A 105,575-nucleotide genomic window follows, 5' to 3' on the forward strand; every position below is an offset into this window, starting at 1 on the left:
GGTGATAACAGCCAGCTAAATAGTATTAATAAATGCATGACATTAACTGTTATCCTAGTAGAATAAAGTAATGGGTCACAGACAGCAAAATAGCGGTCAATGGCTATTAAAACCAGATTACTGAGAGAAACTGATACAATAAGAAGAGTCAAAAAACTTATAAACAGAACACAGCATATCTCCAAAGTACCAACAAGTTTCTATTAAAGCTGTCATACTTAAAGGCAATACAATCAGTCCTACTAGAAAGTCTGCCACAGCCAGAGAGAGCAGAATGAGGTTAGTTGGTGTGTGGAGCTGCTTGAAATGAGAGATGGAGATAATCACAACCAGGTTTCCACACACAGTTAGGGTAACCGTCATTACCAGCACCGTGTATAAAGCAGCATAAGCTGAAGGAAAACAATATTGCACAGCCTGAGGTTCTTCTGAATTAGCGATTTCCATTGGACTGGAAAAATCTGTTGAAAGTTAAATCCACACAACAAATTGTAGACAGAAAACGTTTTGCCTTTTTGTTAATTTTGTCCATAAATGTATTCAATACACAAAGCAAAAAGGCATAGGAAGGATTACAAAATAATCAAGGTAGTTAGGAATATCTTAAAGTGTTCAAGGAGTTTGATTTTTACTCCTAATCTTGTATACATTAATAGGTCTCTGCCCCCTCCTACTCCTGCTGTAAGGAGGAGATGATGACTCTTCATTGGTGAGAAATCTGTCTTAACGGAGCTTGGAGAACAGATATATCTTGTTTACTAAACTTTGAAAATGCTAATTAAGTATTTCTGAAGAAAAATAACATTTAGCATTTAATTAAATTTAAGTTTGAAAAACAGCCTCTTACAGAAAGTATTACATTTTTCTTTTTCAGATTGTATATCTAGATTCCTTTTCCTCCTGTGGAAAGAATAGAAGCACAGCAAATACAGTATATACTCCTAGTTGGCCCTTGTGACTGAAATTTCTCTAGTAAATGTATTTTGGTATGAATGTAATGTACTTCATTCTTGTGTAATTTTTAAATTACCTGACTTAATCTACATTTCACATAAATTTCTATTAAAAATCTCTACTCTCTACTATGGCTCTTAAAAATGCTTAAAAGGGAAATGATTTTTTCTATCCTTGATATTTTAGAACCTTTAAAACATTAACATGAAAGTTGTTTTTTGATTGCATCGAATTTAGAATGCTCAACTTATTTTATACTACAAGTCATTATGCACAGATGCAGCCACCCAGATTGTGCTACAAAACTCATTACGGCATCAAAATGACTTCACCACACTGCCTAAAGAGTCTTCACTGGCCAAAGAAGATCGATAGGTGGTACTTTAGGTGCATTAGATCTTATTGAAAACATCAGCATCATTGAATCTGTTGTAGTACTTCTTTAAATCAACTTAATATGGAATATTAATATAGAATCATAATCATGGAGCTGAAACTTTGTTTCTTTTCTTCTCTTTTCAGCATGGAATAAATCCTTTACTTGTTTCTTTGCAGCTTACGCATGCTGACACAGCTACCTACGTGAGCTATATTATTTTTGTATGACAATATGTTAAATCTCACTGTCTGCAGATGAGGTGAGGAGATCTCTGCTAAAAGTGAACACATGCAAGGCTGCAGGACCCGACAGCATACCCAGTCGCGTCCTCAGAGCCTGCGCCAATCAGCTGGCGGGTGTATTCACAGACATTTTCAACATGTCTCTGGCCCAAGCCGTAGTCCCCACCTGCTTCAAGACAGCCACCATCATCCCAATACCAAAGAAAACCACAGTGACATGTCTTAATGACTACCAACTGGTGGCACTAACACCTGTCATCGTGAAGTGCTTCAAGAGGCTGGTCATGAAGCACATTAAGGACACCATTCCAAACACACTGGACCCATACCAATTTGCCTGCCGGCACCACAGATCCACAGATGATGCATTCTCTTTTGCCATACACACTGCCCTATCCCATCTGGATAAAAAGAAAACATACGCAAGGCTACTATTCATCGACTTCAACTCAGCTTTTAACCCTATCATTCCAGTGAAACTAATCAAGAAACTCAGTACACTGGGTCTCAACACCACCCTCTGCAACTGGATTCGGGACTTTCTGACAGGTAGACCTCAGATTGTCAGGCTTGGAAACCACACCTCCGGCACACTAACACTGAACACTGGGGTCCCCCAGGGGTGCTTAGTCCATTACTCTACTCCCTCTACACCCACGACTGTAAGGCTCCCTTGAGCAGGCCTTGGCTCTCACCACACGGGCTGAGGTCACGTTTGGGGAGGCTGGCAGCTCCAGCAGGAGGAGTGCTCCGTGCCGGGTTGCCAAGACTGCGACGGATGAGTCGAGTGAGGAAGAGGAGATGGCTTGCGTCGTCGCAAGCGCATCTGCCGCTGCTGTGGGACGAGAGTGCACCGCACTTGGGACTGCCAGCCCCCGGAGCCCCACACACCAACGAGGGTGTCGGGAAGCACTGTAGAGATCTGTGCGGAGGATCGGCCATAGCCAGAGCCTGTACTCTCTGTGTCGGATTGAGGAACAACCTTGGCTGGCCTTGATCGACACTGGTTCATCTGGTGTCCTTCTGGGTGCTGAGGGAGCCAGCTCCCGAGGATGGGAGGCCACCGATCTGTGCTTACGGATGGTCACTAGGCAGCTCGCTACGTCCAGACAAAAGACACTTTCCATCCATCTGGGAACTGCAACAGTGCCCCACCCCTGTTTTTTACCTCGCCTCCAAAAAAGAGGACTGCATCCTGAGGGCTGGACTTGTTGCAACAGGGAGTGTTTGGGGGTCATTAGATATTAATTTGGGAATATAAATATATTATACAAACTGTATATGACTGGTTGTGGTAGTTTAAATAAAAAAATACACAACAGTATCCCACTTCATAAATATTTTATGCTTCAAAGTCTTTCACTCAGTTACGTACGGTACTGTGGTTATTTTGGGAAAGTTTTGAGGTGCTTGTTCTGACAATATTAAGTTTATATTGTCAAAAAGCTATACATTTTTACATTTTTAAAATTTTCTATGAATGCTTGTGCTTGTTATCGCAGTAAAACACTATGTACTTTTTAGAATCCGCTTAGTAGGGAATATAATATGGAATCGTGTATCTAAATAAATTAATAACGACATTAATTTACGGATCTAAATATAATATATTTATATAGCTCAAAATATTACCGTAGTCCACTTTCTTTGTAAACATCTGCATCAATTTGACTCATTCACTCTTGATTACTTTGGAAACATTTTACCTGCCCTTTTCAGCTGTAGCTAAGAATAACTCACATTCTGGAAGCTGGGGTTCCAATCCTGCTCATGACATGAGCTCTCCTTTAACAAATAAGCATTTCTTTTACAAATTACTAAAATAGTAAATATTATGGACAAAGTATTGAATTTTCTGGTATTTCTAAATATCACAACGTGTTTAAAGTTAAATTAGATCAACAACATAAATGGACAAATGTGTATACTGTCACCATTGGGAGAACAAAATAGATCAAACCGGTTTAATTCAAGTCAATTCAAAATACCTTATTCATTCAAGTGGGGCATTTAAAGACAAGCCTTTAAACAAAATCGTATATATTATAATTATAATCAAGAATAACAAAACGGTATTTAAAAGACTGTTGAAACTGAACTATAATAATATATCTGATAATTATTAACAATATGAATTTATTAATAACAACTAATAATTTCAAACGGCTTGCATTTTGAAATTGTATTTTGTTTGGGGTGATTTGCCACTGTTTTCACAGATGAAAATAAAGAAACAGAATGCAACATTATAATATAAAAAAATCAACAGACCAAGCACAATCTGAACAGGCACCTCTGCACTGATAAGACACACAGTTGTTTTACATTGTAGCTAGTCAACAAACTAAACAGAAAACTAAGTAAGAATAATCTGTATTTTACCATTTGTATATGAAAGTGCTAGTTTTATGTATAGGCTAGATATCTATGTGTAAAAACTAAGTTACTCTTAAAATGTAAAAATTGGATGTACTGTACACATCATGTGTGCTGCGCAACAGCTTCATACACTGACACAGAGAAGATAAAATTAGGTTTCTTTTGTTCATATTTTATTTTGAAAATATTAAAATGTGTGTGAAAAGTAGTTTTTTTATATAACATATATTTTAACATATATTAGACATCAGAAAAGAATGTTCTTAAAGTGCATTTAGCTTGAATTGTCGCTGGGTGTTTACCTTACCCAAAAAATATTATTGTGGCCCCAACATTCTGTAGCGCATGCAGGCATTCCTGTGTTTTTTTAGAAGAATGTGTCGAATTAAAGCACTATGACAGACTGGAAGCATAGCACACACATCACTTTGTTATCATGATGCTAGCATGACATCATTAGTATATCATATGCTGACCATGAGAGTGGGTGACATGAGGATAATTAAAATGCTTTTTAACTATGGTAGTTTTTCTACTCAAATAATATGCTGATGAAAAGGCTAGTTATCAATAATAATATTACATAATAATAATAATTGCTAACACTTAAATAGCACTTTTCATCCACGTGGATGATGTGACGGCAGCCATAGTGCGCCAGAATGCTCCCCACACACCAGCTATTAGTGGGGAGGAAAGCAGAGTAATGAAGCCAGTTCAGAGATGAGGATTATTAGGAGGCTATGATTGGTAAGGTCCAATGGGAAATTTGGCCAGGTTACACCCCTACTCTTTTTGAGAAATGCCCTGTGATTTTTAATGACCAATGAGAGTCAGGACCTCGGTTTTACGGCTCATCCGAAGGACAGCGTCTATTTACAGTATACTGTCCCCGTCACTATAGTTGGGCATTAGGACCCACATGGACCGCAGGGTGAGCACCCCCTGCTGGCCCCACTAACACCTCTTCCAGCAGTTTAAGTATTGATAGGGCCCTCTTCTGGATAAATGAATAATAATATTACTTTGAGTGCCAAAATATATGTTCTATACGCAAGGTGCATACAATGTGTATAAGATAATTTATTATTTATTATTTACCCTTATTGCATAATTATTTCTTGTAATTGATCTTTGATCTCTCTGAGAATCAATGTACTTCACATTGTGCAACATAGACTTATTTTTTTTATAGAATGTTATTGCATCTATGAAATCATATAATGACATGGTAAAGGGTTCAAATGAAAATATTAGAATAGAATAACTATTGTAGTCTCATAAATGTATTCCTCCATGCTCATTGTCAGTTTTGTAGAATAGTTTTCTCTGGTCTTTCATAGATCAGTGTGTTTCTCATGTACTTTGGAAGAACAAAAAAGCTGTCTACTCAGTAAAAACCATTGAAGAGTGAAATTAATCCTTTAATTTTAATTTTTTTTAATTGTGTGTCAGTGTCCAAAAGTAAATTACTTCATGTTTCTTATATTTTGTTAGAAAATGGCTAAGGTTACCTGTGCACTTGTTGCTTGCCTTATGTGATAAGTAAAAAGTTGTCACACAATTATAAGGCTGTCCATTTAGAACACTCTTTATTTTAAATTAAAAAGCACTAAACTTAAGTTCTTTAATATTAAAAAAAGTTTAGTTACAAGTTATTTTAGTTAAAAGTTATTTAGTTAAATTTTAACCAAATTAAACTGCATGACAAAAATATGAGAAAACTACTTCAGTTTTAGGAACAAGTAAAGGTTTATTCCATGCTTAGAAGACACAAAACGTTTCGGCTGTGGAGCCGGGTGTGAATTGAAAATGTACGACTAAAATGTGACTGTCTTATGGGCATTTTAGATAACAAAGACTTTGACTAAAACAAAAACTGATGAATAAATTAACACTGCATCTTTGGCAGCAATTAGAGCTGCAAGTATTTTTGGGTCAGTTTCTACCAACTTCGCTTACCAGTTTGGTACATTTTTGCCTATTGTTTTTGGAAGATTTCCTCATGTTTTCTCAAGTTGTTTGGGGGAATTTTTCCAAAGTTCTAGCTCTGAATTGGGTTTTCATCAAAGATTTTACCAGCACTTTTCTCAAACTATGTTCCCATCAGTTTATGTACATTTCCCAGTCCTTGCTGATAAGAAACAGAACTATAATATAATACAGGTGGATAATTTGTATCTGACTATCTCAGCAATTTTAAAAGGGATCATTCACCTCACCTCAGACAGGCTCCCAGGAGTTACCAGTTCACCAACAGATCAAAAACTGACAGGTAGATTGCAAAATTGAAGTTTTTATTCTATGGTACTTGGTACAACAAGGTATGACTCAAAAACAAACACATTCAAAACTTAGTCCCAAGTAATGAGAAGAAAAATCCATCCCGAGGAGCATTCCTTAATGACCGCACAGTTCCTTTTCTCTCTACCAGGTTGCTACAGACCACAAAAAAGATCTTCCACAACCCCACTTTCCTTAAACAGCTTAGTTCAGTATTCCAGGCAACACATACATTTGCTGTACCAAAGAAAGAAAAACACACTGTGTACAGTACGCTGGTACTTGTTGGTAATCCCTTCATTTCCAAACCAGACGTTCCATTAGACCTCCTTTACCCTGGCGGCTTCAACAACAAACAGGATAAGATCAAAAGTTGTAAGAAACCCTGTTCTACTGGGTAAAATCTCTTAATTTTGGGCAACTAGATGTATAACTGGAGTCAACCTTTAATTGTTCTTACTGTATAACCCAAACTCTACACTGGCATGAAGAAACCCACTCATTTCAGTACCAGTTTTACAGTGTTTTTCAGCTGATTGCAAATTTGCCCAGAGAAGACACATTATTTAACACCAGTAATTTTCAAGAGCTTTTTTCAATGGTCTTGATTGTTTTACACTCATACTTTTTGGTTTGAGGAGCATTTTCAAATCTGATGGCTGGGGGGCTTCAGGGACAGATTGCAGGATTGCTCTCTGGAAACCCCAGCTGGGTTAGGCTTAGCATTCCCACACTACTACAACATGAACTCTCTACCTCCGCTAGCTGGAACTGACCAAATCAAGATTTGAATGTGATGTGAGAGTGTCTGGATGTTCAGGGGGGAAAAGCTGACATAAATAACTCAGAAGCTTCTTGCAGGCCTTGTCAGTATGCAGACTGTCGATTGTCATGGTGTTACATTTTTCTTCATCTCTCATTTGATGCCTCTCTGTCCTTATGTTTTACGTCCTTACTGGCTAAGCACCTCCACACACCAAACTTATCACCTCTGACTGTGAAGTAATTGACAGTTAAACAGACAAACAGTGTGTCATTTAATTCAACTCAGTGAAGACTACTGTCTACTGTATTGTTAGTTGTCTGCTGTATTGGTCAGGAAGATGAAAAAGAAAAGGGGAGTGGACCATACAAAAACACTGGAAATTACATAAAGATCTCAAGTAAACACAGTTACAGCACTATCCAACATACAAGACATTTTCATGCTTGTCTTAAAAAAGATTTATAAACGAGGATGCTGTACAACATATTTTAAACGTGAATATGAGTTTCAATGACTTCTGAAACCAAGGATAAAGTAAGGCATACAGAATTGGATTGACACAGGAGTTAAGATAAACTATTACAGTAGGAGTGAAGAGAGCCGCTGTCGTAGATACATTAACATTTCCTTCAGTGAGTATCCAGATGTAACATGGAATCCAACAAAGAAGAAAGGCAAGCACTACAATTCCTAATTTTTTGGCAGCTTTTCTTTCCGATATTTTGGAAATTTTACCTGTGTTTTCTCGCACATGCTTTCTTTCTGCTGAAGAGCTGATTACTTTTGCATGTCTTTTGGCTACTAAAAAAATTTTCACATATAGAGCTATCATTATAAAACAAGGCAAAATGAAAGTAATTATCAGATTAATTATTCCCCATATTTCACTAACTACAAACAAACACTCTCCAAGACAGGAATTTAGCTTATCTGCACCATCAAAATTTCCATTTAGATAAAGAAAAGCCAACATGTAAGACGGTGATAACAGCCAGCTAAATAGTATTAATAAATGCATGACATTTACTGTTATCCTAGTAGAATAAAGTAATGGGTCACAAACAGCAAAATAGCGGTCAATGGCTATTAAAACCAGATTACTGAGAGAAACTGATATAAGAACAGAGTCAAAAAACTTATAAACAGAACACAGCATATCTCCAAAGTACCAACAAGTTTCTATTAAAGCTGTCATACTTAAAGGCAATACAATCAGTCCTACTAGAAAGTCTGCCACAGCCAGAGAGAGCAGAATGAGGTTAGTTGGTGTGTGGAGCTGCTTGAAATGAGAGACAGAGATAATCACAACAAGGTTTCCACACACAGTTAGGGTAACCATCATTACCAGCACCGTGTATAAAGCAGCATAAGCTGCTTTAGATCGCATTTCTTTTAGACAAGATGCATTGCTCGAAGGAAAACAATACTGCACAGCCTGAGGTTCTTCTGCATGAGCAATTTCCATTGGACTGGAAAAATCTGTTGAAAGTTAAATCCACAACAAATTGTAGAAAGAAAATGTTTTGCCTTTTTGTTAATTTTATCCATAAAAATATTCAATACACAGAGCAAAAAGGCATAGGAAGGAGTACAAAACAATCAAGGTATTTAGGAATATCTCAAAGTCTTCAAGGAGTTTGATTTTTACTCCTGATCGTGTGTACATTAATAGGTCTCTGCCCCCTCCTACTCCTGCTGTAAGGAGGAGCTGATGACTCTTTATTGGTGAAAAAATCTGTGAATGACACCCAATGTGCTACATGTCTGAACAGAGCCTAGAGAACAGATAAATCTGATTGAGTAAGCTTTGAAAATACTAATTAAATATTTTTGAAGGAAAAATAATGTTTAACATATCAAATCTTAATAGATTAAACAAAGGTCGCTAGATCTTCTTACACTAAAAATAGTCTTTAACAGAAAGTAAGATCAGAAATTAAAAAAAAATTAATAATTAAAAAAATTAAAAAGAACAGATAACAAATATTAATATCATAGGACAAACCCTTAAATGTATTACTACTTTTATCTCAAGTCCTTATAGTAACAACAAAAAGACAAATGGTAGGCCTGTGAATACTTTTAAAAAAATTGCATTGGAAGAAAACATTTAGATCTAGACTCTAATTCTTCCTGTATAAAGAACAGAAGCACAGTATATACAGTATAGTTGATAAAGTAATGTCTCATAGGTGACCCTTGTTACCAAAATTCCTCTCCTAAATTATATGTTATACAAACGTAATGCCCTTCTTTCTTGTGTAATTTTTGTACCAAGATTTTGTAACACAATCTGCATTTCACATACTTTTCTATTAAAACCAAACAAAAATGAATTGGAACCTCTCTGCTATAGTCCTTAAAATACCAAACACTACTAACAATGAACATCATTATGTTTTTTATTGTTTCCTTGATATTCTAGTTGTTTTGAAAAGTAAATCTGAAATTGCTTTTTGATCATATCAAATTTAGAAAACTCAAATGCGTTTATTTTAAAAGATTATTTCTTTATTCCTAGAGGAAATAAGACATTGTGTTCCATCTATCCATCTATCACTTTCAAACTGATTAATCTAATACAAGGTTGCAGGGGAGCCCTATCCTGTAGTCTACAGGACTCCAGTCCATAACAGGACACAGAGAGACACAAACAGACTCACACCAGGGTCAATTTCCGAGAAGCCAAAACCTACCAGTGTGTTTTTTGGACTGTGCACCTGGAGGAAACCCCCATGAACACAGGGAGACAAGCTCCACGCACATAGAACCCCAGGTGTTATTTTGATATTGTATCCTGTTAGGCATTTGATTGAAAACATTTTCAACGGAGCTTTTATTTATTACAAAAAGGGAGTAACTCATATTATTTTGACCGAAAAACACAGTCACAATATTATGGTACGACAGTAGATTGTGGTTTGGACATTTGCAGTGCTCCAATTACTGTCCTGATGAAAATATAGTACAGATACAGCCATTCAAAACAAGGTACAGGGTATGCTGTGGTACAACGCGGTGGGCGTGTCGCATCAAAATGCATCTTAACGAGTGATTTTGCGACATACTGCATGCAAATAAGATTATGTTAATAGTATCCGGAATCACCTTGTAAAACCGCCAGGAGGAACTAATAAAGCTTAACCTCTCATGTACAGCATTTGAGGTGTCACCAGAAAACATCCGGTTTCGAATCCCAATCACTGCTGAGTGACAATCTTTATTCAATTAAGAATTTAAGTTGTATACTCTTTAGACTTTTAAATTTAAACTGCGTATTACAGCATGTTAATCATTATACATTAAAAAGTTGGTATATTTTATGAAAGCAAGATTGCTCGGACAAATTTTATGCATCAAAGTCTTTACCGAAGATATTACTAATAGTATTAATAATGAATGACCTTGGACAAGCTGTAAACTCAAAGTATTACCCTGGTCCACATTCTTTGTAACTGTCTTTGTAAACAAAAATACTTTTTTTTTCATTGACAAAAAGTAACACCACAGCATTTCGTTGATCCGATCACGCATTCATTTCCAATCATACAAAGTATGCCGTTCACATGCTCATAAAAGATATTAATTTAGGAACATAAACATATTACTGTATGTAAACCGTACTGTATATGGCTGGTCTTGATAGTTTAAAGAAAAAATACACACCAGTATTCCATTTCTCCCTAAACATTTTAAGCATCAAAGTCTCACGTGGTTATTTCGGAAACATTTTTACGTGCTCCTTCTGACCATATTAGTGTACGTTTATATACTTTGTGAAAATTGATTGTTTTAGCCTTTTCTGCGAATACGCTCATTATCAGATTAAACAAAAGCATACTTTTAGAATTTGATTAATAGGGAATATAAAATGGATTCGCATATCTAAATAAACTAATAATGGTGTAACTACATTCATGTATTGTTGCACAAACAGTAGTATAAGACTTTCCATTGATATGTTTGTCACATGACTGCCTTGGTTAAACGACTACATTTGGTTAAATATACAGTTTACATAATATGTTTATGTTTCTAAATTATGTTTTATGCTCCTCTTCTTTTTATGCTCAGCTACTAAAATTTCCCTTTAGTTGTAAAATTCCATATAAATATTCAATACTAAGAGGATTAAAACGTGCACAATAAAGAGATTAAATGATTAAATCTTTCCACTACCAACCAATGAACCACGAGTGCCCCTGTCGGTCATTTTGGCCAGCCAATCACGTCCTGCGGTACAGTGCGATAGTGCACGCGTAGTTGCCCGCGGTACAGGTTTGTACCGTGAACTTTGAATGGCTGCATCTGTATATAAACGTAATATGGTCAGAAGGAGCACGTAAAAACGTTTCCGAAATAACCACATGTAAGACTTTGATGCTTAAAATGTTTAGGGAGAAAGTGGAATACCGGTGTGTATTTTTTCTTTAAACTACCAATACCAGCCATATATAGTTTACATAATATGTTTATGTTCCTAAATTAATATAGTTTATGACCCTCAGATGCATTATGCTCCTCTTCTTTTTATGCTCAGCTACTAAAATTTCCCTTTAGATGTAAAATTCCACATAAATATTCAATACTAAGTGGATTAAAATGTGCACAGTAAAAAGATTAAATGATTAAATCTATTCACTACCAACCAATGCTTCACGAGTGCCCCTGTCCGTCATTTTGGCCAGCCAATCACTTACTGCAGTATGCCGCGGTGGTTTGTGGGTAGTTGTGTGCGGTACGGGTTTGTACCGTGCATTTTGAATGGCTGCATCTGTACATCCAGAATACTACAAGCTCTAATCTGTGTACTGGAAAAATCTGTATACTGTATAAATATACTGCATATACGGTATGATACCATATGTTTTCAAAGCCACTACAGTACAGTATGTGTGAAATGTTTTTCTTAATCTAAATTTAAAGTTAAATTTCTCATTGCTGAAATTTGTATTGAGGCAAAATATAGATTTTCTTAATGCGGATGTAAACCTGAAAGAGGTACATCGCATTCATAACAAGCTATAATAATAAACTATTTTTATACATCCGGCTATGTAAAAAATATAGCCAAAAGGATCACTCTAAAGGTTAATTCCAAGCTGAAAAGACAAGCCTCAACATGTCTTCTCTATAACTCTTCAGTTTACAGCTCATCCATGGTCATTCATTATTAATACTAATAATAATACAGTATATTCCACATTGCATTTCAATTGGAACATTTTTACAAGTATGAAAAGAGGCAATACACAACGTGTCTTCTCTATAACTCTACAGTTAACAGAAAAATTCCCCCAGAGCCAAACAGCATTATTCATGCCCTTCTTGTGTCTAATTTCCAGGGAGTAACCCTATTAAAAAAGGGTACAGCGCATTGGTCCTTGATTATGGTTAAACAGTACATACAATGTCTGGTGGAGTTTCAGCATTCACTTTTCTGTGATCCGTACAGAACCATGACGTCCCATCAAGGTTTGGTACCAATAAACAAGGGGAACTCCACAGACTTGCTTGTTTGAACTAAACCACGATTCTGCAAATACTAATAATGTACAGTATATCACCTTCTGCAATGCTTCTAGTTTAGCAGGATTTACATGATAAGCACATTGTTTACTTGTGGTGGCATTACCCACGTCTATATTGCTGTACGACACAGGTTTGAGTCGGAGTGTCTGTTAATAAAACAAAGCGCTTTCCAATAAATTTAACTATGTCTTTTTTTTTGGCTTCAGGTAAAGGGGATGAATAGAAAGTCAAATCAGTCAGGATCTCTGAGTTTAGTAAGCGATCGCTTAGGTCTAAAATATTTCGCATAACAAGACTCTCCACATCTAGACAGTGTACATTAGTAAACAACTAATGAACAACTGGTGAATTATTTACTCCTTATTCCATGCACTCTTTTCCAAGAGTAGTGTTGACATTGGCCAACACATCGGGGCAACCAGGACAGGTGGACCCATAGTCTGAGAACTCTGGGCCCTCTGCTTGTGGACTCCAGGCCCAGAGTCTCCATCTCACTAGCGCCACTGACCTTTTCAACATCCTACAAGATTGTTCACTGAGATTGCTCTCTTTGCAGAGCCCTGGGTTCAGCTGTATTTACCTAGGTAACACGTCCCTTCTCATGAAAATATATCCCTTCTGCGATGATACCAACCTTGATAGAGCAGTCTGTATGACTAAATTTTGTTAAGGTGCATTCTGCTGTGGCATGTGGTTTTTCAGGAACACAACTCTCATATTAAAGGAGGAATGGTTATACTGCCATAGTTTTCTCATAAAAGATCAAAATGATACCAACCTTGATAGAACAGTCTGCATGACTAAATTTTGTTAAGGTGCATTCTGCATCCACCTCCTCCACATAAAAAGATGCACATTATATATCTGGAGAGGTGGTATCACCCTATACAATTATTCATTAGATGCATAGGCTTTTTGTCAGCATCAAAGGGAATATCTATGCTTGTTCTGGATTATGAATTGTGATCAGGTTTCATTAACATGGAAAAGATTTTATTAGCCAACCCTTCATCAATGATGTCAACTGGCAACAAACGTTATTCCCAAGGACATTTGTCAGGTATGAGGACTTTCACTTCTGATATTTGCTTTGAATATCCATTCCTGGATCCCAAGATGGATTGAGAAGATGTGTTGAAACTTAGAGTCGCTTAAAATAAATATTTTAATTTTTTACCATATTTTAAATTATATTTATAATTTTAAGAACGGAGAGATGATTAGCCGCTGGGGTCGATGGATCTCTCTTCCAAACCTCTTAAACTGCAACAAGTGAAGGAAGGTGGATAAAACTTTGAGATTTGGACTGAATTAATTTTTAGTGCTTTGATTTCAAAATATACCTTCATGGGCTCACATCCAATAGTTTACATACTGAAAAGGAAAACACAGTCAAATTCTGTCACATTACAGAAGCTGACTTCACCCCCTTGAAGCAGTGTTGAAATTTCCAGTGACAGTAGACCTGGAAGTTTGCAATAGCTGTGCTCACCTCTGTTCTAGGGACTGGTGTATGCTCTGAGCCCACGGACAACCACATCCTACCTGAGGTAATGCTGCCCTTGTCACGTTAGTGTTAACAGACAGATGTCCATCAGTCTCTGAATTTGATTTGAAAAATAAGTTTACAGGAGTAAAGTGTAACAAGGTTCAGCATGCAAGACTCAGCATGCAAGACTCAAGGTGATTTTACCCCCATGAACCCATATAGTAGAATTCTCCTGGGGCAAGAAACCTAGTACTTTGGCATAGTTTGCCTCTATCTAGGGAGTAGTGTTGTGCATACTTTTGGCTCATGAGTGACCATAATCATGGTAGGGGTACAGATGCATCACTTATACATAGGTTTTTATTGAAAAATAAAAAAAAAGATACCAGCATGGGTCATGTGTTCATTATTATGTTAACCTCATATATGAGAATGTTGCACTGTTGATTGATGAATAGAAGCAATTCTCACAAGTTTCAGCACTTAGCATTTATTAATTATATTATAATTATCCATATACAGTAACTAGGAAAAGTTGAAATCCTACTTTTAGTGTAATTGGTATTCATAAGGCCATTCTGGAGATTATACTGTACATTTTTTTTTCATTTGCTAGTACATTGGTACAGCCATCATGAACAATGCCTCTCATCCGCTTCATAGGACTGTTACTGGGCAGCGGAGCACTTTTAGCAACAGACTGCTCCAGCTATGGTGTTCAAGGGAACGTTTCCGCAGGTCTTTCCTCCCGGCGGCTGTCAGGGTGTATAACGCTGCCCAAGGCTAGGACTGTTAGCCCTTCATTTGCTCGTCTATGGACAGCATGTTGCTCCATTGTACTTTTTGGACAGTCAATCTGCATAAACCTATGCACATTATGCACATATTTTATTGTTTTTACAGTGACTATGATCATCATATTTTGCACACATCTATGTATTTATTTATTTTATATTTATTTTGTATAACTTTTCGTCTATTCTGATGTCTGTTTTTGCTTGTCTTGGGGTGGACCGCTGTAACACATACATTTTCTTACAAGATCAATAAAGTCTTAACTATCTATCTATTAAAGTATTTCATTAGATTAGTAACACAGACTTAAAAAAACAGTACACATATTTTTAAATTACTAATCCAAATTTCTTCTTTTCAATAAGCTCATAACGTGGTATAATAACATGGGTAAAATATACAAAACACAAATAAATAAAAAGCAAAGCAAATATTATATATTACATTTTAACTCACTCTATATAAAAGAAAATAACATTGACGTTTATACTTTTGGAAAAGCATAAGAAAATGTAAAAATGAGATAAGACCATTCAGGTCTTCTGCTGTGTGGTTGTTTCTTCTTGATCTGAAGATTTCATCCAGCTGCAACAAGTGAAGCAATGCTATCAACTTTGAATACATGGTTAGTTAGCTTGTTCTAGACACAACCCACAATTTTCAGCGAAAATCTGTGAAAAAGCTATTTCATACAGTTTGCATTTGCACATCCAGGTTTGTTTCATGTTTAAGACATGAATAAGAATTATTCAGAATAATAGCTATATAGTATATCCGGAATTAGATATGTTGGTCACATTTTTTAATGTCTTTCAGAATTTATGAATATGTAAATAATGTCCCCTCATAATTTATTCGTTCCTATGGGCCTGGAAATTAATCTCAGAGCAGTAATATTTTTCTTCTACCATGGTGAGTATCATCTAAATGTGATCTTACTAGCAAACTGTCAATACCATTTCTGTAGAAAGATGGTTTCTCTAAATAATACTCATCTTATATTTGAACCAGTGATTGAATTTACAGCAAAAAGTTAAATTATTAAAGCTTGCAGGTACTATTTGTAATATACACTGTACAGTACTGTATATAAGCTGTTTAATAGCAGGTGCAACAGACACTTCAGTGTAAGGTAATGATACAGTTAATAAAAATATGGTTTGACTTAATTTAGAAAAGGAAAATACTAACATACTGTAGAAGTAATCAACATATATATTTCACACAGATTATTTGTGGACTCTTTAAATTTCTCTTTCCTGTACTCTTTCTGAAACTGAAAGAAAACAATTCAGAGTTTCTCAGTGATCAGGCTATTCAAGGATGAACCTGAACTACATATTTGAAATGTTAAAATGAGTCTTGTGGACTTCTGAAACCAAGGATACAAAAAGGCATAGATTATGGGGTTTATGCAAGAGTTACAATAAACCAGCCAAGTCAGAGAATTAGAGACTATAAGAGGAACAGTAAAGGTTGCGAATCCATCAATGACAATGAAAACATAGTAAGGTATCCAACAAAACAGGAAGACAAATACTACAATTCCTAAAGTTTTTGCAGCTTTCCATTCAGATTTTTTGGAAATTCTGTTGATTCCATTTGTAAATGTTATTTGATTTGTTATAGAATTTATTGCTTGTGCTTGCTTTTTAGCAACCAAAAATATCCTTGCATACAATATTATCATAACATAACAAGGGAAAATAAATGTAACAAGCAGATCAATTATTCCCCAGGTTGCATTGATTAAAATGAAACAATCTCCAAAGCAGCCATTTAGTTTTTCACTATCATTATTGCCATTGAAGAAAAAGAGTGACAAATTATAACACAGTGATGAAAGCCAGCTAAGTACTATGCAGAACAATGATATATTAAGTGTAATTTTAGTGGAGTAAAGAAATGGGTTAAATACAGCAAAATAGCGATCAATGGCTATAAATATTAAGCTACTGATTGAAACTGATGTTAGGCAGAAACTGAATGCAGTACGAAAAGAGCAAATAAAACTTCCAAAATACCAACATGATTCTATTAATTTCACCATATCAAAAGGCATCACAAACACCCCTACTAGAAGATCAACCACAGCCAAGGACAATACCAGCAGGTTAGTCGGTGTGTGTAGTTGCTTGAAGTGAGTGATGGAAATGATCACAATCAGGTTTCCACACACTGTCAGAATTACCACAGCAAACATAGACACATAAAGAATGACAGAAACAGCTGTGGACCGAAGTTCTTTGGTGCAAGATCCATTTATAGTTGGAAAACAATATTGCACGGTTTGAGATTCAGTTAATTCCATCAAGTTGGATTCCATTCAAATAACTTGGTGACAGAAAAGTCTACAGATAGTTCAAAATTGAGATTCGAAGAATGCTCACATATGCAAATAAATCATTCATATACTTTTAGATAATCAAATCAGTCACTACAGAGTGCTTTATTTCTTAGTAAAAATGCTGAAGGTCTTCAATTTATATATGTTGTGCACCTACTGGGCTCTCCTGCTGGAAGCAGGTGTTGATTACACCTCATTGGGTCTATTGTGAGTCTATTGTACCGGGAGTTATTCACTATGTGTTGAGAACTCGACCCCCCCAACCACTGCCAGCACCAACAACAAGTACCTGACAATAACAGCAGGATGATTGCAGCTCCCTACTGGATTGTAAAAAAGACTAGGGAATGTAAAGAGGCATAAGAAACAAAGTTTTCTACGGGTGGCAAAGGGCCTTTTAACCTTTTTGCAAACCAAATTAAATTGAAATGAGTGTTGATTAAAAAAAAGATCTATTCAAACAGAATACAATAGAAACACAATACAATAAAAATGATAAAGACATCAAGCTAATTATTGATGAAAAATGTTAATGAATTAAAATTAGCTTGTAATTAACATATGATTGATAACATGGTTACATTATGAATTATTCTTTATGTTCTTTAAAATGTAAAGTACAAGGACTGGATGATGATTAAGTGTTTTTTAATGCAATGGACTGGTATCCTGTACTAGGTGTATCCTGTCTTCTGTCCATTTCTGAACAGGATAGGCTTCAGCTTCTCTGTGACCCTGCATTGGAAATAGTGGTTAAAAAGTGGATGAAAGAAATGTCTAAATCCTGACACATCCTTTTTCAGAAATGCCAAGTTCCATAAATTAGGTTATCTGAGTCACTGTCATTACAGTCAACACAGGTGTGCTGTCACTATATCTGGGCTGTCTTGCAGAAGCTTTAAAATTAATCTAAAACAAAAACAGGTCTGGGGCAGAAACTGAAAGAGCAAACAAGTTGCAGCCTAAGGCTGCATTAGCATCTCCTGACTAAAAGGATCTTAAATAGAAATAATTCATTTATTATAAGTACAATGAGTTATCTGTTGAATTAATAACAATTATGCATTAAATAAAAAAATATTAGTTATAATTATAATTATATGTAAAGTACAAAAATGTGATCATAATATAAATCCTAAAAGGCTCTGGCTAAAACATGTTTTAAATCCACATCTTTGCAATTAATAATCACTTCTGTTAGATCAATGCACTTTTCATCTTAAACAAACTTTTAATTGTCTATATCCTTTCTCTGTAGATGCTTTTCCACATGGACATTATATTGTAGCTTATAGGATGTAAATGGAATAAATAGAAATAGACCAAAATATTTTTGTTAATGTTGAAAATTACCTGGATATACCATACTAAGAAGCTGAATTTTGTTAACCTTTCTAACCTTCATCTAAGCTTGATTCAACTGTGCTTGTTTTAGGTGTCAACATCAACAGGAGCAACAGGGCTAAGGTAGAAGGTCAGCCTTAAATGCGATTGAGAAGGCCTTTCAAGGATCTGCGTTGCTGACTTTGTTGCTGAAAGGGCTGTTAAATGTGTCATAAACATGGTCTGCCTCACCACTCCTGACTAGACAGCCCCATCCAGTTTAATCACCTTTCTGCAATCGAAAAATACAAAACAAAATATTACAATTTAGAACCCTGAAGAGCAAGATTGTGCACACATTCACTGTCCAGAATACCAGACTGCATCTGTGGCCTGAAAACTCTGGATTTATGATAACTGTCGCCCGGAATGACACCTCAAGATAATGAAGGGTACCGAATGAAATTAGAAAGGAAAATTCTTTTCTGGATTCTTGAAGATGGATTCTCCATCAAGAATGAAATTTGCAACCACCTTCATGAGTTACATTTTTATCAATGAATGTCTCTTGATTTTGTCTGAAATTAGCAGAAAACAAATTTTCCAAAAGTTCTGCATATACCTCTATTCCATTATGCTTATTAAGCTAGCTTATCTTTCATTTATAAGAGGCAATGTCCATGGCAATGAAGGATCCAACCAAAAGATAATGCTGTGAAGAATACACTGGGAAATAAAACTCTCAAGTTTCATCCAAGAATTGAAGAAAATTTCATGGCATTTAGGAAAATCTCTAAACATATACTCTATTACTAATGCCTGAAATGAGAAGATTGTATTTCATTCAAGAAATTATGAGGATTATTTTGACAAAAATGAACAGGTCATCAATGAACCTACTGATCACAATTTACGGGCTTTCTGTGCATTACAGAGTAACCCAAACTCCATATTAAGCCTAATGTATTAGGAAAATACTCAATAAACGGTAATAGTCAAAACCAATTAGAAGTAACATTATGAGTAAAGAATTCATTGTCAGCAACAGTATGTTCTGTTGTTAATTAAAGATGTTTTTCTAACTATGATTTAATTATTTATTCTTTCTGCTATTTAATCTATTTAATGTGGTTGTTTTTTGGGGACATATAGATGCAGCCATTCAAAACAAGCGGGCGATACCGCATTATTTTGCGGTGCGCTTTACGCAGTCTACCGTGAGTTACCGTAAATTCTCCTATAGTACCGCAAGTAAAATAATAGTATCCGGAATTTCCGCAAGGTGGAGCTAATAAAGCTCAACCTCTCATGTTTGAGCTGTCGCCATCAAAGTCTTTAACGAAGATAGTACTAATAGTATTAATAATGAATAACCTTGGACAAGCTGTAAACTCAAAGTATTGCCCTGGTCCACATTCTTTTTTTCATTGACCGTCTTTGTAAAAGTAACACCACAGCATTTCGCAATCACGCATTTGTTTCCAATCATGCAAAGTACAGTAATTTTTGAGAATCTCTGCTTCACCATGCCTTTCACATGCTTATAAAAGAGATTGATTTAGGAACATAAACATATTACTGTATACAAACTGTACTGTATACAGTATGTATATGTATATTTAATGTGTTTACTGTGCCCGTTTAAGTATTGAATATTTATATGGAATTTTACCACTGAAGGGAAATCTTGGTAGCTGAGCACAAAAAGAATAGGAGCATACTGTAACGCGTGTGAAGGCCATAAACGATATTAATTTTGGAACTTGAACATACAGTATATGGCTGGTCTCGGTACTTTAAAGAAAACATACACACCAGTATTCCATTTCTCCCTAAACTTTTTACGAAGTCTTTAACTAACGTGATACCGGAGTCAACAAGCATACTTTTAGAATTTGATTAAAAGGGAATATAATATGGAATCGCATATCTAAACAACTTAATAACGATATAATTATACTCATGTACCTCGCCGGTGGCGCTGTGGGTTAGGTTCCTGACTCCCACGTCACACGCTGTGTGTTTGAATCCCTCTGGAGCCATGACTTATAACAAATTTATATTTCTAAATATCACAACATGATCGAATTTAAGTCATTTTAATAACAATGAATAGTCACCTATGCGTTACAATATAAACATTTATATTGATTTAAATCACATTTAAATCGCCTTTATTTAAAACCCATAAATAAAGCTGATACTGTTTAGACTTTTAATTATTTAAAACTGTATTACAGCAGCACAATGCACAATGCAACGTAAACCGCTATCTTTGTCTTCTGCGTAATAATGTTCACCTCTCTGATCAGCAAATTAACAATAGTAATAATAATGAACTTTATTGTATATGGCGCCTTTAAAGCTGGCTCCTCAAAGCGCTTTACAGGATAAAAACAATAACAACAATACTGTTAGACTGGGCAAACGATTTTTTTTTTAAGAAATACAAAATGAGATATAATGATGTGTTCCGGCTTAGACATTAATGAAGAGCATAACACATGGGCGGCGTAGTGGTCGGCTCTGGCTTTCCCATCTACTGTATACCGATACACTGCAAGTACAACCCCCCTCTCTGCGGGAGTGCTGGCTGTGACGAATTAAACCGGTTTCACAGGTATTTTCAAAGTAGAAGGGTGCGAGATTTCCAGCGAAAGACACCTCCCCCCCTCAAAAACCCAGTAAGTACAGTACTTACTAGTTAAGAAAGCTAGGCTCCTCAATGAAATCGCTTTAACATGTTTAACATTGGTGTAACAGTCCGGGCGTGGCAAGCTTCTAATGTCAACCCGACTACGGCGAAAGGAACCCTTCTTTCATTGAAAGACAATGAACATATTCTAGCCCTAAATTAATTAATAGCAAACATGGTTTACATAAAAGACATTTTTCCAAGAAAGTTTATCCTTTGTCACTAATGAAACCACTAAATAAAGACATAAATATAGAAATCTTAAGATTTTTAAAATACATGACTTTGCTAAAATTTATTTTAAAATAAAAACGATTAGAAACGCCAGCGGAGAGAGAGAATAGGGGAGGGATGTTGGTTTTGCATAAGGGGCGGGGCTATGGAAATGAGGTCTGTTTGGGAATGTGGAGTTACATGTTCTGGCTGTTTGTGAATTATCGTTGTTGAGTACGGAGTGTTGAGGTACTGATTTTGTGTAATGCTTTATGTTGAAAATTGAGGTGGATTTTGTTTATGATAAATAGGATAAACTGGGATGGGAGAAGGGTTTGGTTTTGCATAAGGGGCGGGATTATGATAATTGGTGGAATTTGAGAGAGTTTAATGGTTTGATATATTTGATTTTGTATTGTGGTTGTTATCTATGTTTTTGGTTGGTATTATGTTTATATGGTTGTTTTTGTTGGTTGGTCGTTATTATGGTTATTATGTTTATTGTGTCATTTTTGATTATTGGATGTAATAATCAAAAGAGAGAGAGAGAGAGAGCGAGCGCCTTCTTTTTACTTTTGTAGCCAAAGGGCCTTGCAGATCAGATTCCCTTCCCCCTACGGAAAGACAGACACATGCTTTCACAGTTTAGAAGCCGCTCTTCAGACGCAGGCGAGCGAGCCCTTAGATAAAACATCAACTTTATTTAAACTCCAATGAAAGTATTAATTTTTTTTAATCAAATTCTAAAAGTATGCTCGTTGACTCCGGTATCACGTTAGTTGAAGACTTCGATGCTTAAAATGTTTAGGGAGAAATGGAATACTGGTGTGTATGTTTTCTTTAAAGTACCGAGACCAGCCATATACTGTATGTTTATGTTCCAAATTAATATCGTTTATGGCCTTCACATGCGTTACAGTATGCTCCTATTCTTTTTATGCTCAGCTACTAAGATTTCCCTTCAGTGGTAAAATTCCATATAAATATTCAATACTAAAACGGACAGAGAGATAGACAGAGAGAGAGACAGAGAGAGAGAGAGACATCAGGGGGTGCGGAACCAGGGAACTATTTACATGGAATATGGGCGATCTCCTGAGACTGTACACCCGTTTCACTGTTACCTGGATACCTCTTGGGGGATATCCTCTATATACTCTTGGGGGGAATATCATCTTGGGGGATATTCTAACAACAAGTGATTATAAGACGATCTGTCAAAGTGCAATGAAATACAATATGCTGGACAGTATGCTTCTCAAAGCGCTTTACAGGATAACAACAATAACAACAACAATTTTACAAGTCCTGGGAAGAAGAATATCATCAATATTAATAATAATAATAATAATAAACTTTATTTTATATAGCGCCTTTAAAGGTGGCTTTTTTTAAAAAAAAACTTTTTTTAAATGCATTTGCATTTGCACACAGAGCAGTGTTTACTTGAACGTGGAGATGCCAAACTGAATAATTCCTGCACACAACCATTGCAGCGGAATTTGCATCATTTGGCAGGGCTATGATTCATACAAGTGGTGGTGGATTTGGAGACAAAATGTATTTACATTGGGTTGCTGTAAGTGGAGCACTAATAAGCCCAAAGCTCTACTTATTATTTTACAAAAGAATGCACCTGACAAGCTGGACAGTATGCTTCTCAAAGCGCTTTATAGGATAACAACAACAATTTACAAGTTCTGGGAGGAAAAATATGATCAATATTAGGTGCCCTGCGGTGGCTTGTGGGTAGTTTACCGTACCACGGGTTTGTACCGTGTATTTTGAATGGCTGCATCTGTATTAGTGTTGTTCAAATTCAAATAGGTGACAATGGAAGGAGATGGTTGCAGTACTGGATGGGCAATACGTGTTGGGTCTATTGATTGATCCAGCATTCTGATGTACCCTGGTTTCCCTAAAGTGCTCATCTGGCACCCAGAGGACACTTGTTAAGGAGGAGGCACTGTTAAACCTGGGCCGGTGGCAGCTCACAGCCCTCGAGTGATATTCCCATGAGTGATGACAGTCCTCTGTAAGTCTCAGTACTCAGTTGACTGCGTTTTGATCCGACCGTCCCCCTACCAATCAGGCACCCAATCTTTCAACTAATCATTCCCTCACAGATCTGCTATTTATTCCCCAGAAGCCACTGAGAAACTGCTCCGTTACTGTGTTCCTGTGGAAGTTCAGCCTGCTGCACAGTTCCACTGTGTAAGTAAACAGACCTGACTCTTACCTCTAAGTCTCTACTCACATTCTAGTTCCTGACAAGGAATCTGCTTCCAAAAGTCACCTGAACACCATAGCAAATTCAGTATTCCAGTGGCGTCCTGACAATACTTTAAGACAGTGTCTAGCAGCCTTCTCCACTAGATACTAAGTCAGTAATCACTGCCATCATAGTGCCTTTGGCTGCCCTCAGCAAGTTATGATCCACACCGAAAACATACAAAGATCCTTGGGCTCATATACTTGGGTTTCAGCCTGTAAACCCTAACAGCTGCCTGCAGGGCATGACTGTGTCACAGCCTCTCCACTTGGGTTGAAGCCTCCTATTCTTCTATTGTTACCTGCAGCACTTTGTGTTGTAACACTGCCCAAACTGAATGTAAACATTCATCTAGAAAATATCCTCATAAAATACCATGTAATATTGCTTTTAAACAATCTTTGGGGTAAATTTAAATATCTTCTACCTTACATATTTAACAGTTCTGGACTAATGACTAGAATATCTGCAAAACATTAATTAATACAAAGTCTCAAAGTTATTATCTTGCTGGGTAGACTATTAATGAGTAGGGGTTTTGTGCATTTACTAGGACAATTATTAATTGTAGCAGTAAGTCACAAAATGATTCTTTGATGGCTATTAGAAAACTGACCTTGCGGAATACCTCAGCAATGCACACACGGATACTAATACACGAGAATACATTTATTAATATACTGTATTAAATGTGCATATAAACATAACAGATCTTATAGTGAGGGTTCGCAGAATACAAAAGGTATATTTTCAATCATGAAGAGTTACAAACCAAGAGAGACATAGATTCAGTATACCATTCATTTTTACCGTTTCGTTAATGAGCTTTGATTTCAACTTCTACACTAGATACTCCAAAGCAAGTACATCACTCATAGGAATTAAATTGATATCAACTGGGGTTGAGGTAACAATTGAATTCTCGTTCTGTAATGCAGAATGTTGAATACTTACTCAATCTCTGTGGATTAATATCTCCCGCAGACACAAAGAAACAGCAACAGGCTGTTGCTGCGTCCAATCTGCGGCCTCTGGCCTGGTGCCAGCCTGTCCTGGTGCAGCTGGAGGTGTGGGAGAAGGAGGGAGAGATTCCTGCTGCGGCACACTAGCAGTGGCTCTCTGAAGACCAGCTAGTTAGTCCTGGCTGTTAGCACACTGGCTGTCATGTTATTGTCCGAGATGAGTCTCAGAATGTCCTGGAGGGGCACCTTCTGGGCCCTGTGCTGCCTGTTTTATCTGGAGGAACTACAGTTGTTCATTGGTTGAAAGTTCCGCAGCCTTTCGAGACCCATGTGGAGTTACCCTTCCCTACCAGTTCCTGATTGGCTGATCGAGGTGGAGGATGAGTAACAATGCTCTCTGACATTAGGGTTGTAAATAACCTGGGATGAGACTCTCCCTTGGAATCTCCCAGACAGTAAGGCTCCAGAGATGACCATTTATTAGGGTGGCTGGAGAATCTCAGCCTTGGGAGTTGTTCCTTATCAGGAAACTCTATCAGCACCTTAAATCTGAACCAAATGGAATGGCCTCTCTGTGTCCAGCACCACTGAGATGAGGGAGAGAGGGACTGGCAAGGGAGCAGCAACTTAATTCCTGTATTATTAATAAGCCTTGCCACTACAAATGTAATTGCTCTAGAAATAAATAAATACAATATATTTCTTATTGTACTGTACACTACTGCACAGTCCAAAGAGTTACTCTGTAAGGTTGTTTCTGGAAAAATTGTCTCCGGCATGAGTGTGTGTATCTGGATGAATTATTATATGTGATAGTTTTGTAATTAAGGATTTTTTCACTGAATTCTTTCAGTTAAACAAAGGCAAAAGAGTGAAGAAGGGTTATTTTTATAATTGCCAGAAATCGCAGAAGAGCTTATAAATATGTTGAAACTGTACCATAACAGTGAAGACAGACGTGTAACATCAATGTTCATCAATGTACACTGTCTAGATGACGGCAAGAAAGATTTTAGACAAAAGCGCTCACTTATTAATATCTGAAATCCTGATTTGACTTTGTATTCCCCTCATTTAGATGAAACAGAAGAAGAAATCATGCATTAGTTAAATTTAATGGAGGACGCTCTGTTTTATTAATAGATTCAAGATTCAAGATTTTTTATTTGCCATATACAACAAGTGTATTGGAATGCTTACTCATTCAGCTCTACCCAGTAACAGTAGAGAAAAAAAATAGGCACAAATGACAAACAGACATGGACAATAAATTTAGACAAAAGATGTTATAATACAGCCAAGACAGAACATAGTGAAAACAGTGCAGTACATTAAAGTCCAGGTGCTAATTTGAGCTGTTTATGATACGGACTGCTTGGGGGAAGAAACTGTTTTTGAATCTATTGCTCATTTTTCTGTTACCGCGATATCTCCTACCATAATCCAGGGGTGAAAATAGATCATGGCCAAGGTGAATTGCGTCCCAAAGTATAGCTCGAGCCCAGTTGTGGCAGGGGTAGAGATATATCCGGTCGATGGAGGGTAGCTCCGTCCCAGTGATTTTCTGCGCAGACCTCACAACCCTCTGTATGGCTTTTCTGTCCTGTACTGTGGCTCCACCATACCACACTGTAATACCACCGGTCAGGACACTCTCAGTGGTATTACGGTAAAAATTGGTGAGTGTTGTCTTGCTTATCCCCCACTTCCTTAACTGTCTCAGCAAGTAAAGATGCTGGTGGGCTTCAGTGAGGATGGCAGCAGTGTTCTCTGACCAGCTCAGCCTCTCAGTGATCTGGAGGTGCTGACAGTTTCGACTGGATCCCCGTGAATGATGATGGGTGTGTGACGTCCTCCATGCCTCCTGAAGTCCACAATAATCTCTTTTGTTTTTCCGATGTTAAGTGTGAGGTTGTCATTGTGGCACCACTCCACCAGCTCTGCTACCTTGCTCCTGTAGGTGGTTTCATCATTGTTGCTGATAAGACTGATTACTGTGGTGTCATCGGAGAACTTGATGATGCGGTTGCTGTTAAATTTAGCCAAACAGTCACATGTAAATAGAGAATACAGCCTTGGGCTCAGGCAGCAGCCCTGGGTGGACCCTGTGTTTAGGATCATAGGGGATGAGGTTTTGTTTCCACCACTGACTTTGACCACCAACCTGCCTTTCACAATTGTGTTGAAGGCTGAGCTGAAGTCAATAAATAACATCCTGGCATAGGTGTTCCTCTTGTCCAGATGCTCAAGAATGGTGTGAAGGGCCAGTGAGACAGTATTGTCCACTGACCTATTATTCCTATAAGCAAACTGCAAGGGGTCCAGGTTGAAGTGTCCCATCACTTCATGACTACTGAGGCAGGTGCCACCGGGCGGTAGTCATTCAGACATGACACCTGCACATTATTTACTAGAGCGCAGTTGAGTTCAAAGAATTGATGAGACGTCACGGTTCTGTACAGGTTAATGAAAAGTGAACGGTGACACTCCAACAGACATCGCATGTACTGTTTAACCATAGTCAAGGACTGATGTGCTGTTCCCATTTGTAAGAGGGGTACTCCCTGGAAATTAGACAGAAGAAGGGAAATGTTGGACAATGTTGTGTGGCTCTGGGGGAATTTTTCTGTAAACTAATAATAATAATAATTAATAATTACTTACACTTATATAGCACTTTTCTGGACACTCCACTCAAAGCGCTTTACAGGTAATGGGGACTCCCCTCCACCACCACCAATGTGCAGCATCCGCCTGGATGATGCGACGGCAGCCATAGTGCTCTTACCACACACCAGCTCTCAGTGGAGAGGAGAGCAAAGTGATGAAGCCAATTCATAGATGGGGATAATTAGGAGGCTAATGGGAAATTTGGCCAGACGCCGCGGTTACACCCCTACTCTTTTCGAGAAATGCCCTGGGATTTTTAATGACAGTTTTACATCTCATTCGAAAGGCACCTGTTTACAGTATAGTGTCCCCGTCACTATACTGGGGCATTAGGACCCACATAGACTGCAGGGTGAGCGCCCCCTGCTGGCCCCACTTACACCTCTTCCAGCAGCAACCTTAGTTTTTCCCAGGAGGTCTCACATCCAGGTACTGACCAAGCTCACACCTGCTTAGCTTCAGTGGGTTGCCAGTTGTGAGTTGCAGGGTGATATGGCTGCTGGCCATAAACTGAAGAGTTATAAAGGGGACACGTTGTGTATCACCTCTTTTTACACTTGTAAGAACGTTTCAATGTTAATGCAATATGGAAGATATTATTAATAACCTTTTAAAACTGAAGCCGTTAACTCTACTTCACACCTGCGTGTCAAGGTCACAGTGCGCCCAGAAGATCTTTCATTTGGATAACTCTATGAATGAGACTGTGAGGCATACCAGCCAAGGTTTTGAAATAAAAAAAAAACCTTTGGATGAGAATGTCAGGATTGTTACGCAAGGAAGTCAAATCATTTAACTTTGAACATGTTGTAATATGTTGTAATAAAGGAAAACTCTTTTCCAGCATGCAAGTCACATACCAAAGCCATTATGGCAACACGCTACTCATCAGCTTACGTTAACTTAAGCTATAGCTGAAAAGGGCAGGCAAAATGTTTCCAAGTAATCATGAGTGAATGAGTAAAAGTGATGCAGATGTTTACAAAGAAAGTCTACTATAGAAATACTCTAAGCTATATAAAAATATTTAGATCCTTAAATTAATATTGTAATTAATTTCTTTAGATAGGCGGTTCCATATCATATTCCCTATTAAGAGGATTATAAAAAATACACGGCTTTTACTGTGATAACAAGTGCAAGTATTCACAGAAAAGGTTAAAACATTATAGCTTTTTATACAGTATATAAACTTAATATAATCAGAACCAGCTTGTCAAAACTTTCCCAAAATAACCACAGTAAGTGACCGAGTGGTTCTTGACGCAAACTATATTTTCATTTTTGAACCAAACGCTAATAACTAATAATTATGCCTAATGATTCGTACCAGCACCATCCCCACCAAAAACAAAACGACATACTTTAAATTTTCTTTAAAAAGTTTTGTTTTCAATATGCTTTTATAAAACTGTACCAATGCATGGTTAAACCTTCACAAATGTTAAAGTCAGTGTAAATAAAAGCAAATAAAATTGAAGGCAGTTATTATTTATGCAAATGTGTTTTTTAATATAAAAATATTAAAGGGAACTTTTATTAGAGTTACACCTGTAATAATGGGTTTATTTTTCTGCTTTTGACCAAGTGAAATAACATTACCTGGATTTTTAAAAGTCACAGAACTAAATCAAATCTATGATGAAAATTGTCTAACATTGCCTCACTTTAATGACTTACAGCTTTCAATATATATATATAAAAAATATTTACTTATCAAAAGAGGTTTGGGATTATGGGTGATTTTATTTAGCCTTAGTATTTACAAAGTCTTTTTAAGTTATCGTAAAATATTAAAAACTTACAAGAACACAAGCAAAAGTATTTTTTCTATTAATGGCTAATGATTCTCAATTCCTCAGCCTTTGTTTATCTTGACTCCTTGACCATCAGTCTTTTGCACAAAAATGTGAAATTGAGATAAAGCAAAATACATTGTAATCTTAGTATGTCTCTAAGGATGTACAATTTCCAAAAGTGGAGTATGATAATTAACAGTGACTCACTGAGAGGTATTCACTTTATCCAGATGCATTTACTTTTTTAAATACGATCACAATGAATTATAATTTAACTGTTTGGAACCCAACTGAAAGGAATTTATGTCATTCCATTTATTGTCAATCAAATGAAGTTTTACACATGAACAAATTACAAATCATATTAAAAATATAACTTTAAAACTTTTAATTTAGTAGCCCAGATTGATAAGATTACCCACAAATCCTAAACAAATCGAACCCATGAAACAACATGGAAAACAGAAACGTGCATCTAAAAGTTAACTGTTCCATTTATTTAATCAGTATACTGTACATAGTCATTAAAGCAGAAATAAACTATTGTTTCCCATTCATATTTGTTATATTTTAAAGCATCTTAATGTTTATTAAGATGTCAAATTAATTTTAAACATTTTCTGGATACAAATTAATCAATGAAGATGCAGTATAACATATTCTAAATGTTATTATTAGTTTCACTGACTTCTGAAACCAGGGATAAAACAAAGCATAAATGAGAGGATTTATGGAAGAGTTAATGTATATAAGCCACGCAAGAGTATTAATAACATCTGAAGGCACAGAAAAATTAATGTATGAGTCAATGATCGTGCATAAATGGTATGGTATCCAGCAAAGAAGAAAAACTAATAGTACAAGTCCTAAGGTTCTTGCAGCTTTTCTTTCTGATATGTTTGATATTTTACTTTTGCTTCTATCTCCAGAAGTAACTTGCGCTGAAGCAGAACTGATTACACTTGCATGCCTTTTTGCAACAATGAAAATTTTAGCATAAAGAGTTATCATGAAAGTACTAGGCAAAATAAATGTAATCACAAAATCAATTAGTCCCCAGGTTGCATTAAATGTAAACAGGCAATCTCCCTGGCAAGTATCTAAGGCTTCATCACCATCAATATTTCCTTTGGAATAAATAATTGAGAGTGCATACAATAGTGATAAGGACCAGCTAAGTGGTATGACTAAATATATAACATTTACAGTTATTTTAGTAGAGTAAAGCAGAGGGTCACACACAGCAAAGAAACGGTCAATAGCAATGAATACTAAGCTACTAACAGAAACAGAGGTAAGCAAGAGAATTAATACGGAATACAGAGTACAGAACGTATCTCCAAAATACCAGCAAGATTCTACTGATTGAATCATTGTAAAAGGCATCACAGTCACTCCTATTAGAAAGTCTGCAACAGCCAAGGAGAGCACAAGGAGGTTGGTTGGTGTGTGAAGCTGTTTGAAGTGAGAGATAGAAATGATCACCAACAAATTTCCACACACTGTCAGAAATACAACTGCGAGCAGAAAAAAGTACAGGATGACATTAACTGCTGTAGGTCGGACCTTTTTTAAGCATGATGTATTGCCAGAATGGAAACAGTACTGTATTGTCCGATTTTCTTGATGTTCATTGAAGTCCATTTCATTGAATTGAAAAATCATTAAAAGTGGTTATTCAGAAAATGCTCCACATTTCAAGTTGTTGAAGAGATGTCAGTAGCTGTATTCATAACAAAATCACTGTCGATGGTCATTCTTTTTGGTCCACTGGCTTTAAATGTGCTCCTCTCTGTTTATAAGCCTGGAAATATTAGTCGTCCCTCCCTGTTAGCTGATGATGACTCATGTTGTTCTGCTGGCTGTGAGAAGTGCCCAGGGAATACCCTCCAATATTGAGATAAGATCAACATGGAAAAAAAAGTGAACAAAAACAGGAAAACTAATGACTCAGAGAACGAAATATTTTTAACTATGATCTCAGAAAACAATAAACAATTTTGAATTGTTAATTTGTGAATTGTTTACCCCCAAAAGCCTTTCAAAAGAAAGAATATCTGTAGATGATTTTTTTAAGATTGGCAATGTTTTATAATCTCATTGCAGCCCTTCATATGTGAGACATTTTTAAACATATTGTTATAAATGGGATGTTACAAAAATGGTGAAAATAAAGAACTGACCGAGCAGTTTAGTCAATATTTAAAATAATTCTTCATAACTCCCAACTTGTAAGTGATTTCTCTAGAATATAGCCAAGCGGCTGGTATAATTACTGCTGCCTGTTTCCTGTTTCTTTCTCTCTTCCCCCCTCTCTCTGTGCTCTTAATGTGATCTTATATTGTGTGTTTTGTTTCTGTACTACTCATTGATAATCATTAACTCACAACATACCTAGGTATACTAAGGTAAACTTTACAATTTTTGCTGAAGGGAACCCCCAGATCTTAGCAAATATTTTCTCTTCTTTGGTGCTAGAAGTGTTTACTCTGCCTAATGTGATAAACTATATCTAAAATCCAAGAGACACTTCTTGGTCACCTTAAACCTGTAACAATATGAGCTACTTGTTTGGACTGTAGGATTACTGTAACTCCTCAATACATCTGAAATAAATGCAGGATCAGGCAGCATTAAGTTTATAACTATTAGCTGGTATTTTTCATAAGCCTGTAAATTAATGAAGAGTCAGCCCTGCACAAATACTCAAAGCATTGCCCTGCTGATTTAAGAATCTAAGAAAGATTACAAATGAGAGGAGATTGTTTAGCCCATTTAGCTTATTTTGTATTTGGTAGTTAGAGGTAACTGCTAAAATAAAGAAAAAAACTTAAGTAAATGATGGTTACAAAGTATATCGAAAACAGGTGCTTCCATACAGATGTGGTTCCTGAGTTAATTAAGCAATTAAGATTCCATTATGCTAAGGTTTGTCCATTATTTTGGCTATTATATCTAGAAGAAGAAATTCATGGATGAAGATGGCTCAACTTGCTGCTATTTCACAAGGAGCAGTGGCTATGGTTATGTTGGCATGAAAGTCTGAAGGAAATACATTATCAGATGGGGCAACTATGGACGGAAGTACAAACTTCTGGACCAAGATGTCTGTGCATTGGGTTGAGATGCAAGGCACAACAGATAAACAGCTCTGAATCAGTTGAAAGCAAATGTCAATCTAAGGTGTGAGCAGGATTTTTTATCAAGGACAATCTGTCGAGAACTTCACAGAGAGAGATACTATGGTCAGGTTGCAATGCAAAAATACACAAATCTCTTATTACACCTAAACATGCACTTTTGTGAGTAAAGTGCTGAAAAGAACACAGGCACAAAGAACACAGAACAAAAAACACAGTAGTCTACTGTGTGTAACAAATATGTCCCTGCGTATAACAGGGATCTCAGTCGCCTGGGCTGGGGGAGGTCTTCTTTAGCTCAGCCAGCACGTTCCCTGTTGCGTTATGCCAGAGACCCGGGTTCGCGCCCAGGCAGTGAGGGACGAACTGGCAGGGCACGAGCGACCAGTGCAGAAACCCACAGAACTGTTACTTGAGCAGTGTAAAAAACGTATATAGTCTAATGAGTCATCCTTCATCTTGTTTTCAACGAGCAGACTAACATATGCCAAAAAGAAGCCTTCAGGCTCCAGTGCCTGTTTCCCACAGAAAAGGGTTCTGGCCGCTCTGTTAAGGTGTGGTGACATAGGTCCACTCAACCCCTCAGAGGGCAAGGCATATGCTAATAAATACAAAGTGATTCTAATTGATCATGTTCATCCTAAAGTGAAGCAAATCTATCCTGATAGGAGTGGAATTTTCTAGGATAACATTAACCCCCATCCACAAGGCACGTGTGGTCACGGAATGGTTTGATGAGCATGAAAACAATGCAAACCATCTGCCATGGCCATGCCAGTCACCAGATCTCAACCCAATTGAACACTTAGAGGGGATTCTGGAGAGGAGCCCAAGATGGCATTTTCCACCACCTTCAACAAAACACCAAATGATGTGCCAAGGCACACTGAGGTTGTTCTGGCTGTTTGTAGTGGCCCAACACCCTATTAAGACACTTTATGTTGGTGTTTCCTTTATTTTGGCAGTTACTGTACCTTTAATTCATTCAAAAATCTCATCCAACCATTTCTTGCAAGAGGCCAGAGTATTGGATTCAGCAAAATGACAGGATTGATTGCTCCATATTCCCATAACTCCTCCAGCCCCTTAAGCTTTTCAGATTCTCAGTTTTAAATGCACTTCTACTTTGATTACATTGTGTTTTCTGTGAACAAGTGAGTTTCATTCTTTTCATTGAACTCAGCTTATTTGTGAACCATTTTTTACTGTGCATCAGTTGTTTACAACCTAGCTGTCTGCTTGCATTAAATAAACAAATAGTGTAATAACTGAAATTCAACTTTCTAGATATTATAATTATGATACGGATGCACCCATTCAAAGTGTGCGGCACAGACATGTACCGGAGGTAATTGGCTACGGCCTCGCGCGTCACAATGCAAAATACCGCGGTACGTGATTGGTTGACCGACAGGGGCACTCGTGGTGCATTGGTCGGTCGTAGAAAGATTTAAATGTCTTTACTGTGCCCGTTTAAGTATTTAATATTTATATGGAATTTTAGCACTGAAGGGAAATCTTAGTAGCTGAGCATAAAAAGAATAGGAGCATACTGTAACGCGTGTGAAGGCCATAAACGATATTAATTTTGGAACATAAACATACAATATATAGCTGGTCTCGGTACTTTAAAGAAAACATATACACCAGTATTCCATTTCTCCCTAAATATTTTAAGCATCGAAGTCTTTAACTAACGTGATACCGGAGTCAACAAGCATACTTTTAGAATTTGATTAAAAGGGAATATAATATGGAATCGCATATCTAAAGAAATTAATAACGATATAATTATACTCATGTACCACAACACAAGAATTGTTACATAATGTTTTGTAGGGCTTTTTCAACAGTCCTCATGCGACCTCACCGGTGGTGCTGTGGGTTAGGTTCCTGACTCCCACGTCACACGCTGTGTGTTTGAATCCTGCTGGAGCCATGACTTTTTTTTTTAACAAACATTTCTTTGAAAAAATAAAACGTTTCCCTGGCTCAGAGATTAAATAAAACTTCACTTGCACCAAACAAATTTATATTTCTAAATATCACAACATGATCGAATTTAAGTCATTTTAATAACAATGAATAGTCACCTAGGTGTTACAATATAAACATTTATATTGATTTAAATCGCGTTTAAATCGCCTTTATTTAAAACCCATAAATAAAGCTGATACTGTTTAGACTTTTAATTATTTAAAACTGTATTACAGCAGCACAATGCACAATGCAACGTAAATCGCTATCTTTGTCTTCTGCGTAATAATGTTCACCTCTCTGTCCAGCAAATTAACAACAGTAATAATAATGAACTTTATTGTATATGGCGTCTTTAAAGCTGGCTCCTCAAAGCGCTTTACAGGATAAAAACAATAACAACAATACTATTAGGCTGGGCAAACAATTTTTTTTTTTAAAGAAATACAAAATGAGATATAATGATGTGTTCCGGCTTAGACATTAACGAAGAGCATAACACGTGGGCGGCCAGCGGGAGTGCTGGTTTCACACCGGTTTCACAGGTATTTTCAAAGTAGAAGGGGGTGAGATTCCCAGCGAAACAAACCTCCCCCCCTCCAAAACCAAGGAAGTTCAGTACTTACTAGTTAAGAAAGCTAGGGTCCTCAATGAAATCGCTTTAACATGCTAATGCGTTGGTGTAACAGTCCGGGCGTGGCAAGCTTCTAATGTCAACCTGATTACGGCGAAAGGAACCCTTCTTTCATTGGAAGACAATGAACATATTCTAGCCCTAAATGAATTAATAGCAAACATGGTTTACATAAAAGACATTTTTCCAAGAAAGTTTAGCCTTTGTCACTACTAATACCACTAAATAAAGACATAAATAAAGAAATCTTAAGATTTTTAAAAATACATGACTTTGCTAAAATTTATTTAAAAATAAAAACCATTACAAACGCCAGTGGAGAGAGAGAACAGGGGAGGGATGTTGGTTTTCCATAAGGGGCGGGGCTATGGAAATGAGGTCTATTTGGGAATGTGGAGTTACGTGTTCTGGCTGTTTGTGAATTATCGTTGTTGAGTATGGAGTGTTGAGGTATTGATTTTGTGTAATGCTTTATGTTGAAAATTGAGGTGGATTTTGTTGATGATAAAGAGGATAAACTGGGATTATCAGCAAATTGTAAATATGACGTTTACATTGGCATTACTAATTTTTCACTTGAGTGTATGGAGGATTGTCAGCTGTCACTGAGAGCAGTTAATTAAATGTATTTTTTGATTCACAATCAGACAAATGCAACATAAATTGTTATCTTTGTCTTCTAAGTATATTAATAAACTTTCAGCATAGCTTTCTCCCCGTTTAGATGTATTTTTCTTGGGATTTTGGGATCAAACATGGAAAGATTAGATTAGTAATCGTTTTTATTTTTTAAATACATTTTAGAAAAGTGTAATCCGGGCACAGAAGGATTCAAAGAAGCCAGACAGGCAGGGGGAAGAGTGAGTTCTAAATAAAGAGGTATCCAGGTAACAGTGAAGGTAAAAGCCACAGACGTGGCCTACTTAGCCCACCAGGGTTACCCTACTCTCCCGGAGGAGGCCCACCGGGAGATAGCGCTCCAGGCGTTCCTCTGGGCCCTGGCGCCGACTGAGGTGCAGTGCCACGTGATGGTGGCCGCGCCGGTCCTCTTGGAGCAGGCCCTGGCTTTGGCTGAGCAGGCTGATGCCGTATTGGAGGAGACCGGTGGGCACGAACGGAGGGGCGAACGCGGAATCAGATGGGGAGGAGGAGACGCCCAGCGCGGCAATGCTGGGGGAGTGACGATGGCTGGTCATCTGCCACCGCTGTGGGGAGAGGGGACACATCGTATGGGAGTACCGGGAACTGGAGCCCCGGGGACTCCGGAGGCCGTTGGGAAACAGGAGCGGGGTGGCCTAAAGAGGGGAAGGCTGCCCTTGAGTGACTCTACCCCCACTCCGGAAAGCCAGAAGGAGCGCTTCACCCCACCTGCTGCCGTGGGAAGGGTTGGCCACAACCGGGGCTTATTTCTTCCCTGCCTCATCGAGGGCAGACCCTGCCAGGCCCTCGTCGACATCGGTTCGACCATCACCCTGCTGCGGCCTGGTATCCTGCCGGGCACCAAGGCAGCCAGACCCCCAGGGCGCTCACCGTGCACTTTGGGGCTGTGAGGGTGAAACACCCCTTCTACAGTACCTTGCCCCAGTCCGTGAGGACTGTATCCTGGGGTTGGACTGGTTGCAGCAGGTGGATGGTTGCCTTGACTTGGGCCGGCGAGAGTTGGTGGGGCAGGGGGAACGAATCAGTTTCACGGTGGGCGGGGCGGGAGGTGTCCAGGGTGTGTGGGATGACCGGAGCGGGAAGCGGAGGTGGCAGCGGGGTGCGTCGCCTGGGCCTGCCGGAGCCGCAGGTGTCGGGGCGAGTGTGCCAGAGCTGACTCCCAGTACGGTGAGATAAGCTTGCCCCTACCCGGTCTGTCAGGCACTCTGTGCACGGGGTGCTGCGCCGGGGGTGGCAGGTGCCCTCCAGCGGCGAGGTCACTGCTTGGCAGCCTCCTTGGCAGCCGCTTGGAGAACTGCCCCACAGAGCGACCGCAACACCACAAACTGCCACCTGACCTCGCCGCTGGAGGGTACTTGCCACCCCCGGCGCAGCACCCCGTCCCTCACGCCCAGGTCAAAGCAACCACCCACCTGCTGCAACCAGTCCAATCCCAGGATACAGTCCACACGGACTGGGGCAAGGTAGAAGGGGTGTTTCACCCTCGCAGCCCCAAACTGCACGGTGAGCGCCCTGGGGGTCCGGCTGCCTCGGTGCCCGGCAGGACACCAGGCCGCAGCAGGGTGATGGTCAAACCGGTGTCAACAAGGGCCTGGCAGGGTCTGCCCTCGGTGAGGCAGGGAAGGAATAAGCCAACTCTTCCCACAGCAGGCAGGGTGAAGTGCTCCTTGCTTAGAATAGCAATATTATGGACAATCAATTGACAATAAACATAGAAAAGCACATATTAATTTAGGAAATTTTGTTTCAAAAGTCCTCATATCAACGATGCCTATACTGTGTTCCTCTAAAGTATGCTAATCTATTGTAGTGCATTCGCCACCCTCTTAGGCTGCGCAAACGATCTTTTAGATTTTTATACTGAAATAGATGCTGTACAGTATGCGTTACAATATAAACATTTACTGTCAACCTTTAAATCAACAATTGATTTAAAGACGATCTGTCAAAGCGCAATGAAGTCTATTACTCGATTCTTATGGACTCCCAGTCCCGCCAGGGATTAAAAAATAACATGGAATCGCGTATCTAAAGAAATAACAGTATACAGTAACTATGTTCTTACACAAACAATAGCATGTTACATTATTAATTTGGGGGTCTCCTCTTGCCAGAAAGCGCTAAATTGCATTTTGCCTCAACACTCCATACTCAGCAGCGATAATTCACAAACAGCCAGAACAGGTAACTCCACATTCCCAAATAGACCTCATTTCCATAGCCCTCCCCTCCCTCCCCTGTTCTCTCTCTCCACTGGCGTTTGTAATCGTTTTTATTTTTAAATAAATTTTAGCAAAGTCATGTATTTTAAAAATCTTAAGATTTCAATATTTATGTCTTTATTTAGTGGTTTCATTAGTGACAAAGGCTAAACTTTCTTGGAAAAATGTCTTTTATGTAAACCATGTTTGCTATTAATTCATTTAGGGCTAGAATATGTTCATTGTCTTCCAATGAAAGAAGGGTTCCTTTCGCCGTAGTCGGGTTGACATTAGAAGCTTGCCACGCCCGGACTGTTACACCAACACATTAGCATGTTAAAGCGATTTCATTGAGGAGCCTAGCTTTCTTAACTAGTAAGTACTGTACTTCCTTGGTTTTGGAGGGGGGGAGGTGTCTTTCGCTGGAAATCTCACCCCCTTCTACTTTGAAAATACCTGTGAAACCGGTTTAATTCGTCACAGCCAGCACTCCTGCTGGCCGCCCACGTGTTATGCTCTTCGTTAATGTCTAAGCCGGAACACATCATTATATCTCATTTTGTATTTCTTTAAAAAAAAAAATCGTTTGCCCAGCCTAATAGTATTGTTGTTATTGTTTTTATCCTGTAAAGCGCTTTGAGGAGCCAGCTTTAAAGGCGCCATATACAATAAAGTTCATTATTATTACTGTTGTTAATTTGCTGGACAGAGAGGTGAACATTATTACGCAGAAGACAAAGATAGCGATTTACGTTGCATTGTGCATTGTGCTGCTTTAATACAGTTTTAAATAATTAAAAGTCTAAACAGTATCAGCTTTATTTATGGGTTTTAAATAAAGGCGATTTAAACGCGATTTAAATCAATATAAATGTTTATATTGTAACGCCTAGGTGACTATTCATTGTTATTAAAATGACTTAAATTCGATCATGTTGTGATATTTAGAAATATAAATTTGTTTGGTGCAAGTGAAGTTTTATTTAATCTCTGAGCCAGGGAAACGTTTTATTTTTTCAAAGAAATGTTTGTTAAAAAAAAAAGTCATGGCTCCAGCGGGATTCAAACACACAGCGTGTCACGTGGGAGTCAGGAACCTAACCCACAGCACCACCGGTGAGGTCGCATGAGGACTGTTGAAAAAGCCCTACAAAACATTATGTAACAATTCTTGTGTTGTGGTACATGAGTATAATTATATCGTTATTAATTTCTTTAGATACGCGATTCCATATTATATTCCCTTTTAATCAAATTCTAAAAGTATGCTTGTTGACTCCGGAATTACGTTAGTTAAAGACTTCGATGCTTAAAAAGTTTAGGGAGAAATGGAATACTGGTGTGCATTTTTTCTTTAAAGTACCGAGACCAGCCATATACTGTATGTTTAAGTTCCAAAATTAATATCGTTTATGGCCTTCACACGCGTTACAGTATGCTCCTATTCTTTTTATGCTCAGGTACTAAGATTTCCCTTCAGTGGTAAAATTCCATATAAATATTCAATACTTAAACGGGCACAGTAAAGACATTAAATATACATATACATACTGTATACAGTACAGTTTGCATACAGTAATATGTTTATGTTCCTAAATCAATCTCTTTTATGAGCATGTGAAAGGCATGGTGAAGCGGAGATTCTCAAAAATTACTGTACTTTGCATGATTGGAAACAAATGCGTGACTGCGAAATGCTGTGAACTGTGGTGTTACTTTTACAAAGACGGTCAATGAAAAAAAGAATGTGGACCAGGGCAATACTTTGAGTTTACAGCTTGTCCAACGTCATTCATTATTAATACTATTGGTAATATCTTCGTTAAAGACTTTGATGGCGACAGCTCAAACATGAGAGGTTGAGTTTTATTAGCTCCACCTTGCGGAAATTCCTGATACTATTATTTTACTTGCGGTACCACGTGGTATCATGAGGTACTATACGAGAATTTACGGTAACTCGCGGTAGACTGCGTAAAGCGCACCGCAAAATAATGCGGCACTGCCCGCTTGTTTTGAATGGCTGCATCTGTACATATTCATCTGTAATCTCAACTGGAAAATAAGCAAAACAAAAAAAAACCCAGAAAACGGTCTATTTAAATTATCTGAAGTGAATTTGAAGTTGCATATTTGGAATTTTAATATCATGGACTTTTGAAAACATGGATAAAACAAAGCATAAATCTCAACAGTTTAATCACTACATGTTGAGTTACAAAATGAGTAAACAAATAGCAATTGCAGTTCTTTAAATACTTTGGACAGTTTACATTTGTCTTCATCTTATGAATTTATTTGTTCTTTAATGGGACTACTATTTCTACAGTACATGCCTATTTGCCACAAAACAAAATATTTATAGTATATAGATGTTATTGCAGAACATGGCAGAGACTTACAGTAAGAACAAGATCTTCAATGCCATAGTTTACAGTGACAAAAATACAGGAGGGAACAGTGTAGAGGTCACAGGTTCCTCACTGGATATTTGCCATCAAGATACCCTGGGATTTGTATCTTCTGTCTTGGTAAGGTTCTGTCTGTCATGCAGGGCAGATGTGGCAACCAGTGTATGAACTGAACATTAGTAGTAGCAAAGTAATAAACTATAGATATAAATGTGGAAACATTGAGTCTGAAAAATATTTATACTGTAGGTGTTTATGTTGAAATGTACATGTTCTAGATTTTTTCAGAAAGCAATTATAAAGGCTAAAAGCATATTAGGATACATAGTTAAACTCATACAAATCAGATCAAGGGATGATAAACTTCAAAGAAAATACTTATTTCTCATTTTGATTACTGTGTACAAGTCTGTTTTGTGATTACTGTTTAAAATTAATTGCTACTCTGGAATCAGCCCAAAGAAGGGCAACCATATGCATTCCTGACCTTAAAGGATATTATATATATATATCTCAAAACTAAGGAGAAGTACATTAACTGGAGACACTTTTTTACAGTAAGAGTTTTGAGAATCCAAAACGCGTAGCGGCAGGACGGGGGTTAGCCCGAGCTCAGCTGTTCAGGAAATGCCGTATAGAAACAAATGCCCTCAGGCCACGGATGTGGGGTGACCTGGTGCTAGGCAGGTCTCAGGAGATCCGAATCTCAATGCTGAGTGAGGAGGAAATTGTAACCCAGAAATATATAGCCCCAGACAGAGACACACTGGAAGGACAATCAAAGCACAGGAAACTAGGGACAGGACAGAGTAGGAGTGCCCTCTAACTGTAGAGGGCGTGACAGTACCCCCCCCTTCATGGGCGGCTCCTGACGCCCAACAAATAAATGAGCTGATCAAAACTGGGGGGAGGAAAAACCTAATTTAACTGAAAGGAAACCTCCGGGAGTCCACGGTTGAGAGCTGCCCCCTCCTCCAGAGTAGAAACCTTTATTGGGTAGAGGAAGGGGGGGCCAGGTAGATCTCTGGAGCGATAAACAAAAAACAAGCACAAAAGCACACACAACAGAAATAAGCCTGGGAGACCAGGGTAACAAACCACACAAAACAGATAGGAACCAAGAGTTTCACGACACAGGGGTCAGGGGAACAAGAGAGAAGGGGAAACCAGGAAGTGAAAAACCAAAACACCAAGAAAAAACAAAGTAACAACACAAAAATCCGGGAATAAAAAATAGAAAAACGCCGCAAACTGGGCAAAAAACACGTTCAACATTCTATCACTGATATCGGAGTAGACAACCCAAGGAAAGCCAGGCCCTAGACCCGCTCACAGGCACAGATGTCAGGAGTGATATCCAGCAATGAGAATAGAAGAACGGAAAAAAAGCTCACCATTCTGTCACTGATACCTGAGTAGACAACCAAAGGAAAACCAAGCACTAGACCCTCTCCCAGGCACGGATGTCAGGAGTAATATCAAGCAATGAGCATAGGAGAGCAGGAAAAAAGCTCTACATCCTATCACTGATATCGGAGTAGACAACCCGAGGAGAGCTGCTCACAAGGTCCGCTCACAGGCACGGATGTCCGGAGTGATATGCAGCAATGAGGATAGGAGAGCCAGCTCAACCTTCAATCACGGATGCCAGGAGTGACAACCTGAGGAAAGCCAGGTATTCGTAGGCAGGGTCTCAAGACGTCCGATCCCTCCATGCTGATCGAGGAGGAAAGCGTGACCTGGAAATATATAGCCCCAGACAGAGACACACCGGAAGGACAAGCAAAGCACAGGAAACTAGGGACAAGACAGAGTAGGAGCGTCCTCTAGCTGTAGAGGGCGTGAAGCCATCTTAACAGCACAAAGTTTAAACTTATCAAGGACATTTGGCCAACGGATCTTTTTAATATAAAACTGTATTACTGACATTATAGTTCTCAAGAGTTCCAATGGCATGTTTGATGTTTAGTTTATGATAGAAAATGTATATTTACTTGTGGCTGAGAATATAAATGTAATTTAATTATGAGACCGATAGTATCTACAAATTAGATTGTAACACATTATAGTCGAAATGTATTTTAAGTGTGAGATTATTAATTCCAATCTTTGTAATCCCTGGGCAAGCCATTTGTGTCACAGCAGATCATTTCACAGATACTGTATGTTCTATTATATTTGCTATTTGTTATGCATAGTAGCTTCACAGAAGTCTAGTAGTATAAAAGTGTCCAAAAATACTTACACAGTGAAGCCTCTTTTCTAATTCTGTGGTCCCGTTTCCTGGCATTCTTGCTCTCTCACTGTAGTGTATACAAGCTTCAGTGTTATTTTTAGTTCTCTGTGTTTTTCCTATATGTTTGTTAAGTTAATCGGTTTCCCCAGCCAAAATCCATAATCCACCGAAACGTATCCCATATGTGTTCCACATCTTCCGTCTTTCTAATTCTAGATCCGATTCTTTATTTCTAAAGTTTTGTTTCTACATCACTTGTTGTTCTTCCATACACCACGCTTCCACCTTGTCGGCTTCCACCCCGATGACTCCTTCCTGGGATTACTTATCTGGTCTCTGACATGGTTCACCTGTTTCCTATTAGGAGATCGGGGATAGGGCATTTCCTGTCTCGGGTCACCTGACATCCCCTAGCTGCCATCTTACCCAGGTCTATGTTAATGTCGAAGATCTTAAGGATTTATCTGAAAAATACCTATTGTCAATGACCCAACATCGGATGATCTTAAAGCATGTTTTGGTTATATCAACAGATTGTGTATTGTATATTTAGAATCCGTGTGTGAGACTGTAAATAGTTATGTTTGATTGGTTACTAAAAGTCAAGTACTCTTGCAATTTCAAGTCGCAATTTCTGAATGTTAGAGTAAATTAAAACCCCCATCTCCTACCTCTGTATTGTGTAAGGTGTTAACACTTATAACAGAGAACCTTCCAGGATAATACTAAGCCATGTTATGCATGTGTATAAAAGAACTTTTCACTAATGCTGGGCTCAGATGAACAGTATGAAGTGTGCTATGCCCATTGAGTGTGAGTCATGTAGACACCACATACTGTATCATACTGAGTCACAGAGAAGTCAAAATATATGGGTTAGGATAAATGATTCATTACGATTCCTACAGAAAACAAAAGAAGACATTGATTAGTTTCACTGCCTATATAAAATACAACACATTTATAAAGTTATAATAATAATAAACTTTATTTTATATAGCGCCTTTAAAGGTGGCTTCTCAAAGCGCTTTACAGGATGACAACAACAATAAATAAGAAGAATACACAAGATAAAACACAATTACAATATATAGAGGAGACCGTGGATGGTGGTACTAGGAAAAGCAGAGGGGTGAAGAATGGAACCAGTTAAAGGCTTTTCTGAAGAAGAGGGTTTTGAGTCTGGATTTGAAGAAGTTTAGAGAAGCTGACTTTCTGATATCCTTGGGGAGAGAGTTCCAGAGCTTGGGGGCATAACAGGAGAAGGCCCTGTCACCCATACAATGTAGACGGGCTTGGGGGACAGTAAGGAGAGCAGAATTAGAAGAGCGAAGGTTGTGAGGTGGGGAGTAGGGCGATAATAGTTCAGACAGGTACTGAGGTGCCAAGCCATGCAGAGCCTTATAGGTGAGCATGAGGATTTTAAAGTCTACATGGAATTTGACCAATAGCCAGTGCAAGGACTCCAGGACAGGAGTGATGTGATCACTTGCACTAGACCTGGTCAGGATTCTGGCTGCTGAATTTTGGACATACTGCAGTTTGTTCAGAGTAGATTTAGATACCCCAGCGAGTAGAGCATTACAGTAGTCAATTCGAGAGAATACAAATGTGTTGATCGGCTTTTCAGCGACAGTTAAAGATAGCTTAGGGCGTAATCTAGCGATATTCCTAAAGTGAATAATAATATCGAATATAACCCCAAGGTTTTTCAATTTTGATTGAAGCTCAAGTACAGAACCATCTACAGATAAGGTTACAGGACTGGCTTTACGAAGTTGATGGGGGGTACCAATGAGCATGACTTCAGTCTTGTCGCAGTTAAGATGAAGGAAGTTTTGAGTCATCCAAATTTTTATGTCAGAGATGCAATTAGATAGAATAGAAACAGCCACATTAGTATCAGGTTTGGTATGGATGTATATTTGAGTATCGTCAGCGTAAAAATGAAAGCTGAGGCCATGTGATCTTAAAAGCTGACCCAGTGGGAACATGTAAATGCTGAAGAGCAAGGGGCCCAGTATTGAGCCCTGAGGAACACCAGACTTAACAAGACCAATTTCAGACCTGTACCCATTAAGAGAGACAAAGTGACAGCAATCAGTGAGGTAAGATTTGAACCATTTGAGAGCAGTGTCAGAAACTCCAAACACAGTCTCAAGACGAGAAAGTAAGATGTTATGGTCAACAGTGTCAAAAGCAGCACTGAGATCAAGAAGGATGAGTATAGAAAGAGAACCAGAATCAGAAGCTATTAGATGATCGTTAGTGACTTTGACCAGGGCAGTTTCTGTGCTGTGAAGTTGACGGAAGTCAGATTGGAGGGGTTCGAAAAGGTTGTTTGTCATGAGGTGGTTATGTAACTGAAGTGTGACAGCACGTTCTAGAATTTTACCAAGAAAGGGTAAGTTGGAGATGGGGCGAAAATTGTTAAGATTGTCGAGAGCCATGTTAGGCTTTTTTGGCATGGTTGTAATGGCAGCAGTTTTGAGGACCGCTGGTACAATGCCAGTGCTCATGGATTCATGTATAATATTGAGGACAATGGGACAGAGAGAAGAGAAACAGGACTGAAATAAAGTGGTGGGAATGGGATCTAAAATAGATGTGGTGGGTTTCATGTGTGTAACTAGTTTATTGAGGGATGCTGAGTCAAGAAGAGAGAAGCTGGAGAGAAGGGAACCAGAGAAGTTGGATGAGGAGGGAGGGGGTGTGGAAAGGATATGTGTAGAGGAAAGAATGTGATGCTGGATGTTGTCAATCTTAGAACTAAAGAAATCTAAGAATGTGTTGCAAAGTTGTGATGAGGCAGGTAATGTGGTGGGGCAGTTTGGTTTGAGCAGTCTGTTGATGGTGGAGAAAAGATGTCTGGGGTTGTTTTGGTGATTTTCAATGATGTGAGAGAAGTAGGTGGATCTAGCAGACTCTATAGTAACCTTATATTCAGATAAGTAATCTCTCCAAGCCTGATAATGTACATTTAGGCCAGAAAGACGCCACCTATGCTCAAGTTTGCGAGAGGCTGCCTTCATGGATCGCAAATGGTCATTGTACCAGGGGGCAGGGCGAGAGAAGGAGATTTCAAGGGTCAAAGTTTTTAAAGGAGCAAAGGTGTCAAGGGTAGATAAAAGAGCACTATCAAGTAACTGTATTTTGTCCTCTAGAGGGTTAGAGGAAGAGAAACAAGATAAGGAGGACAGAGCAGAATTTGCAAATTTGCAAAGAATTTGCAAACCTTGGCTGATCAATTGATTGCCAGTTGCGGAAATTTACAGAACATTGTTATTTTTTCTCCCTATTAATATCAAAATTTCTCTATTGCTCTATTTCCTGCGGTAACTGAGAAGGGCAAACCTTCCCCCGCCCATTCTTACCACTTTCTACAGAAGCACCATTGAGAGCACCTTGACCAGCTGCATCACTGTTTGGTTTGGGAATTGCAACGCTTCAGACCGCAAGACCCTGCAACGAATTGTGGAAACAGCTGAAAAGATCATTGGAGCCTCCCTCCCTTGCATTTCTGTCATTATCACTAACGCTGCATACGCAGGGCCTCCAGTATTGTAGATGACACCTCCCACCCTTCCCATAAACTCTTTGCCCTCCTACCATCTGGGAAAAGATATCACAGTGTACTGGCTAGCTCCACCAGACACTGTAATAGCTTCTTCCCGCAGGCTGTCAGGCTCCTCAATACCCTGGAATCTACTTGCACCCACTCCAATTCCAGAAACAGGGCTTAAATCCCCCCAGTGTATTGTGTATATTGTATTATGTATTTACCTTGTAATTTGCACTAACTGCTCTTTGCACTATGTGTATCCTGTCTACAATGTTTATGTCAGTGTCCTGTCTGTTCTGCCTGTATTTGCACCGTGGACGAGGAGGAATGATATTTGGTTTCACTGTATACTTCTATATGACTGGAATGACAAATAAATGTGAACTTGAACTTGAAAGTATTTAATAAATATACAGTCCCTTTTCATCCTTTTATTCATTACAAAATAACAATAACAAACAGGGAGCAAAAGCTGACAAAAAGTCCAATGTTTTATAGTTGAACAGATGCTACTGGTTGGAATTGTTCATGACAAATATCCTAATTTTTCCCATACAAAGTAAAACTCTGAAACAAGAAATGAATTCCAGTGACATGATGGATATTCCATAGTGTGAATTTATTCATAAAAATATCCAAGGTTTTTTATTATCTAACACTAAAAGCAGACAACATACCAGCAAAAAACAGGTATACTTAAATACTCAATTTACTTAACAGTATTTAAAAAAAAAACTATTTGCAAAAATGAATAAGCATTCAGCCCATTTTTAGAAGAGCAGTTTTACAAAACAATGTCACAATATCTGTATTCTGGTGAAAGCAGAGTTCATTTTTAAGGATTCTATCATATATTCTAAAACAGTTTTTTAGCCATGTTATTAGTTTTGCCAGTTAAAACTATTTTTACATTAGATGCAGTATAATTAACATTTCAAAAGTTTTGGAATATTGCTGTTTAACATTAATCAGTTATATGTTTTTTTTAATCTAATAAGAGAATATTTGCTAAACATTAGAGTTTTTGCCTGTCTAGCAAAGAATAGCACAATATGCCTCACAAATACTGTAAAAACACATTTTAACATAATTTACTCATCTGTTTCTATTTTTAGAGGAATATTGGAAGTGATACAGATGCTATCGAAATGCTATCTTTATAAAACAATAAACTTACTTATATACAACATTAATATTAAAGTTGTTAAAGTGAAAAAATATAACTTAATTAGCTGTTCTTTAATATTTTGTGCTATGAATATATATTAATCAGAGAAGATGACCTATCACATATCTTTAATGTAATAATAAGTTTTAACGATTTTTTAAACCAAGGGAAAAACAGAGCATAAATAATCGGATTAATGCCAGAGTTAAAAACCGTTATCCATGAAATAACCTGCATTACACTGGAAGGTGTCAAAATAGAATTGCTTGCCTGAAGTATACTGCTTAAATAGGTTGGTAAGTAGCACAGCGTGAAAAAAGTGATTACAATGCCTAACGTTTTTGCAGCTTTTCTTTCAGATTTTTTAGGTATGTTTTTTTTGCTTTCTTCAGTAGTGCATGTGTTGATCAATGAGCGTATTACTTGTGCATGTCTTCTAGCAACTACAAATATTTTTCCATAAAGACCTACCATTACTGAACATGGAAGGAAAAATATAACTGCAGCATCTATAGCCCACCAGGTTACACTCAGTGTGTAATTGCAGTCCTCTGTGCATGATGCAGAAATTTTTACACCACTGATATATCCATTGCAGGAGACTAGTATGAAAATATACAGTATTGAAAGTATCCACACTATGAAAATGAAAAAGAACGTGACAGGAACTGTAATTTTAACTGAATAAAGTAATGGATCACATATGGCAAAATAACGATCAATAGCAATGAAAATCAAATGAGTAACAGACAATGTTATTAACAAATAACTGACTGATACATAAGCAAAGCAGATGATATCCCCAAAATACCAGCAAGATTCAATTATTTTGATTAAGGTTAAAGGCATTGTAAAAACACCAACACTAAGATCTGTAAAAGCAAGTGAAAGCACGAGGAGGTTAGTTGGTGTGTGAAGCTTCTTGAAATGTGAAATGGAAATTATCACTGCTAAGTTCCCACAAACTGTAATTAGCACCACAGTCACCAACAAGAAGTATAGTGTTACATAGGTTGTTTTTTGTCGTACTTCTTTTGGACAAGATCCATTACCAGAAGGAAGACAGTACTGTAGTGTTTCATGTTCCTGGAGGTCCATTAATGTGAAATCCATTCAGTATCTTAAAAAACAGTCTGAGTCTTAAATTACTGAAAGCTGCTATTACTCATCTGCTCTCTGTGAAGATCTATCCTCTGTATTTATATCCATTATACAAAGAGCAGACACACCTGCCCAATGAGAATATTCCCTGACAACCTAAGCTCCTTACAGATAGCTTATGATTTCTAAAGATATTTTGACACAATCATTAGACTAGAGCCATGTTATTAGGATAATAGTACTGTACTGTTCAAAAGCTTTTTTATATGACTGAGTAATTATGAACAAATTGACTTTAAAATGCATAGCAGATATATCTTTATTTAATCAAAACAAGTTATACTTTCTTTCCTTTACTATGATAGTTAATATTATAGTTACCTTGACAGAAAAACACAGTGCTCTAGAGAATAACAGAAACCTGGAAATTGTGGTTTTGGTGTGTTCAGCTAAAATAGTCCCAACATGAGGTAAAGCAAACATCATTGAAGTTTCTGTAGAAGGTTTATCTAGTTAAGAAAGTAAGAAAACAATATTTCTAATATGAAAAAAGTAAGATGCACAATCTGAATGAGTACTTTATGTGCACCAAACACAGTGCAGAGATAAAAATGATGGGGACACTATACTGCAAAAATGGTACCATCCTTCAGATGAGACGTAAAACCAATGTCCTGACTATTCATGGTCATTTAAAAATCCTAGGGCATTTCCCATAAAGAGTGGGGGTCTTACCCTAGTGTCCTGAACAAAATCCCACAGACCTTTACCAATCGTGGACTCATAACAACCCCCATTTGTGAACTGACTGACATAGAGAACATTACTCTGTTCTCCTCCCTACTGATAGATGATGTGTTGTGAGCATACATGTGTATTCTTGAAACAGTTACACATTCTAATATTATAGGGTGGAAAGACAGAAGATTTTCTGAGAGCCCACAAATGGCCCTGATGCATTTGGTCTTGCAATTATTTTAAATGGTAAAAAGTTGCAACACATACACGTTTGACTATCACAAAAGCATTATGACAGAACATATGGATCCAGGTAGCCTAGGTTGGATAAGGTTTTAAAGCTGGACATCATCTCCTTCCACATGAAAACTTACTCCCCTTATTAAAAGCACCTGACAAAGAGTAAGAGCATACATAAAAAAAATCAAATATGACCCAAAGTGGATTCACAAATGTTAACAGTCTGGGCAAATCACCAGTGAAAAAATCAAAAGTTCAATTTTTATGGCCAATAAGAGAGTACTGTAGGGTGGGGGACTAACTCTGGTGTGCCACTAGGTGGCACTATGTATCGTGCTCTCTACAGGATCAAAACATCTATGAGAGTGCCAGTAACAACTCTGAAAAAAAGATACACTACCCAGTGAAAAAAAGAAGGGTCTGCATCCTTGAATATGATTGAGGACTACAAGCACTTCCCATCCAGTGAGATGATAATTTTGCCAATAAGGAGTTTTGGAATCCCACAATTGAAACAAAGGGGTGAACGACTCTCACACTGCCTCAGAGAATTCCTGAAGGAAGCATATCATACCATGTGATATGATGGTGTTACAACCAGCATTGCTTCCTAGGGAATGGAGTTGGATGTTCTTGGTATTATGGACCCAAGAGCTAGGGCTCACTGCACCTCAGACACAAGCCAGGCTGGTGCAATACCAGGCTGAGGTGATATTGTCTGCTCAAGTCTGTGGCCAGGGTTCAAAATCAAGAGCTGGACTCATCTGGGTTATTCTGGACTCCTGTGGCTGGGGTCCTGGAGAAAGGGCCACATGGGGTGATGAAACGCGTGCTGGGGTCACCCGTTATGCAGGCAGGCGGACGGAAACACAGGAGAGGGAAGTGCAGGGCAGGCTGGTACAGGGAAGGCTGGTGCAGGATGGGGGAGAGCCAACAAATTCCAGAGCTGTGCTTCCAAAGCTCAATCCAGAGCTGAGGGTTCCGGGACTGAAGTTATGCAGGATACTCCCAGACTGGGTAATCATCCATTAGGCGTATCTGTCTCCAGGCTGAACAGGGTGTGTGCTCATCGTGGGTGTCTTCTCTGGAGACCAGGCTGGTGTGCGCCGTGAGGGCAGAATAAGGTGATGTGCTGTAGACTGGGCCAAGGGAGTCGTCTGCTGAGGTACAAATCTGAAGCAGGATCCCAACCTCTTGTCCACGCTCAGCCTGCTGGTGGACTCTGGTGGAGGCCTGAGCATCACAGCCACAAGCAAACTTCCCAGGTCGAGCCCAAGGGAACTGGAAACAGGGAAGAGGGAGGGGCCCACTGGGACTCTGGAAGGTGGATCCGCTGTGAAGTGATGGAGAGTCAATGCCGGATCGCCAAGGAGAGACTGAGCAGGGTTAAAATAACTTCAGAGCTTCTGCTACCACTAAGCCAAGTGCTCTGCATCAGCTGTCTCCGTGGTAATCAGGACAGCATTGAGGCCTGACTGACACTTACTGCAACTGTGACCCACCCTACTATGGGATAGAGGAGGTTGCATTGTCCTGTTGAGCCCTGTTGAGCCGGGTAGGACAAGTGTAACAGATCTTGAAATCCATCTGCAGCTTCTTATACTTCTGCTTCTTTGTCATAAACATCTCTGGCTAACACCATATTTTCTTTCTACCTCTTAAATCGATGGGTGAGTTTAATGAGTTTAATGTTTTCAGACACAAATATAGTGGTGGTATGCTTGCTGCATGCCAACAAGATTATGCAAATACACAGATCTTAACTTAAGAGTGCTCACTTAACAGCACCAGGGATGCAGCTTAATCAAGTGTGAGTGACATCTCCCGCATGCTATAAACACACAGCTATTGCAATGAAATGTGCAGGAGCAAATACAAAGCTTTACAGTGTGGTCACAGTTTTACCAATTGGTCTGAGAGCAGTCATACATTATGCCACCCAAAGCTACTTTAAATTGCTTTGTTTTGCTTAATTTCATTGCAAGAAACATGAATGTCTTTAAACAATTGGAACAATTAAAAGACAGTCAGAAGTTAAAAGAAGTTTTTATTTCATGTACATGGGAGCGAAACACATAGAGATGCTTGGTGCATCTTTCTCAAAGTAATTAAACTAGAACAGTCCTTAAATATTTTTCTGTTATCTATCGTGCTTCCCTCTGCTAATCATATTGGCAGTGTTCCAAAATCACACACATCTTCCTAATTCCCTATTTGTTAAAGTTCATAGCACACACTCCTATATAACAGTATATAACAATGACATAGTAGCCCTTGTGTCCAGCATTCTTGCAATCCAGTTCAATCCAGTTCTAAATGTCCACCTTATAAAATCTTGCAGCTTCAGCAGGAAAAATTGGGTCTCTAAGTTTATAGAGACCCTCTCAACAAGCCTGTGGCTTAATAAATATCCAAAATATAAGTGTAATCTTAATTGTACTGCAGTTCCCAAAACTCAAGTGTTACTTTTCTTCTTAAGTTTTTTTTTATAATTAGTCCTCTGAAATGGATTACTTTGACAAAATACTGCACCTTACTGTGGTATGAGTTCCTGGACCTTCGTATAAAAAAAAATTAACTGTTCATCCAGGCAGAGATGTGGTAGGTCCTCAGACTCTTAGGTACTGTATGGGTGTGCTGTCACCCCAAGTTCAAACCATAAATCTTTGATTGTTCTGAGGTTTTGAGACTAAGATGGGTCAGTTGAGAATATCTTACAGTTAACAATTTCTATGTCGTTTTTAATATCTGCTTTTGATAACTTGTTCAGCCAGAATGTCCTGGTACGCGCTAGAGTTCATGATTCACCCTATCTTAACAATAGGTTGATCCTCATTTCTTTCTAGAGAATGTAGTTCAGTCACAATTCAGCATCTTGTTCAAACCCACCAGTCTCTTGGAACACATTATCCAAATACATATGTCTTTTTGTTATGATGCTTTTTGTTCCATCAGGGGTAAAAATAGTGCAAGACATTTTGTGTATGCCTTATGAAACTCAGTATTCACATTGATTTTCTTAAACATTCCATAATTTATCTTTTAATAAATCAGAATAAATCCCAAATCAGAAAACTGCACTGTCAATGGATTAATAGAAGAAATAATTCTAATAAGTATCAGGACGTCCTGTAGAATTAGTATTGCAAACATAAAAATAAAAGTAAACACAGAAATATAATTTAATCAAAGTACATTCTTCTAATGAATGTACTCATTCTAATTCTTCCTCACTAACTTTTACAGATGCACTACAGAAAGCACAGTGACAGGCTGCATCACAGTGTGGTATGGCAACTGCAGTGCTGCTGACTGCAAAGCCCTACAGCGGGTGGTGAAAACTGCCCAGTCCATCACTGGGGTTACCCTCCAATCTATCCAGGACATTTATGACAGACGGTGCTTGAGGAAAGCTCTAAGCATCATCAAAGACCCCACGCACCCCAGCTACAGACTTTATGATCTGCTACCATCTGGAAAACGGTACCGGAGCATTCGGGCCCGGACTACCAGACTCAGAGACAGTTTTTACCCCTGCACTATCAAACTGTTAAACTCCCAGCCAAGGTTGTTACCTTTTGTTGTTTTGCACATTGCCTGTTGTTTTTTGCACATCGTCTGCTGTTGTTTTTTTGCACACTGCCTGTTGTCTCTGTCTTTCTTTTGTTACACAATTGTATTGTTGTTGTTTTTTTTTCTTTGTACTACTTATGTCCGAGAGCTAGCTAAATAGCATTTCGTTATACCATATACCATGTATATGAGTATAATGACAATAAACTTGAACTAATACATATCCACTATTAATAATATGTGCAGAAAAGTCTTATGAGGCATTATCAAAATGTTTTATGCATAAAAAGAATATTACAGTGAAGTTTAGACATTCTTAAACATGAAACTCTTAAACATTTTTTCACCAGTAGTTTAATCAAAAAAAGATTTTGATTATAAATGTAAAATTAAAGTGAATCAAACTTGTAAGCATACTTTACAAGGAGATATTCCTCAGAATTTTCAGAAATATATAAAAAAAAACTGTATAATTATGTGTATTTTATTCAAATATTTTTAAAACATGATCAATATTACAAAAACACCATGCTGTTTTAAGAAACAGAGAACAGTGAATTTAATATTCATTTAGATATTAAATTTATGTAAAACAGCCCAAGATATTTAGTTAAAAGTTGCTTAAAGTAGTTCAGTATTATTTATTTTAAACATGTTTTTAATATAAATTAGGTTGTATATTATAAAACCTAATTTATAAATTAGGTTTGAGTTCTTTTTGTACGGAAAATAGGAGCAAGGAATATTCATATACAGTATATGGTGTTGTAACAGACAAATAAGTTCTGGATCCCAAGATGATGTTTAAACAGATTAGTTTTATCACATGCAAGGAACAATAAGACCGAAGTATTGTTCGAAATACAGGCTTCTGACGTAGTTTGTTAACATGGTACTGGGGAGAGGTCACGGTGTTCTGACAGTTCCCAGACTTTGACCATTCTTAATGGTCGGTTTAAGGTTTCCTTCGTTGGGGGTTTCTAGCTGGCATCTGGAATCCTTATCGGTTACCCCCCTTTCCTGCCATAACTTAAAGCCTGGAATGTCTTATGTCACAAGAAGTCCAGTCCTTGTGCAGAAAGGAATCAGGTAACCCCTTCTTCACATCTTATATCTTTCTTCAATGGGTAATATGTATATCATATGATATTCATATTACCCATATTCTTAATGTACTTAACTTAAGTGAAACTTTCAATCTAAATTGAATGTGCATTTCAGTTGTATTAAAACCAGCAAAAACTGAAAAAAAAAATATTTCAGAGACAGTCTGGAAACAACCTATTGAATGATGAACCTGAATTACATATCCGGAAAGTTAAAATGAGCTTAGTGGACTTCTGAAACCAGGGATAAAAAAAAGCATAAATTATGGGATTTATGCAAGAGTTACAATAAACCAGCCAAGTCAAAGAATTGGAAACTATAAGAGGAACAGAGAAGATTGTGTAGCCATCAATGACAATGAAAATATAGTAAGGTATCCAACAAAACAGGAAGACAGATACTACAATTCCTAAAGTTTTTGCGGCTTTCCACTCAGACTTTTGGGATGTTTTTCTGTTGGTTTCATTTGAAAATGTAATTTGATTTATTATAGAATTGATTGCATGTGCTTGCTTTTTAGCAGCTACAAAGATCTTTGCATACAATATTATCATAACAGAACAAGGCAAAATAAACGTAACAAGCAGATCAATTATTCCCCAGGTTGAATTGATTAACATGAAACAGTCTCCAAGACAGGTATTCAGGTTTTCATCATTACTATTTCCATTAAAATAAAAGAGTGACAAATTATAACACAGGGATGAAAGCCAGCTAAGTACTATGCAGAACAATGCTATATTAAGTGTTATTTTAGAAGAATAAAGAAATGGGTAAAATACAGCAAAATAGCGATCAATGGCTATAAATATTAAGCTACTGATTGAAACTGAAGTTAGAAAAAATCCAAATACATTACGAAAAGAGCAAAATAAATTACCAAAAACCCAACATGATTCTATTAATTTCACCATATCAAAAGGCATCACAAACACCCCTACTAGAAGATCAGCCACAGCCAAGGACAACACCAGCAGGTTAGTTGGTGTGTGTAGCTGCTTTAAGTGTGAGATGGAAATGATCACAATCAGGTTTCCACACAGTGTCAGAATTACCACAGCAAACATAGACACATAAAGAATGACAGAAACAGCTGTGGACCGAAGTTCTTTGGTACAAGATCCATTTTTAGATGGAAAACAATATTGCACTGTTTGAGGTTCAAGTTCAGTTAATTCCATCAAGGTAATTCCAATTAAAAAATGTGGTTACAAAACACTCTACAGTCAGTCTACATTGACTGCATTAAAATATTTTTACAAAATTCACAAAATGATTTTATACTCACACATGCTTATAAATAAGTTGTCTTGTGAAACCCATGTAAGTCATACAGTATGTCTTTGAATCACTAAAACAACCTGGTTTATTTCTCTGTATGTACACTATAACAATGCTGAAGCTCCTGTGTGATTTATATACGTTGTGCACCTGTTGGGCACACCTGCTCGTAGAAGGTGTTGATTAAGCCTTATCCATTTTAATGAGTTAATTGTATTGGGAGAACTGCATTGAGAACTTAACCCCCTAATCATCACCATAAATGTTCTTACAACACCAGCTGCATGAATGCAGCTCACAGCTTTACATTATAGTGTAAGAGGACAATACAGTGTTGCTAGGGATGTTCAGACACACAATATGCCTCTTGGCACTCTGTGAATTGTAGTGTTATTGCTCTGTCATTTAAAGTAGTCATTTTAAAGATGTAATTTCCTTTTGAAGCAAACATTTCAACAGCCTTTGTGCATTGAGTTTTTGTCGCTTTTTTTTGTTACTCATAAGAAACCAATAGAATTAATAAATGTGCCAAATGAGGGCTGCAAACTGATTATGCTTTTCTTTTGTTTTCAAAGCTACATGTTATTTGTGCACTTAAACATCATTTGTAATGTAATAATTTATTTTGTGTCTTATATATACAACATATCTATATTTGCACCCCAGAATATTAGATTAAGTTAAGGACCCTTTAACTTTCAAAGTTAAGGACCCTTTCAAATAAGCTACATAGCTAAAATTTAGAAGCGTTCAAGGGATGTTATGTTCAACACTTTATGTGTTACAATAGAAGCTTCTGTATTTAATTAGAATTAAATCATTAACAGAAGAACATTTGGGCTGCATTGTGGTTCAATGGTCAGTGCTGCTGCCTTGCAGCACTGGGGCCCTACGTACAGTTCCTGGGGTACTATCTGCGCAGAGTTTGTATGTTCTCCCCTGTGTACACGTGGTCTTCCTTTCCATGCTCTGGTGGTATAATTGGCTTCTGGGAAAACTGGCTGTGATGTGAGTGTGCTTGTGTCTGTTTATGCCCTGTGTTGGAATGGTGTCCCATCCAGGATGTGTCCCATCTTACACCTTTTGCAAGCCGGGATATGCTCGGCTTCCCGTCGACTCTGTATTTAATAAAAAGGTTACAATATGGGTGGATAAATGGACATCAGCATGCATTACTGAATAAAACAAAACAATGCATTCTGAGTATATTGAATCTGATAGCCTGTGTAACGTTGCCATAGCCAAAATGTAAATGTAGTGGCTCTCTGAAGGCACCAGTTCTGTAGGGTTTGGGCATTTACTGTGACAATTATTAATTGTAGCAGTAAATCACAAAGTTAATTCTTTTGATGGCTTTAGAATCCAACCATGCGACATAACTCAAACAACGCACACACACAGGTACTAATACACGAGGATACATTTATTAATACATAGAATATGCATATAAACCTAACAGATCTTATCGAGAGGGTTATCAGAATACAAAAGGTATATATTCAATCAGTTACGAAGTGTTACACATATCAAGAGGACATACGTTCAGTATATCATTCATTAAGACTGTTTCATAAATGAACTTGGTTATAACTTCTACATTAGATACTCAAAACAAGTACATAACTCTTAGGAATTAAATTGATATCAACTGGTTGGGATAGCAATTGAATTCTCGAGCTGTAATGCATTGAAGTTGAATACTCATCCAATCTCTGGGGATTCAGATCTCCTGCGGGCTCAAAGAAACAGTTGCAGGCTGTTGCTGTCCAATCCGCGCTCTCTGGCTGTGTGCCAGGCTGTGCTGTGCGGCTTGCGACGGTGCGCTGCTGATGCTCAGTGACCGGCTAGTTAGTGCTGGCTTTAACTAGCAAAGTTTGTGCACAGGAGAAAAGATGACTGTGGGTCCCAGCAAGTCAGGAAGAGGACCGGTTCGTTCCTGATGAAGAGCTAGTTCTGAATAGTGATTCAGCTGTCCACGGTTCCGACCTGTTCACGAGGCTTGCTGCTGATGCTAACCTTGGGTGGATCCTCTGGTTACTCTCTGGCAACCTCCGCTCTAGACTCTTAGAACAAAGGAAAGTTCTGGCACTCTGACACACTGGCCGTTCCGTGGTTGTCCGGGCTGAGTCTCAGGATGGTCAGGAGGCGCGCTGCGAGAATGTCCTGCCCTTGGGAGCCTTCTGCTCCTGGGCTGTCCTGCCCTGGAATTCTCCTTTGAATTCCCTTTAGAAAAGTCCACAGAATTCTCCACTGAATCTCCTGAATCTCTCAGGCCCTCTGTGTTGCCTGTTTTTACCTGGAGGAACTTCAGCTCGTTGATTGGCTGAAAGTTCCATGGGCATCAGAGTCCCACGTGGGTTACTCGGCCCTACCAGTCCCTGATTGGTTGATCAAGGTGAGATATGAGTCACTTACTCCTGACACTTAGGAATGCAGTCCAGATGTCCATCTGGCACTCCCTAGACAGATAGGCGCCAATGGATGACCATTGATCATGATAGCCAGGCTTAGCTAAGTGCATCCCCCTTTGGGAGCTGTCCTAGGAAACCTTAAATCAGCCTGCATGAATAGTTTCTCTGTGGCTGCACCACAGAGATGAACAGAGATGGGGCCTCTTTGGGAAAGCTCAGAACACTTAATTCTTTCTTATTAATAAGCCTCGCCGCTACACCTGTAAAGATCATACTTTTACACATGGTGCCCAGAGATCAGCCTGCTTGACACTGTGGTAACCAGGATGTTACATGTTACAAGTTCTCATGTGATATTCCCCTGGACAGGTCATCAGGGATTGATCCCAACGCTGCTGATCTCTAATTGTACACTTAGTTCACTGGGTGAACTGGAGCAACCGGGGTAAAAATACTTCATTCGCTTCTCGGCCTTTTGGCTAAGATGAAGTGTGTGTTGGTTGTCCACAGCATTGATTTTCAGTGATCCAAGCTGAAGAGTGCTTGAGCCGGTATTGTTTGAGTTGAGTCGATTGGGTTAAGTTGAAGATCACGGAATTGTTTCTGGAATTGGAGTGGGTGCAAGTAGATTCCAGGGTGTTGAGGAGCCTGACAGCCTGCGGGAAAAAGCTGTTACAAAGTCTGGTGGAGCTAGCCCATACACTGCAATATCTTTTTCCAGATTGTAGGAGGGCAAAGAGTTTATGGGAGGGGTGGAAGAGGTCTTCTACTATACTGAAGGCCCTGTTTATGCAGTGTTTGTGATAGGTGACAGAAATGGAAGAGAGGGAGGTTCCAATGATCTTTTCAGCTGTTTCCACAATTCATTGCAGGGTGTTGCAGTCTTAAGCGTTGCAATTCCCAAAGCAAACAGTGACACAGCTGGTCAAGGTGCTCTCAATGGTGCTTCTGTAAAAAGTGGTAAGAATGGGCGGAGGAAGGTTTGCCTTCCTCAGTCGCCACAGGAAATAGAGACGCTGCTGTGCTTTCTTGGCTAGGGAGGTGGTATTAAGGGACCAAGTGAGGTCATCTGTAATGTGTACACCAAGAAACTTGATACTTCTAACTGTCTAAACAGGGAAGCCGTTGATATACAGTCAGGAGTGATCAGCGCCGGCCCTCCTGAAGTCAATGATTATCTCTTTTGTGTTATTTACATTAAGAGATAGATTGTTGTTTGTGCACCCATTCACCAGCTGCTCTACCTCCTCTCTGAATGGTGACTCATCGTTGTTGCTAATGAGGCCCACCACTGTCTTGTCATCGGCAAACTTGATGACGCAGTTTGAACTGTGCTTGGCAGTAGGAGTCATCAGTGTGAACAGCAGTGGACTAAGCACACAGCCCTGGGGGGTTCCAGTGCTCATTGTGATGGTGCTGGAGAAAGTTATTACCGATCCGGACTGTCTAAAGTCTCTCGGTCAGAAAGTCCAGAATCCAGTTACAGAGGGAGGTGTTAAGGTTCAGCAAGCTCAATTTTTCTATCAGCTTCTGGGGGATGATTGTATTAAATGCTGAACTGAAGTCAATGAAAAGCATTCTTACATAAGAGTCTTTTTTGTCCAGGTGGGACAAGGGCCAGGTGAAGGGCAAGAGATACGGCATCATCAGTAGACTGGTTGGGGCGCTATGCAAACTGGAGGGGGTCCAGAGGGGTAGGGAGTCTGGACTTGATGTGGCTCATGACTAGTCTCTCGAAGCACTTCGTGATAATTGGTGTGAGTGCCACAGGGTGATAGTCATTGAGGCAGGACACGACTGACTTCTTCGGCATTGGTATAAAAGTGGTGGATTTGAAGCATATGGGGATGACCGCCTGGCACAAGGAGATATTAAAAATATCTGTGAGGACATCAGCTAACTGTTCTGCACATTCCTTGAGCACGTGACCAGGTATATTATCGGGTCCAGCAGCCTTACGTGGATTAACTTTGGCTAGTGTCCTCATTACATCAGCTGCAGACAGGCAAAGCACCTGATTATCGGGAAGCACCTGATCATCATTCATTAAGACCAAGCAGCAGCTGAGCTGGGTGAGAACCCACATCACTGCTTCTCTCTCTCCTCTTCTTGTCCCTCCCCTTTTCTTTCTCTAGCCTCCGGGATAAAGAAGAATGCTTGAGCTGGTATCGTTTTGGGTTGAGCCCATTGGGTTAAGGCCAAGCAGCAGCTGAGCTGGGTGGGAAATAATGCTTTCCTCTTCCTTCTCCCTCCTTTCTCTCTCTCTGCCTCCTTGGCCTCTAGGCTGGGAGTAAGTACTTGTGGCCTGCCCTTGGAGAATGGCAAAGTGCCAGAACCGGACAGACTCCCCAAAGAATTCTACACTTATTTCTGGGACACACTGGTGGCAGACTTGGTAGAGGTGGCGCAACAAATCTTTGCCAGGGAAAACAAGGGCACACAATGAGGTAAGGTGTCATCTCCCTTCTCTTCAAGGAGGGGGGTGCCACCAACCTGAAGAACTGGAGGCAGATAATACTCTGTGTGGACATCAAGATCCTATCCAAGTTACTGGCCAGCACACTGAGGACAGCCTTGTCCCACATAATCAAAAGCGACCAGACAATTGGAGTAGAAGCTAGTTTTATCAATCAGAGAAGATATACATAGACATAGTCTAAAGTCAGTATGAGAAACTCTGTTTATCTCTTATCATCAAAGTATGATGGCTTTCTTATATTTCAGCCTTTGCAATTAATTTGTTTTCTGTAAAAACATCAAATTATCAGTATGCAGACTTTTAATACAGCACTTTTCTATTCTACATGTACGTCATCATGAAAATGGTCTTAGATAAGATAAATGTGTTGCTGAATTGGTTTTTGGAATACACTGTTTTAAAAGAGAGGTTGTCTAGTTTCTGACAATAAATAGGTTGTTGTGGTGTGTTTTGATTTTGCTGCCTATAGTTCTTGAAAACTGCAATTTCAACTGTGGTCTTTTGCAAATTTTGCACTATTACTAGTTTTTTTGAAACAATAGTTTAATTGTTGTGAAAACAGATTTAATGTTTGTATTTAGAGGATATTAGAGATCACTTGCATGTACAATACTTCATGAAGCATATGTTGTTTATCACAGCCAAGCTTAACTTGAGGGTGTTGCAACTGTACTTAGACCCCGGACAGATGCCAGCATCCAGAACTTCTGGTAAGGAGTTAAACCACATGGTGTCTTAACCCATTCTTATTTTTGGGAGAATAAATGCAGTTAGAATGAAATTTTCCCCTGTTTGATTTATCGTTTTCATTCTCTTCCTTCCCACCTACCTACTTCCTTCTTCAAAGAATTAAATACAAATATATCTACATTTATTTGGAATAATTAAAAACCTACGGTTAAATTTATACAATTATTAAAACCAAAGAGAGAAGAGAGGTTCCAGACTTATTTATGTTACTGGTCTGCCCAAATAAAGCATATGGTTAGGTGGTGTATTAACAGGCATGATTCTCTTTGGGTTAATATAGAATTAGGAGTATATCATGCGTGACTCATACAATCTCTACCCTTTATTAACAATCTTAATCTGGCAGATAACTTGTCAGATAACTTTGTAATACTCAGTACTCTAATGGCCTAGAGGGCTGATAGATCATACCTGAATATACCCACTTGTCTGTCTTTTATCTCTTAGGAAACAAAACAGTTTGAGATTTGTGTTCACTAAGACTTGAAAATATTTCCTCCTGGTAGAAAAAAAAAAACTATCTGGGAGCCAGACTTGGGGCACTCATTTATAGAGGAGGACTGGTTAGCAATTTGTGAAAAGCTATGTCCAAAAAAGCACTTCTGTTACCATACAAGAGCTTAATTTCCAGGTCACATCATCCAGGCGGGCCTGCACATTGGTGGTGGTGGAGGGGATCCCCATTACCTGTAAAGTGCTTTGAGTGGAGTGTCCAGAAAAGCGCTATATAAGTGTAAGCAATTATAATTATTAGTATTAATTAATTTAAAATTTCTTAATAAATTCTGTCTAACCCCAGCCAGTCTGCAAAAAATACACCCAGGCAGATCAAATCAGTATTTTATGTGCCATTCTCAGCTACAGAAGATACCTTGTTTCATTTATTATGCAGTAAAATTGGCAGTAAAAATGCAGTAAAATTAATCAATGCTTAAGTAATGTATATTCTGTCATTGGAAAAAAATAGATTTACATTTTACTATGTCTGCAGAGTTGTATCTTCTACACAGTGATTATACACTAAAACATGACAAAGATTCAGAGTGCCAATTTTCTATGCTTGTTCATTTTGCTAAGAAATGTACAGTATTTTGCTGCTATGGTCTGTCTCCAAGGTACTGACTGTTGAAATGTGGCTCTCTCAAGAAGCTTTATTTCTACCTTTGAAAAAACTGACATACAATCTCCACTTGTAGTATCTGAGCACTTTTGGAAGATCTGGTCACCCATTTGGGATCTCCTTTCTTAATTATTTTTTCCTCTTTCTTTCTAGTATAATTCTGGTATTGGAAGGCTGTGCAGTTCTGTCTCTATATGTCATAACACATCATTATGTAGTTTTTTTTCTTTTGTATCAATGTATGGTGATATCATTTTATTTGGAATGATGGGTATGCTGTAAACTGACTATTTACTGTTAAAAGCAAATACGTTAAAAAAGATAAAAATATCATCAGTAATGTGAATTATTATTTTAGCCTTTTCTGTCTGTTAAATGTTTCATAGGGATATGTGCAACATAAAAGCTGTGTAAAAACTATTGTATGAAAACAATCATTTGCAGATGTCTCACAACATATTTTCACAACATATGTGGGAAACACAGATATTAATGCAATATTAACTGACTTCAAAAACACCTAAGAAGTCTCACGTGGAATTCTTACATTTAATACAAACATTATTTTTCTGAACATATTGTGCAACCTGAAAGCTCAAGCCTTGGTTATGTTGTTCAAGGTGTTTCACATAACAATACAATTTGTATTACTCTTCGTATTACTTTACAATACTGTGAATATTAATGTAACCAGTACTGAGATCTATTGCTCTGTGTGTTTGTGTTCCTGATAGATTCTATAGTGTGAGCTCAGTTGATTGTTTGTGCAAGGGGCAGTAAAGAAAAGGCAAACAGCAGTGGAGAGAGAGAAACCTGCAAACAAAACTTTTGTATGTTTTCCCCATGTCGGTGTGGGTTTCATCCAGGTGCTCCGGTTTCCTTTCATAGTCCAAAAACATGCTGGTATGTTAACTGGAAGGAAGTGAGATGAAACCCACATGAACGTGGGGAGAATATTGAACTCAGGACCCCAGCACTGCAAGGCAGCAATGCAAAGCACTGCACCACTGTCCTGCCCCCAGCTGTTTGCAAAACCTTTTGCAGTGATGTTCTCAGGCATCAAGTGCTTCCTTTTCAAAGAAAGCATTTTGTAGACAACTTCAAATGATTGTCTTCATACAAATTTACCCAGCTATTAAAAGCATATTAACTGACTTCATAACCACCTAAAAAGTCTTATTCACATGCAGATTCCTTGCATTGAATGCAAACATTCTTTTGCACTGAACATGTTGTGGAAACAGAAAGCTTTTTTAACATTGGTTATATTGTTCAAGGTGTTTCACACAACAATACCCTTTGTAAGATATTCAGTCTGGATATCAATGTAACCAGAACCAAGACCAATTGCAATGGACTAAGCATTCTCTGTTTTGATAAATGAAGATTTTTTCTTTCAGATTACTGCTGTTAGAAAAACTATGACAAATAGTGATACACTAATAATTTATAAACTATACATTACTAACTTGTTACACACTAAAAACATAATTTATTTGTTGTCTGGAAACAGGCTATTGAAAGAAGATGCTATATAACATATTTTAAAAGTTAATATTAGTTTTGCCGACTTCTGAAACCAAGGATAAAACAGTGCATAAATAATTGGATTAATAGAAGAGTTAAGATAAACTAACACACACGGGAAATAAAGTGAAATAAATCTGGATATTGTAATCTTTTCTATAATTAGTGACCAAATGTAATATGGCACCCAACAAAGAAGAAAGGCAAACACTACAATTCCTAATGTCTTTTCAGCTTTTCTTTTGTTGGTTTTTGATAATATCTTTTCTTTCTTAGAATTATTCTTTTTTAAAGAATTAATTACTTTTGCATGCCTTTTTGCAACTATAAAAATCTTTATATATAGAGTTGTCATAACAGAGCAAGGCAATATAAAAGAAGTAACCATATCAATTGTTGCCCATGTTTCATTCATTATAAACACACACTCTCCAAGACAGAGATTTAGTGCTTTAGAATCACTAAAATTCCCATTTACATAAAGCAAAATTATCACATACAATGGAGATATGAACCAGCTGAGTAATATTAATAAGTACATCAAATTCACTGTTATTTTTGTAGAATAAAAGAGTGGGTCACACACAGCAAAGTAACGATCTATGGCAATTAACACCAGATTACAAAGAGAAACTGAAATCAGAACACAGTCAAGTGATTTGTAAAAAGAGCAAAGAATGTCCCCAAAGTACCAGCAGGTTTCTATTAAGGCTGTAATACTTAATGGCATCACAGTCACTCCTACTAGAAAGTCAGCCACAGCCAGGGACAGCAGGATCAGGTTTGTTGGTGTGTGGAGCTGTTTGAAGTGAGAGATGGAAATGATCACCAACAGATTCCCACACACTGTTAGTCCAACAGCCACAGCCATCACCGTGTACAGAGAAACATACGCTGCTGTAGATCGAATTTCTTTATGACAAGATGCATTGTTAGATGGAAAACAAAAATGCACAGATTGTGTTTCTTCTGAACGAGTGACTTCCATTGTACAATATTATGTTTAAAGCTAAATTCACACAAATTTTTAGGAAGAAATTCAGACTAACTGAGATGAAAGAAATGTTTTCTAATCACCTAACCCGTAAACAAAGGTATGTGCTCCCCAGAACAAATCCATCCACCATAGACGACAGAAAGATTATAACATTGCTATGTTGTCTTCCTCACATTGCTGAATAAAGTGTTTGTTTTTGATCTTATTTAAAGGTCTGTTAGTGGCTCCTCCTGTTGTTAGGAGCTGCTCATGAATGTTAATTGATTTTAATGGGTCCTATTGTTATGGGATTTAGAGCAGAGGTTATAGAACTGCTTCAGCTGAAAAAATCTGAACTGAGACTTCAAAGACTAATTACATGTTCTCACTTCTTTAGTTACACAAGGGATGCCAGCCACCCCAGCATTTTGATGGTCTATATTTCCACATTCTGTTTTTTTCCCATTTCATTTTTTTTCCAGCTTTCATTTTATATTCCCTTTCCTATCCTATCACCCTTGTGGCATGACCTTTTGCTATCTGCACACATTTGTCCAAAATGTATCAATTTTCTATTGTATTCATATATTTAACAAATACAAAGAAACACATTGATAGTTGTTATGAAAGGATTTACCTGCACACTTATTACAAGCCCACTCTGTCCTTTTGTTATTTGGTCATGTGACCATCACCATCTGGAGAATCCTGATCAGAAAGACAACAAGACACATGCAGTGGGGCATGGATTGTAGATGAACTACTCTGGATCCTATTTGATTGTCATTTTTATTTCCTTTTCCTTTAAGAAATGTATGTGGTATGTATATTTAACACGTTTTAACTTTATTTGTTCTTCTGGCACCAAGTATAACTCAGAATTTTACTTTGTTACAAAGTTTATTACAGATTTCAAAGAAAGAGACATGAAAAGGAACACCCTAAAATCTTAATATAGTTGTCAGTGTTCAAGATAATTTAGACACAAGGGCAGCTGGGTAAAAGACAGCTTTAGAAATAAATAACACAGATTAGAGAAAGTTACAGTACATTTAATAGGAGAAAGAGAAAAGGGAAAAGTATTTTTGTTGATCGTGATAAATATGTATCTATAAATCACATTTCAGCAGGTCAAGAAAAGTGTGTATGTGTACAGGTTTTCATTCCAGCTCAGCTTTTTACAGGCCAGTTTAATTAATTAATGGTAATAATTAAACAGGAAAAAAAGGACAAATAAAGTTATTGGGGAAAAAAACCCAGCTCTCAAGGTACTGCTTTGACATACCTTAAATCTACAGGCAGTTTTTAAGGATTGGATACTAGACACCAGTGCAAGGAGAGAATCCCAGTATCTCAGTGTAATTTTCCTGTCCTGTCTTATAAGGACCGATCTCTTGGAGATTCCTCCTTGGAGCAAAAGTTGTGAATTACAGACTAAGAGTGCAAGAAGTGACAGCGCAGTTCAGTTAAGGTCACCATGAACGGAGGTTTATGTGTGACCATTACCATTGTATTGTAATCATAGAAAATACTTTCACTTCTGGCAGAGTGGCTATTCCTGATTCCTGGTAAGCCTTAGATGTCACGTGCAATAGTTATTTTGTACTGTCGAAGAAAACTCAGTCTTCACTCAGGTTGGGAAATTGTCAACAGAGATCTTTAATTCAATCAGCTGAAGGGGAGCATATCACAGAGAAAGGGTTTCCCCTAGCACTCAAGACGTGCTCACTGGACTGAAGTTACACTTTCCTTTTTATACATTAAAAGTAGGCAAGACTTTAACGTATCAAAGGAACATACAGGGAAAGGGGCAGTGTCAGAAGTCAAACAAACAGGACAGGAAGATGCCATTTGGCATCCTGCAATCTGTTTCATTTCTCTCTGGTTGAATGGGTGTGAAGAATCACAGGCTTTAGTTTGCACTTAAGACCACTGTCAGAAACAGAAAACCTTTCCTTTTCGCATAGTCACTGTCTTGACCTTTTCACTTGGTCTTCCACAGTACTTGTCATCTCGACTAAATTGCTAGTTTGGGGGGAAGAATCATCCTGCTCTCCCCCTTGTATTCTTTGTAAGGAGTTTGTTGTGTGGCACCGCCCACCAGGATGGTGGTGGCGGGTCAGGACATGTTCCAGACTCAAGAGCAAGAGAGTCACAGTCCAGGGTAGTGGCCGGCACATTCTAGAATGGACTCACCTTCAGAGGGACAAGTGCAAGGAATAAAACCAGGGACAGGGCAGGGCAGGTCAGTCTGCAACCAGAGCCAGATAGGACATTGTGCCTGTCATTGAGGCAGTCCGCCAGGTGGCTTGCCAGATACCGGTCTGGGCCGGTAAACATTGGGCCACTGGGGTCCGGATCTGCTGCAGAGTCCCAGAGGCAGGCAGAAAAGCTAGCAGGCTGAAGCAGTCCAGAGGGGAAAAGCTGGGGTGTAGTGCAGCTGCAGCAATGCAGAGAGCTGACATCCAGCTTTGCAGAGAGAGAGAGAGATTTAACTGGAGGTTATATTGAATTTATCAATAAGGCAATGTATTTCTTATTGGACCCTCTGTAGGCATTATTTGAGAGTTCAGTACTTAGTAGCAGTCTAAGGTTTTCTGTGTGATTAGGATGTTAGGCCTCTGAAATGCCTTGTCAGTACATACAGTAAATATAGTAATTTGGGTGCTGTATGTTTTGTTGTGTGTATTATACTGTTTATCTTTTCATTGTTAATAAATGTTTGTTTAATCAAGTGTGCCTGGATAATTACTCAATTCACCAAAGCTGTGCCAGAGGAAATAAAGCATTCACATGCTTCTAATTATACCAATCACTCGGGTGTATTCTGGAGAAATCAGTTACAAGTTGGGGGATATATGTTTTACTTTTTGACGAAACTGCTCAGTCAATTCCTGAAATTCACCATCTGAACCCTTATTTGTTCCAATCTTCATTTGTGTCTTTTGTCCAAATTAAGGACTTTATTCATGCTAGTCACATGGTGAGGTGAATATGGGATTTCCCAAAATAGAAACATTCATTGATTTACAGTACAGAATTTACAATAAATGTTCATTTCAAATTTATGTTTACATGCATAAGAAGTGGATTTTACAAAAAATACACAGCTTTAATCTTCCACATTTATTGTCTTTTATAAATCCAAAGCATGTGGTAGATTAAAGCACTTACTATTTTGAGAATAATTGACCCCAAATTACAATCAATGTTTTGTATGTTCATCGGTCTGTGCTGATGACCTCACTGTACTCTGGAGCCCTGGATTCAATTCCAGACCTGGGTGCTATCTGTGTGGGGTTTGTATGTTCTTCCTATCTTCGCATGGGTTTGCTCTGGGTGCTCTGATTTCCTCCCACAATCCAAAACATACTGATAGTTTAATTGTGTTGTAACAGACAAATACATTCTGGATCCCAAGATGAAATTAAACAGATGAGTTTTATTGCATGTAAGAAACAATAAAAACAAAGTATTGTTCCAAGTACCAGTACAAAACTTCCAGTTTATATAGCCCTTTTCTGCCACTTCTGATATAGTTCATTACCATGGTAATGGGGGGAGGTCACGGTGTTCGGACAATTCACAAACTTTGGCCAAATGGTCAGTGTTAGGTTTCCTTCCTTGGAAAGGGGGGTTCTTGCTGGCATCTGGAATCCTTATCAGTTATCCCCCTTTCCTGCCATAACTCTAGCCTGTTACTTAGAAGTCCAGTCCTCATGCAGAAAGACTCAGTTAACCCTTTCTTCACATCTTATATCTTTCTTCAATTGGTTACTGGAAAAAAAAACTGGCCCTGGTGTGAGTATGTGTGTTTGTGTCTATGTGTGCTCTGCAGTGGGCTGGCATCCTATCTGGGGTGTACTCTGCCTTGCGCCCAGTGCACACTGGGATAGGCTCTGACTCTTCCTCAACCCTGAATTGGAAGAAGTGGTTAGAAAATTGTTGGATACTGTACGTGATGGCAGTGCAATAAAAGTTACTTTAAAAAATGAACAGGAATAGGTATCAACCCCATACCAATTCCTGAGCTTCGGCACTCTACATATTCAGGGATATCACCTGAAATGTAAGCAGCAGGATCTCAGCAGAAGGAAAACAAATATTTATTGAGTGTTTGATACATTATCATTCCCACTTTCTGTTCATCATATATTTAGAGCTGCTTAGAAAAAAAAGTAAGTTTTAAGACATACTTCTTAGAGTTTGGTATTTTTAAACTGTTAAAGATAGTACCTTTTTAAGTGAGGTATTTGTTTAAATTTAAACAAGAAAGCAGTTGTTATCAGTTAGTAGTGAAGATTTAGAGCTCAGCTGCAGACACAGAGGTTCCACAAGATTAGGGTTGGGTACCACAACTGTAACCTACAGGTAATACATCTAGATAATCCAAATAAATCCACAAGGTGGCAATTGAACACTACTCTATTACATAAAGCATGAACTCAACTCTCCTTTCAGACCACATTAATTAATACATGATTAATACAACCAAGCAGATAAATTATTGTCATCAGTTACTACTGGAGATTTTGAGCTGATCTGCAATAAAAACCTGTAGACACAGTGGTCCCATAAGACTAGGGTTGAGTACCACTATTGTAACCTAATAATCCAGATATTCCAAATTAAACCACAAGATGGCAATTGAACACTACTCTATTGTATAATGCATAAATAAATTGAACTCTTATTTCAGACTAGATGTGATTAATTTCTTTCTTTCACCCATGGTTTAGTTAAATAAATTTGCACATTTTGTAATGCAGTAAACAGCTGATTATGATCAATATTTCACTATTTGCTACACATTTCATTAAATTTTATTTGCTCAAATTTAAAAACAGATTTTTAACTTTAAAGTAAGAGTTTTCTGTGCATAGGACAGATCAGAATTTCTATTTTCTTTAATTTAATTTTATTTCACATTTAACTGTGGATTCTTAAGAATGCCATTGGATTGACTTTTTACACATTTTTTAACAATTTTAACATTAATTTCCTTGATTTAAAATTGTGCACTTATAGCTGTAGTTCTTAACTTAACTTAATATTTTGTTAACTTAATATTTTGTAAAATATAATATTTTGTTCAAAACCTGAATGCTCAAACTGAAGGTTTCTCTAGATTCAAGATTCAAGATTTCTAGCCATATACAACAAGTGTATTGGAATGCTTACTCGTTCAGCTGTACCCAGTAACATTAGAGAAAAAAAAATAGGCACAAATGACGAACAGACATGGATAATAAATTTAGATAATAGACATTATAATACAGCCAAGACAGGACATAATGCAAACAGTGCATTACCTTAAAGTGGAGATACTAATGTGTGCAGGTGCTAATTTGATCTGTTTAAGATGTGGACTGCCTGGGAGTATAAACTGTTTTTAAATCTATTTGTCAGTGTTCTGACACTGCGATACCTCCTACCAGAACCCAGAGTTGAAAACAGATCGTGGCCAGGGTGAACTGGGTCCTAAAGTATAGCTCGAGCCCAGTTGTGGTCGAGATACAGATGCAGCCATTCAAAATGCGCGGTAAAAACCCGCGGTACAGTAACCTACCCACAAGCCACCGCAGGGCACCGGAGGGCACCGCGGTAAGTGATTGGCTGGCCAAAATGACCGACAGGGGCACTCGTGGTGCATTGGTTGGTAGTGCAAAGATTTATTCATTTAATGTCTTTACTGTGTACATTTTAATCCGCTTAGTTTTGAATATTTATATGGATTTTACCACTAAAGGGAAATTTTAGTAGCTGAGCATAAAAAGAAGAGGAGCATAACGCATCTGAAGGTCATAAACGATATTAATTTAGGAACATAAACATTACTGTATGTATGTAAACTGTACTGTGTATGGCTGGTCTTGGTAGTTTAAAGAAAAAATACACACCAGTCTTCCATTTCTCCCTAAACATTTTAAGCATGAAAGTTTTATGAAACGGTACCCAAATATGCGATTGCTGTATAGAATGAATTTTAATTTAAAAAAATTATTTAACACGAACATTAAGCTGTTTACATCTTCCGCCTGAGAACAGTCACCCGTTGCTACCCAATGCAGAAACACAGCCACTAACTAGCAAAGAGAGGACATTAGCTACCCAATATGATAAAGAAATAAATGATTATTTTGTTTATTTCTTTTGCACATTTATTTGAACATTTCCATCGATTGTACAAGCACTTGGAAACTGTCCAATCCCTAGTTCATCAGGCATTTTACCGGTCTGGCGCCGGTCTGTGTCTTCCAGGATATAATGCCAGCGAACTCTTGTTTTTATGTCCACTATAACAGACAATCTCCTTTGCTTTTAACCGAGCATTTAATAATTTCCTAAAATGAAAATGATTTACTTTATTTCCCTCACGGGATCAATAAAAGTATCTATTATCTAAACTATGGGACAGAATTCTGGGGTCTCCCCATACCAGAGATTATGGTAGGGCTTCAGAATGGTGATTGGCTGACACCATCTGACACCCCTCTGATTGGAGAAAAAAGACGTGCTGGTTTGCTATACATACTGTACCAGGAAGAGGATTTCTTTCCATTCAAAACGTGTATTTTAAAAGTTTAAGAAGTAAAAACCTTACAGCGTACACAGATTTCTAAACTGATCAGGATCGTTATCTTTGTCTTATGCATAATAATGTTCACCGCTCTGTCCAGCAAATTAATAATAAACTTTATTTTATATAGCGTTTAAAACGAATAAGTAATTAGATTGCTCATAAACCTAATCACTTGCTTTTTCTTTTTATTTAGGCTCAGATTTCAACTATAGATTGTATTATTAATAACCATAATAACAACCAACCAACAAAAACAACCATATAAACATAATACCAACCAAAAACATAGATAACAACCACAATACAAAATCAAATATATCAAACCATTTTACTCTCGCAAAGTCCTCCAATTATCATACCAAACCTTCCTCACATCCCAGTTTATCCTATTTATCATAAACAAAATCCACCTCAATTTTCAACATAAAGCATTACACAAAATCAATACCTCAACACTCCATACTCAACAACGATAATTCACAAACAGCCAGAACATGTAACTACACATTCCCAAACAGACCTAATTTCCATAGCCCCGCCCCTTATGCAAAACCAACATCCCTCCCCTGTTCTCTCCCTCCCCTGGCGGTTGTAATTGTTTTTATTTTCAAATAAATTTTAGCAAAGTCATGTATTTTAAAAATCTTAAGATTTTTATATTTATGTCTTCATTTAGTGGTTTCATTAGTGACAAAGGCTAAACTTTCTTGGAAAAATGTCTTTTATGTAAACCATGTTTGCTATTAATTCATTCAGGGCTAAAATATGTTCATTGTCTTTTAATGAAAGAAGGGTTCCTTTCGCCGTAGTCGGGTTGAAATTAGAAGCTTGCCACGCCCGGACTGTTACACCAACGCATTAGCATGTTAAAGCGATTTCATTGAGGAGCCTAGCCTTTAACTAGTAAGTACTGTACTTACTGGGTTTTTGAGGGGGGGGGGGAGGTGTCTTTCGCTGGAAATCTCGCCTCCTACTTTGAAAATACCCGTGAAACCGGTTCAATTCGTCACAGCCAGCACTCCTGCAGAGAGGGGGGTTGTACTTGGAGTGTATACAGTACACGCGTTATGCTCTTCGTTAATGTCTAAGCCGGAACATATCATTATATCTCATTTTGTATTTCTTAAAAAAAAATCGTTTTCCCAGCCTAACAGTATTGTTTTTAACCTGTAAAGCGCTTTGAGGAGCCACCTTTAAAGGCGCCATATACAATAAAGTTCATTATTATTACTATTGTAAATTTGCTGGACAGAGAGGTGAACATTATTACACAGAAGACAAAGATAGCAATTTACGTTGCATTGTGTATCGTGCTGCTTTAATACAGTTTTAAATAATTAAAAGTCTAAACAGTATCAGCTTTATTTATGGGTTTTAAATAAAGGCGATTTAAACGCGATTTAAATCAATATAAATGTTTATATTGTAACACCTAGGTGACTATTCATTGTTATTAAAATGACTTAAATTCGATCATGTTGTGATATTTAGAAATATACATTTGTTTGGTGCGAGTGAAGTTTTATTTAATCTCTGAGCCATACTGATTCTTCTGGAAGCCAGTTTCCGCCAGGGAGTAAAAAAAAAAACACACTATGGTATTCTCTCCAATGCAGTGCAGTTAAAAACATACCTCTGATGCTGCTCCTAAATGAATATCGTTTATGACCATCAGAAGCTTTATGCTCCTTTTCTTTTTTCCAGTGGATTGAACAGGGAGAGGCATTTCATGATGTACTTTTCACTGATGAAACAACAGTGGCTCTGGAACAGTTTTTAACCATGTCGTTTTATAAAAAGGGGAGATATGTACACGTTACTGAAGCTAAAAGTTTAGCCTTTGTCACTAATGTAACCACTAAATAAAGACATATAGAAATCCCTACGTTACAGACTGTATATGGCTGGTATTGGTAGTTTAAAGAAAAAACACACACCAGTATTCCACTTTCTCCCTAAACATTTTAAGCATCAGAGTCTTACATGTGGTTATTTCGGAAACGTTTGTACGTGCTCCTTCTGACCATGTTACTGTTTACTGTTACTGACCATATTAAGTTTAAGTGCCTGTGGGCACTTTTCCTGTCCGTGGGGGGTGGACCGTCTTTCATTAGAAGGTTAGTCTGTTCTACTCTGAGAATGTAGAGGGGGTGGAAAGTGCCCGCGGTCATTTAATTAGTATTAAAATTCGCACTGATTCCCTTGCGAAGATACGGACATAGGAATATTTGTGCGTGGTCAAAAAATGGCATAAAAACGACAAAGTGAAGGCTGTGAAAACATTCACAATGTACTTTATACACAAAGCAAATATACCCCCCCCCCCTCTCAATTCAATTCAAGCTGCTTTATTAGCATGACAGATGGGTACAATCAGTGTTGGGTATTTACTTTGCTTTGAGATGCCACTTTTAAAGGTGATATATAAAATCAAGGCTTTAACTTGCTTTAACTCCGCAAGTCTGAGTTCTTGTGTCTGTCCTATCCGAACCCGAAAGTATTACAATATGTATCTTTATAGCAGGTGGTGTACAGCTTTTTAGTATAGATTACACTTTTCTAAAATGTATTTAAAAAATAAAAACGATTACAATCTAATCTTTCCACGTTTGATCCCAAAATAAATCTAAACGGGGAGAAAGCTATGCTGAAAGTTTATTAAGATACTTAGAAGACAAAGATATCAATTTATGTTGCATTTGTCTGATTGTGAATCAAAAAACACATATATTTAAACCCGCATTTGCGATTTAAATCAAAACGTTATTTAAATCAATATAAATGTTTATATTGTAACGCCTAGGTGACTATTCATTGTTATTAAAATGACTTAAATTCGATCATGTTGTGATATTTAGAAATATAAATTTGTTTGGTGCGAGTGAGGTTTTATTTAATCTCTGACTCAGTGATGGCCTGGCATGGTGAGGTGCGCTGGCAGCTATGTGGTGTGACGCAGTGGTGGCCTGGCACGGTGAAGTGCGCTGGCAGCTGTGTGGTGTGACGCAGTGGTGGCCTGGTACGGTGAGGTGCGCTGGCAGCTGTGTGGTGTGACGCAGTGGTGGCCTGGCACGGTGAGGTGCGCTGGCATATAATGAATATATTCATGTGCATCCAACACACAGTTCAACGCTAGCAACTACACAAAATCTAAAATATGAGCTCTACTTGCCACTTACAATACCAACAGTACCAGCTAACTTTAGTAGTGACATTTTCATGGATCTTTTTAACAATAAAATTTACAACATCAGACTTCAGACACAATTAAACAGGCCTCAAAAAAGTCTGGTACAAACATTTTCAGCATGGTGAAACATGGTGAACATTTCCACCACTGCGTCACACCACACAGCTGCCAGCGCACCTCACCGTGCCAGGCCACCACTGCGTCACACCACACAGCTGCCAGCGCACTTCACCGTGCCAGGCCACCACTGCGTCACACCACACAGCTGCCAGCGCACCTCACGGTGCAAGGCCACCACTGCATCACCCACCTGCCAGCGCACCTCACCGTGCCAGGCCCCCACTGCATCACACAGCTGCCAGCGCACCTCACCGTGCCAGGCCACCACTGCGTCACAACACACAGCTGCCAGTGCACCTCTACATACCCGACCACCACTGCATCACACAGCTGCCAGCGCACCTCACCGTGCCAGGCCACCACTGCGTCACATAGCTGCAAGCGCACCTCACCGTGCCAGGCCACCACTGCATCATACAGCTGCCAGGGCACCTCACCGTGTCAGGCCACCACTGCGTCACACATATTTTAGCGCCATATATTTCATGGATATTATGGAATATAATGGATGGATATCTTAGTTATCTTTCTAGTTCACAGGTTTGCATGCATAATTTAATTTTGAAAGCCACTGAGACATCAGGTACTACTGTTGTATTTATGAAAAAGAAACAAAACAAAAAACATACTAACAACTGTGCCATCCTACTCCTTAGTTAATACATTTTATTATTCATAAACAGTTAACATTGTTAGCAAAATATTTTGAATTATATTTAACCCTATTTTTTCTTTAGTTTTGTATTTAACTTATTATATGATAGTCAGACTTAATGTATATTTGAACAATGAAAATATATTTTTACAAGATTTTACATTAAGCACTTAAAATTAATATGGTTAATAATAGTAAACTGTAACATGCTGTAACAAGATCGGTTAAACTGCGAAGAAAATGCTTTCAGAGAAAATGTTTCAGGTGTGAAGAACATAGATCTCCAATGCAATTTCAACCAAACCTGTTCCCACACACCCTGCCCCCACTACCATTAGAATATACACAAAGCACTCAAATCTTTCGAGCTAATGATCAGGTGACCCGAGAGAGAGCGAGAGAAACACCAAGGGGTGCGGAACCAGGGAACTATTTACATGGAAAACGGGCGATCTCCCCAGACTGTCCGCCCGTTTCACTGTTACCTGGATACCTCTTTATTTAGAACTCACTAACACTGATTTTTAGTTTAGAAGGATTCAAGTAGGGTTTTAGATGAAAGGCAGCGACCTTAATCAAGCCCAAATCATAATTGAACCCATTCAGAGCCTACATTACATTTTAGCGTTTCATTCTGAGCAGAAGACCCTCACACCTGAAGAAGGGGGAGGTGTTTTTCGCTGGAAATCTCGCCTGCTTCTACTTTACAACCGGAGTGCTGGCTGTGACGAATTAAACCGGTATTACAGGTTTCAATCACAGACCATGTGACATGGGAGTCAGGAAACTAACACAGCGCCACCAGATTTGATAACGCTATAAAAACGCTATAAAATAATGTGACTTGGCACAGAACAAGTTTACAGCACAGTACAATAATAAATGCTGACCATGACTTTAGAAGCATAAATTGCCTTACACTCAATTTAAACACAAGCTGTCTTTAGCCCTCTAAGCTGGTTCATACAGAAATGTAGAGATCCAGGCTCAGAACACACAGCTTCATTAGCGAATACATATGCAGGACAATTAGAGAAGACGTTTTACAGAGGATGGATTTTTAGAAACATCCCATCAGTGACATCACTGAAGTCAACTCCTAGGTACTGTAACTGTCGTGTGGATAGTTTCACAAGAATCAGACAAAGGTTTAAGCATCGCTTGTTCTAGATAAAACTGCAAAAAAAAAAACAACAACCCATAATGTACTTCTTTGCGGCTCTGTTTGCCCAAATCATATATTCACAACGTGAAATCTAGAAAATAATATTACGTAACCAAAATCCGCAATATGGAAACAGAACCTGTGTAATTGTTGATAGATGATGTACTCGTAACATTTTTTCAAGACGAACTACAACATTTAAAAAATGACTTGTATGTACTTGATATCTCTAATCAATCCACGGGTCCCAGCACAAAACGAAAGTAAAACGCATACCGTTTCGCGCTTCTTATTAGTTGCTCAAAAGTAATTTGACCGTATGAAATGCATAATATAAACCTAGAAACATATACGTGAGCAGTACTTAAGCACTGTAGTATCGGTGTTAAGACATACCTCTCAAATACTGTAAATCAAGTTAAAAATATCTCAAGACCGATTCTGGTCATAATGAAACCATGTTTCGTGTATGTTTTCTTTAAAGTACCGAGACCAGCCATATACTGTATGTTTATGTTCCAAAATTAATATCGTTTATGGCCTTCACACGCGTTGCAGTATGCTCCTATTCTTTTTATGCTCAGCTACTAAGATTTCCCTTCAGTGGTAAAATTAGATATGAATATTCAATACTTAAACGGGCACAGTTAAGACATTAAATATACATATACATACTGTATACAGTACAGTTTGCATACGGTAATATGTTTATGTTCCTAAATCAATCTCTTTTATGAGCATGTGAAAGGCATGGTGAATCACTGTACTTTGCATGATTGGAAACAAATGCGTGATTGCGAAATGCTGTGGTGTTACTTTTACAAAGACGGTCAATGAAAAAAAGAATGTTGACCAGGGCAATACTTTGAGTTTACACTTACAGCTTGTCCAAGGTCATTCATTATTAATACTATTAGTAATATCTTCGTTAAAGACTTTGATGGCCACAGCTCAAACATGAGAGGTTGAGCTTTATTAGCTCCACCTTGCGGAAATTCCGGATACTATTATTTTGCTTGTCGTATTATAGGAGAATTTACGGTAACTCGCGGTATTTACCGGTAGCTTGCGGTAGACTGAGTACAGCGTACCGCAAAATAATGCGGTATCGCCCGCGCATTTTGAATGGCTGCATCTGTATATCCGGTCGATGGAGGGTAGCTCGGTCCCAGTGATTTTCTGAGCGGACCTCACAACCCTCTGTATGGCTTTTCTGTCCTGTACTGTGGCTCCACCATACCACATCGAAATACCACCGGTTAGGACACTCTCAATGGTATTACGGTAAAAATTGGTGAGTGTTGTCTTGCTTATCCCCCACTTCCTTAACTGTCTCAGCAAGTAAAGACGCTGGTGGGCTTCAGTGAGGATGGCAGCAGTGTTCTCTGACCAGCTCAGCCTCTCAGTGATCTGGAGGTGCTGACAGTTTCGACTGGAGCCCTGTGAATGATGATGGGTGCGTGACGTCCTCCGTGCCTTCTGAAGTCCACAATAATCTCTTTTGTTTTTCCGATGTTAAGTGTGAGGTTGTCGTTGTGGCACCACTCCACCAGCTCTGCTACCTTGCTCCTGTAGGTGGTTTCATCATTGTTGCTGATAAGACCGATTACTGTGGTGTCATCAGCAAACATGATGATGCGGTTGCTGTTAAATCTAGCCACACATCTAGTAATGTGTAAATAGAGAATACAGCCATGGGGTAAATCTAAATCTAGTCATGTGTAAATAGAGAATACAGCCGTGGGGTCAGGCAGCAGCCCTGGGGGGCCTCTGTGTTGAGGATCAGAGGGCACCAGGTTTTGTTTCCAGTCCTCACCACTTGGGGTCTGCCTGTCAGGAAATCCAGGGCCCAGTTGCAGATGGAGTTGCTGAGGCCCAGATCCCTGAGTTTAGCCACCAGCCTGCCTGGCACAATTGTGCTGAAGGCTGACCTGAAGTCAATAAATAACACGTTATTGGAATAACAATGTGTCCCACCATCAGTTTCTCCATGCACTTCATGACTACTAATGTGAGTGCCGCCAGGCGGTAGTCATTCAGACATGACACCTTGGTTTTTTAGGCAGTGGCAAGATAGTAGTCCTTTTGAAGCACAGTGGGACAATAGATAGGGATAGTGACATGTTACATATTACAGTGAAGACAGGGGCCAGCTGTGCTCCGCATGCCTATAAAACACAGGAGGGGATACCATCAGGGCCAACAGCCTTGCGTGGCTTCACCTTTCCGAAAGCTCTCCGTACCTCCTGTTCAGACAGCTGCAGCACAGATTCCCCAGGTCACTGGGCATTTTGTGTGAAGTGTCTGTGAAGTGTCTGTGTTGTGAGTGTCAAACCTCGCATAGATGTTGTTTAGTTGGTCAGGCAGTGAATCATCAGCTGTTGTTATAACACCCTTATGTTCTTTGTAATTAGTGATGGCCCTCAGGCCATTCCAGAGGCACATTGTGTTAATGCCCCCACATTGTGTGTTTTACCTTAATTTCTAAGAGTAAGGTAAGTTATAATTAATTTAATCATGACTTTATCAAGAGTTTAAAATATTAAGAGTTTTCTTAATATGTATGTTCTTTCTGTAGGTGTTTTGTGAATTTACTGGGACATTATTTTAATTGTAGCAGTAAATCACAAGGTGATTCTTTTATGGTTATTAGAAAATCAACCGTGAGAACAGATCAGCGACACACCTACACAGATTTTAATATACAAGATACATTAATTAATACATAAAACAGTGCATACAAAAAAAACATATACAGTATGTATATATCTCAGCCTTCCTGGATACAGACGGCGGGTCCTTTTTTGTGAGGCTTACCAAGATATAGAAAGTTTCAAGAGATACAAGCAAGGAATTTGCATCAGTATAGCATTCAGTTATACCACTTTGTTAATCAGATTCATAAACATATGTTCTACATTAGGCACTTATACGTAAATGCGTTACTCATATGAATTAAATGGATCTCTGTGTTGAGGTAACAACTGAATTCTTGCGGTGCAATATAGAATATCAGATTTATTTATCCAGTGTATATGGATTTGTGTTTCCTGGTACGGACACCAAAGGCCAGTTGGCAGCTACTTCCAATCGCTGAGGCGTTTGATAGCCATCCTACTGCTGGTTCTGGCTCAGTGCCCAACCAATCCTGGTGCAGCTCCGAGTTGGAAGAAGGGGTAAGGGAGAAATCTGTCTGCGGCATGCAGTGCAGTCATCACTCTCCTAGGGATCTACTAGTAGTCTGGTTGACTAGTAGAGAGTCTCTATGCACGGAGGGTGACCGCGGATCCATGCAAGTCACTCTTTAGATGGGAAGAAGACTGGTTTGTTCCCGGAGCAGTGCTACTTCTAAATTAACTATTCATATTGTCGACAAAGGTCCAACTGTAGGCTTCCGGTGATCAGGTGGAGCATTCACGTTGGCTTTTGCAGAATTCTGTCTGGTTATGTATGGGATCCTCGGCCGCAGGGCTTAAAACAAAGTCGCAGTGCAGACAACACCGGCAGTCACGTGGGTAGTCTCTGAGGGTAGGCGAAAATGGCCGAGGAGAGCAAAGTTCTGAGCTCTGTAGTGTCTTTTTATCTAGAACAAAGTTTGGCTGGCATTTGAGACCCATGTGGGGTTATCAAGCCCTGCACGTTCCTGATTGGTTGGATGAGTAACAATGACCTCTGAGATCTAGGACTGCAATCCAGATGTTCCCAGGAATCTCATAGGCACCAGGAATGGCTGTTGATCATGATAGCCAGGCATGGCAGGGCACATCCCCATTTGGGAGCTGCTCCTTTTCAGAGAGAACTACTCCACAGAGATCAGGAAGAGAGATGGTGGCCTCATTAAGATAGAGAGAGATACATACAGATGCAGCCATTCAAAGTGCGCTGCACAGACACGTACCGCGGGTAATTGCCTACTTCATTGTGCGTCATACTGCGGTACGTGATTGGTTGACCAACAGGGGCACTCGTAGTGCGTTGGTCGGTCGTAGAAAGATTTAAATGTCTTTACTGTGCCCGTTTTAGTATTGAATATTTATATGGAATTTTACCACTGAAGGGAAATCTTAGTAGCTGAGCATAAAAAGAAGAGGAGCATAACGCGTGTGAAGGCCATAAACGATATTAATTTTGGAACATAAACATACAGTATATGGCTGGTCTCGGTACTTTAAAGAAAAAATACACACCAGTATTCCATTTCTCCCTAAACATTTTAAGCATTGAAGTCTTTAACTAACGTGAAATAACATGTATAAAAAGTGGTAGTTTTAAGGTTTTCTGCAAATATAATATGGAATCGCATATCTAAAGAAATTAATAACGATATAATTATGTTCATGTACTGCAACACAATAGTACACACTGCACAATGTCTGTTGATATTGTATGTGTAGCGCTGTTTCACCACTCCTTGTGTGACCTTGTGGGTGGTACTGTGGTCTACGTGCCTGACTTGTAAACCACAGGTTGGGTGTTCAAATCCAGCCGGCACCACAACTTTTCTTTTAACAAACATTTCTTTAAAAAAATAAAATAGCAATATTATGGACAATTAATTGACTTTTTATATTTCTAAATATCACAACATGTTCGAATTTAAGTCATTTTTAATAACAATGAATAGTCACCTTCTTTCCTTCTGACAACGGTCCCTGCTTCTGCTTCCTGCTTCTATCGTGTGTGTGTGTGGGGGGGGATCCCTTTAGATCTCCCTTCGGATTTAAAAGGTTATTAATCATATCTTTGTTGTCACATCTTCCCAGTGTAGCTGATCTTTTGCTGCCTGGGTAAACTATCACAAAGCTTTAGAGAACTTAACATTTCTATTATCAACAAATTGTAAATGCGACATTTACATTGGCATTATTAATTTTTCACTTGAGTGTATGGATTGTCAGCTGTCACTGAGAGCAGACCCCCTCTCTTAGGCTGTGCAAACGATCTTTTAAATTTTTATAGAGAAATGGAGGCTGTACAGTATGCGTTACAATATAAACATTTACTGTCAAACTTTAAATCAGCAATTGATTTAAAGACGATCTGTCAAAGCACAATGAAACCTATTACTTGATTCTTATGGACGCCTGGTCCCGCCAGGGATTAAAAAAAAAACATTTAATTGCATATTTAAAGAAATAACAGTATACTGTAACTATGTTCATGCACAAACAGTAGCATGTTACATTATTAATTTGGGTGTCTCCTCTTGCCAGAAAGTGCTTCATTGCATTTTGAGTGCAGCTTTTGACTTTTTTTAAATTACAACCCATAACTAAAGCTGATACTGCTTAGACTTTTAATTATTTTAAACTGTATTACAGCAGGACAATGTGCTTTTTCATGAAACCTCCTAGAGTAACGAAATGTCTTGCGTTGTACAGCTTTTCAACTAAATATATTTATCGCTTACGCCTGACATAAGAGGTGCCCGATAAAAACCGGTTGAACAGCTCTGTTGGAGGTTTCGTGAAAAAGGAGGTTTCTCTCTAGGAGGTTTCGTGAACAAGCTGCAGACGTGCCAATTGTAATCAATTTAATTTTTAAATACATTTTAGCAAAGTCATGTTCCATAAGAGTACGGTAATTACGGTATGGCTTCAGAATGGTGATTGGCTGACACCATCTGACACCCCTCTGATTGGGGAAAAAATACCTGCTGATCTGTTCTACATAGCAGGAAGACAACAGCATGTGTTGCTTCTATTCGAAACACGTATTTTAAAAGTTTAATTAAGAAGTAAAAACCTTACAGCGTATGCAGATTTCTAAACTGATCAGGAGGAAGAAAAATCACCCGTGTTTTGCATATAAAAAGTGGTTATTAACTATCGAAACCTGTTTTTATTTCACCTGGCAATCTACCTGAATGCCGAACTACAGTATCTGAGAAGAGCCACAATTGAACTAGTGTTGATAATAAGAGAGAGAGAGTCCCCGTTACCCCCATTTTGATTTAAATCGCTAACAAGTGTTTAATTAAATGTATTTTTTGATTCACAATCAGACAAATGCAACATAAATTGTTATCTTTGTCTTCTAAGTATCTTAATAAACTTTCAGCATAGCTTTCTCCCTGTTTAGATGTATTTTTCTTGGGATCAAACGTGGAAAGATTAGATTGTAATCATTTTTATTTTTTAAATACATTTTAGAAAAGTGTAATCTATACTAAAAAGCTGTATTTAATACCACTCGATACTTATATTAATGGAGTTTAGTTGATACTGTTTAAACTTTTAATTATTTTTTAATTATTTAATTATTAAATTGTATTACAGCATTGTACACATGCTTAAAAGAGAAGAGAGAAAACACAAGCCTTCTTCAGGTGTGAGGGTCTTCTGCTCAGAATGAAACGCTAAAATGTAATGTAGGCTCTGAATGGGTTCAATTATGATTTGGGCTGTATTGAGGTCACTGCCTTTCATCTAAAATCCTGCTTGTATCCTTCTAAACTAAAAATTAGACACAACAAGAGAAGAGGCTCTGGTGAAATTTCTCTTTTTTTAATTTCTCCTTTTTTCTTGGAAAAATATCTTACCCGCTGCAACCCGGGCACAGAAGGATTAAAAAAACTCAGACAGGCAGGGGGGAGAGTGAGTTCTAAATAAAGAAGTATCCAGGTAACAGTGAAACTATTACTATTACTATTTCCATGTAAATAGTTCCCTGGTTCCGCACCCTTTGGTGTTTCTCTCGCTCTCTCTCGGGCTGGCGGGCTTGTCTTGTGTCTCTCTCGTCTGGGCATGGGAGTGCTGCTGGAAGGTGTTGACAGAAACACCTGATCATCAGCTCGAAAGATTTCAGTGCTTTGTGTATATTCTAATGGCACTGGGGGCAGGGTGTGTGGGAACAGGTTTGGTTGAAATTGCATTGGGGATCTATGTTCTTCACACCTGAAACATTTTCTCTGAAAGCATTTTCTTCCCAGTTTAGCCGATCTTGTTACAGCATGTTACAGTTTACTATTATTAACCATATTAATTTTAAGTGTTTAATGGCATTTTTTGACCACGCACGAATATTCTTATGTCCATATCTTCGCAAGGGAATCAGTGCGAATTGTAATACTAATTAAATGACCACAGGCACTTTCCACCCCCTCTGACAGCAGGAACATTCCTATTCTTAGCTCAGCATTTTATTACAATATAGGGTGTTCAAACCATTTTTTTTTTACACAGTGACACAGTGTCGCATTGTGAATCTGATTTTCTGTGTTTACAAAGAAAGTGGAATACAGTGATACTACCTGCTATATAGATACAAATTTTTAGATATTTAGACCCTTAAATTAATATCATTATTAATAATAATGATAGTAATGATAATTGGCCAGTGAAAGCTCTGTTGTCCTTCACATGAATGCCTGAAACATTTTACCAAACCCAGGATTTTACACTATATTCCCCATTATAAAATGGATAATTCCGGTCCTGAAGTCTGATTGCCTGACATACATTCGAAGAAGTCCTATATTTTCTAATATAGGCACATCCCGGAATTTTGACTTCACTGTGTGATGAAGAAATTTTAAAGACTACTTCTTAGCGTCGATAAAAAAGCTTGGATTCCCATGTACAGTATCTTATACACATATCTTTTTCTGTTGTCTTTGTTGATCTCTTGAGGATCCTTGTGACATTTTGAGCTCTCGTTGAATGATTAAAGTGTCGCAGTTTAAATAATTTTCATTGTTAGAAATTATGAAACGCTCTGTTAAAAGCAAGGGAGTTTTTATATCTGTCATAGTAAAAGAAAATGCCAGACGAACTAGGGATTGAACAGTTTTTCAGTGCTTGTACAATCAATGGAAATGTTCAAATAAATGTGCTAATTAAATAAACAAAAAGTAAGTTACTCCTTTATCATATTGGCTAGCTAATGTCCCATCCTTGTTAGTAAGATCAACGAAATGCTGTGGTGTTACTTTTTGTCGATGAAAAAATAGTCTTTTCATTTAAAATGATGGTTACAAATATTGTGGACCAGCGTAATACTTTGAGTTTACAGCTTGTCCAAGGTCATTCATTATAATACACAAATTTGTAGGAAGAAATTCAGACTAACTGAAATGAAAGAAATGTTTTCTAATCACTTAATCCATAACAAAAAAAATCTACCATAGATGACAAAAAGATTATAACACTGCTGTGTTGTCTTCCAGTCTGTGGAAAGTGTTTGTTTTTGATCTTATTTAGAAGTGTGTTAGTGGTTCCTCCTATTGTTAGGAGCTGCTCATGAATGTTAACTGATGTTAACTGAATCCTGTTGTTATGGAATTTAGAACAAAGGTTTTAAGAACTACTTCAGCTCAAAATCTAATCTGAATGTTCAAATAATAATTACATGTTCTCCCTTCTTTAGTTATAGTGGGATACCAAGCCATCCCAGACATGTCAATGGTCTAAAATTCCACATACAGTTTTTCAATTTTTAATTTTTTTTATTTTATATTCCCTTTTCTATCCTATCACCCTTGTGGAATGACCTTTTGTTATCTGTTTAGCTCACTTCAATGATCCTTATACAGTGCAGGAAGGATAAGGTCCTAGCTTTTGTCTGTAATACAAATGCAGCCATTCACATGGAAAGGAGTGAAACTGAAGCAGACATTTCCAAAGAAAGTGTACTACTGTGATAATTTGAGCTACAGTATATGAATATAATTATATAATTATTAATTTCTTTAGATACACAATTCCATATTATATTCTGTATTAATCAAATTCTAAAAATGTCAAATTAGTGTCCATAATATTTGCTATTTTAGTTTTTTAAATACATTTCTACTTGTTAAAAGAAATCTCATGGTGACAGCCGGCATTACAGGTTGTACGAGTCGGCGTGCCAGCACAGTGGCGTCACTGCCTTCCCTGTGAATAGCAGTGAGCCTGAAAGCGCTACATTATTAATAGTATTTTCCGTGTTGCATTAACATTGGAATGTTCTTTTTTCCAAGTGTAAAAAGAGGCGATACACAACGTGTCTCCTCTATAAGTCTTCAGTTTACAGAGAAATTCCGCCAGAGCCTCACAACATTGTCCAAAAATACTCTTCTTGTGTCTAATTTTTAGTTTAGCAGGATTTGAGCTACATTATATGAATATAATTATATTGTTATTAACTTCTTTAGATAAGCGATTCCATATTATATTCAGTATTAATCAAATTCTAAAAAGTATGCTTTTGTTTACTGTGATAACGAGCATATTCGCAGAAAAGGTTAAAACATTCTAACTTTTTACAAAGTAAAATATAGTGAGAAGGAGCAATAAAAATAACAATAATTAAAAAATAACCACATGTAATACTTTGATGCTTAAAATGTTTAGGAAGAAAGTGGAATACTGGTATGTATTTTTAATTTAAACTACTAATACCAGCCATATACATTTTACATAATATGTTTATGTTCCTAAATTACTATCGTTAATGCGCATGTGAAAGGCATGGTGAATCGGAGATTCTCAAAACTTACTTTGTATGATTGGAAACGAATATGTGATCAGATCAACGAAATGCTGTGGTGTTACTTTTTGTCCATGGAAAAATAGTCTTTTTGTGTTGCAACAGTTAAACTGATGCAGATGGTTACACAGAATACGGTAAAACTTTGAGCTTACAGCCTGTCCAAGGTCATTCATTTTTAATACTATTAGTAATATCTTCCGTAAAGACTTTGATGCATAAAATATTTCTGTATAATTAAAATATTTCTGATGAAGGTGGAAGGTTGTGTACTTTTGTCCTGCTGAGCAATCATGCTTTTATAAAATATACCAACTTTTTAATGTTTAATGATTAACATGCTGTAATACACAGTTTAAAATTATTAAAAGTCTAAAGAGTATACAACTTAATTTCTAAATTGGAAAAACACTGTCCCTCAGCAGTGACCAGGATTTGAAACCAGGCGTTTTCTGGCGACAGCTCAAATGCTGTACATAAGACGTTAAGCTTTATTAGCTCCACCTGGCTGTTATACAAGGTCTTACCGGATACTATTATCATAATTTAATTTGCATGCGTTATAATGTGGCATATTGCCACATCCACCTCGTTTTACTGCAAAGTACCTTGCACATTTTGAATGGTTGGGTCTGTATAGAATTTTTCTGTTACATCAATATATGTATATATAACTATACAGATGCAGCCATTCAAAACAAGCGGGCGATACCGCATTATTTTGCGGTGCGTTTGACGCAGCCTACCTCGAGTTACCGTAAATTCTCGTATAGTACCTCATAATACCACGTGGTACCGCAAGTAAGTACCGCATATAATGATGTGTTCCTGCTTACACATCGCACGACTTTAAAAAAAAAAGTCACGGCTCTGGCTGGATTCGAACACCCAACGTGTGATGTGGGAGTCAGGAACCTAACCCACAGCACTACTGGCAAGGTCACATGAGGAGTGTTGAAAAAGCCCTACAAAACATTATCAACAGACATCGTACAGCGTGTACAATTCTTGTGTTGCGGTACATGAATATAATTATATCGTTATTAATTTTTTTAGATACGCGATTCCATATATTCCCTTTTAATCTTTTAAATTCTAAAAGTATGCTTGTTGACTCCGGTGTCACGTTAGTTAAAGACTTTGATGCTTAAAATGTTTAGGGAGAAAAGGAATACTGGTGTGTATGTTTTCTTTAAAGTACCGAGACCAGCCATATACTGTATGTTTATGTTCCAAAATTTATGACGTTTATGTCCTTCACACGCGTTATAGTATGCTCCTATTCTTTTTATGCTCAGCTACTAAGATTTCACTTCAGTGGTAAAATTCCATATAAATATTCAATACTTAAACGGGCACAGTAAAGACATTAAATATACATATACATACTGTATACAGTACAGTTTGCATACAGTAATATGTTTATGTTCCTAAATCAATCTCTTTTATGAGCATGTGAAAGGCATGGTGAATTGGAGATTCTCAAAAATTACTGTACTTTGCATGATTGGAAACAAATGCGTGATTGCGAAATGCTGTGGTGTTACTTTTACAAAGACGGTCAATGAAAAAAAGAATGTGGACCAGGGCAATACTTTGAGTTTACAGCTTGTCCAAGGTCATTCATTATTAATACTATTAGTAATATCTTCGTTAAAGACTTTGATGGTGACAGCTCAAACATGAGAGGTTGAGCTTTATTAGCTCCACCTTGCGGAAATTCCGGATACTATTATTTTACTTGCGGTACTATAGGAGAATTTACGGTAACTCTCGGTAGACTGCGTAAAACGCACCGCAAAATAATGTGGTATTGCCTGCTTGTTTTGAATGGCTGCATCTGCACAGTACAGTTTACATACAGTAATATGTTTATGTTCCTAAATTAATATCGTTTTTGACCTTCAGATGCGTTATGCTCCTATTCTACTAAATTTTTTATGCCCAGCTACTAAAATTTCCCTTTAGTGGTACAATTCCATATAAATATTCAATACTAAGTGTGGGGGGTGGTGTTTTCATCATCAGTCCTGTCATTGCTTTGTAACTTAGTCTATGTGGAATTAATCCGTTATTCATTAGGAATAAAGCCTGTAAGACCAATCATTACTTTTCAAATGTATTTATTATTAAAGAATTTTTAATTTAAAATTGAAATTTGATTAGAAATAAACTCATTTTACTAAGTGTAATTAAACAAAATACAAGATTTACGAGGCAGCGCGTTTTCAGACTGCACGGCAGTAATCGTCATTTAAAGAACCAGATCTTCCTACAGACAACCTCAGCAGATAAAGTGGTGTTATTGAGAACAGATATGTTTTTCATTCCACCTCATAAAAGCACGAGCTAGATATGCTGACAACTAAACTTAATATGGTATTTAAATTTAATTTAACAGAAAAGTCTTTACCTTTCTGCTTTAAGGAACCTTTGATTAGGAAGTGCAAATTACATTGCACACCATCAGTACATGAATTGCAGTGTTTTACAAAATATAATTTTACACTAAATGAGCTCTGAAGATGTTATCTTTTCAGCATGTTAGTTGAGAGATTTTTTTTTGTACTGTAAAAAAGTACAATATTCTGTGGAAATAAAATAATCAGCTAGACTGCATGATGATGGCAAAAATTGTAAAAATGGTGAGTTATTTTCTAAATGTGGTGGCAGCCAGGTCTGTCCTCTATATTCTCCAAAAATTACACAGTGTGGATGTTTGCCTGATAAGCCACATTAAAGGTCAACAACTGTTCTAGGAAGGCTTGGGCTTTAAGGCATTAATTAGTTTGAATAAATGCATACAGAGATATTATCATATTTATTTCATAATATCATACACATAGATGAGAGAGCCTGCATCACAATTACACATCAATTTCAGCAGCACATGATAAAGAAAGCGAGATGCAAAAGTACTAACTTAACAAGGGATTTCAATAATATTTTTCTTTCTCTACACATGGTCTCTGAAATTTTAGTCCTATTTGTTACTGAATTATACAAATCATTGTGAGAATATGAATATTTTTCATGTCTTGCAAATATTTAGCAATAATCTTTCTTTGTCTTTTATTTAAACCCCTCAACAATATGATTCATTCCATAAATCATCATCACCTCTTTGTAACAATCACAATATTGTCATTTTAATATTGCCACGGTTATAATAATTTATTAATGAATTATATATAATATAATTAATATGTGATTAAATAACTTTAATCTGTAATTAGTTTTGTTCTAGAAGAATCGGTTTGAAATATCTTGCCAAACACAATCATACCAAGAGCTTTTCTGAACCAGCTGTAAAAGAAAGCATAGACAAGAGGATTAAATGTAGAATTTAAGTAGCCTAACCACAAAAGACTGTTAAATAAAACTGATGGAACTGAATAATTGAATGTAGCATTCACGGTATTACACAAGAAAAATGGCATCCAGCAGCAGAGAAAGACCCCCATCACTATGCCCAACGTCTTTGCAGCTTTTCTTTCTGTCTTGCTTGAAGTTGTTTTCCTGCTGTCTTCGGAGGTCTTACTCTGGGATAGTGTGCCTTGAATTGTCCTGGCTTGTCTCCTTGCTACAAGGAAAATTTTCGAATAGATGCCTATCATGATAAACCCAGGGATGTAAAAAGAGAGTGTGGAGGAAATAATGCTTGATGCTTCACTCTGTATCAGTTTACAGCTACCTATACAATAAAATGTGTCATAGTAGACATCTTCCATTCCCATTATATTTAACTCTAGAAATATCATTCCAAATCCGGTAACAGCTGAAATACTCCAACTAACTGAAATCATGTAAAATGCAACACAGATGTTAATTTTAGTTTTGTATTTTAGCGGTTCACATACAGCATAATATCGATCAATTGAAATGAAAGATAGATGCAAAATAGTAGCAGTACATAACATGACATCTAGACTCTCTTGTATTTTACAAAACAAGTCACCGTAATACCAGCAGGATTCAAGGCATCGGACTGTAGCTGTAGGCATCAGAAAGCCTCCTAACAGCAAATCAACAACCGCTAGAGAAAGGACAAGAAAATTGGTCGGTGTGTGAAGCTGTTTGAAGTGAGCAATGGAGATGATGACAAACAGGTTTCCACATACAGTCAAGAGAATAACTGTTACAGCGATGAGATACAGTGGGATACGTATAGTAGGCAAATAAACATGTTTCAGACATGAATTGTTTACAGAGTCGTAACAGAACTGTGCATTTGCAGCCATCCCGGTTTGAGAGAAGTTCATGTTTGGCAGTTGAGGCAAAGTGTAAAAAGTCTCTTCCTGGAGAAAGACAAAAAATCATGCAATTGATCATTTCAATAACACAATTTCAAGTTTTCTTAACTTATAATTAGAGGTATCATTTTTATTCCAAAAAGCACAACCGTCTTTAGCACTAAAACTTGAAACACTTGATAAATAACTTTGTACTTTTTAGATAGTATATGGATATGTGAAAGCAAATAATTTTTCTTGTGTTCAACTAAACTGAAGCAGACAAGCATGGCTGTAGTATCCCCTTTCCTCTCCTGTATAATTTTGACTATACAATTTTTTGTAGTAAGCAGAACTAGTTTAGCTTCAGTATCACTGACAAATTATATATTTTCAATGCCTTTTGTTCTTTAAAAGTGCACGTGGTCATACAGTGTAAAGCCAGAAAGGTTTTGATATCAGCACATTGTTGGTTTAATCCATGCTTAATTGCAGTCATACTATAATTCCTTTAGTATGTTCTATCAATGGGTGTACGTTACTGGAGCTACTGCATACTGTATCATGTAAAAAACAAAATCAAAAACTAAACAAAAAATAATTTGTTTCTTTAAATCAACAGATTTCTCAATTAGAAATGAAAAACTTTGATAAAATTGTTAAGTAAGTACACGTGTGTCAAATGAGAAATGTGTATTTAGTTTGTGCAAAACATATTAATATGACTAGTAAAGCTTAAGATATTATATTGTATTACTAAAGGTGAAGATGAATACAAAGTACATATTACTGTATGTTGATATAGTTACAAAACATTTCTAATAATAGGAAATAAAAGAAATGAAGAAAGCTTCAAAATATAAAAATAAAAATAACCACAAGATGCCCATCAGGCTTAAGGTTTCAAAAACATCCAAAGACAGTAATTTCTACTAAACTGTCTATTCACTATCTAATCACTTATATATTTTGAATCTTCATTTATTGAGACTATTTCAATGGAAAGCTAAAAAAAGATTTTAAATGTAATACAGTAAAAAAGGATGTTTAATTATTGTTGAATTAAACTGTTCCAGTAAAATCACTATAAAATAGTCATATTTTTTTTAATGATTAGATACATTTACTGTTTTCACAAGCTTACCTTGTTCAGATGTTTAGTGGCAACATGTCCAGCAACTTTGTAGAGGCTTTTTTATACATTAATTATCTGCCAAAGGCCCAATGGCTCTGCTACTGCTGTTCTGGCTCTCATTAATTGCTGACAAGACATTTCATCATTATTTTACCTTATGGAGCTTATGTATTCCCCATTGGTCAGCAAACACTTGAACTGGAGATTATACAGCACATTACCCCCAAAAAACTAAAGCTTAATTGTAATTACCTTCTAACACATTTTTTATTCCATATATACATGATAGATAATGCATATTCTACATTCTGCAAATGCATTCTGCAATTTCCCTCACGGGATCAATAAAGTATCTATATACATATTTAATTTTGTTTAAAAAAGTGCAGTGAGGGTAGCTTTACTGTATGTAAACAGAACTTGATTCACTGCATGATAAGGAAAAATGTTTTTAAGATTAAGTGGTAATTATTGAGTGAAAAATCTCTTTCTAACTTTGCATGAAATGGCGTTGTCCAACATATTATGTAAATATTGTCTTCACTGTTTATCATGGATGCTTCCTATAGAAGAGTTTTTCTGATGATTTGTCCTGTGGACAGCAGGTGACCAATAGAGAGACTGTTGTGGGAAATTACTTTTTCCGAAGAGCAGGACACCTGTTTATGGTTTACTCTGTTCATATCCCTCCTTTAACACTTGCAGCAGAGTTATTGCAGCTGTTGGTAGCAGTCTGCGTTGCTCTAACAAATATTGTGATACAATCTGAGTTAACAGAGCTCAGCAATTACTCTAATTACCACTACAATAAGGTTGAGTGGTTTTATTGCAGGTTTTATTGGGTATGGATAATAATACCACTTCAGGGACAGTAGTTCACATTGACTGGATAGATTCTCGAAGACAGTACTAAGTCTCACGTTAAGAAGATCATTTTCCCAGTAAGCTTCTAAGTAAACCATATACAATGAGTTTGAATTTTATTGTTTTCAAGCATGGTGTAATTGTATCTTGATTTGGCATTGGAATGTAGTTACAAACTAACTAACTTTACAAAAGAGCAGAAATATTTTTATATGAGATATATCTGTATTTACATACTGTATACATTCTGTATTTACCATAGTGGTAAAATTAAATTATTTATTATTTATTATTATATTATTAAAATATTTCATACTACAGTATGTAGCCTGATCAAGAAACACAATTTTCAGCAACACCTCTCACCTGATTAAGTAATGATGCAGTAAATGTTATCTACAATTACTTTTTTCACTAACTCTGTTCTTCAACGGATAGCGGTGACCACATTCACATTTTTCTTTCTAGTTATAATATATATTGTTATAAGCAATAAGAACAGGGTTGCAGGGGGTCGCAGTCTATCCCACCAAGCAACATTTTTGGTCACCCTGCGGTCTGTGTGGATCCTAATGCTCCAGTATAGTGATGGAGACACTATACTGTAAAAAAGGTGCTGTCCTTCAGATGAGGTTCCAGAGCGTTCCAGAGGGGTGCGAAAACCGGGCGATCACCCCAGACTGTACGCCCGGTTCAAAGTGGGTCAGCTGCACTGGTCAGCGGCTTTCATAATCCTCGCCCTGATCACTACCACTCCTGTCCTGCCTCTCTCCACGTACCCCAGCCGGGCGCTCTTCAGCAGCAGCGCCAGGCAAATGCACAACATTAATGTAGGGCTTGCAGGTTTGCGCCCTACACCCTGCGGTACCACTGTGTACATACAGTACGAACATGTTGTGATTTTTAGAAATATAAAAAAGGTCAATATACTGTAGTGTCCATAATATTTGCTATTTTAGTTTTTCAAAGAAATGTTTGTTTAAAGAAAACTCATAGCGATTACTGGATTTGAACACCCGACCTCACGCTTATAAGTCAGTCACTTAAGCTATCACATTACCGATCCAGTCATGGGACATGCACTGAAACAGCCGTACACATATCAATGGAAAGTTTTATACTACTGTTTGTGCTACAGTACCAGAATATAATTATATCGTTTTTAATTTCTTTAGCTTCGCGATTCCGTATTATATTCCCTATTAATCAAATTCTAAAAGTATGCTTTTGTTTACTCCGATAACGAGCATATTTGCAGAAAAGGTAAAAACGATCAATTTTCACAAAGTATATAAATGTACAGTAATATGGTCAGAAGGAGCACGTAAAAACGTTTCCGAAATAACCACATTTAAGACTTTGATGCTTAAAATGTTTAGGAAGAAATGGAATACTGGTGTGTATTTTTTCTTTAAACTACCAAGACCAGCCATATACAGCACAGTTTACATACAGTAACATGTTTATGTTCCTAAATTAATATATTTTATGAGCATGTGAAAGGCATACTTTGTATGATTGGAAACGAATGCGTGATCGGATCAACGAAATGTTGTGGTGTTACTTTTTGTCAATGAAAAAATAGTCTTTTCGTTTACAAAGATGGTTACAAAGAATGTGGACCAGGGTAATACTTTGAGTTTACAGCTTGTCCAAGGTCATTCATTAGTAATACTATTAGTAATATCTTTGGTAAAGACTTTGATGAATAAAATATTTCTGCATTATTAACATATTTATGATAAAGGTGGTAGGTTGTGTACCGTTTGTCCAACTGAACAGTCTTGCTTCCATAAAATATACCAACTTTTTAATGTATAATGATTAACATGCTGTAATACACAGTTTAAATTTAAAAGTCTAAAGAGTATACAACTTAAATTCTTAACTGAATAAAGATTGTCCTTCAGCAATGATCGGGACAATCTTACTTTTATTGCTGGGGGGGATGGCTATACCCTTCTGTATCACTTTATGGGCGATATACAATTTCTTGCATTAGGAATTTGTCTTTTAGCATACACCAGCTAGCTCTCCATGAGACACACAGATAGGGAGAGAGAAGCCTGGGGTCAGAGCACAGGGTCAGCCATTTATACAGCACCCCTGGAGCAGCTGGGGGTGAAGGGCCTTGCTCAGGGTCCCAACAGAGTAGGATTCCTCTGCCAGCCGCGGGATTTGAACCAGCAACCTTCCAGCCACAAGCATAGATCCTTAGCCACAGAGCCCCGCCCCTCCGCTCCACTAATTAATAGGTGATTAATTAGAAATTATTAAGTTAGAAAAATGAAGCTATGCTAGTGTTGGAGGTACTGCTAGTTCTATGGAAATTCATAGATGTCTCTGAAATAACAAAGTAACACAGCATGAGATCTTCAACTTCTGATAGAACTTAAGCTGTCTCAAGGGTTCCCAAGTACACGAGTGCACAACTGTCCATGGAAAAAAGAAAATGCACAGGCAAATTTAATGACACAATTAAGGTATATATAATTATGTACTTCTTTCTAAACCTCATTTAAATTCTTATTCTTAGCAGCAGTAATCCTAAACAACTACAGTCATTTTATATTTTCTTACTAAAGATTTTATGCAAGATCTTTAATAGTATTAAAAACAAACAAATAAAGCAAATAATTGTAAAAGCACTCGTCTTTTGTCTCCTGATGTTTGTAATTCCTCCTTGATCATCTGTATTTCTTATTATGTTTTTAATTTCTGTTTGTAGACTTCATAACAAGGGAAAATCTTTATCTACAATCACCTTTCACACCTTTTGACCAATGGGCCTTATTAAAACTTCACACATAAAGACAGTTCCATGTACAATCAGAGAAGCATTGTTCCCTCTCCAGATATGAAAAATTATGATGTTAGAAATTTCTTCATGCGGAGTCAGCTGGTTTGTAACACAACCTCTTTAACAGAGCAGCTGACTGCAAGTGAAGAAAAAGAAAGGGTGAAAGGCTGACTAGTTTGAAAAATTCTAAATCCTAAAACACTTGCAATAACGTATAAATGTTATTGTAAAGTAATATTAATTCAAAACATAGAAAGTTAAGACATTTAATTTAAATTTAATAGGAAAGATGGATGGTAAAAAGCAAGGATTATTATAATTCATAACTTATATGCAAGGTTATATTATATATAATACTATTATATTTGAAGATTATGATCAAACAGGGAATGACACTAGAGATTTAGGTTATACACTATAGCTACCCCTCAGAAATGTGGTCAAGCAGATGCACATGATTTACAGGTACTTCAGGACTACATGCAATTCACAAAATGGGACAAAAAGTATACCAAAATAATGTATAACCCAATAACCTAGGTGAATTGAATGGATTGTGCTAAACTACAAACATGCAATTGATGTACATTTTGTACTTTAGATAGTAAATGCTGTATTTAAAGTTGGACAAAGCTCAGGGCATCCACTGATCAGATGTTACTGTATATACCTTATTGACAGCTTAAGTTTGCAATTGTTGATTTATCAAACTATGTTTGCATGATTAGCACTATATTCTAATATACTTAGCATAATCACCATTGATGAATGAAATGCCACATGGAACAAACTGTAGTGGTGATATAACATTTAATTTTAATGTTACTATTGTTAATAATTCAAATATTTGCTTAAATTAATTAATCCACTAAAATTAGCAGAGAGAATAGATAACAAATTAACTTTTTGTGTTTTAAAGATTTTATTTAACATTCAGATCAAAGTCCAATATTTCTGTCTTCATAAGAAGCACAGCGTAACAAAGCAGAATAGTGCGGATTTGGTTTTCCACAGAGATGATGAAATGAGGAACTGAGATGATACTCTCTCACTTTTATACTTTATATGCATTCATGCAGAATAAAGTGATGAACTTCTCAGCTATCCTTCTTTGTGGGACAATGTACCAGGGCAACTTGATGAATTGGCAAAGGATGGCAAGATTGCCATCAACCCCTGGTGTCACATGCACAGAATGAGTCTGTATAAAGTGTTGCTGAATGTAACAGACAAATATATGACAACTATTGACTTAAATGGTACAGACAATCCTTTATGGGGCTTGCCAGTACAGCTTGGATGGAAATTCCAAATAGGTATGTCTTTAAACCTCTTTAGTGCATGCTTCAGAGTATAACACCAATTGTATTAAATAGACATTTGACAGCAAATTCAAAATGCTGAAAGAAATATTGATCTACACATTTTATTGTCAATAAGGTGCAACCAATTGTTTCATGGTGCAAATGTTATGGTATGCATCACTTCTGTTTCTGTAGGGATAACAAAAACAGAATAAGAGAACTACTGTATAACTTCTAAAGAAAATATACTCCAACACATAGATGATCTGTTTTATGAGATCATCACATGTCCAATTTGCAGTCAAAAATATGATCATAAAATAGTTTCCTATTCTTATCATCAGGTAGATTAAATGACCACAGAGAGTCAGGACCTCCATTTTACATCTCACCCAAAGGACAGCACCTGTTTTTTTAGTATAGTGTCCCTGTCACTATAGTGGGGCATTAGGACCTACATGGACCACAGGGTGAGCACCACCTGCTGGCCCCACTAACACCTCTTCCAGCACCAACCATAGGTTTTCCCAGGAGGGCTCCCATCCAGGTACTGGCCAGGCTCACACCTGCTGAGCTTCAGTGGGCTGCTAGTTGTTAGTTGCAGAGTGATATGGCTGCTGGTTATTTAATGTATTTCAGTCACACCATAAGGTAAGTAATAAAGTGTTAATCCCTTAGATGCCTTAAAAACCTGTGATATCAGTTCCTTATTATATTTAATATTTACTTTTTCTTGAAGAGTTTTCAAACTGCTTTTAGAAATAATGCTATACAAACTGTAGATATAATGGTTTGGAGGTTAAAATATTGTTTCCCTTTTTGTACTACTAAAGGGATTGAAAAAACTGAGTTTGTCTGATGTTTCAGACCCAGGAGATGAAGACAAAATATTGGAATTAATGTGGGAGGCACAAACACTATCTGTTTCTACAGCAACATCTACAGAGCGGTGGGTAAATTTTATTATCATAGTTCAGCTTACAAGCTGTGGTTCACATATTAAGGATTTTGAAGGGTATATTATTTTTTTTTCTATTACCAAAATTTTTTGTAAGAGGAATTAAAGAAGTAAATGATAGTACAGCCCATACAATAGGTCACAGAGTATGTAGTTTATTGTAAAGATGTAGTGCATGTGTAAGTCATTCTGCACTAACATTTTACAGTTTCAGGTGAACATTCAGAAAAGAAATTGAAGAAAACAGTGTTTAAAACCTCTTTATTTTTAAGTTCTCATGGTGCTGCTTTAGAGTTACCTAAATACCACGACTTAACATCTACAAGCATGTGTCTCTTGAGCATTGCAAATTGGGGACAGGAGGGAATCTTAATATCTCAGTGGAATTTTTTGGTGATGATGTTATAAAGGATGGATTGTCCTGTGTTAAGAGGAATGGTATCTAGGAGTTTCCTCTTTGGAGAAAAAGTGCTGAATTACAGGCCCTGCACTGTTCTCACTCTATTAGTTACCTGGCAATCTATTCTTGAAAACTGATAGGTATTTGTTATCTGTACAGTTAATATTCTTATTAACTCATGTAGCAAGTCCTGTACTTTGGGAGGAAGAATTATCTTGCTCTCGCATATTTGATGGTCGAAAAGGAAAGTACCAAACAACACTGGACTACATTGGCTCTACTATGGTTCTGCTATTAATTACTTATAATTACCTAATTTAAATGTGAACACTAACCTGTAATTTAACTTAAAGTGTAACAGGCTTTAGAGTGTGAAGATATGTAAGCAGAATGAACAAGAAGATGTCAATGCAATTTTGAAAGCTAAAAAGTTAAAAAACAACTAAGTATTCCTCTTCAATGGAGTGTTAAATGCCTCCATGTATTTTCATATACCTTCAGAAAAATAAATATTTTCCTCATAAGCCTTTCTTTTCCAGTGGCAATAATAAACTTTACAAGACATACATTTTTTTTTATTCTTAACCCCCACTATAGACACTGACCAGAAATGGACAGGCAAGTCTGTGTAAAGACGAAAGGCTAAGTGACGGAAGGTGTGAAACATTTTGTGTACTTCAGCCCAATCCCTTCTGTATTTGTCGATGTGACACAGTGGTAAAAGAACAAGTTGTCCAAGCAGTGAAGCATGAAGGCCATTCCACTGACTTCAGACATTTAAAGTTGCTTTCATAATATTCAGATACTTGAGACATTTGACATTCCTTAGTCAGGATTTAGCACTTTTGTGATACTACTTGTCACACAAGGTGAATATGGGTCTTCCCCCAAAAAAAGGGTTTATTGATTTAGTTACGAGTACTCTTACTTTAAAACTTTAGTTTATATGCAAAAAAACAGATTTTAGAAAATAATTGTTTATGTACTAGAATAACAGGCAATGTATTCATACCGAGCTTTAATTTTCCACAGTTAATATTTTTAAGAATCCAAAACATTAGAAGAAAATGTCTTTTAAAGTAATCTCACCAATCAGAAAGAATCATTGTTGACTGATACAAACTCTCAATCCTGAGCAAACAGCACTTACTAATTAGAATACAATTAGCCACTAAGATACATTCAATGCATTCTATGTTCATGGGACCATGCTGGTGAACTTACTGCACATACAAATCCATCCATTCAGAATGCTGAAAGCATAATGCGCCATGCAAAGTATATAGCACTTTATAACTCAATCGTAACACTAAACAACTTTTTGTTCTTTCAAATAATCCAGGTGGGGCAGTTACTACTTAATGTGCTGTGTGGAAGAATTCTGGGCTGTCATGCAAGACACCTGTGTCCAAATCCTGGCCAATGCCCAGCCCCATGGGGAAAATCGATGTTCTATAAATAAATATTTTATACACTGTATTGAAATTTTTATTAATTTTATATATCTCTGTATGTTTAATATTAAATTAATTTTTAAAACAAAAGGATTGTTTCACAAAACACTCAGCTGCATATATAACAAATAGTTCAGGTGGGTAGCTGCGTCAGCATGCGTTGGCTGCAAAGGAACAAGTAATAGGTTTATTCCATGCTGAAAAAAAGAAGAAAGAGAACACAACGTTTTGCTCGTGGAGCCTTCTTCAGGTGTATAACAAATAGCTTATTGTTGTAGGTCATCGTGAATGTGATGTTCTTTTCGGGTTTACATCTACATTAAAATAATCTATATTTCTCTTACTAATTTAAGTGAAACTTAGTTAAGGAATACATAATTTTATCTTACATGTGGCAAAAGTAGCTTCTCAAAGAGCTTTACAGTAAGAAAAAGAACCACACGATGAGAGATGTAATACGGATGCCAGGATGTTGTCTGCTGCAGGCTGTTTGCCTCATGCTGGATGTGGCAACAGACCTCAGCGATAGTTTGGATTGCCTCGTCGATGCAGGCCTGTCAGTCGGTCATGCTGATCTCTTTAAAACTGCGGCCCCACATTGGTCCTCAAAATGTAAAAAATGCTATTCTTGGAGCCATGGCGAACGCCGGTTTGAGTCAATGTCCTTGTGATTTGGACAGAGGCACTGGCGTGATCCCAGTGTGGAGAGGAAAAAAAAGTTTGAAGAGCATTTAGATTTGTAGGAAAATAATGTTCTCTGGGGAGTGGAGCAGCAGGCGCCTTAGCTGGCGACATTCTGACTGAGCATCCGTGCAGCCATACGAAAGGCTTTTGTAGTTAAGTGAGATCGGTCTCAGCTGTGCCTGCTTATGCAGTGTGGCAATCTCATGTGGTTGTAGAGAGTAGACAAAAAAGATAAAATAAGTCTTCAGTTGAGCAATTTCATCAGGAACTAGTCGGCAGTAATTACAATGCAAGTGGAGGTTGCATTTGTAAATTGTAACGTGGAGTGGATAAAAATAAATAATTAGAAACCAGTGTTGCAGAGAAGAAAAAGAAAAAAAATGTAGATAAAAAAATTGAAAAACTGTTGAGGAGCGGCAGCCAAGCGCGCCAGAGTTCCCTCTCAGCTGGAACCGGATATAAGAATAGGGAAATATTAAGTGAACAATTGTGTCACTAACATCTAATGCACTACAAGTGCCACCTGTTGAGCAGAGCAGAGTGTTACCGGGGGTTCTGAGTGTCTCCATCTGTACTGTATATGTAATTTACTGTAGATACTGTATGTGTAATTTACTGTAGATACTGTAAGTGGAATACAAGTTATTCTTTTTTAAATTAACAGGTACCGATACCCCCGTACCACTTCTTGGATTTCAGAGCTCCATTTGTTCAGGAAAAGCAAACAACTGGACTTGATTCATTGTCATTCTTTCCCACCTCTGTCTGTTTGTCATACATTTAAGAGCTATTTTGACAAAAATATGAGTATGCAGTTTTAGGACATACTTTTTAAAATTCGATATACTGAAGTTATTAAAAACAGCACCCTCTAAGTAAAGTTGTTTTAGATCTCAGACCTGAGTGCACAAATAAGTAAATCAAATGTTTAAACAAACAAGCAGTTGTCATCAGTTACTACTGAAGATTTAAAGCTCAGCTGCAGATACAGAGGTTCCACAAGACTAGGGTTGGGTACCACTACTGTAACCTACAGGTAATACATCTAGATAATCCAAATAAATCCACAAGGTGGCAATTGAACACTACTCTATTACATAAAGCATGAATTCAACTCTCCTTTCAGACCACATTAATTAATACATGATTAATACAAGCAAGCAGATAAATTATTGTCGTCAGTTACTACTGGAGATCTGGAGCTGATCTGCAGTAAAAACCTGTAGACACAGTGGTCCCATAAGACTTGGGTTGGGAACCACTGCTGTAAATTAGTACATTACAGATATTCCAAATTAAACCACAAGATGGCAAGTTAACACTACTGTATTACATAATGCATAAATTCAACACTCATTTCATTACAGATGTGATTCATTTCTTTCTTTTAACCATGGTCCTGTGAAAGAATTTTGAATCTTATGGGATGCAATAAACAGCAGATTATGAGTAGTATTTAACTATTCGCTTCACGTCTCATTAAATCCAATTTGAACAATTTTAAAGAACTGGTACTTAAATGGGCAATTTTGAGAAAGGTAAAATAGCCTTCTCTTACGTACATGTGCCTGAATTGGATATCACTAAGTAAGAGTTCACCCTGCACAGGAACAATTATAATTCCTATTTTCAAATTACGAATCAGCAGATTTGGTTTTCAAACTTTGGAACAATGAAAGCCTTGAGAGTATTCCCTCTATTAAGACTTGAAGAGGTGAGAATTTCTTTTTTTACAACTTCAATCAACTATTCATTATTATTGTTTCTTAAAATAAGACAGGTTAGATTTTTTTTAGACAACCAACACTTTACATGAAACTTAACTCCTGTTCTCAGTTTTGAATACACTTCCCACTTCTTGGAGTGATTTATTTCACTCTGGATTCTTAATAGTATCAGTTTTGTCAAAAGCTTTTGCATACTTGTGAATTGAACAATTTTATCATAAAATCCATTGGTTTGCAAGTGTGCGCTTTTATCTATACAGTACACCAAAATATTCAGTTCTCAAGGAATAATGGCATCCAGGACTCAGATGCTTTGTGAATGTTGATTGAGTATTTTAGTATGCTAAGTTCTGACTTAGTACTTACTACAGGAAAGCATTAGAATATAATCTCTGGTAGCTGCAAGCCATTTTCTGATGTACAGATGCAGCCATTCAAAACAAGCGGGCGATACCGCATTATTTTGCGGTGCGCTTTACGCAGTCTACCGCGAGTTACCGTAAATTCTCCACAGAACCGCAAGTAAAATAATAGTATCCGGAATTTCCGCAAGGTGGAGCTAATAAAGCTCAACCTATCATGTTTGAGCTGTCGCCATCAAAGTCTTTAACGAAGATATTACTAATAGTATTAATAATGAATGACCTTGGACGAGCTGTAAACTCAAAGTATTGCCCTGGTCCACATTCTTTTTTTCATTGACCCTCTTTGTAAAAGTAACACCACAGCATTTCGCAGTCACGCATTTGTTTCCAATCATGCAAAGTATAGTAATTTTTGAGAATCTCCGATTCACCATGCCTTTCACATGCTCATAAAAGAGATTGATTTAGGAACATAAACATATTACTGTATGCAAACTGTACTGTATACAGTAGGATAGGAGCATACTGTAACGCATACTGTAACGCGTGTGAAGGCCATAAACAATATTAATTTTGGAACATAAACATACAGTATATGGCTGGTCTCGGTACTTTAAAGAAAACATACACACCAGTATTCCATTTCTCCCTAAACATTTTAAGCATCGAAGTCTTTAACTAACGTGATACCGGAATCAACAAGCATACTTTTAGAATTTGATTAAAATGGAATATAATATGGAATCGCGTATCTAAAGAAATTAATAACGATATAATTATATTCATGTACCGCAACACAAGAATTGTACACGCTGTACGATGTCTGTTGATAATGTTTTGTAGGGCTTTTTCAACACTCCTCATGTGACCTCACTGGTGGTGCTGTGGGTTAGGTTCCTGACTACCATGTCACATGCTGGGTGTTCGAATCTAGCTGGAGCCATGACTTCTTTTTTTTTAACAAACATTTCAAACATTTCCCTGGCTCAGAGATGAAATAAAACTTCACTCACACCAAACAAATTTATATTTCTAAATATCACAACATGATCGAATTTAAGTCATTTTAATAACAATGAATAGTCACCTATGCGTTACAATATAAACATTTATATTGATTTAAATCGCGTTTAAATCTCCTTTATTTAAAATCCATAAATAAAGCTGATACTGTTTAGACTTTTAATTATTTAAAACTGTATTACAGCAGCACAATGCACAATGCAACGTAAATCGCTATCTTTGTCTTCTGCGTAATAATGTTGTTCACCTCTCTGTCCAGCAAATTAACGATAGTAGTAATAATGAACTTTATTGTATATGACGCCTTTAAAGGTGGCTCCTCAAAGCGCTTTACAGGATAAAAACAATAACAACAATACTGTTAGGCTGGGCAAACGATTTTTTTATAGAAATACAAAATGAGATATAATGATGTGTTCCGGCTTAGACATTAACAAATACAACCCCCCTCTCTGCGGGAGTGCTGGCTGTGACGAATTAAACCGGTTTCACAGGTATTTTCAAAGTAGAAGGGGGCGAGCTTTCCAGCGAAAGACACCTCCCGCCTCCAAAACCAAGGAAGTACAGTACTTACTAGTTAAGAAAGCTAGGCTCCTCAATGAAATCGCTTTTACATGCTAATGCATTGGTGTAACAGTCCGGGCGTGGCAAGCTTCTAATGTCAACCCGACTACGGCGAAAGGAACCCTTCTTTCATTGAAAGACAATGAACATATTCTAGCCCTAAATTAATTAATAGCAAACATGGTTTACATAAAAGACATTTTTCCAAGAAAGTTTAGCCTTTGTCACTAATGAAACCACTAAGTAAAGACATAAATATAGAAATCTTAAGATTTTTAAAATACATGACTTTGCTAAAATTTATTTAAAAATAAAAACGATTACAAACGCCAGCGAAGAGAGAGAACAGGGGAGGGATGTTGGTTTTGCATAAGGGGCGGCGCTATGGAAATGAGGACTAATTGGGAATGTGGAGTTACATGTTCTGGCTGTTTGTGAATTATCGTTGTTGAGTATGGAGTGTTAAGGTATTGATTTTGTGTAATGCTTTATGTTGAAAATTGAGGTGGATTTTGTTTATAATAAAGAGGATAAACTGGGATGGGAGGAGGGTTTGGTTTTGCATAAGGGGCGGGATTATGATAATTGGAGGAATTTGAGAGAGTTTAATGGTTTGATATATTTGATTTTGTATTGTAGTTGTTATCTATGTTTTTGGTTGGTATTATGTTTATATGGTTGTTTTTGTTGGTTGGTTGTTATTATGGTTATTAATAATATGATCTATCTATAAACGCTATATAAAATAGTTTATTATTAATTTGCTAGACAGAGTGGTGAACATTATTATGCATAAGACAAAGATAACGATTTACGTTAAAAGACATTTAATTAAACACGGGTTTGTGATTTAAATGGGAATAGGGGTGAAGGGAACTCTTAATCTAAATAAAAATAAAATAAATAAAACAGGTTTCGATAGTTAATAACCACTTTTTATGCACGAAACACGGGTGATTTTTCTTCCTCCTGATCAGTTTAGAAATCTGTATACGCTGTAAGGTTTTTACTTCTTAATTAAACTTTTAAAATACTATAGATAAGAAATAGAAAGAAATCCTCTTCCTGGTACAGTATGTATAGCAGACCAGCACGTCTTTTTTCTCCTATCAGAGGGGTGTCAGATGGTATCAGCCAATCACCATTCTGAAGCCCTACCATAATCTCTGGTATAGGGAGACCCCAGAATTCTGTCCGATAGTTTATGTAGATAGATGGTAGATACTTTTATTGATCCCGTGAGGGAAATAAAGTAAATCATTTTCATTTTAGGAAATTATTAAACGCTCGGTTAAAAGCAAAGGAAATTGTTATAGTGGACATAAAAACAAGAGTTTGCTGCGGCATTATTGGATGCCCGAATTTAACAAAAAATCGCTGGCATTATATCCTAGAAGACACAGACCAGCGCCAGACCAGGAGAATGCCCGCAGCGTAAAAGAAAATGCCTGATGAACTAGGGATTGGACAGTTTCCAAGTGCTTGTTCAATCGATGGAAATGTTCAAATAAATGTGCAAAAGAAATAAACAAAATAATCATTTATTTCTGTATCATATTGGCTAGCTAATGTCCTCTCTTTGCTAGTTAGTGGCTGTGTTTGTGCGTTGGGTAGCAACGGGTGACTGTTCTCAGGCGGAAGATGTAAACAGCTTAATTTTCGTGTTAAATAATTTTTTTAAATTAAAATTCATTCTATACAGCAATCGCATATTTGGGTACCGTTTCATAAAACTTTCATGCTTAAACTGTTTAGGGAGAAATGGAAGACTGGTGTGTGTTTTTTCTTTAAACTACCAAGACCAGCCATACACAGTACAGTATACGTACATACAGTAATGTTTATGTTCCTAAATTAATATCGTTTATGACCTTCAGATGCGTTATGCACCTCTTCTTTTTATGCTCAGCTACTAAAATTTCCCTTTAGTGGTAAAATTCCATATAAATATTCAATACTAAGCGGATTAAAATGTGCACAGTAAAGAGATTAAATGATTAAATCTTTTCACTACCAACCAATGCACCACAAGTGCCCCTGTCGGTCATTTTGGCCAGCCAATCACTTACCGCGGTGCCCTGCGGTGGCTTGTGGGTAGTTTACCGTACCATGGGTTTGTACCGTGCATTTGGAATGGCTGCATCTGTAGAGTGTGCAGAGAAGGCAAAATGGGAGCTTGTTTGGGTTATGTAGGGATTTCATTAAAATCAAAGGCCTGAAGGCAATAGTGCTAGAGATAGCACCTTGTGCTTGTGATAGCGCTGCCTGAGAAGACATTGGCCTTGTTCTTGGACTTTATGTGCATTTATGAGAAGGCTGACCCAGCAGCAAAACTAGCTAGGCTTCAGAGGTAGCTGAGTGGAAAAGTGAAGCAACTGGAAATAATGCAGTAACAGGCTGCCCATGTAGAGCCGAGTATCTTCCTCAAATCTGAAATTATCATAGAAGCAACAGCTATGGAGATCCAGAATGGTGAATAATTTCTGGGA

At 37.6% G+C, this 105,575-nt stretch overlaps 6 protein-coding genes across 6 annotated transcripts; all 6 read right to left on the bottom strand.

Annotated features, from left to right (window-relative positions):
- Positions 1 to 7,451: 7,451 nt before the first annotated feature.
- LOC148840255 (trace amine-associated receptor 13c-like) lies at positions 7,452 to 8,468 on the bottom strand. Its single transcript, XM_088937007.1, has one exon. It carries the CDS (start codon positions 8,466 to 8,468, stop codon positions 7,452 to 7,454), a length of 1,017 nt encoding a protein of 338 aa, XP_088793133.1.
- Positions 8,469 to 16,110: 7,642 nt separating this feature from the next.
- LOC148840256 (trace amine-associated receptor 13c-like) lies at positions 16,111 to 17,130 on the bottom strand. Its single transcript, XM_088937020.1, has 2 exons — positions 16,815 to 17,130; positions 16,111 to 16,676 (listed from the first exon to the last, which is right to left on the bottom strand). The coding sequence occupies exons 1-2, from the start codon at positions 17,128 to 17,130 to the stop codon at positions 16,111 to 16,113; spliced, it is 882 nt and encodes a 293-aa protein (XP_088793146.1).
- A 12,579-nt stretch (positions 17,131 to 29,709) lies between these two features.
- On the bottom strand, positions 29,710 to 30,849 carry LOC148840257 (trace amine-associated receptor 13c-like). The gene has a single exon (XM_088905909.1). The coding sequence runs from the start codon at positions 30,763 to 30,765 to the stop codon at positions 29,710 to 29,712; it is 1,056 nt and encodes a 351-aa protein (XP_088762035.1). The 5' UTR covers positions 30,766 to 30,849.
- A 19,347-nt stretch (positions 30,850 to 50,196) lies between these two features.
- LOC148840258 (trace amine-associated receptor 13c-like) lies at positions 50,197 to 55,029 on the bottom strand. The gene is made up of 2 exons (XM_088937032.1): positions 54,048 to 55,029; positions 50,197 to 50,501 (listed from the first exon to the last, which is right to left on the bottom strand). The coding sequence occupies exons 1-2, from the start codon at positions 55,027 to 55,029 to the stop codon at positions 50,197 to 50,199; spliced, it is 1,287 nt and encodes a 428-aa protein (XP_088793158.1).
- Positions 55,030 to 63,381: 8,352 nt separating this feature from the next.
- On the bottom strand, positions 63,382 to 78,395 carry LOC148840259 (trace amine-associated receptor 13c-like). The gene is made up of 5 exons (XM_088937038.1): positions 78,328 to 78,395; positions 77,842 to 78,036; positions 77,530 to 77,770; positions 66,589 to 66,643; positions 63,382 to 64,328 (listed from the first exon to the last, which is right to left on the bottom strand). The coding sequence occupies exons 1-5, from the start codon at positions 78,393 to 78,395 to the stop codon at positions 63,382 to 63,384; spliced, it is 1,506 nt and encodes a 501-aa protein (XP_088793164.1).
- Positions 78,396 to 88,797: 10,402 nt separating this feature from the next.
- Positions 88,798 to 89,838, bottom strand: LOC148840260 (trace amine-associated receptor 1-like). The gene has a single exon (XM_088906972.1). It carries the CDS (start codon positions 89,836 to 89,838, stop codon positions 88,798 to 88,800), a length of 1,041 nt encoding a protein of 346 aa, XP_088763098.1.
- Between the last annotated feature and the right edge of the window lie 15,737 nt (positions 89,839 to 105,575).

Source organism: Atractosteus spatula, chromosome 2, assembly GCF_055471065.1.
Source record: "Atractosteus spatula isolate fAtrSpa1 chromosome 2, fAtrSpa1.hap1, whole genome shotgun sequence".
Taxonomy (NCBI): domain Eukaryota; kingdom Metazoa; phylum Chordata; class Actinopteri; order Semionotiformes; family Lepisosteidae; genus Atractosteus; species Atractosteus spatula.

Excerpts from the sequence above, each read along its gene's own strand:
- LOC148840259 (XM_088937038.1), bottom strand. The coding sequence starts at position 78,395 with ATGCCCAGTGACCTGGGGAATCTGTGCTGCAGCTGTCTGAACAGGAGG. Across the intron at positions 77,771-77,841 it reads TGCTGCCTGACCCCACGGCT|ATGTGTGGCTAGATTTAACA; the intron begins GTATTCTCTATT and ends ACACATTACTAG. Across the intron at positions 66,644-77,529 it reads ACAGGGCTCCAGTCGAAACT|ACTGACCTGCCCTGCCCTGT; the intron begins GTCAGCACCTCC and ends CTCTGGTTGCAG.
- LOC148840260 (XM_088906972.1), bottom strand. The coding sequence starts at position 89,838 with ATGAACTTCTCTCAAACCGGGATGGCTGCAAATGCACAGTTCTGTTAC.
- LOC148840258 (XM_088937032.1), bottom strand. The coding sequence starts at position 55,029 with ATGGAATTAACTGAACTTGAACCTCAAACAGTGCAATATTGTTTTCCA. Across the intron at positions 50,502-54,047 it reads CATTTTAACTTTCCGGATAT|CGGATCCACCTTCCAGAGTC; the intron begins GTAATTCAGGTT and ends ATCACTTCACAG.
- LOC148840255 (XM_088937007.1), bottom strand. The coding sequence starts at position 8,468 with ATGGAAATTGCTCATGCAGAAGAACCTCAGGCTGTGCAGTATTGTTTT.
- LOC148840257 (XM_088905909.1), bottom strand. The coding sequence starts at position 30,765 with ATGATTTTTCAATTCAATGAAATGGACTTCAATGAACATCAAGAAAAT.
- LOC148840256 (XM_088937020.1), bottom strand. The coding sequence starts at position 17,130 with ATGGAATTAACTGAATCTCAAACCGTGCAATATTGTTTTCCAACTATA. Across the intron at positions 16,677-16,814 it reads AAGTTTTATTTGCTCTTTTC|TACTTAGCTGGCTTTCATCA; the intron begins GTACTGCATTCA and ends TGTTCTGCATAG.